The following is a 113050-nucleotide window of genomic DNA, read 5'->3' as shown; positions in this document are numbered from 1 at the left end:
AGTATAAATCTTGGTACCATTGGGATCAAATTTTATATAATGAATAATAATCATATATATGTCTCTTGGCTGCAGGCTGGAGCTCTCCGCTACCCTACACCCTGCTTTGCTGACCCACAGTCTCCGAAGGGACCACCGCCTTGTCCACACAGAGGATAATCCGGTGGCGAACGAACGCTGTAGCGCCACAAAGACCCCGCCAGGCGCGGGCCGTTTCCTAGGGAAGCTCTTCACTTCACTCCCGGTGCACACCGCCACTCTGCGCGCCCTTCCTCGCGCGGAAGCCCTTAGAAACGCCATCAACTTCGGCGCGCCCGGCAGCCCACAATCCATTGCCCCCCCTCCCCCACACACACACACACCCGGCAGCTCTGCCGCGCGCCACTCTCCCCACCATCCGCACGCGCGGGCCCCAAGGAACCACGTGTCTCGTGCCCGACTGCGCAGACTCCGCACCGCTCGCCCCTCCCGCTCCTTCCCCCTCCCCTCCCGCCCGCTCTCCCTCCCTCCGGAGCGAGTCTGGCAGGAGCTTCGGATCAAAATGGCGGCCGCGAGAGCGGCCGGAGCAGACGGAGGAGGGGGCGGCGGGAGCCGCTGAGTCGGGCCGGCGCTGGGAGCCCAGCCGGGAACTATGGAGGCTCCGGCCGGAGGCTGAACACGAGCTGGGTGAGGGATTCGGTGTGTGTGTGTGTGGGGACAAGGGGGGGGGGGACACGCAAGTGGCACTCCCGGGAGTCCGTGTGCCCCTCGCAGGCTGCCCCAGACGGAGCCGACCTGTAGGCGCTGTGGGGCAGGCAGCCGCCCGGCCTCCTCCCGCTCTCCGGCGGCGCTGGTGCGGAGTTCCTGCCTGGCCCCCCAAGCGCGGTCTGGGCGTCCGGGTGGAGGGAGGGAGGGAGGGAGGGAGGGGGGCTGCCCGCCCGCCCGCCCGCCCGCCCGGTGTGAGGCGGCCTCTGGCGGACTCCGAGAGCTGCGGCCAGGTGTTGCGCTCCGGGCAGGCGGCTTCCCTCCGCCGGTTCCTGGCCCGCGCCTCCCTTCGTGCGCGCTGCACTCTCGCCCGCCAAAGTTCACCGGCGCCTCGGCAGGCTGGCTTTGTTGTGGCTGCGGGGAGCGGAGGCTGGCGGCGGCTGCCTGCCCCGGACCTGGGCGAAGTGGAGGGCTGGCGCTCTCCTCGCTGGGGTGCGTTGCGGGGCTTCTCTCTCTCTCTCTCTCTCGGCCGACTTGTCATAGGGGCGAACCCACACACACACACACACACATCCCGGTCGTATGATTGTGCTGTGAGGAATGCTCGCTGCATACCTGGGTCTGCCTGAGCAAAGGTCCCTTTGTTGGGCAGAGGGGCAAAGGGCTGGGAGAGAAGGGGTGCGCGGCTTGTGCCTACAGGAACGGATTCTCCCGCCCCCCCTCCTCCCCTTGCATTTTTCCCCCTGTGGGTTTTATTTGGCAACCTTTACACAAGTCTGTACTTCTGTTTGTAAACTGTTGTCGACTTGAATTTATACTCGTCGGCTGTTTGGCGGGGCGAAAATGGGCGATGCTTTGTCAAGCTTGGGGGCAGGTAGCTCAGTCTTTCCCTTTGGGGTGAATCTATCTCTGAAACAGGTAATTGCAACTTTCCCTAGGGAATCCGCATGACTTCTCTCTCTGTGCGGGATACACGAATAGCTTGAGATCTGTAGTTAGAACAGGCGGGCTCAGGAATAGGCACCTTTGGCGACCTTTCTGCAGGAAGGCCCAGCCGTTTTCTTCGCTGCCAGCTAAAACTGATTGGTTCAAACAGATCTTTGAAGAGCGTTGCTTGGATATCTGTGAAAGTTGTGAATCAGTTTTTTGGAAGCTTTTTTGCACGGGTAGATGACATATGATATTAGACAATCATGCTTGTGTTTTGTGATTGTTAACTGCTTGGAGCTCTAGTTAGAAGTTGAGATGGCAAACTTTAACGATATGAAGAGAAGTCCCTCCTATGAGTGGCTGGATTCATTTACTGTGCACCATATAGTAATCTGGTGGTTCTCAAACTTTCTGAAGTAGGACACACTTCAAAACCTACTGTACCCTTCAAATTGTGCTTGCAAAGTTACTCAGCGCTACTTCCCCCCCTTCCTAGCATTAGACACAAGAATTAGTCATCACTTTTATATTTCACTAGGGGCCAAGCCTGTTGCATTCAGGAATACAATGGGTGCTAGATTGGGGGTGGCGTGGAAGAACTCTGTGGACGGCCTCTCTCTCCTGCCCAGGACCTGGAAAGGCTGTGGGTTGGAGGCCCCCGGGCAGGGAACTCACCGACAGGGGCAGTTCTCACGCAGCAGTGAACTGCAGCCTCAGAGAAAAGTGGAAGTAGGAGGGGGTGGTCAGGGGTGAGTGATGGAAGGTGATTGGCTGGCCTCTGGACAGACAGGCAAGCCGGTTGGAAGAGGAGGCACTCAGAGGTGGGATAGCTGCCCTGAGTGGGTGTTAAGCGCTGAGTGGCACTTAAGCCATGAGACACACTCCTCCTCCAAGGCCTTAGCAGAAATATATTATATGGAACAGATTTGTCATGTTTAGTACTTCTGTGTAACATGTGTTTCTTGGCTGTTTTACACATTATGCAGGAGCAGCTCCAAATTTGTTCACAAGCTTTCCATTTCACCCTGTTCCTAATATTCTGTCATAACCCCATGGGGAAGCCCTATGGCTTACTTGTGTGGAACATCTGGTTTGCATGCAGAAGGTCCCCACGTTCAGTCTCCAATCAAGAGGAGCAGGATTGCATGATACAAAAGAGATACTGTCAACTGCATTGGCCTTAATTGTACTGACCTTAATAGACAAATGGTCTGAATTAGAACAAAGCGGCTTCTTGTGGTGTTGAGTGTTGAACTAGGATTCGCAGATCCCAGACAGAAATGTCTGCTCTGTCTTGGAAGCTTGCTGGGGTGACCTTGGGCCAATCATACCATCTCAGTCTAATCTACCTCGCAGGGTTGTGAGGATAAAAATAGAGAGAACATGTAAGCTGCTTTGGAGTCCCCATTGGGGAGGAAGGTAGGGTATAAATGAGTAAATAATGTGTTGTTCTCCTGCCAGATTCAACCCTCTTTCGGGTCCCAACCCACATTTTAAGAACCACTACTATAATAATCAGTTGTGGTCAGAAATGCATGTGAAATGTTTTTTCTTTTTAATCTCTACTATTGCCTGCCAACAGGACAACAGTCATGCCTTTTTGGAAAGATGGTTTGTCCATTCTCTTTGGAAATTATTCTTATTTGGCTGTTGAGAAACTTTCACCGTCTCCCTCACACTTCCACTGGTGAGCATATGTGGAGATGCAGTGATGCCATTCCAGTTTACTCAGGGTTTTCTGAGTTCAGTTAGCTGAACCCATTCCATGCAAAAAGTTACGTCTCCAAGACCTCCATGGATTCTTTTCTGTTCTCAACTACATTTAAGTCTGTATATTGTTCAGCATTTATTTAGAAGAGGTGCATTCTTGTTCCGTGATCTTCCTTGACCAAGGTTCTAAAGTGGCTGATCATTTTGCACAAACTTCCTCATCCATGTCTGAAGCAAGGTTTCTGAAGCACCTTGAGATTCTCAAGCATGAAAGGCAATGCAGGCTATTATTATCTGAGTATCCAGAAGAGCTGGGCAGGCTTATAGATGCAGACTGTAGATATAAATGCCTTTGGAATGGAATGAGGGTGACACAGTTCATTTCTTTTATACTGGATGTTTTGGTTCAACCTAATTCTTTCTTATATGGAAGACGGCTCAGTAAGCAGAAGTATAACCTTTTTCATTGCCACCCATGTCAAATAGTTATTAGATTTTGAAACCGCACAGGAAGGTGTGTGCGGGAAGCGCATTTGCCACACTTCGTGACAGTCTTACAGCGTTGCATTATTACAGGTAACTTTTCTTGTGTTTTGTGGAACTTCAGGAATTTAGGTATTTTAGAGCAAGGGTTCCCAACTCTCTGGTGGGCACAGCTGGTTGATGACTGCCCTAAAACAGCTGCTGTAGGAGGTAGAGCCAGCAACAAAATGGTTGCCCCAGCTTACCTTCAGCTACACAGTGAAGATCCTTGTGCTGTGGCGGCTACTGCTGTCAAAGCAACACTTTCAAAAATCTGCACTGACAGTCAAGTCTTTAATGGGGAATCAGAAGTCTTGCTGGGCAAGAGCCCCACCTGGTTCCACCCACTTTCTAAAAATACTTGGTGGGTGCCACAAAAGGTGAAAAATTTAACTTAAGAAGAAGAGTTGGATTTTATATGCTGCTTTTCTCTACCAGGAGTCTCAAAGTGGCTTACAATCCCCAGAACAGGCACCCTGTGAGGTAGGGGAGGCTGAGAGAGCCCTAACATTTCTGCTTGGTCAGAACAGCTTTATCAGTGCTGTAGCGAGCCCAAGGTCACCCAGCTGGCTGCATGTGAAGGAGGAGCAGGGAGTCATCCTGGCTCACCAGATTAGGAGCTGCTCCTCTTAACCACTATACCAAGCTGGCTCTTAAAGGTGTGTATCTTTGATATATCTGTGTTTTCTTGTCACTTGCCACATTTTTGAGGCAGCCGTCTGGGCTTATTTACATACTTTTTTCATCTAGTAACTTTTTCCGCTTCTAAACTCTTTATGAGACTAGAACACAACTGCATCTTAGCTAAGAATCCAGCTCATTGTTTATGATGGCAAAACCATGTTTTGAAGAGTACCAGCAAAACAGGGGTGTGGTGTGGTTTGGTCTTGACAGCATGTAACAGACCCCACATATTGGTTCGGTTCCAGTGTTATGGTTTGACAGACAGGAATACCCTCTCAGACTCACAAGCCCCCTCCCTTCCCTTCTCCTTGTCTCTGACAATAACTTGCTCATTGGGACATCAGGATGAATGACAGCTAGTGCCTTGGCTCCAAACCACGATAATAAAGCTACGGTTTTGCAAAATTGGATCTGGTGATTAGCACTAACAATATTTTGTCTGTTTGGCTTTCATGGTAAATTACAGTTAGCAAAAAAAACAGGATGTAGAGGAGGGTATTCTCACGCAGGAGGAGAGGAGGAAGAGTGACCATTTGATTCTGCAGGGGTTCTCTGTTCCCTGATCCGTAATCTGGTGTTAATCTGTACTTGAGCCATTTGAGTAGAAGGGTAGTTATTTGCAGAATGGAATTATCTTTTGTATGTGTGTACACATGCATCCTTTGTGTGCTGATTGTCTATGTTTTGACAACACAAAGAAGTAAAACTCCTTAACTTTTCCCTGTCACTGTTTCAATCTACCTACCATTCATAAGTCTTGCCACATGATATGGTCAGGGATGGGCCGCTTGTTCAGCATGAAAGATTGCATCAGTAAATCACGCCATTGCTGATTAATTCTTTTGTCTCTGCAATTAAGAGGGTTAGAAATGCACTTGTAGCACCTTTTGTCCCTCTCAGGGTTATAACTTCACCTATGTGTGGTCTGAGAGGCTACTCCAGGTGGCTCAGCATTGACCTGCCTGAGTGTACACATGGTTGGCATTGGCATGCAAGCCAAATACTCGCAACAAATAGTGCTGCTGCTGATTTAAGAGAATCTGAATCGAATGTTTTGGGCATAAGGTGGTAAGCAGAGCATTCAGAATTCAATAAAAGTTACCCAGAACATTTATGCTGTAGAATATGCTCCCCATGCAGACATGTGCACTGTTCATCGAAACAAATGTTTATCTGTAATGTAGTTTGCTGTTCTCCCTTGAGCATTTTTCAGAGTACCAAATGTTTTTAAAAATTCTCCTCTCTCATGGGCTATGCACAGGTTTCCCCAGCAGGGCAAATAGCAGTTCCCTGGAGCCACTTCAGGTCAGGAGAACACGGAAGGCTTAAGCTCCCTCTTGCCCCTGGTCCTGATCCATATCGGGCATAGTCATGCCCAGGGAGTACTTTCTGAGCATGGTGTTTTTGAAGCTTGTCTTTGTTGACTGGTTTACAGTAGGCATGTGAGGAACACAAAGACTCCTTAACACATTAGAGCAGGGATTCCCAACCAGCATACTGGGGTACAGCAGCCCCCTCGGATGTACCATGGTATGGGGAACTCCAAGATGGTGGCCACACAGAGTCAGCATCCACCACTGCACCAGTGCTGTTCTTTCCCCCTGGGTAAGTCACCTTGATGGGTCTCTTGTTAGGTATTGGAACTGTCTTGTGTGTGTGTGGGGGGGTTATTTTTATTGTATTTGCTATTTTTATTTCTATATGGGATATTGCAGGCACAGTGTGGTGGGGTGAGGGGATGGGGATCTAGTTTTTATGTTTATTTGCACATTTAAATTAATTTTATATTTATTTAAGTATGGGGGCATAGCCAGTTCGGTTCCATGGTACCTCAAAGCCTGAAAAATATTTCATGTGTACCTCCATGGTCAGAAGTCAGAAGCCACATTAGAGCCTTAATTCTTTTGAGTATGACTAAACGTAAACACGTGTAGCATTCTTTCTTTGCTTTTCTAGTGTGAACACAAAGCCTGAGGAGTTTCTATGGCTAATAAGAGGTTTGAACTACAGTCTCCTGTATCCAAACTTGCTGCACTGGTTTACCTTTATCTCCAGGATCAGCATTTTGACTTACTTGGTGTCTTTCCCTTTCTCCGTTTTATGCCATTGGGATAAACTGGCTTCGTGTTGGCTGTGGGGTTATTCCAATGTGTAAATTACCTTGCTCAGCTATAAATAAGGCTTCTGCGGGAATCAGGAATGTCATTTTGGTGGTGGTTGATTTTTAAGGTTGATAGTCATATATTAAATACTAGATGTACTTTTACAAACCGTCATAGAATGCATGCACAGACATGCTGCTGTACTACTTTGTCAGCTTTGGAGAACGTGCAGAAGACTTTCTTTGAACTTGGGTGTAGGGTGCTTAGGCTGCAAACCTTAATTGCATTGTTTTTGCATTGGCTGTTCTTGGTAACACTCCCTCCCACCTTGTGACCTGGATATAAGGACTGACGATGTATCTTCGTTGTTGTTTATATCTGAGGGAGTGAGTATTGACTCATGAAAGTTTCTGCCTTGGGAAATCTCATTGGTTTCTTAAGATGCTGGTGGACTCAACTTTCTGGGTAGGCATCAACTTTCACAGGACTGACCTGAGGAAATACGCAAGGTCGGCACTTTTGGCCACAAGGCAAGAATGAAGTAACAGAATAGAAAATCCTGACTTTCTGTTCTCGTGATTAGTTTAATACCAGTGTTTCCTCCAGGAGCACACTATCCAACATTTCACCCAATTTGTTACACTTTTAAAAATTGTTATGTGCTATATGTGCATAGGCACAAATTCCCTTTTTTAGTGATGATGCCAGGCTGTAGATTTCCACTCTGGAACTCCCATTCGGTTCTGCTCTTCCATTGCCTTACCTGCTTGGTCTTGAAGTCTCACCCCCAAGCTTAGTGTATCCACGTCAAAAGTCCTCATCTTCCCTCCCACACCTTCTTTATCCCATTCAGGATGAAAGGAGAAGTAAAAAAACAAACAGAACAAAACTGTTGCTCAGTCCTGCTGCATCTGCTGGAGGAGGGGGAATCTACCCTTTCCCTTCAATTCCTGTAGTGGAAATTAAGGCTCATATTCCAGCGGTTTCCCGTCTTGATGTCTGCAACAACCTCCACTCTCCCTCCATTTCACATCGCCGTCTGCTTGGCTTTATCCAGAAGTCTACTGCCCAAATCCGTCACCCTTCTGATAGTTCAGTCCATGTGCTGCCAATGCACAAATCCCTACATTGGCCCCCTGTTCCTTCAGTATTCCACACAGTCTTACCATTTCCTTCCAAGCACCCTTGCTACACCTGATCTCTCTGTTCCTATTTTTTCCTGTCATAATTTGTTGATCTTCATTCTTTCAGCTGTGCATCTTCCTTCCCCACAGGTGCCTGTTCTTTCTTATTTGCTGGCTGCTGCATCTGGAACTCTCTTTCTGATCCCCTAATCACTCCCTTCTGACAAATTTTCCTACAAACTCTCTCTCCTCTGTGAGTTTTTTAACACTCCCTTCATTTGGCAGAGCAGGTCCTTCCCCTTAGTACCCTCAGTACAGCTGCCTTCTCCAGAGCAAGCTGGAATGGGCGCCTTGTCAGGGTTTCCTATTGTTGTTGTTGTTAGGTGCGAAGTCGTGTCCGACCCATCGCAACTCCATGGATAATGATCCTCCAGGCCTTCCTGTCCTCCACCATTCCCCGGAGTCCATTTAAGTTTGCACCTACTGCTTCAGTGACTCCATCCAGCCACCTCATTGAGTTTCATCTTCAGGATCTGTCCTTCTAAGGAGCAGTCAGAGCTGATCTCCTCTAGGACTGACCGGTTTGTTTGCCTTGCAGTCCAAGGGACTCGCAAGAGTCTTCTCCAGCACCAGAGTTTCCTATAGAGATTTCCTATAGAGTTGCTTGAAGCCTATATGCTGTTCCATTGGTGTATCTGGTTTTATAGATATTATTAAGGCTGCTGCTTGGTTTTTTTAAACAAATTTCATTTTATCTGTCTTTTACACTTTTTCTCAGCGGTTTAAGGAGCTCTGAGTTGTTTATATGTTTCATTGGTAATCTTCAAGCAAAGGTTGGATACACACTTTTCTTGGATGCTTTAGGATGCTTAGGGCTGATCCTGTGTTGAGCATGGGGTTGGACTAGATGGCCTGTATGGCCCCTTCCAACTCTATGATTCTGTGATTCCCCCCTCTATTCTACCCTTGTGAAGCAGGTCAGGTTGAAAGGGTGATCCAAGGTTACTTTAATGGGCTTCATGGCTGAGTGGGGGTTTGAATGTGGGTTTCTCGAGTGCTATTCCAACACCTACAGTGTACTTGACCTTTATGGATGGGCAGGGGAGGGGGGCATACGTGGTTAAAAATAAATCCAGCCCTCCTTATTCTCAGCAGAAACTGTGACTGTGTTTGGATATGATTGTTCTCTGTCTATTGAGTACTGGAACTTAACTTGTAAGGTGCTCAGGCCAGAAACACCTGCTGCTCCTGTTTGACACTGTAAAGTCCTGGGTTCCTTGGGGGCAATATAAAAACACTAAAAAACCAACCTCTAAGAAGGCTGTTGGTTGATGTCCCTCATACCTATATCTGAACTGGGCTCAGAATCCAGAATAAAAAATCCTCACAACAGGGTCAGATACAGAAAAGAGACATTTCTACAATCCTGGAATAATATTAGGTTTATAGATAAATTGCCAAAGTTAGAAAAGAGTGGGTTTTCCTTTTTTCTTTTTTTAATTGGAGATGTGCAGTCTGTGCAGACCTCGCAATCAAGCAACAAAAATGCAAAAGATCTCACAACAGAGGCTTGTGAGATCTTAGCCACAACCTGGCTGGGGGTGACTTGAAGCGGAGAACACACTGTGGGAGCTTTCTGCTCTAAGCTAAACACGGATCTCGATCTGCTGGCTCAAAGAGAAGGCGACTTGGAACAGAAAGCATATGCAGGGATAATTAAGGTAGTAGCCCATTGTCTGGCCAGTTTGGGGAAAGGCTTGGAGCAGAAAGTATGCCATGCAGGCTTTCTTCCACAAGCCACTTCAGCGATCCCAGTTACCAGCAGGATTCCTCCTTGGTGAGTTCTCACGAGTTCTTTGCTTGTATTTCTGTTTTGGAAAGCTAAACTCATTGCTACATGGAAATGTAACTCTCTCTGGATAGAATTATGCAAATATTGTAAAGAGCCATTCTTTGGATGTTTCTCCACACATCAATGGTAGTTTCTCCACATGAACCATGCATTATTTATTGTGCAAAAATGTTATTTGCCATAGTGTAGTGCGAACCTTTTTACTGCTGAACATTCTGACCAGTTGGAGTGAAGAAGAGCCTTCAGTTTGGCAATGCCAAAAGTTCTAAATACTGAATCAGAGTTCCAGAATAGTGAGCTGAATTTAGCAAATTACAATTGAACAGTGAGATGACTTGTGGATTTCACTGATAAACAGTTCTGGTTTCAAACCCCGCCATGGAAGGTAACGATTTGTGTTTTATTTTAGATATACTGTGGGGACAAGCCCGTTGCATCTAGGAATACAACGGGTGCTAGACTCGGAGGTGGGGTTGGAAGAACTCTGCAGACAGCCTCCCCTTCCCCCCAGGACCTGGAAAGGCTGCAGGCAGCTGTTATGGAACTCACTGGCAGGGACAGCTCCCACATGGCAGGGCTCTGCAGCCTCCGAGCCTCGGAGGGAAGGAGGAGGGGGTGATCAGGGGTGGGGAACTGAAGGCGAGGTGGGGAAGAGCTTACATGCTGGGTGAGGCGGTTTAACTGAGTGTTCAGGAGAATCAGTTGCTGGGCAGCAAAGCTTTCACTGTATAGCGAATATGAATTGTACTTCTGAATCAAGAGTAACTTGAACCTGAACTAAGAATAACTAAATTCAAGTGGGTAGAGCCATGTTGGTCTGAAGTGGCAGAACAGAGTTCGAGCCCATTGGCACCTTTAAGACCAACTAAGTTTTATTGGCAGCTGGGATGCCCTACAACTGAAGGGATATATTCCTATGAACAGTGACTCTTCATCACTGTGTTTGTGTCAGTCTGTGTTTGTCTTCCACATGATTGCCATGTTTAAAAGAAATCAATAAGTATGTTAAACATTTTTAATACAAACATATAAAGGCTGAAAATGAGCAAGCCATGATGCTGGAGTCTACCAGATTTTTATCCCCCAGTGAGATTTTTCGAGCTTGAAACATGTGAGTGCAGTCTACCCAGGGAGCACTTACACCCTGAAGGAGTAGTGTTGATCTTGTGGCATTCAGCTCTAGAGATTGCTCTGTGATCTAATATAGCTTCCTTCTTTTTGGTTATGTAGAAACAAATCTGTTGGACTTTGATAACGAGCTCAGTGTTGACTGGGTGGGGGGGGGGTGCTCTTAAGTATTCCATATCAAAATCAACTGCTGTGTTTCTGATAAATTGTTTAAGCACTTTATGATGGTACAGCTTGAGTTTCTTTTCTCAGCATGTGGAAGACACACTTTGATATACGAAGTGGATTTGATTTAAAAGAATCGGAAAGCATTTCTCTAATCCAGTCTTTCTTAATTTTTTTACCATTGAGAAACTCCTGAAACAGTCTTCAGGCTTCAAGAAACCCCAGAATTGGAGTGATCATGCAGAATATGGGTGGGAAGCATAGCTGTGTACATGCCCCCACCCGACCGCCTCCCCTTCACACCCCCTTTAGGCCCATCATTGGCCATTTTGGGGGGTCAACATGAACATATATGGTCAGATCACCCAATATATGTTTAACAAGTTTCACAAATATATAAAAAATTAACTCCCACCCATTCAGGAAACCCTTCCAGGGCCATCAAGAAAGCCAAGGGTTTCCTGAAACCCTGGTTGAGAAAGCCTGCTCTAATTGGACATTGCTGAAAATCCATCACAGTTGCTGTAGGTAAGTTTTCCAAAGACCAGTTCCGCCATTTGTATTTCATTTAATTAATAATTTAGCTTAAAAAAATAAAACCCTTTGATTTTGCGATACAGTTTTTGAGGGGAGATTTTTTAAAAATAGAGGTTGAAAAATTCTCCCTACTGTATCCTTGAAGCCATTTTAGTTTGGAGGACAGGGATGGATTATGATAGCTGATGATGTAGCACCTCTCTACCCTGCCTGCAAGCAATGCCTCATTGTTCATCGTTTAGGTTTGTTCTGTAGAAAATGGGGGGAGGAGTCATAGCTTGCCGACAGAAACTGGTTTCTCCAGCAGAAGGCCCATTCTCCATGCTGTTTAATGTGATTGTAATTGCACCCTGTTGCTTATGGTCTCTTCGCTACTTTATACCAGTTGTCCCATGATCACCTGTACTGCACCATCAGCAGTTGCCCCAGCCAGCTGCCATAAAGCAAAATACCCGCTTATTATATTTTACATGCTCTAAAATATTTGAGAAGGGTTCACAATCAGAATTCTGGTAAGGTAATACGGCTTGCCTCTCTTTTAAAAAAAAACAATATTGCTTAGCAATTAGGGGTTCGCAGATCCCTGGGGGTCCACAGCCTTTCCCCTCCCACCTTAATGGACTTGGCCACAAACTAGGGAACTAGCCACCTCCACTGGGAGGGCTTGGTGGTTTTATTGATGGCTGTGAGTGTAAAAATCAAAGGGGGGGCAGTTCTGGCATGTTATGGGGGTCTGAACTGTTTTCTTAGCTCCTGTCATCCTTTCCAGCCTATGTGAGGTGGAGTCATCATAGTAGTAAAGGCAGGGGGACAGGGCAAAGGATGCGAGTAGTTAAGTCACTTCCAAAGGGCATGGCAGGGAGCTGTGACATGCTGAGATCACTTCCAGGGGTCCTTGAAGCCTGAACATTTATTTCAGGGGTTCCTCCATGGTCAAAAAGTTGGAAAGGGCTGGGCTGGCTTAGCACTTCAGGATCTTTACGATGCTTAGGGCTAATCCTGCGTTGAGCAGGGGGTTGGACTAGATGGCCTGTATGGCCCCTTCCAACTCTATGATTCTATGATCTGACCTTGGCAGGTTTGAATGTTGCTGCCCTTAACTCAAAGTAATCTGCAAAGTTGCTGTGACTGTAACTCTGTAGAACTGGCTTAACTCCACATTTCTGACTTTCAGAAAACTGCACTATTTTTGAGTGTCAGTTTAAAGGCAAATAAACTAACCAGCAGTTAGTTTTCATATTTTAAAGCATATGGGAATGAACAACATGAAATGTTTGTCAAAATAGTCTAGTGTGTCAGAATTGCACCTCTAAAATGATCCCGTTTGTTGTAGATATGTATGTTTGATTATAATTTGCCATGGTTAGTTAATAGTCTGGGAGTCCTTAGAGTCTCTAGGGATCTCATTTGGTTGTTTTTCCCCCCCACCATGTATTTTATTTGTCTGTAAATTTGCTTATTTCAAAGTGGGAAGGTCTGTGCCCATACTAAGAACAAATTGAGACACTCGGTACGCTAACAGCAAAGAACGTACGTTTTTCTCATTATTTTGTCTTGTTGGGGATGGAAAGAGTTTGTCTTAATATTGGAGCTGGTACAAGATTAGTGTACCTCCCTGCTTGGGGAATTTATTTATTTAAATGGAAAGTGGGGGTACTGTGCAAAGGGGAGGAGACAAAGATACGAATTCAATTTTATGGTCTTCAAAGGGGGGACTTAAGTTGGAAAAAGTTGAAATGACAATGGAGACACTGCCTAATCTACAGGTTTGAATTGGGACTTAGATTTTGTCTCTCATTGTAGCTGCTTAGTATTTTAGAAGAGTCTGGAACTGTTACTGGGATTAACAAGTAAAATGTATCTGTAGCCTTTTTGATGAGGTTGGATTTTTATTTATTTATTACTTAGTTTTATTATATGTCGCTCCTCCGGGCAAATTGGCTCTGGACGGTTAACAACATAATAATAATTATATAGAAGTTACAACTTTAAACAGAATTACAGCATTAATTAAAAACAATTAAACCGATTAAACATTTCTTTAGGATTCTGTTGCCACGACAGTATCTGAGAAATTGCCAATAAATATTCTTCATTTCCAGGGGCGGTTCATGGCAGGAGACCAACTTAAAGATGCTACTGGCCCCAACAAAACACCTGGCAGACCCTTCAAAACTGCTATCATAATTAGATATCATTCTGGTGCCTATGGCCCCTTGACACTCCAGGGTTTTTTGCTATGGCTCTTATGTCTGCATAGGGAAGAGCTGTTCATTTCACCTGAGGAAATGAGATCCGGTCTATGAAAGTGTGTAAAACAAAAGCAGTAAGACTCCAGTTAGTCTATTGTGGCAAAAACAAGCACAGCTATCCTTTTGGAATACCCAAGTGCCCTTTACTCCTTGAGGAAAGCATGCATACCTGACTATACCCCTTTAAAGGTAAAGGTAAAGGTATCCCCTGTGCAAGCACCGAGTCATGTCTGACCCTTGGGGTGATGCCCTCTAGCGTTTTCATGGCAGACTCAATACGGGGTGGTTTGCCAGTGCCTTCCCCAGTCATGACCGTTTACCCCCCCCCCCCCCCCGCAAGCTGGGTACTCATTTTACCGACCTCGGAAGGATGGAAGGCTGAGTCAACCTTGAGCCGGCTGCTGGGATTGAACTCCCAGCCTTATGGGCAAAGCTTTCAGACGGCTGCCTTATCACTCTGCGCCACAAGAGGCTCATACCCCTTTACTGTAAATTAAAAGAATAGGGGAGAGTTCTGTTTTGGAGAAAGTAGTAACTTCATAAACTACTGAGCAGGCATTTATAAAGAGGGCAGACTCCTTCCTGTCAAGAGAGCTTTATTGATGGGGTTTCTGCCTAGCATGTGGCTTTTGACCTGGTGGTTGCATGGTCTCACTTATTGTTAGTTTTATTGCTTTTATAGACCCCCCACTCCCTGCAAGCAGGCTCGGCATGGTTCATATCTCACAACATACATACATATGTACCATTAAAATTAGGGCTTAAACATAAGTAAAATCTTGCAGTGTTCTCATTTTTTCTGTTGCATGGATAACTGATTTCTGGATCAGGTAGAGCACTAGTAGCTTTATCTAGCAAAGATGAAAAAAACCTCTGGTGTTTGATTCCCCACTACTCCATATGCAGCCAGTTGGGTGACCTTGGGCTAGTCACAGTTCTCTTAGACCTGTTCTTGCAGAGCAGTTTCCTTGGAGCTGCCTCAGCCTCACTTACTTCACAGGGTGTCTGTCATGGGGAGAGAAAGGGAAAGGTGGGTTGTAAGCCACTTTGGGACTCCTTCGGGTAGTGAAAAGCGGAGTATAAAAAAACAGCTCCTCTTATAAAAAGTTCCTTGGAAGTCCAATTTAGCTTTAAAGCAAAATCATTGAGCTTAGATCTTTTTAGGAATCAACTGTTATAAGCTATGCTGTCCAAAAGCATGCTATGTATAGAACATGTTGGTAGTGATGCAGCATTTTTAAGAGGCAATATTCATCTTTAGATCTTGTCAACATGACATTTAATAGGGCCGTATGCAGTCCCTTCAGCTATAAAGGAATGTATTTGTGACATACAGAAAATGAATAATGAAATGAGCATCTCTCCAAGCATATGTTTGGTGAGAGGCATTACTTGTTCCTAAATAATCTGCAAATTGGTTAAATGGCAAGATAACCAGATTTGCAGCTTGGTGTAGTGGTTAGGAGTGCGGACTTCCAATCTGGCATGCTGGGTTTGAGTCCCCACTCCTCCCCATGCAACCAGCTGGGTGACCTTGGGCTCGCCACAGCACTGATAAAGCTGTTCTGACCAAGGACTAATTTCAGGGCTCACAGGGTGTCTGTTGTGGGGAGAGGAAAGGGAAGTCAAAGGGAAGCTGCTTTGAGACTCCTTCAGGTAGAGAAAGGCGGCATATAAGAACCAACTCTTCTTCTTCTTTTAGGATGGTGAAATTCCAAGATGATGCTGAAGAGCTCTAGAAATATTTTTGGCGTAATTTGCAACAGAATCGTAAATCAAATTCAGTGCAAGTATAATGTGTGTTGGGTCAAGAAATCCCACCTTCACATGAAAGGATCTAAATTGATTGAGGGGAAGAAAATGACTGAGGGCGGTATGAGTACGTAATCTGGAATTCACTGTGGGTAAACTGTAATAGCCACTAGCTTGTATTTTAAAAGAATTGGAACTACTAGTGAAGGGATGGTTTATGGAAGCTATTACTCATGCCTGCCTAAGTGGAATCTTCCTGTTAGGGTTATTTAGGGCATTTCTGTACTGCCTTTCTCCCAAAAGGGATTCAACATGGGTTATAATAATTTCCAAAATACACAATAGGCAAATCAAAGAAAACATACCGTAGGTGAGTCCTAAGGCACTGGATTGGCTAATGTGGGCATTGGCTTGTCAACTGGATCTAAGGGACTAAAGTCCCTTGGATCATGCCTTTTGGCTTGTGCCCAAGGGCTTGCATTTCTACCCACATGTCAGCAGAGGAGAAGACAAGCTTGAACCTTGGTATTCTGCTTCTAGTGAGCTAGTATGATTTTCCAATTTCTTCCATGGCCAGAGATGCCTCTGGAGTGGGTATGTTCTGTAATAAAGATGCTGGAAACAGACAGTAGCCCATCCTTTGAATGACTTGTTTGTGAGGTCTTAGAGAAGTCTGACTGTCCCTTGTTGGAAATTGACTGCTAGGTAACATGGACCTGGGTGCTACTATAGAAGACCATATCAAAGACTTATTACCACCTGACCCAACCTGTAAACTTAGTTGACTTACCTGCATGTTTCCAGCACACAACCTTATACCGGTTCTAGTTCTCCACCGCCTTACTATTGCCAGTCTTCCTATCTGTTGACCCAGTCCATTTTTAATAACCCCAGTTGTGTTCTGACTGCAGCCTGAACTTAGGGAAAGCCTGAGCTTGAAATATGAAATCTCTACCTGTCGCTTTGAGAAATTTTGTAGTGATGATGTACACAGAGCAGTCCATGCTGGAGTTCTTACTCTGAAGAGTTCATCTGCTCCCAGGTGAAGCCTGATGAACGTGTAAACATTTAAGATGACTTTGAGAGATGTACAAGTATGTAGCTAAGTTAAATATATAGCTGGTAAGTGTGCACTAGGAATATCTGTCATTGTACGAAAAGAAAGAGCTAAGTTGTGGATGTGTTAGTGTATGTTCAGTTGAAACAAAGATTGGTTTTGCAGGGCAGTTTTTCCCTCATAGGGCGGTGGGCACGAAGCCTAGTACTTCAAGTGTATTTCATCTTTAGTTTCTTCTATCAACGTGAAGAGATCCTCATTGATGCTACATGTAGAAATAGTGTAGCTCTTATTCAGAATTAGTTCAGGCAAGGTGTGTGGTGGTGGTGGAGGAGGAAGGAGGAGGAGGAGGAGGAGGAAGTTGGTTCTTGTATGCTGCTTTTCTCTACCCAAAGGAGTCTCAAAGCAGCTTACAGTCGCCTTCCCTTTCCTCTCCACACAACAGACATCCTGTGAGGTGGGTGAGGCTGAGAGAGCCCTGATATCACTGCACCGTCAGAACAGCTTTATCAGTGCTGTGGTGAGTCTAAGGTCACCTAGCTGGCTGCATGTGGGGGAGTGCAGATTCAAACCCGGCTCGCCAAATTATAGAAGTCCGCACTCCTAACCACTACACCAAACCGGCTCTCCGTGGACTCTGCTCCATGTGCAGAAGGCCCAGGTTCAGTTCCCCGTATCTCCAGTTAAAAGTTCTGGTTGTAGGTAATGTGAAAGACTGCCACCTGAGACTCATGGCCAATCTGAAAGAGCAGTTTTGACCTTGAAAGACTAGTGGTCTGGCTCAGTATAAGGCAGTCATAAGCGTTTGTCAGTTTCTTTCTTGATTTACTGGGGAAACTTTGCTTAAGATTGCTGTGTAAATTGTCTGGATCTGTATGGACCGCTTATTCCTTGAGCCCTCTTGTTGGGGATGGGAGATTCATATTTTAATAGTATTATTAGATCTGGATTTCTTTCATAATGGAAAAGAAATAAGTGCTTACAATGGTATTCTGGAAATATCAGGAGAGATAGTCATGTAATCCTGAGTGTTGTGGCACTTGGTGAGATGTGGCATAGTGCTCTCATTTCCTGTCACACCAGTTTCTAAAACTAGGCTGAGGTCAACTGTGATAGCAGATGAGCAGTTCAGATACAGTCAAAAGGCAGATTGTATAATTAGTTGTTAAAGTGACCTGCTGGTGCCCAACCTGTTGAAACTGCTGATTGGAAAATTAGAAAGAGTCGCAGCATCACAGAGACAAGCGATTCCAATCCTTCTGTTCAATCGCTGTGAACTTCAGTTTCTCTCCCACCTTCTCCAGAACACAAATGAATGTAAGTCACAAATGAATGCAGGTCAACGTAAGTCAATAAGATTATGAAATTAATATTTAATATAGCTGTATGTAGCATATGGAATGTTGGTCCATTGCAAAATCAAAAAAGGAAAGTCATGTAATAAAAATTAAAATCAGCTAAAACAATGCCCTATGTTTCACAAGCCTCTAAGTTTTCCAGAACTTTTCATCGAGCTTGGATGCATGTTTTTTTAAAGGGGAAATCTTTCCAACCATGATCTAAAGACTTCTCTGTCAGCACCCTTCGTTTGAGTGTTTAATATTACTGTAATTTGACTCTTAGTGCTTCAGCTAAAAGTAAATCTCTTTTTGGTGTCAAAACACATTTGCTCAGCCCTTGGTTATATTCTCAAATGGGTGGTTTCTTTTTTCTTGGGTTTCTTAATCCAGCATACCATGCTTACCACTTGATAGTAACCTAATCCTGTGTCGATTGAAGTCAGTGAAGCATCAGTACAGTGATTGTTACTTAAGAGGCCTTAAAATCATGGCTTGGGATCTCTCTTCTCATACTGCATGGCTCTTGTTTCTCAAATTAATACCCAGCACTCTTGCAGTCTCGAGTAATGTGAAGATAAGCAGTCGGGTTTAAGTTTTATGAGCATTTTGGGATGGGAAGGGGATTACAAAGAAAAGTTCAGACTTCCATTTATAGACCTTGGGCTCCAACCTGATGTGGTGGTAAACTCTAAGGCAGAGGTAGTCAAACTGCGGCCCTCCAGATGTCCATGGACTACAATTCCCATTGTAGTCCATGAACATCTGGAGGGCCGCAGTTTGACTACCCATGCTCTAAGGACTAATTCTAGACCAGGGATAGCCAAACTGTGGCTCTCCAGATGTCCACGAACTATGGCATGCTGGCAGTGTCTTATGGTAATTGTAGTCTCTGGACATTTGGAGTGCCACAGTTTGGCCCTCCCTGGTCTAGACTTTCCTGGAAAATGGCTTGAAGCATTGTTTTTATTCTCTTCTTGGTGGTTCCAGCTGTTTGTAAGCAAACTTAATATGTGTACTGGGTGGTCATGGTTATTGCCTAGCAGCACCTTTGTGATGTGGAAATTGCTTATGAAGTAGCAGCAGATGCTCCTGACCCATAGCTATAGATATCAGCGATGGTCAGGGTGACTCATTTGATTAAGGGAAGTAATTTGTAGACTGAGCCCCAGCCATGAATTTTCTAACCAGCGATATGTCAGCAGTAAATACAGCCTCTGCCTTAAATATTAATGAAAGAATGCTTGAATGATTGAAAGAAAATAAAAAGGCAGTTAATGGAGATCAATGCAAGAATGTCAGCAATAAGCGTTACAGATTTCTATCAAAGCTGTGATGGATGTGCTCAATTTTTATGCCAACCAATGTTACTCAGATGACAAAAGGACTGTTGATTCCCTGGATGCCAGACAAAACGCCGTCTTGAATGCCAACATACTGTATTTATAGTCAGTAAAATGGTAGTAATATAAGACCAGTCAATATTTACACTTCAGTTGGTGAGCAAGCTTTCAGATTAAACAGTTCTTTCTTTCTTTGAAGATTTTTTTTTTAATTCTATATCGCCCGTCCCCATTTGGGCTTGGGGTCATTCAAGTGAAAGGAAAGTTTTGTGTGGGATAACATGTAATCAAGCTCTTTCATCGTGCAGAGGAGAAGATGGAATAGTTCTCTGTGCCTGGTTTCCATGCAGTCCCACAGACAAGGTCTGTGCCTGCATGGGACAAACAGAAGATGGTGCCCAAGCCTCATTTCCTCAAGGGAACTTGGGCTGTTTTTGGGGGGAGGGGGAGAATGTCTTGCAGGCATTGGTAGGAAAACTAATTAGTTTCCTTTGATCATTGCCTTATCATTCTAGCATTTATGAACTAGATAGAGAATAAAGAATGTGTATAAAGACTTATCCTACATTGTCTACACAGAGATAAAGTGTGGGTCCCATGTACAGATTCTTCAACTAACCATCGATACAAGTACTTTAGAAATGGCAATTAGTCCAGTGCTGTTAAAATTATTTTGCATGGGTTTCATTTGCTGTATAACAGATTTAATGATATTTCATCTTGGAGTTGGTTAATTTTATCTGATTGAGAAAGTTGTCAGAATGCATAAAGTCACACAGGTAATTAGAACAAAGCTGTAAGGTGTAAAGGTGCCTTGTTGCATATTATTCAAGCAAAAAAGTACCTGAGAGCATAATTTTATGTTGGGGGATGGTGGTTGTTAGTCTTGTTTCTCTTTGGCTTTATCCAAAACAGAAATCTAGGATATGATACAAATTCCAGTGTAATAGTTGGACAGTCCCCCATCTTTTTTTTGGGGGGGGGTGCAGGCTTCTCCTCCTTTCCACGATATTAAAACATGACTTCAGTTCCATTGATCATTCTCACGGTTCTTATACTCCCTAAATTCTACCTCACACAAGTAGATAACATAACTGAGCACAGTTTGCTATTGAGCAGGGAAATCGGTACTTAGCTTGCCCACTTCCTATTCACTCTGTTGTATTCTTGCTTGGCTGCTATTCAAGGAATATGAATCTGTGTAAATGTCAGCAGCATTCCAGTGAGCAGAGGACGGTCAAAAACCCGTCAGATGAAAGAAATCCCCATTTATCCAGATATATGTACACACACATTTTTCAGGATGTCTCGCAGATCTGCTACTAAACAACAACATGATGGGTTAAAGGAGAAGTGTTTTTTGTATACCTCTTTGTTCTAGTTTTCACATTTCAGCGGCACCACTATAGAAGAGCTAAATGGAAAAGCTTGACTAAACAGCATGGATTTAATCCATATTTTCATTAGGAAGCACCAATTTGAGGCAATCAGGGGCCTAGAAATTGTAGTTAGATCTCTTATGTGGAAAATGTGGGCTATGTTAAGTATGGGATTTGCTTAGCTTAATGGCTCTTTCCAGGAAGCACTTAGAAACCTTTGAGAATTTTTGCATTGTTACCCTTCCACCATTTGGCCATGTGTTCAAACACACACAGTTGTTTAACTTGCCATTTTGGCCCAGAGGCCTGTTCATTGCAGGGCATGTTTAAAAAATAGTTTGCACAGCTAGGGAGAACTTTAGTTTCATAGAACCTTCTGGGGGAAATCTTTGCGTATTCTGCATTTAGAATCATAGAATCATAGAGGTGGAAGGGGCCACACAGGCCATCTTGTCCAACCCCCTGCTCAATGCAGGATCAGCCCAAACGCAGGATCAGCTTCCTCAGTTACAGCTTCCTGACAAGAGTCCATGGAAGTGAGTGGAAGTCCAGGCAGGCATAAACTGCAATCAGCTTGGGTTAAGAATGAGGCTTGCAGGTTGTGGAAAACTGTTCTAGGCTTGAACAAAAACCCTCTCATTTTGATTTCCTCAGTTCATAAAGGTTCTACCAAAGCGGTTGCGAGACAGACTATGAAAGCGTGCCACTCTGGTGCACACTGCTGTATGTTTGTAGCTCTTCTTACCCATGGCTGGGTCTGTTTTCTCTGGCATAGTGAGCCGTGGGGCAGGCAGCCGTATAGAAGGCCTAGGTCTATCCCCTAGCTCAGGGATAGTCAACCTGTGGTCTTCCAGATGTCCATGGACTACAATTTCCATGAGCCCCTGCCAGCTCATGGGAATTGTGGTCCATGGACATCTGGAGGACCACAGGTTGACTACCCCTGGCCTAGCTAGTTCATGAGTGTTCATCTGCCTGTGGCAAATGTTCCCCATGCTGGCCATTCCATATTTTGCAATATTTGCATAGCATCGGGCAAGGCTTTTGGAGGGGAGGCAGTGAGACTTGCAGTATTAGTGTAATGGGTTTATTCATCCCTGTACATGGAACCGTCCTTGAAGCTTTGTAATACTCAAATTAATAGATGGCTAAGGGCAGGGAGGGAAATGGGGTGGTGTTTTATAAATCAGCATCGTATTTCTGGGTCTTTTCCTTCCTTCCCCTTCGGCTGTTACAAGCCCGCATATTCTCCTGCATTTAAGTATCATTAGCGTACATAACAGTTCCCGCACATTCTGAAGACTTGGCTAATTCAGTGTTTTGCCGAGGATCATTGGAAGAATGAGTAAAGTTTGAAATATCTGGCTGCGTCGTACACGTCTCTTGTTTTGCACCTTGTCATATAATCTTTTTGAAGTCCCAGTGGAAAGCGGTATGAAAATGCTGGTGTTGAGAGGAAACTTGTGTACAAAAGCATGGCTGTTGCCCAAAGTTCAGGTTGCACACAGAGCTTTTGTTAGATCAGAGATCGGGGTCTAGAGACGCCTGGCGGGAAGCCCAGGTGCCGCAGAGTTTTGCCAGTTTCTTTGGACATTCTAAAGTTGTGAAAAGTGGTGGGAACTCACAAGAAAACTGATGCTTGTTGTACGGTAGATGTAGGTCCTGACTTGTTACAGCTTGTGTTTCCTTATGCAGACTTGCCTTTCCCCCATGTAATTTCCTACTTTTGCAACTGCTGGTTTTGGAAAATATCAAATTCAGATGCCATTAGGAATTTGGGGAGAGTCCCATGTATTGCGTTTGCACAAGCACGTGCAGCATTCTGTTCTGAGTGTTACACATGGTTTGGGAGGTATTAATATTTCCTCAATACTTAATATTAAATAATATTTAAAGTGTTCTTAAGAACATTCTTAAGAAGCAAATGGGGAAAACTGGTCTGGGTTAAGGGTAAGAGAAATGGGATCCTGTATGATGTTCTTCTTCAAAAAGTTAAGGAATTAAAAGGGTGGTAGCTTTAAAACATGTAGTCAAAGCTAGAGAAATGGTTGAGGCTAGGCATTGGTGCTCTCGTAAATTGAAGCTGGTATTACATGTTCTAAGGCAGAGGTAGTCAAACTGCGGCCCTCCAGATGTCCATGGACTACAATTCCCACGAGCCCCCTGCCAGCGTTCGCTGGCAGGGGGCTCCTGGGAATTGTAGTCCATGGACATCTGGAGGGCCGCAGTTTGACTACCCCTGCTCTAAGGGGTGGCCCTGCACAGGACTCTGTGTTCCAAATTCTGTGGCTGGTGTGTTTTAGGTGACTCGGCACATCGGAATTATCCAGCTTTGGGATATATTAAGCGAACTTTGAAACAAGGTTGTTGGATTTGGAGCCAAAAGCAGTCTTGCTGTTAAGCAAAGCAAAAAAATTATCTCATCTAGGGGCAGTTCAGTTGTGCAGGTGGCAAGCCACACCCTAGTGGAGAAATGACAAACTTCCAGAATGGTTGCAATTATATTTGTGATATCATTTCAGAGAATAGGTTAAAAATACTGCTGCAGGAAAAAGGGCACTACTGCCTGTCCAGAAACCATATCCCCGTGATATTTTTATATAGATTCAGATCTGAAGCAACAGGATGAAGTTGGAGTTCTGATATTTTTCTATTTTGACCTTGTCAATTGCTTGTATTTCCCTCCTGAGGGAAATTAACAAGTTATAACTTTACACTCCTTTGATTACCAGCAGCCACAATCACAATGTCTGGAAGTATTAACCGCAGTGATGCAACGCTGTGAATTCCTTTGGTCACAGAAGCATTTCCCCTCCGCCGCCCCATTGCCAGATGACTTACAGCTCCCCCTAATATGGTGGCTGGCCGTTTAAGCATGCCTGTAATGTGTTCACGCTAATTATTAACAATCCTGGAGTGACTGGTGGTGGGATAGATGGACTCTGGCCTGATCCAGCAAGGTAATTAAGATGATCTTGACAGTGGTATTGTATTTCTTCAGCTGTGCTGCAAATGTGGTTTCTGTGCCACACACCAGTTAGTTGAATTAGATGGCTTTTACCTTCATGTTCAAGTACTTTGACCCTAGTAGCAGTAGTACTAATTAAAGGTGTAGATGTCCATGTGCCAAAGAAGGGGCAAAGTCCATAACGAAGCGACTAGTTTGGAAGTTCAAAAGTTCTGTATCTGGGAAGTTTAATTTGTTATTTAGCCTTTTCCGACTCATTTTTAAAGCCGATAAAAGGGGATTTCGAGCTCTGTGCCCCGTCAGCGCAGAAGGGCTCTTAAAGTTAACTCTCTTTTGATGCAAGCTGTGGCAACTGATGGAGCAGCCTCACATATTTTGAACTTAGGTTAAGGATTGCCTCTGTATTGTATTCACAGGCCAAGTTCTCATAGGTCATTTTTGGGAACCACAGTGAGGAATTAAGCTGAAGCTTGAAATGCAGCAAAGAGAAAAATACTGCTCTTATTACCACGCAACAGTGATGTGGGTTTCCTAGAAAAAAATATGAATTAGAAAAATTCCCAGTGACCCCAGTAAGCCAACCCAGAGAGCGTTAAGATCTACCAGTCAGAACTTGATTGGGGTTTCTGGGCTCAATGATGTGACCTTGGCCTCAACCAGGGCCTTTTTAGCCTGGCAGAACACTCAACCTGATAAGATCAGGGCCCTGTGGGACTTTAATGATGTCCCACGCATAGTATGTGTTGGCCTCAGGTGGGATGCAGCTGAGAGCTTGGCCATCTGGGTGGTGTACTGTGCACCCAATGTACCATCAGATGCCCTACTAGGCCTGCTGGAAGCAGCAGTAGCCTGAACATTGCTGTTCCCCAGATGCCTGATCCTGGGGGACTTTAATGTCCAAATGAGCTGGACCTGGTATCAGCTATGGCTACCTGGAGCTCTCACAATTTGTCACTGGCCCCACTCATCAGGCAGACTACATTCTAAACCTTGTCTTCAGTACAGGGCTGGAAGTAAAGCTGACAGTGGTGAATGCCATTCCATGGTCAGACCACTTTGCCCTGAAGGCCTGGCTGCAAATGCCACCCGCCACCCCGGTTCGGGCCGAGCACATTCTGGCTCACACGAGAAGATTGTTTATTATTAATTAATTAATTGACATATCCTGCCACCCTTTGCAAGCCGTCTCATGGCGGGTTAACATAATAAGCCCACATAATATACAATCCCATTAAAAACCCATTAAAACCGTCTTACATAAAGTTGGATTCCTGAACTCTCTGCGGGACAAAATGCCTCCCAGCACTTCCTTAGATGAGCTAGTCAGTGACTGGCATGACCGAATGTGGACCCTCAAGATGCCCTCTCTGCCCCTGTCCAAAATGAACTCCGTGGTACACAAAGGAGCTCCGTGAGATGAAACAGGGACTGAGACAGCTAGAAAAAGTTTGAAGGAAAACTCACATACATACCCTTTTCCACAAATGAATAAAGCACACTTCTAGTCTCACGATACCTGGAGGTAATTGGAAAACATCATACTTCAAACCAAACTATAGTTTGTGGATTAACGGATCTGCATACTTATGCTGTGGATAAGATTTCACTACAAACTTGAAGAAAGTCCCAGGTTTGTGGAGAAGTCTGAAATAAAAAATAAACAGGAGGATTTCTGTGGGCACCGGAAAAAATCGCACCCAGAGAATCGCTCCTTCAGATGCTCAGGTCTTAACGATTTTATTGTTTTTAAATTAAGTGGGACTTTAAGTAAACTACCCCAAAGGGATTGTAGTTTATAGTTCTTGCAGCAGTAAAAAGATTTTCTGGGCATGGGAAAAATTGGCACAGAAAGAAGAACTAGAACATATCGAGCTCAAGCTCTTCCTTGCCTTGGACGATCCTGCAATATGGGAAGGAGGCTGTACCAGATCCATGACCTTGCCTGCACAGCCTGCAGGAAACCGCCTCCATTTTTGGACTCTGGAATGGGTTGCACCACCCGGAATGAACCCTGGGTCCCTTCTCCTGAGAGCTCTGTCCACCGGCCAACTTAAGCAGGCGAGGTGGACAAGCCCACTTAGGACTGGCAGAGCAACAGAAATAAGGGTTGGAGGTATAACGTCCTCACCTTAAACCAGCTGGGCTTGCCAGGAACTTCAGACTCGCATAATCCCCCCCCCCCAAAGATATTGTGGGAAGCCTCAGTGCCATCTGCTGCTCCATCCCAGGTTGTGAAGATGCAGGGCTGTTGGAAGAGGTGGGAGGACGCCCCAATGATTGCCAGCCAGGAACAGAACAGGAAAATGGCACGAGACCCAACAGCTTAGGGCCAGCTGGAGGCTGGGGCTCTGGCTCCCATTCAGCATGCATGACAGAAGGTGTAGTCAACATTCCCTTCTTTCAATCTTGGGAGTGGTCAGAGGTCCTGAAGGTCCTGGAAACCAAAGGAACTCAGGCTGCATACCTTGGTTTTGGTGAGCCAGTTTGGGTTATGGAAGGTGTGGAAGAGATTAGGGTGGGTATATTGTATTCCTTGTAATGTTTATACCAGCTGTCCCCAATCCCCGGTCCGGAAACCGGTACCAGGCCGTGGATCCTCCTCGTCCTTCTCCCTGGCTGCTGCCTCAGGGACTGCTCTGCCACCGGCTCACCTTTAGTGCTTTCTGGTGGCCGCCATGGCTGGGGCACCCCCTTTGCGTGGCACTGCGCAGCTGCTGCTGGCAGCGCCCCCCAGTGAATGACTGGAAGTCAGAGGCACCAGCGGGAAAGTAAGCAGAGCTGGGGCTCAGGAGGCAGTGGCAATGTCCGTCAGCAAAAGACTTGAATTAGAAATATTATATATGTATGTATTTGACTTTTATACCACCGCTCCCAGGAACTGGCTCACAGCGGTTCATAAAAGAAGAAATCAATGTACAACATCTAAAACATATCATAAATCAATCCTCAATAGTCTTAAAACAATCCCCAACATCATAAAATAGGCAGTATAGTCTATTTATAGGCAGTATAGTCTATTTACTAATAAACTCACTACTCATGCATTGGACCATTGGGGCTGGTGCCGATGGTATACTGACTGGCAGTTTCTGATAAGATGACATAGGGTCCTTAATGCCATCTAATACTGTACACAGGACCCCCAAAAAAGGGGGAGGGGGGATCAGATCACACACCCTGGGAACCAAGCATGGTTATAAATAATGAAGGGGAGGGCTCATAATTGTGAAGACAAAGTTGAAAACCATAAAACAATTAGGCTACAGGTAGCACTTTTGTGAATGAAAAATTTATTGGTTAAAAGCTCACTGATCCCTCTGCTTGAAAACTATTTTTTAAAAAACCCTTAGCACATATAATATCCTCCTTTTCCTTTGTTAGACCAGAACCGCACTGTCTTCCATTCCCATATAATATCACCAATGTCACGGGGTCATTTTAATAAATGGAACCTGTCTGAATAGCTTTAGGTATATTAGGTTTTTCTCCATACAAGCAAGGTATCCTGCAAAAAGAAATGACTCATCACAGTAGGGAATGTCTGTAATGTCAGGGTCATGTGCTCAAAGTTGCATGGTATATTCAGAATTAACTCGCAGTTTCACTTGCCCAACCCAGTTAGCCTTCCCTGTTGTCATACATCTGTTTTGACTCTCTAAGCACTGCAGATAAGAAACTGCCTTTGTTACTGTATGCACAAGATCCTACATGTTATTAGAATGTGGCAAAGTATTTGGTAAGCTCGAGTATTGCAGCTGTGTCTCCCAGCCTCATGGATCTTTACTGTTGGTAGTGTAGGTGTCTAAAGTACTGCTTTATATCATACTAGTATCAAAGCCCATTTTAAAAATGGGCTTTGAAAGGGGCGGCTAGCAGGAGGGCGTGATAGGGTGGCCGCAGCTTCCTTTGGCCTGCAAAGCAGGCTACAGGGAGTGAAAAGCCCCCCCCCTGCTGGCAGCGACAGGGCTTTGTGGCCCGCAGGGAGGCTGGAAACCCCTCCCCCCGCCCCCTCCCAGCAGGAATGTACCTGTAGGCCGCACAGCACTGTCGCTGCCTGTCTCCTTGTGGGCAACAATGGAGGCTGCAGCCACAAGGCTTCTGGGTGAGAGCTGGAGGGGGAGGGCCAGTCAGGGTGGACCTGGACGGACAGGGCCCTAGACAGTCTCCTCCCAGGAGGCTGTTTCCCAAATATATAAGGGAGCGAAATAGTGTTAAGGATATATATGTGTGCAAAATCAGCTTGAAACAGTAGGTTGGGTCTTACCTACTTTCCTGGTCAATCTTTCCTGTTTCCCATATTCACTGTAAACACTATCTCTCTGCTTACACCCCCCAAAGAGTCTTACACTCTAGCAATTCCAACTTCCTGGTGATCCCTGGCCCCAGGGAAGCTCACTTGACCTCAACCAGGGCCAGAGCTTTTTCCATCCTGGCCCCCACCTGGTGGAACGAGTTCCCAGAGGAGATCAGGGCCCTGATGGAACTTGAACAGTTCCGCAGGGCCTGCAAAAGGGAGCTCCTCCACCAGGCATTTGGTTGAGATCAACCTGAACCACCACTTCCCACGGACCCTTCCCCTCAGCCTCCCTCCTATGGCACCCACCATAATTCTGCCCAACCCACTGGGCTATCAGTAGAAGTTACTTTAATGTTTAATTTTTCTACTATTCTATGTTGCTTGTTGTTTCACTTCATTCATTATTGTTAAATTAAGTTATCTGTATTGTTTCTGTTCTGTTTTATATGAATCACCCTGAGGCTTCGGGGAAGGCGGCATACAAATATAATAAATAAATAACTAAATAAATATGGCATTTGTCTACACAGGTACTATGATCTCTGGCATAGCCTTTTTGTGGGTCACAAGAAGGCCCTTCTTCCTAATTTTTTTTTTTAAACTTAGCACATATAATATCCTCCTTTTCCTTTGTTAGACCATGGGCAGAGCTTTCAGACTGCATGTTTGCTGCCTTACCACTCTGCACCACAAGAGGCTCTTAAGAGGCTCACAAGAGGCTTTCGACTTATGACAAACCTATAAACTAATGATCTCCAAAACATCCTATTGTTAACTGCCATACCCAGGTCTTGCAAACTTGCGATCAAGTAAATTAGTTCATTGTACATTTTGGTTTTTATTGTACTTGGCTTAACAGTGGATCTGTTACCAAAAGGTTCAGGGGTGAATAATGAATGTTCTTACAAAAAAAGACGGACCCATTGTGTACCTGCAGCATTAACAAAACCAAGCATGCTAGGAAAATAATGATGGTGTCTTTTGTCTAGAAATGAAGGCGAAGAACCTACTTGAACGATGTCTGGAGTTTTATAATGGATTATGGGACTGTGTGCTGACGAGCCAGCAAGTGGAATGCCCGAGTGACTGAAGAAAATGGGTGCTAATGCTTCGAACTACCCTCATTCGTGTTCCCCAAGAGTAGGGGGAAATTCTCAGGCACAGCAGACATTCATAGGTAAGTTTTTCAATTCCCTGTTGTCTATCCGTTTTAGATTAGGCTGTTCAGGTCGTAGGTTGTCTTACAAAGTTTGTGACAGAACACAAGGAACTCAGTAGATGCAAGATGAGGGCAAACTTAACTACAGTTTTGACAGTCTGGTAAGGTCATGCAGTTTCTAGCTGATGGCAGTTCATATTGTTAAAACCATTGTGGCCTTATCAGTGCTCAGATATATTTTCTGTTTTCTCCCCCTTTTAAAGAAGTTTTACAGGAATTATACAGTTGAGTGTAATAGAGAGATGATAGACTTTGTAAGCCGTGGCTCAGATTCCCATTCAGTCATGGTGCTCACTGGAGGCCTTGAGACAGTGAATTGCATCATCTGTTTCATAGGTGTGGAGACGTGATAGAAACGTCTGAAATGGCTAATAGTTTGGAAGTAGGGATGAGCAATTTGACTCGGGTAAGACTAAAAGAATCTGAATCAGTGCTTATTCAGGTCCTTTTTGGACTTATTGGATCCAAATCACAAAATCAGCATTAACAAGAACCCTTCCAAACTTCTGATCTTGACCATCAGCTGTTTGTCAGAATCTATAAATGCCTCCTGAGCAGGGATTCCCATGCTGCAAATAGCGTACTCCCTCCCACTCAAGTCCCTCCCACTCCCACCTAGATCCAGAGGCTCGATCTCCGCTGCCTGGGAAGGGTCTGGGAGGGAGCCACCCTCCCCAACCCTGTAAGAGCCAGCTGCCAGCTGAGCTTGGGGGACACAGAGTGGGCATGTCCACCCTGCACCTGCCCACTGTGACTCTTCTGGAGCCAGCTGCTAGCTTGGATTGAGAAGGGAAGGCACACCTGCCTTCCCTTATCCTTCAGGAGCTGGCTGCTAGCTTGGATCAGACATGATGGCTATCCACACTGACCGATCCAGGCCACCCACAGCCCAGGAAGTCTCTCTGTCAGGCAGTTTGGACCATCGCCCCCCACGGCCCAAAATACCTGATCCTTCTCAGAGATTTTTCTCAGTGAGAAAAGCTGTTTGATGGGCTTGGAGGCATTTAAAGGGGCATCTAGGTCCCTTTAATTGTCTTGGAGCCCAAACTGATTCAACTGTACTCAAATCATCCGAATCCCTGTATCAAATCTGGGGTTCATTATACCCAAATCACCCCCCCCTAAACTGTCCCAAATTTTTCTTCAGTGCACATCCCTAGTTAGATGTGTGATCCTAAAATCTTTGATCCTGTTTCCGTATTTGAAATTGGGGGTCACTCAATGAAAGTGGTCTATGAGTTGGGACCAACAAAATAAGTTTTTCACACAAACCATCATTGTGGTGTTCGTTGCTGTAAGATGTGGTGTCATTTTGTTTTGCTTCAATGCAATCTAAGCCAGGGGTAGTCAACCTGTGGTCCTCCAGATGTCCATGGACTACAATTCCCATGAGCTCCTGCCAGTGTTTGTATACATGGGGAACAGCGGGGCATTGTGCCCCACTGCAATGGCGTGGCGGCAGCATGGGGTAGCTGCCGCTGTGCATAAAAGGTCTATGAGAAGGCAAGGGTCATAGGAAAAGACAACAATGCTAGGAAAAGTTGAAGGCAACAGGAAAAGGAGAGCCAACACAAGACTGATTGGCTGATAAAGGAAGCCAGGGCCCTCAGTTCATGAGACTTGAGCAAGGCTGTTGATGATAGTTGTGTTGGAGGTTATTAATTCCTACAGATGCCAAAAGTTGGAAGCAACCTGATGGCCCTTAACCCATGTAGCATGAGCACAGAGAGAATTAATCTTCAAAAAAGGGAGGAAGGATGACCCGGGAAACTACAGACCAGTGAGTCTGACCTCTGTTGTGGGGAAGATAATGGAGCAGATATTAAAGGGAGCGATCTGCAAACATCTGGAGGACAATTTGGTGATACAAGGAAGTCAGCATGGATTTGTCTCCAACAGGTCCTGCCAGACCAACCTGGTTTCCTTTTTTGACCAAGTAACAGGTTTGCTGGATCGTGGAAATTCGGTTGATGTCGTTTACTTGGATTTTAGTAAAGCTTTTGACAAAGTTCCCCATGATGTTCTGATGGATAAGTTGAAGGACTGCAATCTGGATTTTCAGATAGTTAGGTGGATAGGGAATTGGTTAGAGAACCGCACTCAAAGAGTTGTTGTCAATGGTGTTTCATCGAACTGGAGAGAGGTGAGTAGCGGGGTACCTCAGGGCTCGGTACTCAGCCCGGTACTTTTTAACATATTTATTAATGATCTAGATGAGGGGGTGGGGGGACTACTCATCAAGTTTGCAGATGACACCAAATTGGATTTGGCAAATACGCCGGAAGATAGAGACAGAGTTCAACGAGATCTGAACACAATGGAAAAATGGGCAAATGAGAACAAGATGCAATTTAATAAAGATAAGTGTAAAGTTCTGCATCTGGGTCAGAAAAATGAAAAGCATGCCTACTGGATAGGGGATATGCTTCTAGGTAACACTGTGTGTGAATGAGACCTTGGGGTACTTGCAATTGTAAACTAAACATGAGCAGGCAGTATGATGCAGCAGTAAAAAAGGCGAATGCCATTTTGGGCTGTATCAACAGGGGCATCACATCAAAATCACAAGATGTCATAGTCTCATTGTATATGGCACTGGCCAGACCACACCTGGAGTACTGTGTGCAGTTCTGGAGGCCTCACTTCAAGAAGGACGTAGATAAAATTGAAAGGGTACAGAGGAGAGTGACGAAGATGATCTGGGGCCAAGGGACTAAGCCCTATGAAGATAGGTTGAGGGACTTGGGAATGTTCAGCCTGGAGAAAAGGAGGTTGAGAGGGGACATGATAGCCCTCTTTAAGTATTTGAAAGGTTGTCACTTGGAGGAGGGCAGGATGCTGTTTCTGTTGGCTGCAGAGGAGAGGACACGCAGTAATGGGTTTAAACTTCAAGTACAACGATATAGGCTAGATATCAGGAAAAAAATGTTCACAGTCAGAGTAGTTCAGCAGTGGAATAGGCTGCCTAAGGAGGTGGTGAACTCCCCCTCACTGGTAGTCTTCAAGCAAAGGTTGGATGCATGCTTTTATTGGATGCTTTAGGATGCTTAGGGCTGATCCTGCGTTGAGCAGTGGGTTGGACTAGATGGCCTGTATGGCCCCTTCCAACTCTATGATTCTATGATTCTATGATTAATGCTCAACTCTTTCACCACATGAGAGTACAGATGCATGAGAGGTAGGTAAAATTAGGTCTCAAGTTACTATCAGTTCAGGAGCAGAAAGACATTTTCAAGTCCACAGCATTTTACAAGGCAGTGTCTCATGGACAAAATGACTGTACTTCTCTCTGCCGCCACAAAACAAAAGGTCAATTCAAAGCAGAAGACGTGCTTATCCAGAATCAAGGCAGCCTTTTTTCCCACCTTTTTTCACCTGTGGGACTGGAAGCTGGTAAGTGCTGGTATTCTAAAAATGAACAGTGGCATTGTAGTGCTGCGATTCTTGTAAGGTTTTGCCTCCGGCACAGACCTGAACTCAGTGGTTTATTAAAATGTCGCATTCTTTGACCATCATAATAACAAAATTGTTCTTGCTCAAGGTAAACCTTCGGTATTAACCTCCAAGTCTTGTGGAGGTTTCCTTTTGAAGCCTCGGATTTGGCTTGCCTTTTTTTTTTTTGCAGCCAGTCCTTTTCAGTTCAGTTTTCTTTTGAACAACAGAGAGCAGCTAAGGCGGGAGGCTTCGGCATACTTGGGGAAACCTCAGGAATGCAGGAAAAACAAAACTTCCCTCCGGTGACAAATGTTGTTTGCTCATGCTGGATTAAATTCACCAACAACGGGCCACCAGTGGAAACGTTTCATTTATTATTTCTGATCTGGTAGACCCTGGATTCTCTTGGAAGGGGAGGGGTGGAGCACATGAGCTCCCCAGAGGAAGGTTCCTGCATCCATTTTTCATCGCTGTCTTCTTAAGGCTCATCACCTTAGTTTCCAGTCAGCTGGAACCTGAGCTGTTCAGCCTGGCAGCAGTGGTCAACAATGAGTATTCAGTACAGTTTCTTAAGGTTGTTAAGCACAGAGAGTTGATTCTTTTGAAGAATCGTTGACGGAGAGTTTCATAGACACTGTGAATCACCAAAAAAAACAACAAATGAGTGGCCGCTAGATCAGGGGTAGTCAACCTGTGGTCCCCCAGATGTTCAGGGACTACAATTACCATGAGCCCCTGCCAGCATTTGCTGTGGTCCTCCAGATGTTTGTGGACTACAATTCCCATGAACCCCTGCCAGCGTTCTGAATATCTGGAGGACCACAGGTTGACTACCCCTGCCCTAGATCAAACTCTCCCTAGGATGCTACAATGACTAAACGGAGGCTATTACTTTTGGCTACATAATGAGAAGGCAAGGGTCATAGGAAAAGACAACAATGCTAGGAAAAGTTGAAGGGAGCAGGAAAAGGAGAGTCAACACGAGATAGATTGACTGATAAAGGAAGCCAGGGCCCTCCATTCATGAGACTTGAGCAAGGCTGTTAATGATAGTTGTGTTGGAGGTTATTAATTCCTACAGATGCCAAAAGTTGGAAGCAACCTGATGGCCCTTAACCCATGTAGCATGGGCACAGAGAGAAATACAGCGAGAGGGAGAAAACAGTTGCAGAAGAAAAGAAAAGTGTCGTTTTTAGAGGGAAAAGTGCTAACAAGAATCCTGTTCCAAATTCTAAGTGCTTGGAGAAATGCCAGACAGGAGCCGTTTAGTACTCAACAGTTGGCAAATTTCCATTGTTCTCTTCTGAGGTTTTTGGGTGGGTGGGTGCGCCAGTCAAAGAAGGTAGATGGATATAACTTTTCTTCCATGCCGGGATTCAAAGCCAATTGTAGGCGCTTTCACACATACACACACTAAATAACGCACTTTCAATCCGCTTTCCATGCATGTTGCACCCCGGTTTTACTGTGTTAAATGCGAACGGTTGCTGAAGCGAATTGAAACAGCTTTATTTAACATGTGTGAAAGCTCCCAGTGACCGTTTACACACTGGAGGTTACATGTTGAGCTCCAGGCTGGGGTTTTAGTCGTGGCAGGTTGCCCCACCTCTCCCTGCACCCACATGGCCTGGTGTACCTCGTCCGCCCCTGATTTGTGCTTCTGCACGGGAGCTGGGGCAGTGAAGTTCCCAGTGCGTAAACGGTCAGTGTTTCTCCCAAAGTCAGAGGAAGTTATATTTAGCACTTATGTCCCCAGAAAGCAAAGCTTCATTTGGCAAAGGATCCAGCTTGAATTGCTGGTTTGTGGGATCAGATACCTGTCTGTCATCCAGGGATTATGATTACACCTGATGGGATCAGCGGACAGATTCCTGGGTTCTAGGAAAGAAAAGGCATGCAAGAGTCATGCAGCATTATATCCCTTCCATCACAAAGAACAGAAGAGGAGGAGGCATCTGTTACTCCACCTTTGCCCCCGAGCAGAAGAGAAAGGGCTAGAACCAGCCAGGCAAGGAATTGTATGTTGCCATGAACTCATAAAGGTAGGGGTGGAGCACGGCTACGGATCTCACTTGACTCCATAACAGGCTGAAATAGAAGCAAGCAGCTTGCCTAATGGAGCAAGGAAAGCCGCCTCTTACGGTTGGGTGACCAGGACAGCTGAAGAGCAATCTCCGTGCTGGCTTCCCAGCTCTGCCCTGTAAAGCAAGCCCCTGTGGGGCTGGATATAAAGAGGGCCGAGGATGTTGATTCGGTGAAAACAGTGATATGCCTCTTAAAGCCCCAAAGATAAGAAATACAGCCATAGAGAACAAGGCCTTAAAGCAGCTGGGGCGATGCAGCTGGTGAGGAGCACACTTAACAGTATGCAGCACCTTGCTTTAGGCTCTCTTCAAAGTCTCTTGTCACTTAGAGAGGTGCAGATGCTCGCAATTCAAGGAGACTGAATTGGATAATGCTTGGATTAATTTCCTTCGGATCTTGTTCGGAACACAACAAAGTTGTGGGTCGTCTGCCCATCGTGGAACTTCCTCGTTTACGGAGAACAAGTTTTAAACCAGACACTGGAAGAAATAATTGCGTAGATCGGTTTTATAGCCTGGATCCCTGCTGACAACTTCATGTTAGAAATGGCTAAGAACAAAAAGATTTCTTAGCATTTGATCCCGTTTAAGCCCAGCAGCAGGTTTAATCTAGCAGGGTCTGCAGACTTAATCTGATTGTCATAAGGCAGCTTCTGCCTGCTTTTCTCCAAGCACTGCTTTGAAATAAAGGGTTCTGTTTATGTACTCGGTTCTGCAAACATTCTGAAAAAGAGTCTGCATGCTTGATTTCTATGAAAAAGACACCATGCTCAGATTAGTAACAGGGACCCAATACCTTGTGTAACTGGCCTCAAAGCTGTTTCTTACTGTGTTTTGTTTTCTGGTGATCTGAGCAAAAATAGTCTTTGCTAGTAAATTGAAATACTCTGTAGAATTGTATAGAAGTGTTTCTCTTTCCTAAGGCACCGGGGGGGGGGGGGTTGAGTTAAGAAGGTTTACAGAGGTGTAGGACGCTCACACTTCCACTAAGTTAACCAAATATGCCAAGAAGTACTGCCACTAAGTTAACCAAATATGCCAAGTCACAGAATCGTTTTAAGCCACCTAAGTTGAAACAAGTTTGAGAGAGAAATGGTGCTACTCAGGTCCATCATGATGCTAGAAATATTTCAGAATCTGAGGTGCCAGTGTGACACTTATAGGAACTAGCATGAGATATTTAGATATCAGCTCAGCACAGAATGCCACATGCATTGAAGCAGTAAAAGCTGGATGTGCATAATTGCTTGTATTGTTTCTTTTTGCTTGTGTGTTGCATTTGTGTGAATCTTAAAAAAAAAAGGTTTTGCTATATTGGCTTTCCATGGAAAACTGCTACGAATGGCATACATGGATAATCCTCAGAAACGGAAGAATGAAAAGACAAGAAAGACAAATATAGCAAAACCACAGAAGAAAATCAGTGGGTTCTTTTCCATTCAGCTGCGTATTCCAGATAGTTTCAGGCCAGATCCTTCTTTTAGAGCTGATGTCAAAAGAGAGGAAACTTAAAAAAAAAAACCTTTCATCTAAAACATTGGCTTTCAGCTTGTGGGTTGGAAGAGCAGGGTTAAGTTGACTGAAGACAAATCACATCAGTGATGTTTTTGTTAAGAAAAGCAGAAACGCACAGCATTCAGAAGGGGGGGGAGAAAAGGCTTCTCCTCAAACGCCATGTTATGGATTGGTACTAGAAGTAGTCATCTTGGGTCTGAAAACCTGAAGGCTACTGCTCAGGAATTATATTCACTTGCTTTGCCGGGCTCCTGGTTAATACAAAGGGAGAAAGAAAAAACCTATCCCAAGGCTACTATAAATTATTACAAAATAAATAAAGTAAAGGGTTCTTGTTTGTTTATTCTCATATAGGATCCAACCAGAACGGTTTCTAGATATGTCTCGTTTTCAGATGTACATTTTCCTCAATGGTTGTCCTTTGAATGTAAATATCATGAATATCCAAATTGTGAAATTCAACCTCTATTGAATAATATAGCCTTTAGCTATATATGGGGATGCTAGTAATACCAGCTACATTCAAAGGACAACCATTGTGGGAAATTTCCATTTGAAAACAGGACATATCTAGAAACCGTTCTGGTTGGATCCTATATGAGAATAAACAAACAAGAACGAAGAAACCTTTACTTAATTTTTTAAAATAATTATAGTAACATTTATAGTAGCCCTGGGCTAGGTTTTTCTTTCTCTCTTTGTATTCACTACAAACCGTCCCACTTGTCTATATTTGTTTGGGCTCCTGGTTAAGACTGGGATTACTAAATCCTGCTGGTTCTAGGTTTTCTCCTACTTTGGCTGGTTTATAGTGTTGTTCATTTACCTTATTTGTACCTGCTTCTTTCCAGTGGGGGTCCAAAGTTCTCCTCCCCACCACATTATTTTCACAACAAACCCGATGAGGTAGGTTAGGCAAACAGTGTGAGTGGCCTGAGGTTAACCAGCATGTTTCCATGGTAGAGTGGGAATTCAAGCCCGGTTCTCCCAGATCCCAGTCCATTGCTTTATCCACTAAGCCAGGGGTAGTCAACCTGTGGTCCTCCAGATGTCCAAAAGCTGGCAGGGGCTCATGGGGTCCATGGACATCTGGAGGACCACAGGTTGACTACCCCTGCACTAAGCCACAATGGCTCCTTGGAAGGCTTCGGTGTTTATAGTTTAATCCTTTGCTATGTTGTCCTTAATAAATCCAGTATCTGTTTAAGTGATGCTATCTTCTCGATATTTCAGGAACATCATCCTATTCTCATCAAGGCTATGGCTGCGAATCCAAACTGTACAGCCTTGACCATGGCCAGGAGAAACCTCAAGACAAGAAAAAGAAAAGCTCTGGCCTGGCCACCCTCAAAAAGAAGTTCATCAAGCGCCGAAAGTCCAGCCGGTCTGCTGATCATGCCAAGCAGATGCGTGAGCTCCTCTCAGGCTGGGATGTTAGAGATGTCAACGCTTTAGTGGAAGAGTATGAAGGGACGTCAGCCTTAAAAGAGCTTTCTCTACAAGCTAGTTTGGCAAGGCCAGAAGCCAGAACGTTACAAAAAGACATGGCTGAGTTATATGAGTTTAAATATTGTACAGATGTAGATCTTATATTTCAAGATACTTGCTTCCCTGTGCATCGTGCTATTTTGGCTGCAAGATGTCCCTTTTTTAAGACCCTGCTTTCTTCGTCACCAGAGTATGGGGCAGAGATCATAATGGATATCAACACCGCCGGGATAGACCTGCCCATGTTTTCGGCTTTGCTACACTACCTGTACACAGGAGAGTTTGGAATGGAGGATTCGCGATTTCAAAACGTTGACATCCTCATGCAGCTTAGCGAGGAGTTCGGAACACCCAATTCTTTAGATGTTGACATGCGAGGGCTCTTGGACTACATGTGCTACTACGACGTGGTTCTCAGTTTTTCATCTGACTCTGAACTGGTTGAGGCTTACGGTGGGAATCAAAGCTGCCTAGACGAGGAGCTCAGAGCACACAAAGCTATAATTTCATCCCGGTCCCCCTTCTTTCGACATCTGCTGCAGCGCAGAATACGGACTGGTGAAGAAATCACGGATCGAACGCTAAGGACTCCAACTAGAATTATCCTGGACGAATTGATCATACCAAAAAAATATGTGAGAGTAATTTTAAACTGTATGTATACTGACGTCGTGGACCTCTCTATTTTGCACAGTAGCCCTTCGGTGGGGAGCCTAAGTGAAGTTCAGGCTCTTGTAGCAGGGAAGCCCAACATGACAAGGGCTGAAGAAGCTATGGAACTTTACCACATAGCGCTCTTCTTGGAGTTTAACATGCTTGCCCAAGGTACGTCACAGTTCTGTTTTGTTCTGGATTTTGCAGTCCTTCAATCTGGAGTCATGAATCCCTAAATGATATAGATGATGCCCTGAAGCAGAATCTTATGTTTCTTTGGGTGAGGATATGAAAACTAGTATTTTCACTCAAACATTTTGGCAGGTGTGTGTGTGTTGCTAAGAGATTTGGGACGAGGCATCAGTCAGCTTTTGGATGTCTCCCAGCTGTCCTCTTCACTGGAGCAGTGGTGTACAAATATGTCCTTGGGGTAAAAAGATCAATGGGGGGTTTAATACATTAGAAGCAGAAAATAGACAAAGTTATATAGTTAGTAGGTATCTGATGTTGGATGGGCTTGCATTCCAGCTTGAAGATCAGCTGAGAGATTTTTGGGGTGCTAGAGCCCACCTGATTTATAGATGCACAAATGGTGTCAATCGCTTAGAGAGCCAGTTTGTTGTAGTGGTTAGAACTGCGGACTTCTAATCTGGCGAGCCAGGTTTGATTCTGCTCTCCCCCACATGTAGCCAGCTGGGTGACCTTGGGCTCGCCACAGCACTGATAAAGCTGTTCTGACCGAGCAGTGATATCAGGGCTCTCTCAGCCTCACCCACCTCACAGGGTGTCTGTTGTGGGGAGAGGAAAGGGAAGGTGACTGTAAGCTGCTTTGAGACTCCTGTTAGAGCAAAGCAGCATATAAGAACGAACCCTCCTTCTTTTACCATCTTCAGTAGAGCCAGTTTGGTGTAGTGGTTAGGAGTGCGGACTTCTAATCTGGCATGCCGGGTTCGATTCTGCACTCCCCCACATGCTGCCAGCTGGGTGACCTTGGGCTCACCACGGCACTGATAAAACTGTTCTGACCGGGCAGTGATATCAGGGCTCTCTCAGCCTCACCCACCCCACAGGGTGTCTGTTGTGGGGAGAGGAATGGGAAGGCAACTGTAAGCTGCTTTGAGACTCCTGTTAGAGCAAAGCAGCATATAAGAACGAACCCTCCTTCTTTTACCATCTTCAGTAGAGCCAGTTTGGTGTAGTGGTTAGGAGTGCGGACTTCTAATCTGGCATGCCGGGTTCGATTCTGCACTCCCCCACATGCTGCCAGCTGGGTGACCTTGGGCTCACCACGGCACTGATAAAACTGTTCTGACCGGGCAGTGATATCAGGGCTCTCTCAGCCTCACCCACCCCACAGGGTGTCTGTTGTGGGGAGAGGAATGGGAAGGCAACTGTAAGCCGCTTTGAGCCTCCTTCGGGTAGGGAAAAACGGCATATAAGAACCAACTTCTTCTTCTTCTTCTTCTTCTTCTTCTTCTTCTTCTTCTTCTTCTTCTTCTTCTTCTTCTTCTTCTTCTTCTTCTTCTTCTTCTTCTTCTTCTTCTTCTTCTTCTTCTTCTTCTTCTTCTTCTTCTTCTTCTTCTTCTTCTTCTTCTTCTTCTTCTTCTTCTTCTTCTTCTTCTTCTTCTTCTTCTTCTTCTTCTTCTTCTTCTTCTTCTTCTTCTTCTTCTTCTTCTTCTTCTTCTTCTTCTTCTTCTTCTTCTTCTTCTTCTTCTTCTTCTTCTTCTTCTTCTTCTTCTTCTTCTTCTTCTTCTTCTTCTTCTTCTTCTTCTTCTTCTTCTTCTTCTTCTTCTTCTTCTTCTTCTTCTTCTTCTTCTTCTTCTTCTTCTTCTTCTTCTTCTTCTTCTTCTTCTTCTTCTTCTTCACAGCTGCAGCCCTCCTGGGAAAGGATTATCTTCTCATTCATTCATGCTTTGGTAATCTCTAGGCTGTACTTGTGTGATGTGTTACAAGTGGAGCTGCTTTACTTTAAAAGACAAAACCGTCCAGAATATTATAGCCAGGTTGCCAGTGCTCTCATTAATTAGTGCATTTATTGAGAATTCAGATATTTTCACCAGTTTCCAGTCTGTTTCAGCCGGAAGAGCTCTTCTGTGTTTTCCTGTAGCATATTGTGGAACTGGAACAACTTTGGATTTAGTTTACTTTTCTTGTACGAGCTCTCAAGCCTGAACTCCTCAGTGCAAATGGGACTGGCCTGGCAGGCGAAAAAGCCCAGGGGCTTGGCAGTCATAGTGGGCATGAGTAACTTAGCTGCTTTTTTGGGTGGGAAATGAGACTTCTTTCCTCTTGGAAAAAATATCCAGAGTAGCCCAGAAACTGCCAGATTTCATACTTAGCAACTTTGTCTCTGCATCACACTGGGCTTCACACCTGCGCAGAACTTTATTTCATTTTATTCATTTAGATTTTTAGACCACCCTTCCATGCAACTCCGGGCGGTTTACATAAAACATCATGGGGTAATTACATGGAACATCATGACAAATATAACAATCATAACATAACATATATTTCTCCTCTCCTGCTGTGCCACATGAAATCATACACAGATGGTTGGTGGACCACCAGTAGCAACTTGGGTGCTGTGTGTGTTTTTTTTTTTTTGGGGGGGGGGGGTTGATGAAAACGTGCCCTCTCCCCTCCCACTGGTGGGAAACTAAGCAAGAATCCTGGCCAGGAAATACAGGGTTATGAACACGCTAAGTAGCCTCAGGCCTCTTTCTCTCATTTTCAGTGTGGACTACTCCTAAACTATGTTGCCAGGTCTTTATGGACCTCTTTAACCCTAATATTATATTAGCAAAAGTTCTTATGGCTCTTGTTCTCTACTGATCTCTTGTTCATGATTTCTGGTTCTCTGCTGACTTTCCGTAGCAGAGCTAGCTGAAGTTGTCTTGAGGAAGCATTTGATATGCTGTAAAATTTGTTGCAGTGGCTATTCTCACTTGCCTTTCTCCCTTGTATTTGATCCTATGACTCCTTTACCCTGCTGTATATTATGACTCCCGCCCACCAAGACCTCCTCCAACAGAGGAAGACTTCCTTCAACAAAGAGTCATACTTCATAGGAGGGTGTCTTTATCCCTTAAAAAAAGGACTTAGCAGAGGAAAGTCACAGGACCCCAACCTACAATGGCTTATAAAAAGTATGTTGAGCATCTCCTCTACTGGAATGTGACCATTGTCGCAGGATTGGTCAACTGGGAAGGCAAAATTAGATGCTGTAGGTTAGGAATGGTCACAAACTTTAATCTTCATTTTTCTTGCACAGAGGGTGAATAGGGTATAGAACACTTTAGCAGAGAGGTGAATGTGGTGGCCCTGGAATTGCCAGTGTTGGGCCTGGTTTCTGTTCCAGGGGTCGGCGGTAGGAATTCCAAAACTGGGCTGCTTGCTGCCTGCGATCTGTAAATTAGCTGCCCTTGCTCTCGAGGATTAGAGACAATTACAAACATAAGGTAAATGTCAGTCATGGTAGGACCTATGAGAATATCTGAAATTCATTTATATTTGTGTTTGAAACTCTGAATGGATATGAACACCATGCTGATGAGAAACCAAATACCTGCCTATAGAGTATTCTGCAGGATCCTTTACTGTACGTAGCCACAAAGATTTGTTTTTCAGTAACCCACAAATTATTGTTCTGTGCTGCCATAAAGAAGGCCACTTGATGATCTGTCCTTTTTCATTTTTTCCTGTTTTCATTGTGAACAGCTTTGGTTGACTGATTTTCATTACTGGCATTGAAAATTTGGGGTTTCTAGGAGTGCATTTATGCGATTTATGTAATGCTGTTTTATTGGTGCAGAAAGCCAGGGGGGAGCATATTTAGGGGGGAATGTTGAACATAAAGAAATTGGGAAATTGCCCCCAAAATAGACTGAAATTCATTTTTCAGAAGAAAATCGAGCTGTGGGTTTTCTGGTTTAACCAGAAGGATAAGAAATGATGTCAATGCAGTATGACTGATCTCTTGGGTAGTCCTTAACACACTCATTGTGTGTTACTCTGACTCTTTCTGTTTCCAGCTTGTTTCAATGGCTCTAACCTTCACATTAATCCAGATTTTCATCTTAGCTAGGGACCGAAATGAGGGTTGGAAATGGGCAGTCCTAGTTAAGATGAAAACCTGGGTAATTCTAGGGTACAGTGCTAAGTCATGATTAAGGCAAGCAAAAGGGTATGTGTCCTGGAGAGGCAAACAGGAGCCCACAGCTCGTTCCCTGTTTAAGAGCTCAGTAATGTTAAGGTCTTCGCTAGACCTTCCTAAGAAAAATAAAAATACAGATGCATTTGCTCTTTTTTTTTTTTTAAGATGATTAAATGAACTCTTCATGTTTCCTTCAGGGCTGCAGCGATATTGAGGGTATAAAAACTCTGAAACAAATTAGATGGTTAGATGGAACTCATTTTCTGAATTTCGTATGGAAGGATTGTGATATCTTGAAGAGAGGAAGTTGTTTTTAAATATACATATATTTTAAATATATATATATATAACTATGCAGATTAAGGGTTGACATAATTTCCTTGACATATTGGGGACATATTTGGAACATTTCAGAGAACAAAGAGGCTTTTAAAATCCACACACACTGGCTGATTGCATTTTAAAGTACATACAATAGGGGAGGGAACAATGCCCAGCATATCAAAGCACAATGTTTTGATTCTGATGTAATTAAAAGCATATCTTGCTGCTCCATGAATGAGTCTGGGGAATTTGTAGGATGACACACTCCCTTCTTTAGTGACAAAACATTGTGGTAAATTATAGCTTGCTGTTGTATATCTGGACCCGGAAAGTATGGTTTGTGCTTGCTTTCCAAACCAGTTCTGAACAGGGGGCAAACCAGTGCTTGGGTTTTTGTATTGCAGTGTAAATCAGTGTAAATTTTGTCTTCTACAGTGGATGCGACCCATTCCTCAGTTTTCTTCCTGCCTCTACAGGGACAGCAGCTAGATAGCAAGCTATCTGCTATTCTAATAGCCTCCTTTTCAATATTATTTTAGCCTATTCCCTCCCTCTCTCTCTCTCTTTATTTGTTTCACATTTTTCTCCCCTCTCTCTTCCAGCTTGCTAGCTGTAGCAGCAGTGAGGGAGGGAGATTAGCAGGAGAGAGAAAGCTTCAGATGAAATTGAAGATTGCGGTGGCTGCTTTGAGTATCCAGCCAGCAGTGCCGTTACACAGACATTTTTCTTGGAGCAGTTCAAACCCAGGCACATTCAAACCAGTTGGGCAGATAGCTTTACAACCCTTTCAGTGACCATCCAACTGGTAATGGGAGTGGCACCAGTGCCTTTAATATGTCTCTTAAGTTCTTTCGTTTCCTTAAACAGGCAATGAAGGAGGAAATGGTTTTTGTTTTGTTTTTTGTCAGAGGTGGGGGTTTTTTGGACAGACCGCTCCACTTCCAGTCGCTGCTCTTCCCCCTCTCCCCCCAGAAGCAAGGATCCTATGCATTCCATGCAGTCTAGTGATCAATTTTGCTAGCTCACGAAAGCTACTGAGAAAAGGACAGGACGGGAGATGTAGCAAAACTGAGGGTAGACTCTTTGGATGATGAGTCCAAAGAGAAGAATCAGGGAGAATTTCTCACATATGAGAAGGAAATCCAGGTCCCAGAACAGTCTTACCAGTATTTGTTTAGGAAGATGTTGGCTGCTTTGGAGCTAAAATAACCTTCAGTATCTGGACAACACTAAGACTGGGTCCTTATCCACTTGTAGGACTAGAGAAATTCTTTCCCAGAATGAGTTCACATCAAAAAATGTTTCCTCTACCAGAATTTTTTGAAAATAAAATAAAGGCTGAGTGGGTTAAACCATTAGCAAATAAACAATTTCCCACATTTATTAAGACACTTTTATGCATTAAGCTGAGAATTTCTTGCAGATCTCCCTGGTGGATGCACCAATAATGGCTCTGGAGACAGCAGGAAGATGGAGAAGACCAGGGACACAATGGATAAAAAGGCACAGGCTACTCCGAGAAGGATGCGTGAGACAATAGCTGTACGAACATCCACGACAGCCTCTGTTGTTTCCAGGGCAGCAATCGTGTGGTCAAGGGAGGTTTTATAGGTACTCCACAGAACAATTGCAGACTTGTTAAGGGAGGTAAAGGTAAAGGTATCCCCTGTGCAAGCACCGAGTCATGTCTGACCCTTGGGGTGACGCCCTCTAGCGTTTTCATGGCAGACTCAATACGGGGTGGTTTGCCAGTGCCTTCCCCAGTCATTACCGTTTACCCCCCAGCAAGCTGGGTACTCATTTTACCGACCTCGGAAGGATGGAAGGCTGAGTCAACCTTGAGCCGGCTGCTGGGATCGAACTCCCAACCTCATGGGCAGACAGCTCCAGACAGCATATCGCTGCCTTACCACTCTGCACCACAAGAGGCTCATGTTAAGGGAGGTAATAGATTTTTTAGAACGTCTCCCTTCTCAGCTGCTGCCACACTAGATTCTATTAGTGTTTGGTTATGTTCAAGGCCTTTATTGCAGCAACTAGACGTATTTTCTCACTTCAGGTCTGGTTGACTGATTATCATTCCAGTTCTGTTTTCGCAGCCTACCATATTCCTGTTCCCAAGCATCCCTTGATCTGGATGAGCAGCTTTGTGCAAGCAAAGCACTAGATGATTTTTTTCTGTTCATGAATTGTTGAATTTTAACCAGAATAACATGAAATGATTAAAACTTCATAATTATTGTCAACTGAAAGATGGCAGTTATTCACTTTAATTACGGCTTCCTCCTGCTTACAAACTGGATTAAATGGCTCTGGGTATAGTTCAAATTCAGCACTTCTTAAATAATAACATCAGCGTCCAGTTCCAGCAGGGGAAGAGAATACTATGGAAAACACCCAGTTTTGTTCCAAGGCAGAAAAGGACAACATTGGAATTCAGTGAAATGTCACGAGTATTGGTTTGGACTTAGAGAATAGCTTCCTAGCAATTCAAGGAATAAAGCAATTCAAGATGGAGAATCTCATCTTCCACATTTCCCTTTGTATGCTACAAGAAGTTTTTAATATGATTACATTCTGCTGAGCTGTATTAGCGCTGTTCGTAAGAATTATTTGCACTGTGACAGAGATAACAGACCCACTACCTACTGATAATACTTATCTTTTAAGACTAATGTAATTCATACAAAAGTGTGCATTTGTTCTCATTAATGTAGTTTCTAATTTCTAGTGTTAATAATTTAAGGAGCAACTGGCTTTTTCCTATGTTACATGCTACATTCACATGTCTCTGGAGTATTAGAGGCAAGTATCTTTGATGTTATTTTAGCCCTGGAATAAAGCAGCTTCATGGGGGAAAGGAACAGGAAAAACAGGTGATGATTTAGCCACTTGATCTTTGAGGTGACTAGAAGGAAATCACTGAGATTGGGGAGCATGGATATATTTTAAAAAGTGGCAAAGGAATAGTTTGACCAGAGAATAGGCAGATGTGGCAAGAGAGATGTAGTACTGGGTTTACTCTTTGCAAGCTTCCCACAGTCATGGAAAAACAACTCAACATGGGGGAGGGGGGGGATGAAAAGGGCTAACAAGATAGGTCCAAAATTAAATTCTGTAAATAACTAGAAAGTAGTAGAAGAAAAATACAGTATTTGCTGGTGTATAAGACTACTTTCCCCCTTGAAAAACATGCCTCCAAGTGGGGGAGTTGTCCTATACGCCGGGTGCACTTCAGTTGGGATAGACATAGCTGCCCATAGTGGCCCATAGTACCGTAATGTAATGTAACAAACTCTATATTTTGAGTGGAAATTATACGCCCAGTCGTTTTATACGCCGGCAAATACGGTAATTGGTTTCTTTATACCCCATTTTCACTACCCGAAGGAGTCCCAAAGCGGCTTACGAACACCTTTTGCTTCCTCTCCCCACATCTCTGGTCACATAATGGCTACCTAATTGAAGGCTATCTAATGCCCGTCTTAGAATATACTCTGGTTTTGAGTAACCTGCAGGAACCTTCTGATTTCGGCATTGCTATTTTATTCTTTGTTTTAGCCAGGGATGGTTCCCCCTGTTATTGTAAGTGGCCTTGAGCTGTAAGGAAAGGCATGATTTTTAATGTAAAACTTTTGCACAAATCTCCATCCATTACCTTCTCATTAAAGGCCGATGTAAAAACCACTTCTTAATATACCAAGAAAGGAAAAATTGGACTAGGAAGCAAGATAAATGGGGCGGGGGGGGGGGGGACTTTGCAAATGCAGACTTTAGTCTTGGATGTGGCAGTGGAGAAGGAAGTCATCTTGGCTTATATACTTTTGCTATATTCTTCTTTGGAAAGCTGAAAATGGAACTGTTATCATGGAAACTATGTTAGCAAACAGACTTGAAAGATGACCTCAGCCTCAGGAGATAAGATAAATACTGTTGAAAGATTATAGTGCGTCCTTGTAACCCCGCTGCTGAACTTCTTTCCTGTTACCATTCCTAGAACAGTCTCTACACTGCTTCCTCCCCACCCTGACATTCCATCAGCCGTTCTTGGAAGCCTGCTGCTAAAGAATAAAAGCTATATTTTTGGCATTACACATGATTGACTGCTTTACGGAGGATTTTTTCCTGGAGTAGTAGCTTCACACACTATGTTCTCTTTATCTTCACCATGAAGGAGTCACGCAAGGTCTGCCGGGGATCTGCAGAATGTTTCAGGACAATTGGTTTCAGCTCAGTTTTCAGCCTGCTGTTGAATTGTAGATCTCATCTTCTCAAAGTTTCTGTTGTGAGTTTGTTTCATGTCCACCACAGTCCAGCTAATATTTTGCTGCTGAGAGCATGCAATTGTACAGGTTCCAGCTTTGACAGGTTGGGCAGCCACCTGTCAGGGAAGGCATGCCCAGGGAGTTTGGGACAACCAAGATTGAGTGAAAAACAATGACTGTTTAGAAATCGAGGAAGTCAGACTTTTTAATCTCAAATAAAATGGGCCCATGCTCTGAGTCAGACATATAGAATCATAGAATAGAATCATAGAGTTGGAAGAGGCCATACAGGACATCTAGTCCAACCACTTGCTCTATGCAGGATGAGCCTTACACATCCATGATAAGTATCTGCCCAGACCCTGAAAGACCACCATTGAGGGAGAATTCACCATTGTATAGCAGCAGAGGCCCTCCATATAAACAGATAGGGAAGATCCAAGTTCCTGTCACTCCAGAAACAGGCTTCAGCATTATGGGCCTGGTCACAGAAAAACCTGGCCATTTGTGCAAAACATATAGACAGCCAGGAGAACTTGCAGGCCAGTTTGTTCAGCAGTTCCAGCCATTAGAGTTGGCATTCTCAACCAGGTTATCATGAAACCCTGGGGTTTCTCGATGGCCTCAGAAGGGTTTTCTGAATGGGTGGGAGTTAATTTTTCTAGCATATCTTTTAAATTTGTTAATCATTTATCTGGTGATATGATCTATGCCTCTTCCCCAAATAGCCATTGATGGGCCTGAAGGGGGTGGGAAGGAAAGGAGCCCCCGGTAGGCGGGGGCGTAGCAATACTTCCCAACCATATTATTCACAATCACACCACTTCTGGGGTTTCTCAAAGTCTGAAGAATATTTCAGGAGCTTCTCTATGGTAAAAAATAGTTGAGAACAGCTGCATTAAACCATGAATGTGTTCTGGAGGCAGTGAGAATGTTGTTGTAAGCCACCTTGGTGTGCCCACTGGAAAGAAAAGTGAGGCTAGTGCTGGGAGAAGATCAGATGGGCCATGCTTGGGAACATCAAAGATGGTGGCCAGCTGTTGCACTCTCTTGTCACCCCTGCTGGTAGTTGTTCCATCATAGGGGAGGGCTTATTTTTACTGCCATGTTGTATGATTGTATTAGTGTTAATTTTAATTGGGTTTTAATCGTGTAGCCTACCACAAGCCAGCTTGCTGGGAGTGGCGGGAAACAAGTCTAAATATAAATAAATAAAAATAAACAGAATAAATAACACGTTGTCATTGTACACCAAGCACAGAATCATCCTCCACCACAGGGAATTGCAGCCTGTCAGTCTACATAACAACTTCAGCCACATTTGATGTCAGTGTTTCTGAGCAAGAAATATGTAAGAAAGCTGGCTTCATTTTCTACTTTGGTAAGACACTACAGAAGAGACAGACTGGCTTAAGCTGATGCAGCTTTTTGCTGCAAGATAACAAGAAGTCACGTAGGCATTTTTTAAATTATTATTATTATTATTATTATTTAATTTCTAGACCGCCCTTCTCCCAATAGGTCTCAGGGCGGTTTACAACATAAATAGTTAAAACACAATAAAATCCCCATAAAAACCCCAATTAAAAGTTACATATAACAGTTACATATAATTTTAAATCATCCACCATCCCCACCCATCATGTGAACGTCCCATGCTACGATGCCCCCCTGTCAAGAGTGAGAAAGGAACATTGAATGTTCTTAGAGCAAAGGAAAGCATCTGAACCAACCTTGGCTTAAAGGGAGGGGAGAACTTAAAGAATTTGGTTTTATCTCCTATCTGCTCTACTTTTCCATGTGTTTCCAGGCTTGGTGTAGCGGTTAAAAGTGGTGGATTTTAATCTGGTGAGCCAGGTTTGATTCCTTGCTCCTCCTCATGCAGCCAGCTGGGCGACCTTGGGCTACTCACAGTCCTGTTAGAGCTTTTCTCACAGAGCAGATCTGTCAGAGCTCTCTTAGCCCCTACCTACCTCACAGGATGTCTGTTGTGGGGAGAGAAAGGAAAAGCAATTGTAAGCTGCTTTGAGATGCCTTTGGGTAGTGAGAAGCAGGGTATAAAAACCAATTCTTCAGTTCCTTTCTAGACATTTACAAAGTTGGATTTTGGACTGGACTTGTTAGCTTTTCTCATCCTCATTTTTTCTAATGTTAAGTTGTTCTTCCACGAAGTTTGTAAAGAGTAAGCCCAGAAAGCCTTTATGCCACACAGCAAGAGGGTGAAATATCAGCTAGTGCTGGATTAGGGAGACACAGGTTCAGTAACCACTTTGTCATGAAGTTTATGGGGTTGAATTTTGGGCCATCAGACACTCCTGGCCAGACCTACATTATGGTTCAGTTGAGGAGATAAAATGGTAGTAGAAGATCTGTATATATTCTCTGAGCATCTTCAAAGAAGTGTGGCTTTAAATGCATGTAGCTAGGAAGTAGAACATTTATGCGTTTGTTTGTATACCGCCCTCCCTTGTGGCTCTGGGTGGTTTTTCTCTTCTCCTAAAGCTGTGTGGAGATGGGATTTACATCTAGGTAACAAAAATGAGAAACGTGCATACTGGATGGAAGGCAGACTTCTAGGTCTCGGGGTGTGGGTGGACTGTAAGCAAAATGTCAACATAAGTGGTGGCAAAAAAGGCAAATGCAAACTTGAGGTGGGTCAACAGGCATTACATCCAGATCACAAGATGCCATAGTCTTGCTTTGCAGTGCATTGGTCAGGCCATGCCTGGATATTTCAAGCAGTTCTACACTTCACAAGGAATGTTGGCAAAATGGAAGGAGTACAGAGGAGAGCACTAAAGATGACCAGGGGCCTGGAGAACAAGCCCTACAAGAAAGGCTGAGGGACTTGGGAATGATTAGTCTGGAGAAGAGGAAATGGGGGCGAGGGATTATGATTATTCTCCTTAAGTATTTGAAAGGCTGTCAGAAGAGGATAGGACTCACAATAATAGGTTTCAGGTTTGTGCAGAAAGACACCAGCTATGGGGAAATGTGGTATTTTTTGGGGGGGTGGGGGGTTACAGTGAGAGGAGTTCAACAGTGGAATTGACTGCCTAGGATGGTAGTGAGCTCTCCTGCGCTGGTGGTCATCAAGCACCAGCTAGGCAAATACTTGTCAGGGATGCTGTAGCCTGATCGTGCGCTGAGCAGGGTGTTGGATGAGATGGCCTGTATGGCCCCTTCCAGCGGGTGGCTAATTAGCGCAGATGAATTTGGCTGTGCATCAACAGGTGGAATAACAAGTACAGTCTTACAGGTATACAGTGCCAAAGGTCAGATGAAGTTGGAGCTTAAGGTCTTGGATAGTGCAAAAAAAGCACCAAAGCATTTCCAGTTTCTCTAAACATCCAGACAGGAAGAGTCTTGTTGAAAAATGACTTAACAGGATGGTTTATTAGCTGTATTTACTTGCCCTCTCTACTTCTTTACAGCTGACTAGCCTTTCCAAACATGTGGGAGAATTCACCTACCAGAGCAGCTGTTTTGCTTGAAGCTTTAAATGCATTGAATGATTCCGCAGAGCCACAAGCCCTGATTCTGTGATTGAAGGTTCTAGAAAAACGGCTTGAGACCGGGTGAGGGGAGGGACTCCAGAAGCCACCCCTGAAATCTGTAGGCAGTGTTTGTTGTGATGGCGATAGCATTGTTGAGAATGTAACCAGTGTACTGTTTGAACAGAAACATAGCCTGATATAAAAGTGGAAACAAAGTTTTGCTGCTCTGATGAATTATCTGGCAGCAGGGTATATGGCAGCCTTTCTCAACTTTTTTACCATTGAGAAACCCCTGAAACATTCTTCAGGCTTTGAAAAACCCCAAGAGTGGTGTGATTGTACAGAATATTGTTGGGAAACAGAGCTGTGTACATGCCCACCCCAGGCCCCTCCCCTTCCCACCCCCTCCAGGCTCATCATTGGCCATTGGGCAGGGGGGGCGGGGTGACATGACCATATGTGGCCGTATCAACTGAAATGTGCTCTGATCCCGTAATCAGACATAGTGTTCCATCTATCCCTTGTGGCAAATGGCCACCGATGTACCTCTGTTCCATATGTTTGTTCTTGTGTCTTATATGATGGGTTGTTTTAGCATACGATTTGGTAAATCAGTTTTAAGGCCTCAACTTTTAATCTTATTTTGTTTAAGTTTAAACACACATTTGTTTTCTTACCTTTTTTTTTACTCTTTTGTGAATGAACATGCATTAACGTAGATACTAGGAAATGTAAGATAAAACACACAGCAGTCAGACTGAACCAATTTAACAATGTAAGCTTGTTGGAATTCGTCTCCTCCCACGCCCCCTTGCTCTGTTTAAGATGCTGTTTTTCTTTTAAATTATTTTACTCGAGAAGAATTCAGTCTTCCTCAAAAGAAGCGTAGTTAGGTAGCATTGAGGGCATTTGAATTTAATGTGGTATTTTTAATTAAGTTTCTTGGCTTAGAATAATTACTTTTCTCCCATCCCAACCCCACAGATGCACTGAACTTTCAATATCTGTGCAGTTGCTGCGTTTATTGGCGCCTGTTCAGTGCTAAATCCAGTGTAGCTTATTAAAGCACTCTTGAATTCATAATGCTGCAATTGCGAGATAAATTGTCACTTTTTCACTGGCTCTAAAAAGGTGGTTTTGATATAGGCAGTATCAGGATTATGCACCACAGGCATTCGTTTTGTAAGCAGTGTCACACCTATTCCATGAGGTGGGTGATGATGATGGTGTTATCCGTTCAGTCGTGTCTGACCCTCTGCGATTCTATAGGAAAGTTTTTGCCATGTGTCTCTGTCAATGACTGCTTCTTTTAGTTGGTTCATGGTCATCCCTGTATCGGCTTTGATCGTGTCGAGCCAGCGGATCCTTTGGCATCCACGTTTCCTTTTGCCACTGACCATGCTGAGCATTAATGATTTTTCTAACGAGTTTGATCGCATGATGTGTCCAAAGTAAGTGAGCTTTAGCCGTAATATCTTGCCTTCTAATGACATAGTTGGTTTGCTCCTCTCTAAAACTATCTTGCTGGTAACTATGGCTGTCCATGGTATTCGCAGCATTCGTTTCCTACACCATGAGGTGGGTAGTCACAAGCTAATCTCAAACGAATGGGTTATCCTGGTGGCCTGGTGCCGCAAAGGTTTCTGATATCAATGAGCAGAGTAGTTTCTTCCCATGCCTTCCCCCTACAGATCTCAAGGGCACCTGGATCCTGAAGCTGCTACTTGCAGCGCTCTCTCTGAAAACCAGGTCCTAAATATCAACGTCATCTCGGTATTGGCTCTCTCAATCATCGCAGTTGTCATAACAAGAATGGGTGTGGTTCACATCATCTCCTTAGCTACTTGTCCCGCTGCGTCCCAGACTGCATAAGGCCTTGAAGGTCAATACCAAAAGTTGATCCGGGCCACAGCAGGCAACCAATGCACAGGCTGGATGTGGGCCCTCCAAGATGTTCCTGTGAGGACCCTAGCAGCTGTAATTTTCAGGTCAGAGACAAAGGCAGGCCAGCGTAAAGCGAGTTACAGAAATAAATCCTGGGGGTGACCATCGCATGGATCACCATGGCCAGGTGTTCGGAGGACTGGGCGCTAGTAGCCTTACCTGGCGAAGGTGGAAAAATGCCTGGCGGGCTACTTTTTGACCGGTGCCTCCACGGATAACGCAGCATCCAAGGTTACTCCCAAGTTCCTAGCCTGGGGCGTGGTGACCAGTTGCATCCCAGCCATGGTGGGCAAACGCACTTTTTGATCTGCCTCCCTCCTGCCCAGCCATAGGACCTCCGTCTATAGGAATTTGGACTGTAAAGGTCTCCAAATGGAATCCTAATATGATCCTAAGTGTTAATAATAAGAATAAAATATGATTTTATTTTTATAGCCTGCATTTCCATGACATTTAAGATTACTACAATTTTCAGTTACGTTCATTTGTTTTCAATTGCTTTGGGCAGCTATCCACAACAACTTCTGTGTGTGTGGTCATGTGTGCAGCTTTGCCGGAGTGCGGTTGCATCTCTGCAGACCCTCTTTTGAAGGTGGGAGATTGTGTTTTTAATTTAGCCTCATTCACTTTTTGCAGAGCCTTATGTTAGTACGTTATGCATTATTAGCATATCTAAAACTAGCTAAAAGTAGGACCGATAAGCCATACACTATCCAGGATTAAATTTTGCCCTGCAATGTCTGTATTCTATATCAGAATTTCAAATAACCACCAGTTCTCCTTACATTCTGCTTATCAGCTGTGAGCAGGTAGTTGATTTTTCATCTCGAGCCTATTTGAATAACTCGCCACATAGTTAAAACAGTGTAATAATTGGTAATATTTCAAGCGTGTTATGTTGTCAGAGAGCTCAGGGGTGATCCTAGTTCTCCTTTTCTCTACAGATCTGTTGTTGCTGCTCAGCTGCCAATTATATAAATTAAGAGTGAGCTAATTGGTCAGCAGCCGATTGTAAACCTTGCATTTTGTTTCTTAGACTTGCTATTTGTTGTTCTCTTGACTCCATGTTATTGCCAAGGTTTATTTCATACATGTGCATCTTCTCACAGGCTTGCAGTACACACACACAGGCATAATTTAATTACTTGGCCAAACCATCTCTAGTCCCAGGGGGGGAAGTCAATTTCACCTGCTGTGCAGATGCTAAAGCAGCTTGCAAGAGAGAAGGAAATGAAACACTGTGGCTACTGTGCAGTGACAAAGCTGTTTGGCAGCCGCTCGAGGCAGACCGTGGCAAGGAGATCAAGGCTTGGCTCGTCCACGATTGCAGATGCCAAACGCAGCATGTTTACTTGCCAGATGCGTTTGCTACTAAGTTTACTGCACCCCTGATCAAAAGTGAGATTGCCGGTTTACCTGGGCTCTTTGGGGTCAGTGTCAGTGTCAGAGCCAGTTTGGTTGTAGTGGTTAGGAGTGCGGACTTCTAATCTGGCAAGACGGGTTTGATTCTGCCCTCCCCCACATGCAGCCAGCTGGGTGACCTTGGGCTTGCCACAGCACTGATAAAGCTGTTCTGACTGAGCAGTGATATGAGGGCTCTCTCAACCTTACTCACCTCACAGGGTGTCTGTTGTAGGGAGAGGAAAGGGAAGGTGATTGTAAGCCTTCTTCTTTCTTCTTTCTTCTTCTTCACACCTCCAGCATTGGAACTTCAGGTGCCTCCCCCAGTCATTGCTGCCCTGTTCACACTTTCGCAAATGGTTTATCCTTCCTCACAGACATATTTCTAGCACTCTGTCCCAATATTTGCGGCGTTCATACTCTGCAATTGCAAGGAGCGGATATCCCATGATAGACAAATCTCAAATGCGGACCTCGCCTTTCTCGTTTCATTGGGTTGGAGGAAGGGAAGGAGTCTCCTTGGCGTAACTGAGTAATTAAGCTGGATCCTGAGGTAGGCCACACAAGTGGAAAGAGCTTGCAGGAGGAGATCTTCTCCTTTGCCCAACCAGCCCCTCCTGAGAGTTGTGTGACCCTCACAAAACAAATACAGTAGGGTGGAGGGTGCAGTAGAAAGGAAGAATTGAGTTGTTCCCCGCTTCTCTTTGGCATAAACGGAAACTGTGCTGCCTACATCCAAGGAAAAGGGAGGCCATTTTCCTAATTCTCCCCTTTTTTGCAGTCCCCCCCCCCGGTCAGAGTGCAGCTTGACCCTCATGATTTGGAAGAGGAGCACAGCAGAGAAGGAGCACCTTGATAAGCTCTTTGTCCATATGTTAAAATAGGATCTGGACCATTGTCTCTAACCTTTAGCGTGTTTTTCTGTGGTATTTAAGGGTTGGGTTCTTGCCGTATGGTGGCTGGTAACATTTTAAAGCCAGCTTGATTTCACTGTAATTGAAACCTCTGAGCGAGGGATAGCCCAGAGCAAAAGCATAGACATCAATACACAGTGGTGCCCTCAGAGCAGCTCCTGTGATGCCAGAGTTGTGGATCAGTGGAGCCAGAATACAGAGTAGTCAAAAGGGCGCAGTGTCTGAAAACAGTATTTACTTCAATGCATGCAGCACAAGGCAACTGTGTTTCTGCTTATTCCTTTGTATATTTAGCCAAAATTGAAGCCTGGAACTGGTTGGGGCCATCTTTTGAGACGGTACAGTGAGTTCACTCATGCAGTAAGAATGGGGAATTTGGCCTGTTACTGTCAGGTTATAATTATGACATTTAGAATCAATGGAACTCCAGGAGAGAAGCCATTTGAAGGCAATGACCTAATTTTCTTTTTGCTGTAGCAGCCTGTTTGTGTTCTAGGAATGCCAGGTTTTGTACAAATACTGATGATGGTTGGCATACTGTTGTCCCCGTTTGCTGACGCTGCCTTCCTGCCTGCCCGTTCCTACTGTTATTCCTGCACTGGGGTTCTTCCCCCTGATTTGCTTTGACTTCCCAGGGCCCTGCCCTTCTGACCTATAATTCTTTCACATGCAGCAGTTCAGTTCATGCAAAACACGTGGTTATTGCAATACTGGAAACTAAAGGCTGGCGCTGCCATAACATTTTTCTCTGCAGGGATGCCTTTGCAGTCATTTCCAAAGAACAGCAGACATGATAGCTGAGCTGTCGCCGAAAACCCAAATCCCACTATGAATAGTTTTCTTTTAAAAAAAGAAAACGCTTCATAGTGGGATATCTGGCTTCCGTTCTTAAAACGATGGCTGTAAATTTCCCAGCATAAGTAGGATGGAGCCAAATTTGGATTTCACCTGGGAAGTTTTAATCACCACTCAGAGATCTTTCCTGGGAAATCACGTGGATTTCAGTTCTACAGTAATGCCAGGCTCTAGATTACTGTGAATCTAGTTCCTGGGCTTTAATTTTTGCTTTCCAAATAGCAGTTGTCATATCACCTGGCAAATCACTTTTGAAACGGAGGAGGATTTTGAAGGAAGGGCTATGATATGATGCGGACAGCCGTTTAAAGAGTTTGTCAGAAATTCCATTGAGCTAGTGTAGGCCCCTTGGGTGGGATCTGAGCAGCTCTTTGTATCCTGGCCAGATGTCTCATGTGTTATTCCTTCACCAGGATCATTCATAAAGCACTTATTTGGAAAAAGCATTTCATTGAAAGAACTGAAAGATCTAAGCAACTTCTGCTTTTTGTTGCTGACGAACTCTGTTGTAAAGCTGTAACTTTTGTGCTGATGAAAAGTTTGAGTTCTCAAGCTAAATTTTGCATTTTTAAAAAATGTTGGGGAAGTTATAAAAATTAGATAAGCTCTGTTCTAAGTGCTGTCTTAAGGAAAATTTAAAACCACATAGAAGTGGTTGGTGAATGTGGGTGGGGTGGGGGCAGAGGATGTATATACATGTTAAGCATGTGCTATGGCTTTGATTTGCCAGAGATTTCTTGCCTCCTGCTACATTTCAGAATGCTCCCTGTGAGAGGGAACAGGAACGAGGAGGCAATAAAATAGGATTCTGCAGGGAGAAAGCTTTTGGCCAGCAAAAATATTCTGGTAGATCCAAGCCATTGTGTGCAAATTTGTGCACCTTTTGGCAATGAGCATACATTTTTAATGTATATCTCTTGTGAGTTGAGAAAGTATAGGAAAAGGTATTTAGTGGTAGAAGGGAAGGAAAACTAGGGCACAGAATGAGAGAAAAAAGGCTGAATAAGAGCCTATAGCTAGTTCTCCCTGTAGAGGCAGGAAGAAAACTGAAAGCAGGGTGACTCCCACCAAAGGAGGCAGGAGGAGGAAGACTGTTCCTGCCTTCATGAATGGTGGGAATCACCCAACCAAGATATCTCTTGACTCAAGGGGAGAACAGGTATTTCTGTTGCCTTTCCCCCTTCCTTTTGATGGTTTGTTGATGGCTAGCAGCCTTCCTTGGGGAAGAGAGAGAGCTGAGCCTGGCATTAGTTTTAGCGGCCATTTTGCCTCCCATCTAAAAGCGTTTTTCTCAGATGCCACTTTAACATGGCTGAGCAAGGGAGAGAGGATGGATTCCTCTCCTGTATAGATCTAGAAGCTCAAGGCAGGATCTGGAGAAACATCAGAACTAGCAGGCATTGTCCCTTCTTTTTCTGCAGATGCAGAGTTAGATTCCATCTTCAGAGTTCTCAGAGATTTGGGGAATTCTGATTAAATTTGCCTGCACATGTGATTTTTTAAAAAAAAAATATCTAGCTTGTACACAATTGTGTTGGACTTATGCAGAGACAGAATCATCCCATTGAGAGTACATGCGGCATCATGCCTTTGTGATGAAAATTCATGTGCCTTGATTAGAAATGTTAATTTGATATTCAGACATAACTAGAACAAATGTGTCTAGTGCCTGCTGGCCTCTTATCACACTTGTTCTTCTGATATATTCCCCATGTAGTAGAAAGGATTTTAAAAAATGATTTAAATACTGCTGAATCGTTGTCCTAGATCTTTTTTATGCAGAATTAGTGTGGTGTAATAGTTAGTGTTGGACTAGTCTCTAGGACATCAGAGAGCCTGTTCTGCCATGACCTACACTGGATTACTTTGAACCAGCCGCACACAGTCATCCAAATTTTCTTTCCAAGATTGTCGTGAGAATAAAGAACAGAAGAATGTCATCCTCCTTTCCAGTTTAAAGGTAAAGGTATCCCCTGTGCAAGCACCGAGTCATGTCTGACCCTTGGGGTGACACCCTCTAGCGTTTTCATGGCAGATTCAATACGGGGTGGCTTGCCAGTGCCTTCCCCAGTCATTTCCAGTTTAGTGTAGTGATTAAGAGCAGTGGTCTCTAAACTGGAGAACCAGGTTTGATCCCCCACTTCTCAACATGTAGCCAACGGGGTGACCTTGGGCCAGTCATGGTTCTCTTTGAGTTGTTTCAATCTCACTTACCTCACAGGGTGTCAGTTGTGGGGAGAGGAAGGGAAGCCTATTGTAAGTTGCTTTGAGACTCCTTTGGGTAGACAAAAGCTCTTTTCCATTTTGATTAGGAAGGAGGAAGGACATGTTGTAGGGGACACCTGTTCATCATAGGTCATTGGGGCCTAACCATAGCCAGAAATTAAATGTTGCTGACTGTTTAATGCGATACACTAAGGATCAGTAACTATCCTGGAATGATAGCATTTGCTTGGCATATACAATGTCCCTGGTTCAATCCCCAGCATCGCCATTTAAAAGAAGCAGGCAGTGGGTGCTGTGAAAGACCTCTGCCCAAGACTCTGGAGAGCCACTGCTTGGCTGAGCAGACAGTACTGGCCTTGATGGCCCAGTTCAGTTTAAGGCAGCTTCATGTGACAGGGATGACTAGCCCAAGGTCACCCAAGCAAGTTTCCATGATGGGAGGCAGGGTTGGATGATGGGAACTGAATGAGTTAACAGAATGCACAGATACTGACCACCAGGTTGCATACGTGAGTGAAACCCTCAAGTCAGCAGGGATTAAGATATGTGGATAGCTCTGCTCCTTGTGTACTTTTCCAGGCAGACACAGAGGTCAGTCTAGCTATGCAAAGAGTTTGTAAGCAAAATGTACTGAGTAAAGACTGGGGTGAGAAGCCCCGGGGTGAGAGAGGGGAGAAGATTCCTTTTTCTCCAGATACCAGTGTCGTGTGTGTCCTTTCATTCCTACATTTGAACCCAAAGTCTCTCAGGTCTCACACTCTGACCCTATTGGCTTTATATACTAAACATCCCAGGTTCAATCCCTGGCATCTCCAGTTCAAAATACCAGGTAGTAGGTGATGTGAAAAACCTCCATCTGAGACCCTGTAAGTAGTAATTGACCTTGATAGAGCAATGGTCTGATTCAGCAATAGACTGACATTTCCAGTCAAACAACATATATTGACTCTCTCTTGGATGGCCCAGGCTAGCCTGATCTTATCATATCTCAGAAGGTAAGCAGGGTCAGCTTTGTTTACTGCTTGGATCGAAGGCTACCAAAGAAGTCCAGGGTTGGTACACTGGCAAAACCACCTCTGTTCCTCTCTTGCCTACCCTATGGCAGGGGTAGTCAACTTGTGGTCCTCCAGATGTTCTTGGACAACAATTCCCATGAGCTCCTGCCAGCAAACACTGGCAGGGGCTCATGGGAATTGTAGTCCATGAACATCTGGAGGACCACGGGTTGACTACCCCTGCCCTATGGGGTCACCCTGGATTGGGCGTGACTCACAGGCACTTTATGCACACGGGCAAGATTTTTGAGGCCATGCAATTTGAGCAGAAAGTACTCAGTGAGTGGTCTAACTGTACTGGTCAGCTTCGTGCGTTCCCACTCAGAAAGATGTGAATTTTGAAGAAGCCTAGTAGAGAGTAATGGACTTCCATGCGAGTGAGGGCAGGGGATTATAAACCATTCTGCATGTGTGATATCAGAGGCGCTTGATCTTCCACTGTGTCCAAAGCCCTGCTGTGGTCTGTCATGTTTCCGTTTTGTGCAGAGGCTTAACTTGTCTTCAACATAATCTCTGTGACAAGGAAAGAGGGAACAACTGACTCCACAGCCGCCTGTGTGGGTAAGCATCTGTAGTTCTCTGTCCGCACTCAGTCTGCCATGGTGCATGAGTAGGAAGCAGAGGAACGGCAGTTGCATGTCATGCATAGGCTTAGGATAATTTTTTAAAAGCCGCCTGTTGTGTTAGCGATCGAAGTAACAAGTCTGCGTAAAGCAGGCTTGGTCGGCTAGGCCAGGGGTAGTCAAACTGCAGCCCTCCAGATGTCCATGGACTACAATTCCCATGAGCCCCTGCGAGCATTCGTTACCCCTGCGAGCATTCGTTACCCCTGGCAGCATTCGCTACCCCTGGGTAGCATCCCAGCATTCGCATTGACTACCCCTGGGCTAGGCTGAGAATGGAAGAGGAGTATCTCTGGCTATCCCCGGGGGATGCAGATTAATGGATAAATGGGCTCGTAGGAAGGTTCTGAAAGCCAGGCAATTTGGCAAGTTTTGTCTAATATTTATATTGCCTTTTTTACTCTGTATCAGTATTTCAGAGAATTTTTGCTGAAGAAAACGCCTCCAGCTGCTCAGAATTATACCAGCCCAGATGTTTTTTCACTACCAGGTTAGACTTAGACAGAACCTACAAGGAACAGCAGGGAAGGGATATCCTATCCCCCAAACACAACCTATACCTCTCTTCCTCAGTCTCCACATGGTTGCTGTGGCAACCCAAAATAACATGCAAACTCTGGCAGGTGTTTTTCTTTTCTTTTTTTTAACTCTGCAGTTTTCATTATTATGTTGCTCTGGGTTTATCTTTTTACCCACAAACTGAGTAGGAAGTAACAGGGGTTGATTTTCCTGCAGATTTGGAGACTTTCCACAGTTCGCAGAGCTCTGTTGGGACTAGCCAGCACTTGTAGAATTGGGTAGAATAATGACCTTGTCTCTCTCTTGAAGACAAGTTGTTCTCTCTTTTCCCCACAAGTGGAGTGTCCCAAAGTAGAATATTTCTGTTTTTAGTGGTTTAGGGGCTGCTTTTCCAGTTGTAGTACCTTATTGCTAATGTTATAGAATGGGTAGTCAAACTGGGGTCCTCCAGGTGTCCATGGACTACAATTCCCATGAGTCCCTGCCAGCAAATGTCCATGGACATCTTGAGGGCCACAGTTTGACTACCCCTGTTATAGAAGAAACACCACAGTTCAGCCTGTCTTTCTGAATCATGCTGGGAAAACAATATATGGACAGCCAGCGTACAGCAATCACCAGTGGTTAAGGCCTGGATTTTGAACATTTGTTTCCAAAATGTGTAATTTTTAAAAGCTTACAAAATACTGCTAAAATACAGCACCGTTGATCGTAATTGCGTCTGACATAATTCCCAAAAGCCGGGGTGGAGAAGAACGTTTAAAATACGTCAAGACATCATAGATATTTAAGATAATTGTGGCTCACTCTGTCTGCTAAATCTGAACCTCAAGCTGACTGTAGAGCATAATCTCATTAATACTACTGGTATTGCTCCTTGCTGCAAGTACCGTGGCTGGTACCGTATTAAACTTGTGCTGCAATACTTGGCATACCATGGAGGACGAGGACGATGTTAAAGGTAAGCTTAATTTATGCTGAACAATAGTTTTCAATAATGCAGAGCGGAATAAAACATTAACTACAGAAGCTGTATAAATGGGAGGCTGCAGGACTACTTAACACATCTCTAACAACACACCGAGGAGCCATAGCTCAGAATAAGTAATGTGGCTTGGGTTCAGCCTGACAGCTTTGCTAGAAGCATGTTGAGTAGGACAGAGCTGAGAAGGATCTTTTGCTGTGGCTCTGGAGAGCTGTCGCCAGCCAAGGTTACACTACCGGGCTACATATGGTTCACCACTGACCTGACTCAATTCGAGATGTAGCAGCGAATCATTTGCCACTGCTTGGATCGGCCCTGTGTGATCTTGTGATGAAATTTTACACCCCGTTCACAGCAGCGTCAGATCACGTCTAGGTATTTGGTTGTCGACACCATTCATAATCTCCCACATAATGGATATCTCTGCAAAATTACATGGTGGGTTTTTTTGGTTTGTGTTTTGGTTTGTTCGGTTGGGTTTTTGGGGGCGTTGATTCCATAAGAGCTGAGAAATAATGGACAGTGTTCTGCTTCTTTGTAGGCTGCGAGGATATTATTGCTGAGAGCATCTCTCTAGACACCTTAATTGCCATCCTCAAGTGGAGTTCTCAGCCGTACGGCTCCAAGTGGGTACGCCGCCAAGCACTCCATTTCCTCTGTGAGGAGTTTACCCAGGTCATGACCTCAGACGTCTTTTACGAGCTCTGCAAAGATCACCTGCAAACCGCTATCCAGTCCGACTACTTGCAGGTAATTTATCTTCCCTCTTCTCTTTAGTCAAAATTGAGAGGAATGGCCATCCACTGCCTCGTAGGGAGCAAAAAACATGCTCATTTTCAAATCTTAAGTGGAAAGGGGTGTGTGTGTGGGGGGGGAGAACCCTCCCAGAAGGCGGGTGTGTAGAATGGGCTCTTTCTCTTTTTCTTCTGGCATGTGTGCACACAACCCTCTAGCAGAGGTAGTGATTAAGAAGAGTGTTCTGCTTTCTTGGCACAGAACCCAGCCCAAAACTGGCAGTATAAACTATTTCTTGAAAGCCTAATAATAGTTTAGAGGTCTCTGCAAATTTTTTTAAGTGAAACTTTTCTAGGCTTAATGTTTGCCTTGCCTGTTCAGAAGGTTTTGGGAAATTATATAGTAGTCCTCATGCATCATGGAAGGAAAAAGTCAGGCTAGCTCATCATTTTAAGTATACCTGTCCTACAAGCATTAAAAAAGTGTTTTTTATTCATCCAGTCCAATTGTCCCCTTTCCCCTTATATTTTTTCCTACAACCTTAATGGATGAAAACTCTCTGTTGATTTTTCTTGATGCACATCACAAAGAAACAGATACATATTTTCCAATATACCCTTGTATGTTTTTTGCCCTGGATGTTCTGAGGGGACTGGGAACTTCATTCATGCAATTGGCTTATTTTTTTATTAGGGGGAACGTCAAAGGACTTAACTGGGCACTCTTAATTAGCAACCGAGGGTTGGATCTCACCAGTCATTTCTGCCAGGGAAAGTGTCACTGGTTCCCCCTCTCAAGGCAGACCTCCAGAATCCCCCCTCCCGTGCTATCCCCAAGGGTCCCCTAGCCTCCAGGAGCATCATATCAGGGGGTATTTGGGGCTGGGTGGGATGGTTAGACTGTCATATTGTGCCAGGCTGGTCACCCCTGGGAAGCTTCAGAGTACTTCTAGCCCACATGTGGTGAAAGGAAGATCCCTACCTCTAGACCAGGGGTAGTCAACCTGTGGTCCTCCAGATGTTTGTGGACTACAATTCCCATGAGCCCCTGCCAGCAAACACTGGCAGGGGCTCATGGGAGTGGTAGTCGATGAACATCTGAAGGACCACAGGTTGACTACCCCTGCTCTAGACTTCTTTTGCATGCCAAAGTATTAATGTAGATATGGGCCCTTCTTTCTCTTTCTTGTGCTCAAGGCAGCATGAAGCAAAATGGGTCTGCCCCGGTTTTTAAATGTCCCTGTAGTTGTTTTGCTGTGCATGAGAAACTTAGGGAGAGGGGAAGAGTGGCTTGCTTTGCACTCCTCCGATAATGTGGACTTCAGAAAGTGGTGCTTTTATTTCTAACAGCAGTCGCACTTTGGGTAAGCCCGGATTCAGGTGAAGCTAACAAAATAGCTCAATTAGTCTTCCACATGCTGTGGAATCCAGCATGCTGAGGACTTGCTGTAAAGGAGGTTAAGGGTTGGTTTCCAAATTAGGCTCTTTTTTTCTTGTGCAAGGAAGTATCCTCCTTGTGTGCATACTGATTGGTCATAATTGCGGATTGTCCGGAGGAAATACCCATGTGGCTTGCAAACTTGACCTTTCATGGAGAGAGAGTCTTGTGCAACTCAGCACTTGCACAGTGGTGGTTCCAACTTCCCTGGAGATTTGTTCTCATCCTGTTGATCGGTGCTTAGGATCTGGCCTCATGTCGGTTGTTCAGTAGTGGAAATCCATCCCTGTGTAGACTTGGTCTTGGTTCCCAAGTCACACAGGCCCAGCACTGCTCTCAGAAGGAAACAAACAGCACACACATCCCACCATGCCCTCTGAAATTCTGACATGGCCCAAGAGCCCTAGGAAAATACCAAGGGGGTAAGGATTCTGATGGGGGGAATTGCTGACATTTGCTCCTGCTTTTACACACGGAAGTAGTGGTTATTCATGAAAAGCAGAGGGTGTCTTTGCCACATTCCTTTTCCTATTGCTGCTTCCTGTACCCCCAAAAAACCTGCAGTTGTGGACTGGGAGACCCTTCAGATGTGATGTAAAGGGCTGCAGCCAGTAGATATATGGGCAGAAATACCCCCCCCCCCCCCCGCCACCAATCTTTTGCAGCTGGAACAAGAGCTTGATTGTGGAACTGATATTTTGCTGATATCTTTGCTGATACTGCATCCCACATCATACCACTTTTTTTTAGGTGTGACTTTGGGGAGATGGGATGGGATGCAGGAAGCTGAGATGGGCAGATGCACAGGTTTGCTTCCCTAGCATCACTCCAAGCCAGTATGTGCCCCCTGGGTCTCATTTTCTCCTTCAAACTTCCATGACTGTTTCCCCCTCTCCTATAAGGTTAAAAACTGTACCTTAAAAAAGAAAGGGAATATACATTGTTAAGAGTTCTGTCTGGATCACATCAGCTAATGGGACCAACGAGTGGAATCTAGACTCCTCTTCTTTGAGGGGAAATGCTGCCTGCTGATTGGGTCAGGGCAACATTTCTGTGGGAGGAATGCAGCCAAGTGCTCAAGAATGAAAACCTTCCTTGTCGAATCCTTAAAAAGTTATTGCAACACTTGCATAATTAATTGTTCTTGACAACATTGTTCTGTATCGCCGACGCATGTAAAGAATTGTGTAAAAAGGATGCACCGATTAGATTGGGTGGAAAGATGGCTGGGAGAGACCAAAATCTTATGTGCACACAATCATGGGAAATAGACTGCTGTGCTTCAGGGATGCCCTTTCAGTGAAGCTATGATAGGATTAGACCCCTGGAGGCTTCCTGCTGGCTTTTCCAGGCAGAAGGCCTGAGAAGCTGTGAGCGAGAGCAGTACATCAAAAGCTGTTTGCACGGGGGAAGCTTAATTGACTGTGACTTAGGGTTGGTCTGAGACCTGTGTTCTGCGCTCGGCGATTACTGTACATTGCCCCGAACTGAGCATGCTCAATCATTTGGCTTGCATGCTTCTCCGATAGGCGAGTGAGCAAGACATCCTGAAGTACCTAATTAAGTGGGGAGAGCATCAGTTGATGAAAAGAATAGCAGACAGAGGTAAGTGCTCCTCAACAAGCATGTCTAATTTAATCTTCAGTGAATAAACTGCTACTCATTTAAAAAAAAATTGAACTGGATCCTCCACTGTGAACGTACAACCCTTGTAGGAGGCCAGCCAGCTGTGGACGGGGGCTGGGGGGGAGGCAAGACCTACCGTTGGGAGCCGGGTAGGGGGGCCAAGGCTTCAGTGAGCCTCTTCTGCGCAACAAAGGGAAGCGTGGACTCTCAGCCAGCGCTGCCCACCAAGGTCTGAAGAGGCTTCAGCAGGCTTTTGCAGGTTGGCGGAGGGAGGCACAGAGTCCCCACCAGCGCTTCCTCCACCTCCCCACCCTGAAAATGTCTGACTAGGCCTCGGCTGGCCTGCCTGAGGCAGCGGGGGGGGGGGGGGGGGGGGGGCTAGCACCCGTTGTATTTTACAATGCAACTGGCTTTTTAGCTAGGATGTGGATATAAATTCCATAGGAAATGAAGAAGTAGTGCTCCTAGCCCTTAGAGGGGGAAGTTGGGGAAGCTTCCTGTCTTCTGTACCAAAGTCAGTGAGGAAGCCCATTTCGCTAAGACTGGAAATCCACATCGTCCTGAAAGGCTTGTGATTCAGAGTCACCAGCAGCATCTGGATGAACAGCCACCGAAGCTTTAACAAGCTGCTAAATATGCTTAACATGAATCACAGCTTTTGCATTCGAACGTTCAGCCTGGTGCATGTTGATTATTATGTGTGCAGCGCAACTTAATATTTAAATGCAACCTGCATGCATGCAGTGTAGAGTTCATTGTTGACACGTTTAAGCCCCAAGTGACTCCTCGGCCATACCAAAGTTCTCTTCTAAGCCTTCAGTCAGTTTTTCATCCTAGAAAACCCTCCTTCCCTTTAGGGAAATGCTGGGCAAGGAGGTCCCACAGGCAGCCTAGAAGATCACAGGCTTTCCTTGTGGTTTCAGGAACGATGCATCCGATGAATAGATTTCAGGGGAGATGCTTTTCTTTGAAGCGTGGGTGTTGGCTTTTTAGAACATGTGTGTACAATATAATACTAGAATAGCAGCTCTTAAAAGTCTCTGGGCGGCTTCTCTCCCTTGCCGTAGCAGAAATGGAGACTTGTTGATATTATTCCTGATAAACATGTGGATGAAATGAGTTATTTTCCGGGCAGAGCCGAACTTGCTGAGCGGCACAGCTCACAGCGTGAACAAGCGAGGAGTCAAGAGGCGGGATCTCGACATCGAAGAGCTCAGAGAGATTCTGTCTCCCCTCCTGCCCTTTGTCCGCATCGAACATATTTTGCCCATGAACAGCGAGGTGCTCACGGACTCCGTAAGTCTCTCCCTAAGTTTACTCGGAACGTTGCCTTGACCTTTTAGAAAAATGCATGACGATCCCGTCTCTGGTAATCTCTCAGCCCTGCTCGAAGCGGCTGATAGCTGGCTTTTATTCCAAATGAAACGCAAGAGTTAGAACCAGGTCTAAGTCTTGGGGATGGGGATTGGGCTGGGCTTGCTTTGCCTCCTAGCAAGTTTGCAGTCAGCTCAGCTGAAAGTGGCTTGAGTGAGGCGTGTGCCTCTACTTGCCAGAAGTGCTCAACAAAGTTCTCCTCCCCCCCCCCCCACCATCCAGATGAAAAGGGGCCTCATCAGTACGCCTCCTTCGGACATGCTGCCGACGGCAGAGGGCGGCAAGTCGAACGCGTGGCTGCGGCAAAAGAATGCGGGGATTTACGTGAGGCCAAGACTGTTCTCGCCCTACGTGGAGGAAGCCAAGGTAACGGGAGGGCTTTGCACTTGTGCTGGTGGATGGGTTGGCGTTTTCAGACGGGCAGTCTAAAGACAACCAGTTTGCAGCTCAACCTTCTATCAAGAGCTGGGTTAAAGATTATCCGCTTAGGAAGAGATACCTGGCTGAGAGCAGCAAGCTCATCCCTCTTTCTCCTACTTATTTGTCAGTAGCAACTGGTCCCTGGCCAGGACAGCCCAGGCTAGATCCATCTTGTCAGATTTCACAAGCTCAGCAGGGTTGGCCCTGGGGAGTACTTGAATGGGAGAATCCCAAGGGAGTCCCGGTCGCAAGGCAGATGCAGGCCTCTGAATATGTCTCTTACCTTGAAAACCCATCAGGGTCGCCAGAAGTCAGCTTCTGCAGGCTGTCTCAATTTTCTTACCATTGAGAAACCCCTGAAACATTCTCCAGGCTTTGAGAAACCCCAGAAGTGGTGCCATCATGCAGAATACGGTGGGGAAGCATAGCTGTATACACGCCCCTCCCTTCCAGGCTAATCAATGGCCATGGGGGGGGGGACCGGTCGACATGACCATGTATGATCATACTAGAATGAATGTTTGGCAATTTTAAAAAATATATTAAAAATTAATTAACTCACACCCATTCCCTTCTGGGGCTGTCAAAAAACGCCAGGCTTTCACAATACCCTGGTTGAGAAAGCCCGGATTAATGAATAAAGGTTCAGTGGATGTAACAGGAGCTTGGAAACCTTTTTGACCCAAGTGCCTAAAAAGCAGGGAAGTGTCCCATTCTGCCAACCCTTACAGCACTGCCCGTGCCACTTGGTTGCTGCCCGCCTTGCTTGCTTGAGTGGAGAGCCAGCCTTGTGCGTTGACTTTGCATGCACAACAAACATGGCTTACGCCTGCTAAGTGACTCACTGGTATGTCTATGCTGATGTTCCCAGCAGAAAGGAGCCTCGGGTCTGCCTTCTGAGTGTCTGCAATCCGGCCGCTTGTACACACAACGAGGGGCTTACATGCTCTTCCCTCTCCTCTTCAGTCTTTCTTGATGCTTCTTTCCCCCTTCCACAAAGCTCTGCTTTGTCTTCTAACAAAGGGCTTTCTGCCCTAGATCCTGTTGTCTGCAAAGAAGCTTCCACCAGAAAAACAAGCCTGGAAGCAGCAGCAGGGGACCAACTCTCAGTGGGAAAAGGGAAGTGCAAAGATCTTCACCTGCTCTCCAAGCCCATCTTCCTTTGTGCAGGGCAGATGCAGCTCTATGCACTTTCCTTTTCCCACAGAGAGCTGGGAATTACGGTCTGAAGGCGATCTAGCGTCCACAAAAAGATATTAAAATGTCTTTTTTAAAAAATCTACATCATGCAATATTTTCTAGCTTGGGTCCTGCTAATGAGTCCTCTACACCCGTGGTCCCCAACCCCCAGTCCGGGGACCGGGACCGGGACCGGTCCATGGATCACTCGGTACCGGGCTGCAGCCCCTCCTTGTCCTCCTCTCCGGCTGCTGCCTTGGGGGCTGCCCTGCTACCCTGCCGCTGGCTCACCTTTGGTGCTCTCTGGCGGCTGCCATGGCTGGGGCTCCCCCTTGGCGTGGCACTGCAGCTGCTGATGGCAGTGCCCCCCAGTGGGTGGTGGGAAGTCAGGGGCGCCGGCGGGAAAGCAAGTGGAGCAGGGGCTCAGACGGCAGCAGTGACGTCCCTTGGCAAAAGCGTTGACCGGTCCCCAGTGATAAAAAGGTTGGGGACCACTGCTCTACACCATGGGTAGTCAAACTGCAACCCTCCAGATGTCCATGGACTACAAATCCCATGAGCCCCTGCCAGCGTTCGCTGGCAGGGGCTCATGGGAATTGTAGTCCATGGACATCTGGAGGGCTGCAGTTTGACTACCCCTGCTCTACACCCTATTGTACACCCTTTTGTAGAGAATACTTCTGCTACCTTCCCACAAGGTCAATGCTCCACATTGGGTTACCAATGAGTTTCATGGCAAGGGATTTGAATCTGAGTCTCCCTTGCTTTCTACAAGGGCAGTGCTCTGCACAAACTGAAGATTCTGGGGTGGAGGCTACCTAGAGATCACAGAACTCGTTCGCAGGATGCAAGCCTGCCTGCTTAAGGCTCCAGGTACATGCGAGTGGCCTTCCAGGAGCATGCTTTCACGGACTGAGGCATGGAGTACTTTGGTAGTTCTGGAGGACTGAAGTGGCCAGTTTATTTTAAGCACACATGTAGAATTGGTGGATCAGGTTACGAGCAGGTCCACAGAAGGAGTCATAATAGTAGTTTGTATCTCTAGGTCTCGTGTTTCTGTCCTGCCCTCCCCTCCCTCCAAGAAGCTTAGAACAGCATCCATACTTATCTCCTCCTCCACTTGATTCTAAAAACAACCCCTTGGGTGAGACAGACCAAGAGAAAGGGATGGGCCTAAGGCCACTTACGTGGCAGCCCTGGGCGGACTGTGATCCCGTTGAAATCTGTAGGTAACTCTGCGTGCAGTTGCCACAACAAGCTTCATGGCAAGGGATTAAAATCTTGAGTCCCCCAGTTCTTAGACTGACGGTCTGACTACACCGGCTCTCTTGAAAATATGAAGGTTGATTGAAGAAGAATTCTAAAAAAGAGAGAGGTGGTTAACACATTTTAATAGTATAATCTGGTGGTGGCAGGCATCCAGATGTTCTCTTTTGTGTACTCGATGCCAGGGAAAAAAAGGGGGGCATCTCCGTTACCCTGCTGATGTTAGTGATTCAGTGCCAGCAAACATTTAGGAACTTTTCCTTGTGCTATCCCATTGTTTCAGTCGGTCCTGGATGAGATGATGGTGGAGCAGACAGACCTGGTTCGCTTACGGATGGTGAGAATGTCCAATGTCCCAGACACCCTCTACATGGTGAACAATGCCGTCCCACAGTGCTGTCACATGATAAGTCACCAGCAAATGAGCAGTAACCAATCCAGCCCTCCTTCAGTTGTAGCCAATGAAACCCCAGGTAAGTGGATACGATTCCCACACAGTGAAATTGCTTCCTCTTCACAGACTTAACAGAGATTCATTACGAGTATCTTAGAATCTTCATTATTATCATTCTATTTATTAACTGCCCCTCTCCGCAACCAGGCTCGGACCAGTATACAACGTATATTTCTACAATAACGTTAAAATCAGAGTGTAAAAACTAGAATAATCGATAATAGTAAAAGTCCATCTCAGTGCTCCATCTCAGGATATCTGGGTGGCATGGGGGTATCCCAGGGAGGGGGGCATACAGTTCGTCTGTGCATCTGGGGCTCGGCCATGTATATACCCAGTGGAATAGCACCTGCATCTCTGCCGGCTGCATCAGGAGTGAACGGCCACCCAACCCTAGTCATGACCCCTGCCTTAGCAAAGCCTTTCCTTCTAGTGGAAGTCCTCTTTCTTGGGTTGTGGAGGAAACTTCCTGGGAATGGAAGGCACTTTCAGGAGCAGATCTTTCCTTCCATTCCTGCACCCTCTGAGAATCTGAGAGCTGGGAAACTCTTCTGGACAGTGCATTTATCTGGGGTGGGAATTCGCCTGTCTCTCCCTGTCAGCATCTTCATTTAGCTTACCCCCATGATGCCCATCCTTGGTTTCGGTGTTGCTGTGTTTGTTGTTATTGAATTAGTTTAGATGTTATTTTAAATGCTGTTTTAATGTTCATGTCCACCGCCGTAGGGACCCTAACTGGGTAGAAAAAGCAGTATAAAAATGGTTTAATTGAATAGTAAGTAAAACACGCATCCCTTAGGAAGATGCATTTGGGGAGCGCCTTTCTATTGCAGGCGATTGGATTTGACCTTTAAAGTGGGAGCTGCAAGCCAGAAACTAATTTTCTCAGGCCAGATCAGTGTGTTCCACCAACGCCGGAACTTTCCAGGCCTTCGTTTGAAGCCAAAAGAGAGCAAAGCACCAAAGGCTGAAATAGGACGTGAAGTGGCCTCTTCCATTATTTCCCAACTCCCAGTTCCAGGGGCACAAAGCCTTGATTTTTTACAACTTGCGCTCAAGTAGTTATTTCCCTCTCCACCGGTCCTGAGATCCAGATTGTGCCTGCAGGTGCTAGATCAGGGGCAGTCAAACTGCGGCCCTCCAGATGTCCATGGACTACAATTCTCATGAGCCCCTGCCAGCGAATGCAGGGGCATGGGCTCATAGGAATTGTAGTCCATGGACATCTGGAGGGCCGCAGTTTGACTGCCCCTGTGCTAGATATTCTTCTGGCTCCTCTGGAATGCACTCTGCTAAGGAAGGAGATGGTTTTTACCAGCTCTGAAGAATGCATTATTCCTTTTGACTTGGAGAGATTATTAGAGCTACGCCATACACTACCAAGGGATTGTATGGAGGGGTTGTCCTTGTGCCGGAGTCTGTTTCCAAAGTGCAGACAGCACAATAGGGTGGACTGCTTGAAAAAACAAATGGCCTTCTCCATGTGGTCCCTTGCTTTCACCAACTGACTTCCAGGCATCTACGAATAAGTCCCTGCAGCTAGATTTCTCGAGACACCTGGCGGAGGATACTGGATGTACAATTGAGAAGTTCAGCAGTGGCATAGGCTGCCTAAGGAGGCGGTGAGCTCCCCCTCACTGGCAGTCTTCAAGCAAAGGTTGGATACACACTTTTCTTGGATGCTTTAGGATGCTTTGGGCTGATCCTGATTTGGGTCCTTCTGCCTTGCTTTACCTCTGCCGGCCCCAGAGCATTTCCTCCATACTGCCCTTGCCGCAAGGCTGACGCGTACCCCAAAAAATCCAGACTCATTTCCTTGAGAACGTTGGTGCCCTAGGCCTTTGACATCATTGCACAAGCCTAGGGAAGGAATATTTTAACACGGGTCGTTCTCTTGTGTATTTTGTCTCCTTTCCCCAGTTCCTCGCCTCTTGGTTGTGAAAGAAATGGTGAAGCGACTGCAGGAACTCCGTCACACGGAGCAGGTGCAGAGGGCTTATGCTCTTAACTGTGGAGAAGGAGCCACCGTCAGCTATGAGATTCAGATCCGTGTATTGAGGGAGTTTGGGCTTTCGGATTCTGCTGCTGAACTCCTGCAGGTATAGGACAATGGCTGTGCAGCTGGTCGCTGGTAATTAACCGCCCCGGAACTGACTGCTTCTTATTAGATTTCTCCCCCCCCCAACATAATTGAAAATGGGCTTGCTTCTACACTTTATTTATATTTATTGATTTATTAGATTTCTTACCTGCCACTCCCATACAACTTGTGGTGGGTTACAAAAGTCTGTTTAAAACTCCAATAAAAGACCCGTTGAAACCACAGACAGCAATGCAACAGTAAAAGCACAAGATGCGTCAGCCAATAAGTTCTCAAATCCATCCCAAGAGATGGTAGGATCATTAAATTCCCAGTTCAAATTTATTTATCCCCTGGAGGGGGTAAGGAAGGGTTGACGACTCCCAGTCCGCCGTACGCTGATAGTATTTCATGCTTGTGGGGGGTCAGCAGATCTTCCTTAGCATGCCGGCCTCAACCATAGACCTGGCGGAAGAGCTCCGTCTTGCAGGCCCCGCGGAACGTTGAAAGCTCCCGCAGGGCCGTACCACTAAGATGACTTAGTGGTGGTCATCTTTGAAGGTAATGCAGGAAACCACTAGAATGAGTGAGTGCCCAAGGAAGCACTGCAGGGATTTTAGGGGACCGTGACAACTGTCTTCTCCTCAGTCAAGGCAAGCAAGTGCGTGTAGCAGGGTTTCCCAAGGAACCAAATGATACCACAAAGGCCCCTCAATGGTATCATGGGGGGGGGGATTCAAAATGGTGGCTGGGGAGGACTCCCCATCCTGTTCCTGCCATTTCCAGCTCTGAGTGAGGAGAAAAGAAAAAGGCTATTACATTTTTAAAAAATCCTACCGAAAGTGGCCAGTGATGAGCCTTGGAGGGTGTGGGCCCCCAGCCAATTAAACCCCCAGCCATTCAAACTGCGGCCCCCAGCCATTTAAACTCCAGCCATTCAAACTGCAGCCTTCCAGATGTCTGTGGACTACAGTTCCCATAAGCATTCGCTGGCAGGGGCTCATGGGAATTATAGTCCATGGACGTCTGGAGGGCTGCAGTTTGACTACCCCTGATTTAAACCTTTGCTACCCAAGGCTCCTCTCACTTCTGGGGGTGGGCAGGGGTTGGCGTGGCCAACTCATACCCCTTCCTGGTGGCTCAAAGCTTGAAAAATATTTCAACATTCCCTCCATGGTCCAAAGGTTCAGTGTAGTGAGAGAGACTTTGTCAGATTCTTTTAAAAGCTAACTGAAGTGCATGATTATTTCTCCTTGTGCAGCATTACACTGTTTGACCCCAGAGAGTTAAACTAGGAAAGTAAGCCCACTCCCTAATGTACAAGTCAAGAATAATATATAGGGTAAGGAGAAGCCCATGGCTCAGTGCTTTGTTTGCAGAAGGACTCAGGTTTGTTCTCTGGCAACTCTAGTAGTTGGCGATACAACAGCCCTCCTCTTGTGACCCTGAAGAGTCTCTGCCAGTCAGAGTAGGCAGAGCTGACCTCCATAGACCAGCAGTCTGACTTGGTCCAGCACAGCTTCATGCGTTCATAACCACCTTTTAAACATTTTAACTGGAGGCCCACGGGAGCAAATACGCAAAAGTACCCTCACTACGTCCAGTCCCCAGTATCAGCTCCAACAACTTTTTATGATTATTTTAAAGAGCGCCCCCAATGGGCATGGCTCTTTCAGAGTTCACTAAGAGAGATTCCACTCCCCAAAGGGCTAACCATTTAACAGGGCAACCCTAGTTCTGCACCCTTCGAAGCCCGTTGACTTCAGTGGAATTAATACAGCTGAGGAAGGCACTGTAAAATACCTGATTTTACTAGAGAGGGAGTTTGGAGAAGAAATGGAAAGAAATCTCTGATTTCTTCTTCCCAAACTCTGTAAAGAGGTGGGAATGGACTTTAACCAGAACTGCTTCATAAAAGTATACTTTTATTTCATAGAGGGTGCCACCCAGTGGTGGCCTGCAGCATAAAGGATTACTTGTAGCACAAAAAAATTGAGAGATCTACATTTTAGCCTTCCGGGCATTTTAGACAGATTCAGTTAATCCATGAGTATGTACTCTGCTTGCAGAATAATTGTGGTTGATAAATTCCATTCTCGTATCCGATTGTTGCGACACTGAAATTTCAGCTCAATGAGCAAAAGCAGGGGTAGTCAAACTGCAGCCCTCCAGATGTCCATGGACTACAATTCCCAGAAGCCCCTGCCAGCAAATGCTGGCAGGGGCTTCTGGGAATTGTAGTCCATGGACATCTGGAGGGCCGCAGTTTGACTACCCCTGAGCAAAAGGGTTAGCTACTTCTGAGAACGCCTGGATACATTTCCTGTTGCCAAAATATTGACTGAGCCCTGAGTCCTTATGGAAGGCAACTGAGGATGGAGACTGTGGTGGAGGATGCCCTCCTTCCCCCCCCCCCCCCGCTTGCAGCCACTTGGACCCCTTTCCTTTTTTGTCTTGCAGAATCCTCACAAGTTCTTCCCCGAGGAGCATTTTGGCGACGAGAGCCCACTCCTGACCCTGAGGCAGTCCGGGGGGCGATGCCGCGTGAACAGCACGCCCACCGCGGAAACCCTGTTTACAGAACTCGACTCCTTCGTGGCCTTCCATCCCCCGCTGCCCCCTCCCCCGCCCCCTTACCACCCACCCGCCACTCCGATTCACAACCAGTTCAAAGTTGGGTGGAAGCCAAGGGCCCAGAGCCAGCAGCACCCCCCGCGGTCCTTCTCGTACCCCTGCAACCGTTCCTTGTTCCACCCCAGAACAGCACCGGAAGTGGCCCCGCCCATCTACCTGTCCGGGGTCAAAGCCACACCTCCCGATTGCACTAACACGGCAAGACAAACCGTGGCGGCGGCGGCGGCTGTGATGGCGGCGGAAAAGCGAGTGGTGAGTGTGCCCAGCAGATTCATCACACACGCCCTGCCGGCAGGATGTCACGGGGCATTACCCTAGAGCACTAAGCAGAACGCCCACAAAGAACATTTTGGCTCTTAAGAGCATCGAATCAGGTTCCTGCTAGCCTAATTACAGCTTGAGGATTCTCCAGGACGGATCGAGCACTGGGTTGTTTCCTAGCAGTCACGCATAAGGGCTGTGCAGCTTCTCTTCTGTCTTGGGTGTTGCGATTTTCAAACAGGCTGGATAGCCATCTGACGGAGAGGCTGATTCTGTGAAGGCTCAAGGGGGTGGCAGGTTACAGTGGATGAGCGATAGGGATGTGAGTGTCCTGCATAGTGCAGGGGGTTGGACTAGATGACCCAGGAGGTCCCTTCCAACTCTATGATTCTATAATGGATGAGACCACCAGTCCATCTGTCCTGTTTCACACAGGGGTCAACCAGGTATCCTTTGGAAGCCAATCAGTAGGCCACAGAGGCTCCCAGCACTGGTACTCAGAGGGTTAATGCCTCTGAACAGCTCAGACTGAGAATTGTAGATGAACTTATTTTTTGGCATAGCCGCTTACTCTGAATGCCTTGAGAGATTTCTTTTTTCAATGTGTCAGGGGACATTGGGGGGGGGGTTGCGTGCACACGTGCAGTAGCCTCTTAGGGCAGCCAAACTAGTTTTTACAAGGCTCGTGAATGTTTTTGGTGGGGGAACAAGTGCTAGAGCAGCCCAAGTGGATTTAGTAGCGGTGGATTTTCGCTCTTACTGTCACTTTGAGTGTTTAGCTACTGAAGCTTTTGGGAGCAGTGCATAGATGGCAGTCGGCGCTTTGAGGCTTTGTCCCAGGGTTTTGCGTTTAAATCGGATTGCGTTCAGCTGAATAATCATGACAAGGTGTTAAGAGATGAAATCAGCACAGCGGAGAACTTGGGGCTTAAAGGTTCAAGGCAAGAAGTGTTTAAGGCTGGGCCCAAGCGACTTCTGCTCTGAGAGTAGGGAAGAAACAGGGTCCCATATAAACCTGGCTTATTCTCTCGTGATGTAAAACATGCAGCAGCCAACAAGGGAGACTGGCAGGGAACCGTTTAAGGAAGAAATTAGATCTTAGTATAGTTAGCCAGGTGAATTGGGGAGCATTTGTGCCGAAATCCTGGTGTCTGCCTGAACGCTGAAAGGTCACCGTAGTTCATCTTGCTGATGGCCTCGCTCCCTTTTTCCTGTGACTCTCATTGGGGGCAGCTCTGATTCTCTTCCTCTCCATTATTCCTAAAATCCTCTTTCCTTGGCATGACTGCCTTTGAGTCTGGATTGTTTCCTACTGCTAACTCCATATTGTTTTTGTGCCTGTGTAGTAAGGGAAGCCTTTTACTGGGCAAAGCCAGTAGCAGCTTCATGTGGTAGCTCCCTAATCGGCTATGCAGTGGGGAGGGGCTGTGGCTCAGTGGAAGAGCCTCTGCTTGACTTGCAGAAGGCCCCAGATCCCATCCCTGGCATCTCCAGTGGGGGGAGGAAGGGAAGGCTGCTTCATGCGTGTTCATTACAAGCCTTGAGGGCAGAATATTAGACCCTTGCCAGTTTTCAGAACAACAACAGCATCCTTTTGCAGCCGGAGGGGCACCTGTCTGCCTACACCGAGCCATAATGGTTGTGATGGACAACCCTTGGGAGGGGAGGGCAGAAGTCCAGGCTCTTAACGGTGGCCTTCTGCAGGCGGCTGAAGCAGTCCCGGAAGTGGGGGGGGGGGGAGCAACGGGCCAGGTGGTTTATAGCTGGAACAGAAGGGGGAAGAAAATAGCGCGAGGGAAATGAATGTTCTCTGCTCGTTCCCAGGGTACGCAACCTGTGCTCAATGAACTGATGCCAGATATTGCGATGGGTGTGTCGACGATGTCTCTCAAGGACAGGAGGCTGCCGGAGCTCACCGTTGACACAGAACTAGGCCAGCCTGCGCTGGAGATGGGACCAGGACCACCCCAGCATATCTCGTGCATCCCGGCAAGGCACATGCACAGTTCCCGGAAGAAGCATCCCGTTGAGCAGAAGCCGGAGGCGAGAGAGAACCCCCAGGAATATCCGGATTTCTACGATTTCTCCAACGCTGCTTGCAGGCCTTCCACTCCAGCGCCTGGCAGGCATACTCCTTCGCCTTCCCAGGGTGTCTATTTCGGCCCAGATTTGTACAGCCACAGCAAAGCATCGCCCGGCGGCCTAAAGCCCGCCCACCCGTCTCATCCTCTCTCCCCTAAAAAGCTAGAGGACCCTCGGAGAGAGTACACGCCTTCTCAAGAAGGACATCCCCACAGACAAAAGAGCGAGCCGATACACCTCGATGTCTTAGAGCAGCCGCCCCAGAGGTTGGATCTGGCGTTGGCTGCTCAAGAGAGCGGCGGGAACGGCCTGGTTCACCTGCGGGGACGGACAAAAATGGAAACAGACTTGACCTACGGGCTGACGGCCGGCCGACCTCCTCTGCCAGCATACGGTTCGGAGAGCCACGAAGAGCAGTCCAGCCGGAGGTTGCCAGACGCGGAGCCCCTCGAGCACGAAGCACAGAGAAACGCAGATTTGGAAAGGGAAGAGGTGGTGAGCAGAGGACGGCGCTCCCCAAGCAAACCGGACTTCATGTACAAAAAGTCTGCCCTCTGAAAACCACCTCCACTTCTCTGTGCCTAAGACCTGCCCAGTCCTTGTGCAACCTTTGGCCTGACTTTGTTGGGCAAGTTCATGATGCCAGCCTCTAAATCTGTTGTTTTATTTCCTTTCTTCTCTCCCTCCCCCCCCCCCCACCCCCCAATTGTATATACATGGCCTCCTTAGAAATGGCATGCTCTCCGTTTATTTGGAATGCTGCTTCAAGGTTTGTGTGTTGGGACAAATTTTGTTAAGCTTCTTAAAAAAAAGAAATATTTTAGCTGGTACCTTTTTTGTTTGTTTGTTAAGAGGGGGGGCGGGTCGCTGTTTGCACCTGTACATTAATTTGGGGTTGTTGTTTTTTTTGTACTAGTATGTTGAAACTTTTGAGTCGTTCTAAAGAACTCTATATTCACAACCTTTCCGCTTTTTATAGATGTCTTTCAGCTCCCCGTTTTCTGTGTGCATTGGGTTGCACACTGTGAAATGTATTTTCTAATAAGATGGTGAGAATGTCTGTCTTCATTTTTGAATGACTATAGGAATTCCAAAGAACAGCACATCTAAGTAACTACTCTGGTAAAGTCTGAAACCTTCTTGGTTTACCACTCATGCAAGAATCCAGCCTTCTCTCTCTCTCTCTCTCTCTCTCTCTCTCTCTCTCTCTTCTGTTTACTAAGTCTATGGCAGCTGGCCTTCCGTCCTGATGTAGCAAGCCCTCAACTCACTCATGCTTGTGGCTGGAATTTTCTGTGGAAAGCAAGGAGTACAAATCCCCTTTCTTCTTTGGGGGAAGCTCAAGAAGCACTTACTAACTTCCCGTGGTTTATTAAACCACAATAAAAGCGGTTAGGATATATTAGGAATAGTTTGAGTCCTGCAGATTGATGATCTCTCTCGAGTTTCCTTTTCTTTTGGCAAAGATATGCAGAGACGGGACAGTTTCATACCACACACAGAAAGGTGGGAAGGTGCAGCTTAACATCCGACATAGGTGTTAATTGCTTGGTCTCCTCAGAGGGCTGCCTCTCTAAACAGAGGCCCTACAAGAACTGCTTGCTGCCTTCTTTGCTCTGCCTTTCCTTAAGAAACCAAGGGCTTTTGGTCTTGAGTGGTGTTGTTTGGCGCTCCTTCCCACAACTGCTTGCTCTGGAGATCGAAACCAGATCGAAGAGCCAGCTGTTCTAGCCTCACGAGCTGTACGCAGTTTTAGCACTTAAAACTCTTCGTTCTCAGCCTCTTGAATGTGTGTTGTTTGTTTGTTTTTTCTGCTGAAGACCCTGGGGACTCTTCTGACTTCATGGACACCAAGTGGAGTCCTGAGGCTGCTAGGTAGAGATGTCCATTGACACCAAGGATGGCCGTCATCTCAGAAGAAGCAGCCCACATACCACTGCTTGGTAACGATTAGCAGGGGCCTGGCTTGTTATCTTGGTCAGCTCTAGTAAAGCTCTTCCGTTACCTGAAGACCTCAATCAGAATATTAACTGAAGGCTAATTCTTACCTTAAGTCTGACTCTGTTTTTAAATACTTGACACAATTTAAATGTAACTTTTGTTCCTCTTTTGATTCACAAAACACCTTTGTTGTGGGCTCTGAAAAAAAAAAGAGTTTTGTGGTCCTCCGTTTTGTCTTCCCTTCCTGGCTTCTTTAAGTTGGGGGCGGGAGAGAACGTTTTTGCAGTTGTTAAAACAGAAATATTGGTTGTGACTTTGTTGATGTGGGGGAAGAGGGAGAGGCGCTTTGGCCGGTTTTTTTGCATTGCGTGGCAGAGTGAAGCATCTCACACCATGCCTTGTGAAAACATTAATGCGTTCCGAGGGTGGGCTGAACAGCACTGCACGATTGCCGCTTTGGTGGGTTAGTTTGCATGTTACTCTCTTGCCATTTTCTCCGACAGACAGGTTTGTGTAGCCTTGCTGGCAGGGTGCATTTTGGGCCCATTCCTAGGACCGTTCATCAGACCCACTCCCAGTGCAAGACAACGGCCATGTGAACTGGCCTTTGAAAAAACATCTGTTTGTTCAGAAAATTAGTATCTCTTGGATTGTTTTCAATATGTCATTTCTCCAGATCTTGTTTTATCTTTCTTTTTGGAGTAGAGAAGTTTGGTATGAATGTTGGGTTGGCTTTGGTTTTGAGAGTTCAGCCTGTGGCTCTTCCTTCCCCCTGTATTCCCTCACACAGAATGTTAAACCCCCTCACTGGAAAGGCTGTGTCTAGGCATCAGATGCTGGGCTGCTGCATGTAGCCCCTTCTGAGGCAACCCCAATAGAGCCATAGCCCAAAAATGCTTCAGCAAATCCCTGGTGTAATCTAGCAGCACGACCGGTTTGAAGCACGACTCCTTGGCACCTCAGTAGTGGCGATAGCATTGGCCAAGGTTATTCGTAGGGACTGTTTAGTTGACACTTGGTTTTTACTGTGGAATAAAATTTGGGCAAGGAGCTGTTTAATAGAGGCTGGCTCTCTGAAGGCCAAATTGCAGCTTTTATAGCAGTAGTCAACCTGTGGTCCTCCAGGGGCTCATGGGAATTGTAGTCCATGAACATCTGGAGGACCACAGGTTGACTACCCCTAGAGCACATTATGGGGAAAGCATTACAGGGGAAACCAAATCTTGAGAAGGGATAGAGTTTTGTCCAGTAGGGTTTTTGGTACAGTCGAGACATTACAACCTAAAATTGCATTAGGCCTGAAAAGGGGATACCCAAAAACTTAAACAGAAAAAAGTTTCTGGCTTTTTATTTTTATTTTTAATCATTTAGGACCCAGGCTGGGATCCTGCAAGATGGCTCCTCTCTACCCACTGCAGGTGCTTTCCTTTGCTGGGCTGCCCTAGCCTTGCTGTATGCATCCTTGAAAAACATGGGTGGTGTACACGCAGAAGTGCTGGCAGGACACGAAGTGAGGGAAGCCTCCTCAGCGGCCAGAGAGCAGCGGGAACCATATAGTAGGATCCAAGCCTTAGTGCTTTTCTTCCAGTGTGCTGGTAGCATATTTTTCCCTGTGAGATCCTTTGGAGCAGGGGTAGTCAACCTGTGGTCCTCCAGATGTTCATGGGAATTGTAGGACCACAGGTTTGCCTACCCCTGCTTTGGAGCACCACTCTTGGCTCCATCTTCAGCTGTCTGTTGGGTTTGATTGAGAGGATCCCTGTTTGACTGACATGCTCGCAAGGTCCTCCCACATTCCTAGTGTGCTTCCTTACAAAAAGTGTGCTTCCTTCCTTCCTTCCTTTGTCATGTGCTGACAATTATCTATAGATCTGTCAGCAAAATACAGCTAAAAGGGCGCAACTGAAGTCTTTTTGACCCATTGGAGCCAGAAGGGCACAGCTGCCGCTAAGGGGTTTGACTCGGCCCAGGAACGAACTTGATCCCAACAGGATTATTTGTGCCATAAGGTGAAACAACGTTCACATTCTGCTGGGCAGATGACTTCTCCAGTCCGTTTGTGCTCCAAGAAGCAGGAGGACACGTGGAATGGCAGCTGCTGGGTGTTGCCGTCATCAACAGCAGTGCCATGTGCTTGGCATCTTCCATGCACAGAACAGTTTTAGGAGCTTAAAGAAATAATAACCCTTTGTTTGCATGAAGCACTTTTGAATAAATGGTTGGAAATTCCACGTATTTAGTAACCGTGCATCTGTGGCTTTGATAGGAGAAAAGAATTGCTTACTGAACAATTGGTATACAAATGAAAGTACGGAAAGAAACTGTATGTACACTGTTGGCTAATTTTGCTTTGAGGCCGTGCAGAATCTTGTCCAGAACTAGTCTGGCACATGCAAATCAGGGGGGAAATGTGTTTGTTCTAATCCATGGCCAGGATCTAGAGAGCTCTGTTGGGTGGGGGCGTGCAAAGCACCTTGTGTGTGCAGGTGGGGCTGTGTTGTAGCATTACTTCCAACCACACAGCTGAATGCCACAGCAGGTACTGCTTGGAAGTGGCCCCCCGTCTTGGGGGAGGGGGCGTTTTTCTGGCAGAGCGGCTGCCGGAAAAAAAGGTTCTGTGCGCATACAACATTTTGGGTCCTAGTCAACGTGTTTACAATAAAGTCTAAGGAGACACTATTAGAGCTATTTAATTTTCCCTCAAGCCTTTAAGGTCACCGTAGCTGTCTAGAAAGTTTCAGGATTTACTTCCTGTCTTTGATCTTTCCCTTCCATCACCTTAAAAAAAATGAATTGGCCCTCTCCTGGGTTTTGCCCCCTCATCTTTTATATAACTTATATTTTGAAATGGGCTGCAGGTAGCACTGTTCCAACCGTGATATGTTATATGGTGAAGGGTTATGTGTGAAATGGTGGGTGAAGCTGGAGAAGACAAATGAATTTGGTATTTCTGTGCTCGTATGTATTCCTGGAAGGTGTTATGTGTCCATGATGTTACATTGTTCTTGTGCTGTTACTGGTATAAAGTCAAGTGCCTTCAATGCTAAAGGCTCAGAAATTTTCTTAAACCAACTTCATGTCCTATGCAAGTGTTTTTTCTACAACCTGCATAACCAGGACTTTGTAAAACTTGTTTACGCTTCAACTGTACATATTGGTTTTTTAAGAAAATATAGTATTTTTATTTAGGTACCTCTAGAATTGAATTCTAGTCTTGTGTGATGCATTGTAAAACAATACATTTCTCTTTTGAGTACCATTACAGTTGTAAAAAGGTTTTCACTGGTTCTATTTTTCTACTGTTGCTGAGAAGCATGTTAACACTGACTTTATCCTACATATAGTTGGCATTTCAAATAAATGGCTTGTCTAGAAAAATTAACATGAGGTTGTTTTGATTTCATCACAAGAGACTATAACGTTCTGCTCCTTGACTGCACAGTGTCGTGGTTGAGAGTGGCAGCCTCTAACACGGGGTTTGAATTCCCGCCCCTTCCGCAGGCAGCCAGCTGGGTGACCTTGAGCCAATCACAGTTCTCTCAGAGCTCTCAGCTCTACTTACCTCACAGGATGTCTGTTGTGGAGAGAGGAAGGTGTTTGTAAGCTGCTTTGCAACTCCTTTGGGTAGTTAAAAAGTGGGGTATAAAAACCAGCTCTTCTAAAAGCTGCCCTGAGCCTCTGGGGAATACATGGGAATTATTGTGCATAACTGCCACACCCTGCGATTATATTATTCCTAGTCTAAGAAGTACATCTTGTCACACCCTGAGTTGAAGGGAATAGTTAATTCACGCAATCCCGTATTATGTAGCACTATATTCCATAGTTTCTCAGTTACATCAACACTAAAGGCACATGTTTTGCAGTAACGGATATTATTCTTTGTCAGTCTCAGCATCGATATATGAACTTAGGCAGAATGTCAGTGGGTGGGCAGGAAGGGATGTGCCAGTGTTTATCTCTTGCGCCCTTCCTTGCATACCCTGGGAATTGCTGACACCACTGTGGAATGGTAGGTGCACTTCCTCCAGGCCAGGCTGGATTCTGGAGATTTTTGATGGTGGGGGATCACTGAGGCATGAAATTGGGTTCACTGTGGATAGGCAGGTAGTTGTGAGTTCCTGCATTGTGCAGGGGGCTGATGACCCTGGAGGTCCCTTCCCACTCTACGATTCTATATCTGATTCTCAACAACCTAATCTGTGGATCCTTAAAAACTGAATGTGGATTATGGACAAACCGACGCTTCCTATGAAGCTGAGGAAAGCTCCAGGCATGAAAGAGAAGCAATGCCTGTGGCTTTAAGAAATGAATGTCCTCAAGTGGTCATTGTGGGAGTTGACAGGCAACCCATCTTCAGTCCTTTGTTTCTGTCACTAAAACGCAGGGTGAGGGTAAGCGCCTTTTTGGTTCTTGAGGGAAGACTCCTTGGAGGCAAGCAACCTGCTGCCATGCAACCTGCATGACTCACTCAGGAATGGCTGCTGTTCAGTGGGATTTAGTAGCCAGAATTTCAGACTAGGATCTGGGAAACCCAGGTTCAAATCCCCACTCAGCCATGGAAGCTCACTGAAGGCCCTTGGGTCAAGCTAGGGAAACTCAGCCTGAATCAGGATGAAATGGAGACTGCAATGCAAGCTGCTGGGGGTTCCTGGTGTGGAGGTCGTTCAGAAATAAATGAAGTAAATAATAGAGATTGGCCTGAGGGGGGGGGATGGTTGGGGAGAAGAGAGGGACCTATGGGGGCTTTCAGGGAAGGAAGGAATAGCAGGGGAGGGATAATAAGATGCCCCCTGCAGATCCTTTTGGTTCTGCCACTTGTCCATATAGCTCAGAAAGGCCCCATTTGTGCATTCTTCAAGCCAGGGACACCCCAAAAATATCAGGAATGAATGAAAGAGTTCTTACATTTGACCTGACCACAAGTTATATTGAGCTCCACCTATACAAGATGGATCTTTCTACAAACCAGACAAAAGCCCTGGGTTTGCAGAAACACCTGAAAATACGTGGGGGCTCACCTTCACACACACACACCCAAGTACTTTGGGAAGCTGGAGACTGCTGGAAAGGAAAAGACAAAGGTGGCAGGGAGCGGAAGGCACTGAATCCTGCTGGTTGAGCTGCCCACCCATCTTTTCTCCTCACTCTACCCTTTGCCGCTAGAAGGATGGCCAGAGAAGGGCATGTTGAGCCACCACAGCTGCATTTTCCCCCCATTTGCTCCTAGCAACTAGGAGGAGGAGTGGAGGGTGGCTGCAGACGGTAGGCATTGAGGGCCAGGCACCCACGCTCTGCAATGCTCTCTGCCCAGTGCTGCCAATTGATTTGGGGACTCTTGAACACTGGCAGTGCCCGAAGTAGAAGGGAGCCTGCAGCTAACTGGGCTCCTTTGCATTCCAAACCCTTCCAGTGCTTACCAGCTATGCCTTCCAGCTGCTCCACTCTTTCCCTCCAGGCAGCACAAGGGTTATTTACCCACAAGTCCTGGTTTGTGTTGTACTAATAACGTGCCGCTCAGTAGGTATGTTGCCATGACTGCCAACTGCAACCAGACCTGCATACCTACATGTGGAACGCGACATGGATTTAGAGTGCTGAAGCACTGACAATGCTGCATACAATCAAGGTTTTTCCTTTCCGAATAAGAGCTTTTGCTGCATCTGATGTTGCCTGCCAGAGCACAGCCCTTTCTATCCCATCTATGACAGAACACAGAGTACAAACCACAAAGAAAAAGGACAGGGCTGAGACTGTAAAACTCGACATCACTAAACTAAAGCTACGACCACACAAGACTGAACAAGCTCTTGCACAGTGGAACACGCAGTTCAATTTCACAGACTAAAACATATTACATGTTTTGACAATTAGTCTTTATTGGTTTGTTAATACACTCCAGCTGTTTCCACTTCCATCCAGTTCCGTACATAAAATAAACTACACCTTCATGCCCCCTAACCCTTAAGATACTTCTTCATGCTGCAAAACCCATTTCCTTTCTCCGTTCTGCTTTCATAGGCAAGCGGCATTATTCTGTATCCAGAAATGTAGAGTGGAGCTTCTTGCCAGTACAAAGGTAGCTGAGCCAATATGCTCCCTCGGCATCCTTGCTATACAGATAAAACTTTTCATTCAAGATTCTGAATCAACCAGCCTGTGAGTATTTCATTGGGGGGAGGGTGTCTTTGGAGCATAAAATGCCCCCCCCACGTATCAAAGCATATAATAAAGAAGTGTCATTTGCATGATATTTACATTTCCCTAGACAGTCAGGCTGCAGCCACAGCCATATATAGTGCCTCTCTCAGTTATGGCTAAGTAAAAACAAGTTCCAGAATGACAGTCTTCCTCACAAGTGAATTTATGCAGCCTTCCTTTTCCCAAGCTTTTGCTCGTCTCCGACACTGCCGCTGCCAGAAGTGCCACTATCTCGCTACGGCTGTTTAAAACAACATGGAACATTGATGGCATAGTGCCTCCTTTTACCTACAGCTGAGAAATCACCAAATATTGTATGTACTGGCTGGGCCTACTTAGGCAACTGTTGGATGGATCTGTGAACATGAGCACATTACTGGCTTAGCCTACTTAAGAGATGGTCAGTTCTTAAAAACTGATCCGATTTAAGTTGGTTAACATTATTTGTGGTACACTTGTTAAGTTTCCCTACAAAAAAAAAAAAAGATCACAACTTCATATTTTACAGTTAGTAAATAACCTTGTAAGCTGTATCCTTTTAACGATTTACAAACTAATACAACTGTGTTATTTTTCAAAACGGAGATCTCCCCCTTTGGTCTAAAAACAGCAAAGGCTTTAAACCTAACAGAACCAGCCTGTGGCAGGCATTTTATTTACATTCTCTAAGGCTGGCAAGAAAAACTGATAGCAACCCTAGACGGAAGTGATTTTTCCCCCCTGCAAAAAACTATTATCCGGAATACATCCACGTGCGTCAAACGGAGAGCCTTGTTCTTTCCTAACTGATTAGAAATTTTATTTCTGAAACAGCTCATGAATCCACATTTGCCATGGGTAGCTTTTCAAAAGCAGAAGTCAACAGGCCAAACTACATGGCAGAAATCAGCATGGATATACGTTTAGATATAAACTCTTAGGTTAAAAGATGAGAGGTCTGTATCGCATGGGGCACCTTGATCCTAAATATTAATCTGCCAAGCACACTGATTTAATTTTAAAATCCACACTCACAAAAAATAGTTCGCCTTTCAGGAGGACTGCTGTTCCTTCTTTAAACATGTACCTTTGACACTATATAGAAGCCCAAAGGATATCTAGCATCAAGGTTCAAGTGACATTTATCAAACAACATCCCCTTCCTTGCAAAGAAAAAACACAGTCTAAAGAAACATGATCTGGTGTTTTGTTTAGTACAGCTGCTCTCACATTAGAGACCACGCAGGGTGCAAGAAAGTAGATTAAAAGCAGAGAGGGGAGAGAGGAGTGGAAAGCTTGCCGATATGCCTGAAAACGCTTGCAGGTTGACATCCAAGCCGGTCTAGCTACAGTAATACTGCATCTGGTCTGTCCTTCTCCTCTTTCGAGATTGAAATTCTTCAAAGAATTGCTGGATGTCCTCTCTCTTAACAACCTGTTGGAAAATAAAGTTGGGAGAAGAGAATATAAGAACTGACAAAGCCAAAACGGTGCAACTAGGGTTGTGCAATGAACAAAACATCCTCTGCTTGCACTTTAGATTTCTTAACATGAAATGATCTGGAGGTCAGGCAATTATTTGTGGTTCTTCTTAGCTGAAGAACAGATCAAATTCTAGTCTGGAAACTGGGCTGCTGAAGGGAACAAAAACAAGACATTTTCTTCCATGTGGGTTACATTGTCTTCTTCCCTTCAGCCCCGACCCCCACCCCTTTTTTTTAAGTCTCTCTTTTCCCTGGCAGCAGGGCTTAATTTCAGCCAGGGCTTTCCAGAGGACAGCTCCATGATCCTTTCAAGACATGACAGAGCATGTGACTGATTAATCTATTATCACTGAAGCATCACAAAGAAAGGGAGAGGGAATGCTAAGGGCAAGATTTTATCCTTTATTCCACTGTAGCTTAATAGGAAACTGGCTGGTCTTTATTCAGCAGTAAAAAGAAGAGTTGTTTTTATATGCCTCTTTTCTCTACCAGGAATCTCAAAGCGGCTTACAATCACCTTCCCTTCCTTTCCCCACAACAGACACCCTATGAGGGAGGTGAGGCTGAGAGAGCCCTGATATCACTGCTCAGTCAGAACAATTTTATCTGTGCTGTGGCAAGCCCAAGGTCACCCAGCTGGTTGAATGTGGGAGAGCGGGGAACCAAATCTGGCTCACCAGATTAGAAGCCGCCACTCCTAATCACAACACCAGGCTGGCTCTTTCTCACCAAGCAAGCCACCAACTTGCTTGGTGATCTACATAATTGGAGGGAACAGCTCTCCAGAATTGTAGATTAGTTTATAAGGTCATTTAACCTAGAAAATAGCAAGACCAGCATGGCAACTGAATATGCAACAAGATACCAAAGAACATTGAGGGTCAAAGGTGAGGGAAACCCCTTGAGAAGTTGCAGAATGATTCAGGGGTGGGATTTTCTATTTGCATCCCTCAATTCTTCACACACACACTTGTGTACATAAACTGTAAGCATGAGAAGTTGGCTATCAAAAAATCTGAGATTAACATAAAATTGACTGCTACTGTAGTGATTAAATTAACTTCAGCTGCTCCAAAAGGCATTTCTTCGTCACAAATATAGTAAGAAGGAAGGATCCCATAAGCAGCACATGTCCATTTGCCCCACTTCTCAGGAACACGTGATGAAGGGAGTGGGGAGCCTCAAACAAAACGCCACTGAGACTGTAGCAATGAGGAAGAAACTGGGTGAGGCTGTCCCCACAACAGTCATAGGGCTTAAATCAATTTGTGAAAATCTTGTGGGAAGAAAACCTTGTGCAGGTTAACTTGCTGCTGTTGACAAATTTTAGGTCTTTAAGCGGGTAGGAATTGAGGTTTTTTGTTTTACTGTAGTTCAAAACACTCCAACACAGAGAATGCCACCACCTTTCTGAATCAAAGAAGTTACCAGTTCCAATGGCAAGTTTATCAGTGCTGTGGACCTAGGAATGTCTTTCTTCCACAACATATCTTTATGATTTATTTCTGATTATTTCTGATGAAAAGACAGTAGTTTCCAGTTCTCCAAAAATCCCCCAGTATAATAATATTAATAAAATACTAAGTCAAAACATACTTACAGTTCCTTCATCTGCAAACCTTCTCAGATAGTCGGTTAACTCTGTTTTCAGGTCATTATATTCTAGTTAGGGAAAAAAACAGTTTTGCTTTAGTTGAGGCTTTAGAGATGGAGCCTTTACTTTCATTTTTGCTTACTGGACAAAGATACAAAGAAGCACTTTTGCCCTACTACTACTTCTCAACCCCCACTCATTTTTGTGTCCAACAGTTTAGCACAGATCACAATGAAACAAATTCTATATAAGTTTCAATCCTAGGCAGTCCCAATTACCCTTGATCATTTAAAGGCCAGTCCAAACAATAGTATTACCTCCCTGAGAAAAGGCAGAAGGCTTATCTGAACCAAAATGCGATGCCAGAGTTATGAGAGATTCCATCTTATCAAAGAGATTCCATCTTATCTTTCTGTTGCCTTTCTACAGAGACTTCCATTCTTTTCCCAGAAAGCTATACATAGCAAACTCTGTACCATCTAGAATAACACATGCCTCAAAAAGGAAGCCTCACATTTTGTAAAATATCGGTTGCAGCATCTTGGGGCCCAGCAAATACAAATAATATGTTACTGTAACACTACATCTAAATGTGAGTGAAACAAAGCCTTTCCTTACACAGGTCAATAATCTAATGCCCATCAATAGTCACACAAAATTATATCCCATCCACTCCAAAATAACCACAGAATGAGTTCGAAGACACCACCATCACCTTCCTAAACTAGAATTTTTGTCAAAATATAGAGACCCATTTTCTTATCCTAATAGTGGAAGATATGCTCGGAAACCTGGGAGAAATTCTTAGGAATATTGCATGTTAGAAGAATTGTTAAGTAAGCTTTCCGGTAACGGGATGGAAGGGCTTCACTCCACTATGGAACTCCATGTGCCTCCTCCTGATTAGCAGCAACATACATTGAACAAAGTAAGAGCTCATACAAGTAGTACAGAGTGCACAGTGCCTTTGCTTTTGTTATCAGAAGTATACTGCAGAAGCAAAACAGACTGTACTGCCCTAGGTCCACGTAAACAGAGGGAAGGAGAAAGAGGAGCACAGGGTGTGGTCAACAAAGTCTCTGTTGGAGCAGCCAAGTGAAACGGTAGTGCTCAACCTGAGCATGTTCAGTATGGGCATTCTCACAGATATGATGTTAAAGGTCTACATAAGTTTAAGAAATTTTTAACTTTAGAAAATTAAAAGGTAAAGGTATCCCCTGTGCAAGCACCGAGTCATGTCTAACCCTTGCGGTAACGCTCTCTAGCGTTTTCTTGGCAGACTCAATACGGGGTGGTTTGCCATTCCCTTCCCCAGTCATTACCGTTTACCCCCCAGCAAGCTGGGTGCTCATTTTACCGACCTCGGAAGGATGGAAGGCTGAGTCAACCTTGAGCCGGCTGCTGGGATCGAACTCCCAGCCTCATGGGCAGACAGCTCCAGACAGCATTTCTGCCGCTTACCAATCTGCGAAATTAGCTGATACTGAAAGTCAAGAGCCCATTAAATAAGAAAGTCATGTGCCCCCTCTGCCCTCAAGTTCTCCTGTGAGAGAATGTTCTGACAATGCATCTGTGAACTACACAAGGAAGTTACTTACCACAGATGAGCTCTACTTGCTGGACTCTGTTCATGCTGCTAAGTGTGTCCATCAGGGGATCTCTCCTGTCTGCCTCCTGGTCACTAGTCCCTTTGTTTTCATAGGCCAAGACTGTATCACATTCATCTGTGAGGAATGAGACTTCCAGATCCATGTACATTTTCTAGAAAACAAAGTAGTAAAAAGTCTCAGGGCACATCGAACACACTGTGGCATGAGTTTGTTTTTATACTCCACTTTTCACTCTCTGAAGGAGTTTCCATGCAGCTTATAATTGCCTTCCTTTCCTCTCCCCACAACAGACACCTTGTAAGGTACATGGGGCTGAGAGAGCTCTGATAGAACTAAGGTCACCCAGCTGGCTGCATGTAGAGGAGTGGAGAATCAAACCCAGCTCTCCAGATTAGCTTTTAACCACTCCACAAGCTGGCTCCTCAAACATCATCATCATCATTTTATTTATTACCCGCCTCCCCCCGGAGGCTCAAGGCGGGTTACAATCAGATAAAACCCAAAACCCATGAAAAACCAATAAAACTAATGCAATAATATAAAACCTATCTGGCAGAAAAAAAAAATTCTTATGTCATTGGTCTTTAGAATCTCTGTTTTACTGCATCAGACCTTAAAAAATGGAAACTGATTTTTCATGCCAAAACTCATGCAATGGGCTCAGCGTTTCTTTCATCTGAATCACATGGCTTTCGTTCACCCTTTCAGGACATGTTTATTTTGAAGGACTTGCTTTCAAACACTCCTTAGTTGCTGTGAAGGGAGCCACAAGGACACACAGTTGACGCTCGTTACTCTGAACCCAAAGAGAAGAGCAACTCCGGGGAGGAGCCAAGCCAGTCAAGGAAGCCTGCAGCCACCCATTCTGGGCTCATGTCCAGAGGGAAAAGTTACCTTTACAGCTCAGGACAGGAATAGCCAGATCACCCAGAAGGTCAGCATGCCTGGTAGCCTCTCCCCATTTTAAGGCATCCAATGGCAACCAATGGGCCAGTTTTTCACATTACTAATGGATTATATGTGTCGCAGACCAGTGCCATGTCTTCATAACTTGTCCTTTCCAATTTTGTGCATTTCTTAAGACAAACTTCTCCCAACATAGAACAAGGTACTACTTCCTAATGCAGCCTTTCTCAACGTTTTTACCATTGAGAGATCACTGAAACCTTCTTCAGGCTTCAAGAAACCCCAGAAGTGGTGTGATAGTGTGTAATATGCTTTGGAAGCACAGTTGTGTACATGCCTCCCTCCTTCCCACCCCATCCAGGACCATCATTGGACATTTTGGGAGGGGGGGCATCACTATATATGGTCAGATCACCTGTTAAATGTTTAGCAATTTTTTTAAAAAAATACTAAAAATTAATTAACTCCCACCCATTCAGGAAACCCTTCCAGAGTCATCAAGAAACCCCAGTATGTCGCAAAACCCTGGCTGAGAAAGCTTGTTCCTATGTTCCTATTCCTTCAGTTACAGCTTAATAAGTAATCTTCATTCTGGGTATTTCTGCAGCCTTCAACCACAGACTGCACTAAAGGAAACTACATACCGTACATTCTTTGCAAGTGCACAATTTGCTCCGCCAGTTGTGAGGCCAAAATGTGGCTGTGTTGGTCTTTAGGTGTTGCTTGGTTTGAAGTTCTTGCAGTCTGCAGGTGGTTTCATTCTTAACCGCCTGTAGTAAAATTAAAAACCGCTTGTCACTTCCATTTCCAAACTCACAAGGCTTGCAGCTCTCTTAAGTTTCCCAGTCGTACATAAAACTATCTACTTCTAATTCCACACTTCAGCAATATTATGGGGAATGGGCCAGGATGCCACACACTTGTGCACAAAGAACACATACCCTAACTTACACCTTAGATTCTCAAAAGGTTATCTCACACACCAAACTTCTTAATATGGGACTGATAAAAACCTCACCTTGGCAAATATTTCTAGCCAAGGGTGTCACGGAACACCATCACAGGAAGTGAAGCATGCCTCAGTTATTCCCAGCTCTAACGGCACCTTTGGCATGCTACCACCTTCTCCCTAGCATGTCACAGCTTGTACAAAGCTACAGAAGCTATATTATCAGGAGCCAAATTTAGACACTGAATTGGATCCTGCACAAAACCTCTGAGAACACTAAAGTTCTCATACAAGTGGGAACAGCACTAAAGCCATTTCTGGCAAGTCAATCTTATTGTACCCACACTTGCATTTCCACTTGTGTAAGATACTGTGGAACCAGTTTCTGGGCACTATAATGTACAGGGGGGAAAGCTCTAAGGGTTGCACAAGATCTTGCGCAAGTGGAATTGTGCTAAATTTGTATCAACACGCACCTTGTGTTCCTATACCACTAGTGAACGTGGTAGGATGAAAACTGCCTAATCACAGGGGATCATGCACTTCACACACCAAATGCTTGTGCTGTCTGATATCCCACAGGGAACTCTTTTCCCAGGTAGAGGCTCCTAGGCAATTCTTCTACCAGGAAGATGCAAACTCAGGTTGCAAACTGCATGCACACCCACATTCTGTCTGTCCAGGGCTTCTAGCAGCAGACACCTGTGCAAAATTATGCCATCACAGGACTAGAGACGCTGCATAGATCAGCCCTAATATGCCTTCCTAGCTGCCTCTTGCACTAGAGACAGTCAGAAATAGCATGGCCAGCAAGAGGCCCTCTTGAAAGTGCCTGATGTCACCAATTTCTTTGCTGTTAACTGCTATGCTACAACATGCTACAACCACTATGCTACAATGATGCTACAACACTTTTTAAAAGAGTCTCCCTCCTGTTAACAATCTCAAACCCAGCTGTGACAACTTGGAGCCTTAACCTGCAAGAGAAGGAACCCGGACTTGCCTCTGAACATTCAGTCCCAGAGCTGGTGGATGGCTGATTGCTCGGCACTGCTTTCTCTTCCTTGGTCTTTACATGGCAGTCTGTACCATTTTCCTTTTTCATTTCTTCATCTTCTTCTACGTTCAGCATGGCACCATCTTCAGCAGCAGGGCTAACTTTGGTCACAGTGGGAACTACAAAGCACAAACATCCAAGGGGGTGGATCATTTGCAGTCAAGTTCTAAGGGCCATCAGCCGACAAACAGGGAAATGAACTGATGGAATGGGGGAGGGGGGGCACTAATGCAGGGGTGGCCAAACTGTGGCTCTCCAGATGTCCATGAACTGTGGTGGCACCTTTAAGACCAACAAAGGTTTATTCAAGATATCTGAAGAACTGTGCTTGCACACTAAAGCCTATATCTTGAATAAAACTTGGTTGGTCTTAAAAGTGCCACTGGACTCAAAACCTTGTTCTGTAGCTTCAGACCATCATGGTTAAACACCTGCAACTGCTGGATTAGGTTTACAGAATCTCACTTGCATTCCTTTATTCTTTAAGAGTGGGTTCAGATGATCCAATAAACCACTTGTGCAGAGACTGCTCAAGAGCAGTGGAATATGGAATCACCTGTCAACCTTCTCTTCTCACCCAAAGCCCCTTATCGCTGCAGCCTCTATGCCTTTATTTGTGTCCATGCAGGGTCCATATCCCTAGTATGGCTTCTTGGGGGGAATCAAAGCCCCACCACCACCTTCACCAGCTGAAAAAACATTCAGATCCAACAAGATTATTTACATTTACAGGTGGCAAGCTTCAATCTTGCACGATTTTGTACCTTCAATGCTATCCTGACCATGTTAATAGCTCCCATGAGGGGTCATCCCCTCCCCCAATTCCAAGTAACAAGCAATTGATTGACTATCACAACCAACACGCAGGTTACAAGGATGAACTTTAACCACTGTTTAAGCAGTGAGTGTATGTACACTTTGTTCTTAATAAGACAAAATCCTAAAAGTTCAGAGAATGATGTAACAATATTCACATTCTGAACAGACCAGTTTCATTCAATCAGTAAAACTAAAATACTGAAGCACATTCCTTGAAGGAAGTTAGGAGGCCTCTCTAGCAGAAGACTGTTTATACCAACTGCTCTTATTCTTCTCACCTGCTAACTGAGAGGCATAGCTCCACAGGAATGGGCAGCGATCCATGCATGCCTGACACACCATTTCATGAAAGTCCCCACTATCTGGAGGAACCGCACCAAGATGCTAGGAGGAGGGGCAGAAAAACAGGAACACATGGCAATATCAGACCAATAAATAGTTCTTCAGTAAAACTGGAAAGCATAGGAAACTATAAACTCATAATTTCCATGTCCCTAATGTAGCCTTTTTCAATGTTTTGACCTTAGGAGAAAACCCTGAAATATTTTTCAGGCTTTTAGGAATCTCAGAAGTGGTGACAAGACGCTTCAGAGAACTGAGCACTGAAGTAAGATGTAGGAGTCAGCCAATCAATCAATCAATCAATCATTTACCATTTTTCAATTGTGGAGAGACTAGGCCTGAAGAGCAACAGGGGAAGTGGCTCCTGTGCTATATAGTGGTATCAGTGGCCACCAGAACTTCTGTGGAAAGCCACATAACCCCAGGGTTCCTTACCCTAATGTACACGGCATTAGCCAGTCAGCCAGCCAGAATTAATTTTATCTCATAACCTTCATCCAGACTAAAAGCTGAAATCCATAAACTCAAATTATTCAAACAGTACGCATTCTAGTAAATTTGAGATTTGACAACACAACATAAAATTAAGCATAGTGGTTCGGAACTGGAGCATAATTGTTCCAGAATAGTGCTTGTGGGATTTGCACAATTATTTTAAATTAAGGAGCTTCAAAAATTAAAAGATTTTTACAAGCTAGAAAAAAAATCTAGTCAGGCAGTTTACAGTTACATTTCCATCCCTTTTTATTTAATGGAGTTATTTTATTAGATGTACTCACTCTTCCATGAAACCAGTCTTCACAAATTATGCACTGGATCATTTCATCTGGAATCTAATTCAGAGACACAGTATTACAAAATGTACCAATTCTTCAAGTCCCCACTTAATGCAGTCTCAATCTATTGAAATAAAATTTCCCTTTTTCTTTTGAGCAGGCATATTGCATGACCTAACTGCAGGTCATGCAATATGCCTGTCATCTTAAATAAAGCAACAGACATTCAAGATGCAAATGTAATTGTTTCAACTGCAGTACTAGCACTTTTGGGAAATAGTTTAGTTACCTTGTTTCACTTATTTGCATTAACAAAGTAGCAGACAGTATTTTGTGAATAAGATGCCATAGACATACTGTGCAAAACAATTCTACTAGTTTCTGAAGCCTTCTGTGATTTCTAGTGTAATGCAAAACAGTAGCACAAAATGCAGAGCAATCATCTTGCCAACTCTGTGCCTTGGACTCCTTACTTCATTTTAACACATGTAACAAAATAAATGCAGTAGATTTACTGATCAAATAATGAAAAAATGAATATTTCCATCTTCTGTAAAAGGCTCTAGGATGCCATCTTACCTCATCTTCTGGATCTGGGTAAGGTCTTTTACAGACACAATATAAACCATAGAAATTGTGGTTGTACTTATTTGCTGGATTCAACTTTGCCTTTTCCTAGAAATAAATTACAGAACACAGAAGGGAGGGGAGAATGTAAACAGGAAAGGATTTGCTACTTCACCACTCGAGAAACATTAAAATCTTGGTATCTTGAATATATACCAAGCATCTCCTCTTGAATCTCTCATTAGGCCTTATGATTTTGATGCATAAAATACTTTGTGATTTCATAAATCAGAGTACTGGCTAATCAGTAGATTAATTGATTTTACACTGAGAACAGCATGAAACTGGGGGAGGGGGAAAACTTTAACAGATGAATCTAATATGGTTCATAGGTTTCTCTTTTAAGTTAAATAAAAGGAGAGCTAGCATGGTTTAGTGGTAAAGAATTCCAAACTGCAATTTCACTGTTGTATTCTGGATTAATTAAAGCTGTGAGTTATATTTAGGGACAGCTCCATATTTAGTATACCACAGAAATCTAAGCTAACTTGGAAATGATGAAAAAGCAGCCAAACTGGGGCCAAATCTCACTACTTGAAAAGTCAGAACTGTTTAGAAATGCTGCATGTTATAGTTGAAATCTGAGCATCCAATTGTAGATTTGATTCAGCACCCCCAATCTACAAATTTTAGCTTTCCAAGGCATACAGCCCGGTCCCAAGTAAGCTATTCCACAATCAGCCTTACCACTATCAAACAGAAGCTTAGTCTTACCTGGATTAAACAGTAGTTTATTTGCCCTCATGAATCACACTATATCCTCCAGGCAATGATTCAGGATTTATACTGATTCATATAAAAAGGTCACCCCAGACTCAGCATGTGATTTGGCTGATATGGGTCCAGATAGTCACTTTTATCCAATGTTACTTGGAGGGGGACACCTACCATTCTAATGCCTTATCCAAAACCAGAATATTCGCAACCAAACCACAGCTGTTGATACCAGAACCTGATTAAGGTTTTTTGCTAGAAAAACAATTGTCTAACTACCTTTTTAGTTCTTATCTTTATACTTACAGGAAGTAGCTTACACTGCAAATTTTTGAATTTACTGTTTCCACAATCACAGCAGAAGTTTCTGGAGGAAACAAAATGTTCTTAGTATTAATATTTCATACAATTCAAGCAAAGCTGAAGCAAATAGTCCATTAAAAGAGCCTCTTTGGTGTAGTGGCTAGGAGTGCAGACTTCTAATCTGGCATGCCGGGTTCGATTCTGCACTCCCCCACATGTAGCCAGCTGGGTGGTCTTGGGCTCGCCACAGCATTGATAAAACCGTTCTGACCGAGCAGTAATATCAGGGCTCTCTCAGCCTTACCTACCTCACAGGGTGTTTGTTGTGGGGAGAGGAAAGGGAAGGTGACTGTAAGCCGCTTTGAGCCTCCTTCAGGTAGAGAAAAGTGGCAAATAAGGACCAACTCTTCTCCTTCTAAGACCGTTTACGCACTGGAAACTCCACTGCCCCATCTCCCATGCAGGAGCACAAATTGGGGGCGGATGAAGTACACCGGGCCAAATGCTCCCCCATGAGGATGCAGGAAGAGGTGGGGCAACCTGCCACGACTAAAACTCCAGCTGCAGCTCAGCATGAAACCTCCAGTACATAAACGGTCTAATCACATTTCTATTTACGTGGGAAATTTATATGGACAAATAGTTGTATACTGAAACATATACTCCTGATTTATGACCTAATATTACTCAATCTGCCCTAACCCAGATGGCCCTTGATAGCCTGATCTCATGAGATCTCTGCAGATAAGCAGGGTCAGCCAGAGTTAACATTTGGATGGGAGACCACCAAGGAATAGCAGGGTTGCTATGCAGGCAGGCAATTGCAAACCATCACTTAAATCACCTGTAACTTGACACACACATTACTCAGGCTTGTCCTGCTCTGCCAGGATGGCCCAGGCTAACCCAATCTCAGAAGCTCAGCAGGGTGGGCATTTGGATGGGAGACTGTCAAGGAAGTTCAGGGTTGCTACACAGAGGCAGGCACTGGCAAACCACCTCTGAATGTCTCTTGCCTTGAAAACAATATGGGATGGCCATAAGTCATGTGCAGTTTGATGGTAAATATAATATTAATAAAATAATAATCACCACTCCTACTGTGTTCAAATTTGGATACAGATAACCTAACATAACATTATGAACAGAGCTGCAAAGCACTGGGCTTTCCATACTTTTTCAGCCTTCATGATTTTGGATATTTATCACTGCAGACTCACAAATTATAAATACCATTGCAGCAAATAAGTGCTTCGATTGCTACATGCTTTTTTCCATGTAAATGTCTTAGAAGACATTTTAACAAAGGCTGCTATTCTTTTTAATGCATATACCCAAACAAAATGGTTTGTGCATTCTTTGAATCTCATATAAGTAATGTTTCCCAACTAGAAGTAATAGATTTCCCGAGAACATTTACTAGGCATTTCCTTGTGTGCAAACAAATAAAATGGCAGCTTGTTCAAAATTTACAGATTTACAACATGGTGCAAGTATTCTTTCAGAAAATAGTCTTTCACCAAACAAATACAGCAGTCAGTATTACCTTTTTGTATACAGCTCAAATAATTTGTGCGTTCCATGACATTCATAACTGCATGCTAAACAGATCCCTGCTGGTTCTTCCCCTGCTGGTGTACAAGTACTGCACGCATACAGGGCTTGCCTCTTCACTGCTCCCTGTAAAGACAAGAGTAATATTAAAACAGAAATACAAAAAGATTAATTCAGAGTAATTCAGGTGAAATAACTCAGCAACTTGAGTTAGCAAACCAAATTCTAATGATTTCTGTATTTCTTAAGTAGCTATAGGCACAGGGCACTGGAACAGGTATACACCTGGAGATTTGGGGATGGAAAGCTACAGAAGGTATACTGATCCTGCCAGGTATAGGTGCAACAGCACTATTCCAACCAGGGCTGCTTTCATGTTATTTGCAGGTCCTCTTCCATTTCTAGTTAAGTTAGAATTACCTGCCAAGAGCCAGTTATAAACAGAAAAGGAAGGACACAAAATCAAAATATCTATACAAAGTTAAACACAAGAAACAAGTAGACAAACCATCATAAAGGAAGCATGTTAATCAGCCACTCAAGGAACAGTTGTTGAGTTAAGAATAGTCTAAACTGGACACCATTCACAATGGAGAACTGTGTTTTGTTTAGGCCACTGAAATTCAATTTTTAACTGCGGCTGTGTTTTTACAACCCCAGTGTCCTCCCACCCTATGTTTTGTACACGCACACACTTCTATGTGTATGTGGCATTTCTAAACTTCTGTTTCTAAGTCTGAGGTCCACAAGTCGCCTAGGATTGAGGGGGTGTCCCTTTCCCGCCGCCCCCCCCAAGCGGCGCCGAGGAGGGGGACCCCCTCGACCCCCCCCCCTCACCTGAGAATAACTGCAACGCTCGTGGTCGCTCCCGCCCAGCACGGCGCGCGCCTCTTTCTCGAGCTCCTCGTTCTCGGCCAGCACCTCGGCCAGCGACACGACGGGCTCCTCCGCGTTCCTCTCCCCGTCGCCGGCCACAGGCTCGGACGCGTCTCTCTCCATCTCGCGCAGCAGCCCCTTCGCCGAGCCCAGCCGAGGAAGACAAGCCGGAGGAGGAAAAGGCGGGAAAGCTTCTGGAACCGCCACCAGGAGGCGCCGCAGCCACAGCCCCGGAAGCGGAAGACGGCTATGGCGCGCGCGCACAGGAAGGACGCTGAGAGGCAAACGGCTCCGCGCGGAACAAAAGGCCGGGGCCACGTGACTCGCGCGGAGGGGCACGTGAGTGGCCGGAGCCAATCACGGGAAGAAGGAAGCGCTCTTAGGCGTGGAGGTCCGCTTGAGGGCAGGAGGCGGAGCCCGAAGTACGGTTGTCCTCCTATCGGCTGCTTCGACCCGGGCTGGCCTGTGGATTTCTCTTCCGGGTCAGCGACGTGGGGGAGGGATGGGCCCGACCCTACTGGCCCTTGGCTGACTGCGGGGAGGGAGAGATGGAGCTCCGGGGGGCGCTGACGGGACGGGACGGGTTAAAGCGGCGACTGCGAGTTTCTTGCCAGCCGCCCGGAGACCTGCGAAGCCTGCTCGGTGGCCTGGCGCTGCTGAAGGAGCAGGTGGCGGCTCTGCTGGGCCCCCTGGTGCAAGAGGAAAGCGGCGGGGGCGCCGGCAGCCGGACCGAGGCGGGCGGTGAGTGAGTGAGGCCAAGAGGCGCCGTAGCCAGGCCCGGGTGGAGATGCGCTGCCTTCGTTTATTGGGGTGGGGGGAGAGATTTCCTGCCTCAGCTTCGGATGCTTGGGACGAATGGCACATTTCGCGGGGAAAGGGCTCTGGAATGCAATCTGCTAATGTGTGCCTTTTTGTTTTTAAAAAGAGGAGGATATAGATGAGGATGAAGATGAGGAAGAAAACCATGTTAATGCCAAAGCGTGTGGGGACGGGCCCCCGTTAAAACGGACAAAAACTAACTCCTGAATTGGAAATAGAATTTTGTATGCATCGGATTTGCAACCATCTATGGACTTTTTCTGCTGGAATAGTGTGCCGTTTTGAAAAATGTATTTTTACTATTTACTAATAAAATGGGTGTATTTGTGGATTCTCTGTACAATGTGATATTATAATTTGACATCTGTAAATACCAATTAAAATTGTGAGAAAAGCCGTTCAGTATCAAGTATTCAATATTAATAGCATATTTTTCAAAACCACAATTTTAAATATCTATTTCACATACCTGGGAGGGACAGTCTTACCAACATGGCCCTCTCTATCTCTTGATCAAGCAACTGCAGATCATTCTTATCAGGCTTTGTAGCCAAGTTATGATAAAAGAACTGAAAAGACACTAGGACCACAAACTGAAAGAAGCCCATGACTTGAAAGCCATGGTGCGATTGGAAGAAAACCTCCAGCGGATGACTAAATAGGCTGTGAAGGCAGACAGTTATAAGGTTAAAGCAGGAAAATGCCCAACTTCACACTCAAATGATAAATCCCATCTTTTCCTTGACCTACTTAATCCTTCGCACCTTAACAGCAGATGCCCATCTACAAAAGAACCTTTACCCTGTGAAATTGGGCTGCTTGTTCCAAAGAACTGCTACAGGTCCCAAAATGGATCCTGGATTACTTGAGACAAACATTACAAACATCGGTATAAACATATTTTATCAAGAAGTCTGCATACTGATGTTCCATTAGCAAGCATTCCCTTTTATTGCTAAAATCCTGTATATTATACATCCAAGTCACAGTCCTGCACAGCCATTTTTGTTTTGTTTTTTTGGGAGGGAGGGAAACCTACAATATCTTTTAGACTGAAATGCTTTTAAAAATAAGTTGGGCATGCTGCAGACATAAGCTCTTAAATCCAAGATCCATTTCTGCAGATGATCTCTTGAAGTCACATCTAGTTGGGACCAAGTTACTTTTGTAACATTCCTGCTAGCATAAAGGAAGAGAGTACTGGCAAGTTACTTTTATACCATTCCTGTAATGAAGGAGAAGAGCAGAGTTAACAAAAACTTTATTTTCATTCATTCATGTGGTATGAATGCAGCCCTGGTTTACTGAGTTCAACACTGTTGAAGGAGAAAGCACAACCATATCTTATATGCTGCTTTTGTAATCATTCAAAAATTATACATTAGTACAAAAGGAAAGTCCGTTTTTCATTGATTTCTCTTCTTAAATGTAGCCTAAAAAGAATTGGGGCATTATGTGCACAGTGAATTAAGGTTTCAAATATGTTTCCTCACAAAAAAACTCAGATGGAGTGTAGAAATTGTGTCGTAAGGCAGTATGAATAATGCCCCTCTCAAGTATCAAAGAGGGACCCGTCGTTCTACCAAGTATAAATTAGCCATATTTAAAATCAACTTTTTTAAAAAAATAGAAGGCAGATGCTCTACTCAGTAGTTAACACTTTGACAAAAAGACTACCAAGTTCCATTCCCATGTTTAGCTGACACGGCAAAGCATTTTCTTGATTATCTAAAACAGCTCATGAGAAAATTCAGAATGATTTTAAGTGTCAATCAATTGCAGTCTGCTGATTTGATTGGAGGCCTTCACGAACGTTTGGTGGCGATTGCAAACAACAGCCAAGCAGATAGGAATGATGCAATAGCCCACTGTTTTGGGATCGGCTCTGGTACAGGAGTAAAGGAACAAGAACATCTGCAAATAGGGGACTAAAAAGATAATGGCCCACAGCCAAAAAGGCAAGGAGAGCAGTCGTGTTTTTAAGGAGTGCATCCAAGTACTTTCATCTCTGAGTTTTTCAGGGGGCTGCTGAATATGTTCCAGTGCCAGTCTGTTGTAAGTCTCATTGATTTCGAAAACGTAGTAAAAGGCTGCTGCACTCGCAATTAGATACAATCCCACACCAATCCATCCCATCCTCTGGCGGAAGTTCATCATTCTCCATGCTCTGCACCTTGAAAATAAAAGGGATAAACATGCACTTTAAAAAAGTATACATTCATTTAATTCATTTGTACTTTGCCCGTATTCTCAGTGGAGACCCAAAGCATCATACATTATTCTCCCCTCTATCATTCCATCCTCACAACCATCCTGTGTTTTAGGATTAGGCTTTGACTGGCCCAAGCTCACCCATGGGAAAAGTGGGGAATCAAACCTGGAACTTAGATGTAGTAGGCCAACACACTTAACCATAAATGCTCACAGGGTTATTACAACAGCATTATTTTAAAAATAACTTTCATAATTTTTTAAATTATTATTTCAATTAATTATAATTATTTTTGAAATAACAAATTTAACTTCTTTGGCCTCCCTGTAGGCTTCCACTAGACATGGGATGTGCCCCTGGTACAGCAGTGCTATCTTTGCTTTGCTGAGATGCACCTGAGAAGTGGGTCTATATATTTAGTGTGTGGGGGGGTAGGTCTCTGCTTTTTATTTTTCCTTTGCCTGTTGATGGAAGAGATATGCTGGGGTGGGCAGGGTGGGGTGAGAGATGGTGTCGTGATTCACAGTGTGAAGGGTAACAGGACACCTAATTATCAATTATCCATGCCTGGGTATGGTAACTAAATGTGTGGTGGCTGAACACCTCCAAGGATTCCTGTATGAGGCAAATTGTTTAGACCTCTTAAAGTTAGGGTTTAGGCCTCATTATGGGTCTAAAACAGCCTATGTTGCCCTGGTGGATGACCTGCACCAGGCATGGGCAGAGTGAGTGCAACTTGATTTCCTTGGACTTCTCAACTGGTTTTGATACCATTGATTATAGCATCCTTCTGGGCCACTTATCTGGTCTGGGACGGGGGGTACCAGTCTGCGATAGTTCGTCCTACTTGGGAGGCTGGGTTTCAGAAGGTGATGGTGGGGGACTGTTGTTCGGCTACTTGGCCTCAATGGTTTTGCAAGGTTTCTGCCCCTTATTGTTCTTTAACATTTAAATGAAACTGCTGGGTGAAGTCATCTGTATATTTGGGCTAACAGATACCCAGTTGACACTCGGGGCTCTCCCTAGGCCAGGCTTTCTCAACCAGGATTATGTGAAACCCTGGGGTTTCTTGATGGCCCTGGAAGGGTTTCCTGAATGGGTGGGCGCTATTTTTTATATATTTTTTAAAGATTTATCAAACATTTACCAGGTGATATGACCATATATGGTCATGTTGACCTCCCATCCCCACCTCCCAAAAAACAGCCAATTATCGGACTAGAGGGGGTTGGAAGGGGAGGGGCCCCAGGTGGGTGTGCACACAGCTATGCTACCCAAACATATTCTACATGATCATGCCACTTTTGAGAAAGGCTGCCCTAGGCTATGAAAAGAATGAGTACAGTGCTGCCAAGAATTATTATAAATGAGGTTTGATGTAGTGCAAAGACTCTCCAAGGGATCATTCCACAAAGGTTAAACGATAATCCATTCTGTTAAAAAACCCAAATATCCCTTTCCTTTATTTATACATGATGATGAAGAGAGATTTGTAATTGCAAGAGAATCCCCACCCCCATATTGGCTCACTTCCATTTTCCTGGCTGGCACGTTGTCACGTGGGAATCCCGCCAATAATGTATCACAAGCAAATATACAAAAGAGAAGTCTGTTTCTTCCTCTGAGCCTGAAATGAGACTTTGCTAACAGATCACAGACAAAGGTGCAGCTTTTTGGATGGATAGCCCCTTTGATTCACAACACTATCATTCTCTATTGAACTCCCCCTCCCCAAATAAAAAAAGGCCCAAATACTGCTCTGGTTTGGCTCCAAAAAATCTGCTGTAAGAACCTAAGAATAGCTATAGGAAGTCAGTCTGGAATGCTAAATGGTTACCAACCTCCAAGTGATGTTTGAAGATCTCCTGGAATTACAAGTGATCACCAGACTAGACAGATCTTCCCCTGGAGAAAATGGTTATTTCAGAGGACAGATTCTGCAGTATTGTATCTGATTAATTAATGTCCTTCCTTCACCTTCCCAAGGCTCCTGCACCAAAATCTCCAGGAATTTCCCTACATGGAGTTGGCAACCCTAGTAAATATGTCTGCACATGCACACACACACTTTTCCTTTGCAGATACTGCCTACCTGGCATGTAAGAGAAGGGCAGCTTTTTTCCCCTTCACATAGTTGGGAAGAGAAGCTGGGAAGGCTCCCTTCTACAGACACAAAGATTTAAATGCTGTGATGCCTCGATCCACTGTGGGTCTGTGGTGCAGGACTCTTTGTCCCTGCACCAAGAGTCAAAACATCTGCCTGGGCACCAGCACACACTGTAAAAGTGTCATAAATCCACTTGTGAGAGGCAGAAAACAGAGGGTATTGCTGCCACCCACCCTCTCTAATCCCAACCAACTATGAACACTCCTGACCTGGACTAAAATATTGGTGCTGATTGGAGGGGCTTGGCAAATGACTGGTGGGCCACACCCCTTTGTGGACCACCAGCAAGACAGGCTGAGATCACCACTGTTATCCAGATATTTATATGACTACAACTGCCGAAAGAGTAATCCTAGGGGTATACAAGTACAACTGAATGAATTCATTTTCTTTCTACACCACCATCCTGCCTATGTGGAGCCTTCAGGACAATTCTTCTCACTTTTTCAATGTACCCATTAGGATCCCAACAATTACTCGTGACTGTTCCCTGGTTTTGCCAATAGTTCCTCAAATGAGTGCCAGATAACACACCGAGACTACTCACATGTAAGTGGGGGGGGGGATGCCTACTGAAATATAGATGGAGAAGACTGATTTAGAAAACACCCTCTTCCTTGAGGGATACTATCAGAATATATAGAGAAAACAAGTTCACCAGCTATAAAGGATTCTCTAGTCTGCAAGAAGTTTCCTCCAAACCCAAAGCTATTACTGTACTAGCCTTGCTTCTGACCTTGTCACATTTTCCCCAAAACAAAATAAGGGGAAACTGAATGCCTCTTGTGGATACTGAGTCAGATAAGCAGAAGTCTCCCTTCCAGTGGGGAAGGTGAGGGAAGCATTTAGTTCAAACTGGTGATCCTCAAACAAGAATTTATCTCAGCTGTGACCCTGCTGAACAGCGGGAAGAAATTCTGATTGGTCCCCGAGTGATTATTAATGTCTGATGCAAGGTTACATTATTTAATTTCACCTTCTTTCCTTAACACAATAAAGATTGCATCAGCCTTAATTCACTTTTAGAACGGGAGGGGAGATATCATTAACAACAGATGCCCATTACAACAAATGTCCTATGGTAAGCTGGGGGGAGGGGGAGACACACAATCCATTTTTAGAAAAAGAAGAGTTGGTTCTTATATGCCACTTCTCTCTACCCAAAGGAGGCTAAAGCGTCTTACAGTTGTCTTCCCTTGCCTCTCCCCACAACAGACACCCTGTGAGGTGGGTGAGGCTGAGAGAGCCCTGATATCACTGCTTGATCAGAACAGCTTTATCAGTGCTGTGGCGAGCCCAAGGTCACCCAGCTGGCTGCATGTGGAGAAGCGCAGACCACCACTCAATTCCTTGAAGCCACAGGGCCCCAAAGCAGCTTAAAATATCAGGTACCACAGTATGCACAAAGGCAGACCTAATCTGTGGAAATAGCTCCTGGGGCCCAGAGGTAGGCCCATGACCCAACAACAGCTAGCCTGGGCTACCTAAATCATGCTGGAGAAGTAAACTTTCTGGCTGTTTTGAAGCTGGGGAAGGGGGTAAGGATAAAGCCCAGACATTTGGGGGACACTGAAATATATGCTATTAGACCTAAACTGATGTTAATGTTCAAACAATATAAAGTGCATCGTTTAGAATTCATTTAGTATAGGAAACAGCAACGACATATTTATAGAATTTTAAAGTTGTAAATTCCTTAATTGTGTTCAAGAAAAAAACACAAAAAAATGCACAATACTTGAGAGAAAAGTGCAAGCCCACGCAATCTACGTCACATTAGGACATGTACCTTCATTTTTGCTGTGTTTTGCATACCTCCCCCTTTTTTGCTAACTGTGTTTTGCCTCCCTCCCCTTCCAGCAGCAGCCCAATACACGCAATGTCATCAGGCAGAAGTCCTTGCACCTATGGAAAAAAATTACCTGGATCCTAGCCAGTTTCTATAAAGCATGAATTGGAATCTACAGACTGAAGAGCTTTTGGCAGAAGTTCATAAAAATAAAATTCTCCGTGTCTTATACTTAGGAGTTTGAACTAGGGTTAGCAGCTGTACTACCTGATTTTTGAAGCCTTGCTTCCAGCAAGTACTGCTTGCTTATTTGTAAATAAATCGATATTATTAAAAAGTCTAGAAACCTCAATGCTTACTCACACCCCATCCAGAGGAAACTAAACTCAACAGACACTGCCCATGGACTTTTCACCACACAGATGCCCAGAAGTACACCTTAGTTCAACATTCATTATTACTAATATGATTCTCACTTAACAATGGTAACCTGCACAACAGGTTTCCCCAAGATGATGCCCCATGAGCACCATGGTGCCTGCCAATATATCCCCTGGCACCATAAGGCAAGATTTATTGGCTGCCCTTCAAAAGGAAGGGAAACGGTTGTCCGTGGCCACAGCCGCTGGAAGATCAGGACTGGTAATTGGTGAGTTTCCCTTAGTCAATGCGTACTTCCATTTCTCCCTTCAGGATTTAAGTCTTTTTACTCTCCTCCCACCCCTCCAATTTCCCTTCTTCATTTTTATTCCCCTTCTGTGATTCTTTTGCCAAGTGAAGAGGAAGGTCCTACAGCAGTCAGTCGGGGTTTGGCTCCATCTCCTGTAGCAGCCATTTTGGCTCCATCTCCTGTGGCAGCCATTTTGAGGCAGTGTTCATCACTTCCTCTCAAAATTCCAAAGGTGCCCAACAGATCAGAAAGATTTGGGATCCTTGTAAAATATGCTTTCATTCTAAATCACTATCTCCTCTGTGCATGAAGGTTAAAAAAAAAAAACACTTCATTCATACTACTATCAGCAAGAAATATAAAGGAGCCCACGGCTCCAGTATGCCTATGACACTCAAAAATATGTGTTGGGCAGAAGAACAGTCTACAGAAGTGCAGAATTCAGGGCATTTGCAAAATGCATCAGGATCGTTATATCAACTCAGTTCAGATCTGAGAACTCTTGTCTGACTTCAGATTCAGGCGGGTAGCCAAAGTCTGAATCCAGTTGCACTTTTAAGGCCAATAAAACGTGCCTTATGGTGCCAGGGGATGTACTTCTTCAGACACTTTATTTGAAGACGTTGCACACAAAAGCTTACACCTTGAGCAAAATTGTGTTGGCCTTAATTTGTTCTGCCTGACTGACCACGGTCAAGAAGTCATCTTTGTAGCCTTGTTTCCAAGCTGTGACTAAAAAGAATTTGGGAGGGAGGGACGCAGAAGTGAGACAATCAGGCAGCAAACTGTGAGAAAAATGAAGCCTAGGCACAACCATGATAAAAATAGCAGAATTTTATGGAACAATTAACAGTACTGCATTAACATTTTACAAGAATTTTTTTCTCACGGTGTTTCAGGAAACCTTTATTCTGACAAATACACTGGATGGATTCAAGTTTTCAGCTGATGAAAAAGGAAGGCGCCCTCCCCCGACCACCAAACTTTCTGCTGGGGATCAATTACAAAAGTCATGTAGGGTAGGAAAAAGAGTTTGTTTGTTTTTTATCCTATGTTTTTCTACCCTGAGGAAACTCAAAGTGACTCATGACTGCCTGTCCCCTCCTTTCCCCACAAGAGTGACCTTGTGACATAAATGAGGCTGAGAGAGTGGAGGCTTCATGTAGAGGAATCAAACCTGGTTCTCCAGATTTGAGTTTGATGTTCTTAACCATTATTTTTACTTTGTTTATTGGATTTATAACCCTCCACTCTCGAAAATCAGCTTGTGGCGGGTCATACAAAAGGAAAATCTATACAATAAAATTCAATAAAACCCCAATTACTACAATACACAAAAATCTTGACAGATGGCAAAAAAACCACCATGGCCCTCCTTAAAACAGGAAGTCCCTTGCCAGGGCAGCATGGGGGGGGGGACCAAGATGTACGGCACCAAGATGTTCAGGCACCAATGCCAGGGGGGACCCATACTACCTGCTCTAGCACCACCCTGACCACTGGTGGCTACAGGAAGTAGGGGAACCGAGTGAAACGGGATTTAAAAGCTAGCTGAATCAAACCCATTTTAAGAGGTTTAATTCCACATTTCTTAAAAGGTCAATGGGTAAATATCAGCCATGATCATTAATTTCCATGAACGAGTCAGTATGCTTTTGAATAATAGATGCTGAGTCGCCACCATCAAGAAGGGAAACCTTCATCTTGTCTGTTATCTCCCAGAGGCTGCTTTTGGCAACCAAATGCTAGACTGAATGGATCTCTGCCTGATGTGACAAGGCAATTCTCTCATTTTTTAATTTATCTTCAGACTTCACCAAAACCACTAATCTCCTAAAATGAAATTTCAGTTAGCCCTTCTTTCCTACACAATCACTACTTAATCATTATCAGAAATAAGATATTAAGTTGCGTTGACTACACGAACACTAACAATTCTTTAAAATCATAGAATCAACGAGTTGGAAGGAAACTCATGGGTCATCTAGTCCAACCCCCTGCACTATGCAGGACACTCACAGCCCTATCGCTCATCCACTGTCACCTGGCACCCCCTGAGCCTTCACAGAATCAGCCTCTCTGTCAGATGGCCATCCAGCCTCTGTTTAAAATTTTCCAAAGATGGAGAACCCACCACCTCCCGAGGAAGCCTGTTCCACTGAGAAACCACTCTGTCTTCCTGATGTTTAGACAGACTTTCTTTTTAATTAATTTCATCGCACTGGGATGAAATTATCAAAATGTTGCCACAAGGACTGGTACATTTATTTATTTTAAGGTGCCTTAAGAACATTTGATAAGTTGCACTGTAGGTCAAGTCACTTTGACTTTTCTGCAATTGTAGACACAAATGTCTTTTTGTTGTTGTTGTTCCAAGGCCTGTAGGGGCCAATATTTCAACATGACAAATTATTATACATATATACCCTGACTCTTAATAAATTCTGTTGCAACATGTTTCGCATAACAGAGTTGGGCTGATGTCATGCAGCTAAGAGTCCAAAAGTCCTTGTTTCAAGTCTTACTCAGTCACTTGTGAGGGCAGGGGTGGCCGACTTCATTGTGGGGTTTTAAACTGGCAAAACAAGACAGCACATTCAGGCCTTACTGTGTTAAGTAATCCCAAATCTACAGTTTTACATAGACGTTCCTTGCAGGATCAGGCCAAGAATTCTAGCACATGCTCAGCAAACCGCTGGCAAGAGGTCAGAGGCTCCCTAGCAGATTTTTCCCCCTTCAAGAGCAAAAAAACCCCCAATATCTAGTTTCTGCTCAACCCTGAACAATTGAAGGTTTCAGCAAGCTAAAATTCTCTTAGTCGCACTCCATGTCTTCAATATCTGGATGATCCTGGCTTCCATTCACCCAAAAGAACCTCAAAGCGGCTTACAGTTGCCTTCCCTTCCTCTCCCCACAATAGACATTCTGTGAGATGGCTGAGAGAGTTCTGAGAGAACTGTGACTGGCCCAGGATCATGCAAATAACTGCAATGAGAGCACTAAGAATCAAACCCAGTTCTCCAGATTAAACACCAAGTTGGCCCTCTCAAATCCATAAGGGCCATCTCACACATTACTCTTTCAGCTGTACATATACAATTTTCGAAGGGTACCCACATTAATGTAACAAGGATATATTTGCAGAGACACGCATCAGGCAGGTACACTTGACAAACAGGACTGTTTGCAGCTTCCTGCTAAACACACATTCTGTGGGAAACCTGGGCCTTTCCCTGTATACTACAATGTGCAGAACGGTGTTTCCCATGCAATTCAACCCCAAGTGAATACAAACAATACAAACAAATCCAAATGGCTGTTTTTTCCTATTTATCTCTGGAATCAGTCAACCATTTTCATTCTTCTGTGTGTTAATTTACCCTCACACTTTGCCCAGAAGCCTGTATTGCTTACTTCCATTCCATAACATTGTATCTGAGGAAGTGTGTGTGCACACGAAAGCTCATATGGTGAATAACACTTTGTTGGTCTTAAAAGTACTACTGGACTCAAAATTTGTTCCACATTCCTAAGCGACATTCCAAAACATGCTTTGTGCTAAGGCCCGTTCTGCTTCCCAAAACCGGCAAGTGAGAAATACTCTTCAATGCCACAACACTTTAGCTATAGCAAATAAAGACGTGCAACAGTGACAATTTTAATAAGGGACTCCTGAATCCATTTCACCTCCTTTCTCCTGAACTCATCCCCTTTTAATATTGATGCAATTAATGAGGGAGTGTCAGATGTCTGTGGGGCAGGTGAACTCATATAGCTATGAACAATTCTTTACTTATTACATGTGGATTAAATGGATTAAAGTCTGACATAATAGATGGCCTTAAAAGGGGTGGGGTTAGACGGATTCATGGAGAACAAGTCCATCAAGGGCTACTGGCCATTGTGAATAAAGGGAGCCTCCGTACATACAGGCAACAAACCCTATGAATTCCTGTGCTAGGAAGCAACACTGGGGGAAGGCCATGCAGGCCAGCTGGTTGGACAATGTATTAAACAATACTATGGACTAGATGCACCACTGGTCTGCTCCAGCAGGCTCGACTTATGTAGGAATAAAATAGGAAACTCAAGCACTCCTGGCAAGCCATTTCAGGAAATCAGTGCATGATTTTTACCTGAATCATAATCTGAAGAGTGGTAAATGTGATCCCTATACCCATCTGAACAGCATGCCTCAAAGCTAGAGACAAACATCAAATTACATCCTGCAGCAGGAACAGAGAAGCTGCATTATTCAACCTACCTATTTTGAAGCTGCTTCTTCATGGGAGCTACTGCTGAAGTAGAAGAGACTAGCTGAAGTAAGCAGATTACAAACTGGAGCCAGCCACATGACGCTTATCATTTTTGTCATCTGTCAGATGCTTGTTTTCAGTTTGAACCATATGAACAGTTCCCTTTCTGCATAGAGATTTTTATCTGCTCAGCCTCCCCTAAAGAACTGGCCCTACTACAGAGAATTATTTAGTCACCCCAGTTCACTTCCACCGTACAGAATGAAGACTGCCATTGTTGAGAACTAGGACTGTAATATCACCACTATCAAAGTCAGAGAAGAAATGTTTGATCCAAGAGTACTAAATCTGCAGCATATGAGCTGAATAATGGCTCATGGTGTTGTCAACAAGCTAGGCTTTCTCAAAAGGGGTTATTTTATTATTTTTTTAAAAAATTATCAGGTGATATGACTATATACAGTTATGTCAACCCACTCACCCCCTCTCAAGATGGCCAATGATGGGCCGGGAGGGGGTGGAAAGGGAAGGACCCCTGGTCATAAAAATCCTTCTGGTTGAGGCTTATTTCACATCGACCGTTTATGCACTGGAGGTTTCATGCCGGGCTGCAGGCTGGAGTTTTAGTCATGGCAGGTTGCCCCACCTCTTCCTGCATCCACACGGGAGAGCAATTGGCCTGGTGTTCCTCATCTGCCCCCGATTTTTGCTTCTGCACGGGAGCTGGGGCAGTGAAGTTCCCAGTGCATAAACGGTCATGGTGGCAAATGGAGTCCAAAGAGATAAGTACTGTCATATTAACGTAACTGTGTTGGGGATGGGGTAGGCTGACTGAGCAGTGGATGCCTGCGGTGCCATTTGGGGGACAGATGGATGATGGATTGTGATATCACATCTGGTGGGAGTGTCTGGGTGATGTCACCAGGGTGACATGTGACTTCTAAGGGCATGGCAGGAAGATGTGGCCTACTGACATCACTTCCAAGGCTTCTTGAAACCTGGAGAATGTTTCAGGGCAAATGTTAATGGCAAAAAGGCTGGAAAAGGTTGTCCTAAGGGAACAGTGCAAGATGTAAGTAGTGCGACTAGCTTCAACACACTTCTGTCTGGTTAAAAACAACCCTGTTCCCTGTTTGCACGCATGTATGCACTTACATGCCAACACCTTTGCAGCAAAATTTTGGAGGATGTTTAACACTCTGAGAAAAAGATTGTCTAGCCCCAGAAATATCTAACAGCTATGGACTCATCGAAGAGCCTCTTGTGGCGCAGACTGGTAAGGCAGCATAAATGTGGTCTGAAAGCTCTGCCCATAAGGCTGGGAGTTCAATCCCAGCAGCCGGCTCAAGGTTGACTCAGCCTTCCATCCTTCCAAGGTCGGTAAAAAGAGTACCCAGCTTGCTGGGGGGTAAACGGTAATGACTGGGGAAGGCACCAGCAAACCACCCCCTATTGAGTCTGCCATGAAAACGCTAGAGGGCGTCACCCCAAGGGTCAGACATGACTCAGTGCTTGCACAGGGGATACCTTTACCTTTATATGGATTCATTGATAAACAATAATAATAACAAACAATGAATAAGATAAGATGCCCTCGCACCCTCTCTTCACCCCATCTCTACCATAGATAAATGCCCCCCCCCAATCACTCTCACATCACATCCTCAAAGCACCACCCTTTCTACTTCAGAAATCTGACAGGCCATATATATTTAAAGGAGGGGGAGGGCATTGTGCCCTTTCACCCTTCTCCAGAACTTAGATTCAAATGGGTAGCCGTGTTGTTCTGAAGTAGCACAATAAAACCAGAGCCCAGTGGCACCCTTAAGACCAACAAAGATTTATTCAAGGCGTGAGCTTTCAAGTGCAAGCACTCTTCGTCAGACTCGAAAGCTCACGCATTGAAAAAATCTTTGTTGGTCTTAAAGGTGCCACTGGGCTCTGGTTTTATGGTGCTCCAGAACTTACAGCGACCTTTTGCTCCAACACGGTAGGCACGCCAGCAGCAGCACCCTGAAGCTCGTCTCTGAGCACGAACAGAAGGGCAGACATCGGTGCGACGACCGTGAAGCCAGGCCGCTCCTCCTCCCAGTGCGCGGACTACAAGGCGCGGCCCCACAACCACCGGCTCAGCGCTCGGAAAGGAACCCTTCCAAGGTTTCCTTGGCGTCCCAGCAAGCCCAAGGCCTCTCCCTCGTCGCAACAGCTTGGCCAGGGGTAGTCAAACTGCGGCGCTCCAGATGTCCATGGACTACAATTCCCATGAGCCCCTGCCAGCTGGCAGGGGCTCATGGGAGTTGTAGTCCGTGGACATCTGGAGCGCCGCAGTTTGACTACCCCTGAGCTTGGCAAAGCACGAGGCGCGGACTGGCGGGATTGCCCCAGAAGCGGGTCCTCCGCGCCACCTTCACCTTCCTCCGCCGGGAAGAGTCGCATCACTCCGCCGCTGCCAACCCAAAGCAACGGGCCACGGGCGCCGCGCGGCCCCAGCCGCCCTCCGGATGCCTCCAGCGCCGGGGCTCGGCCATCCCTTCCGCAGCGGCGGCACCGCCCTCCCGCTCCACTTCCGGGTGGCGCGCGGACCACTCCAGCGGCTGCTAGGGTCTCGTGACCCCCCCCCCACCGACCGGATTTCCTGTGGGCAAAGGGATTGTTGACGCTCTCGCAGGAGGGACCATAGAGAGGGCCGGGCTTGGCCGGGCTGGTGCCCGATTGGTGCAGAGGGTGGGCGGCGCAGAGGGGGAGGGGGAGGGGGCGGCCCGTAGGTTCGGCCGGTTCCTCTGAAAAGAGGCAACGTGGTCCGAAAGTTGTTAAGCCGGTGTAGGCGCCAGCCAGAAAGGAAGCCGTTTCTCAGATTTCACCTTGTTCTATTTCT

The 113050-nt window shown here is 45.1% G+C and overlaps 4 protein-coding genes across 5 annotated transcripts; 2 read left to right on the top strand and 2 right to left on the bottom strand.

Moving 5' to 3' along the window:
• The first annotated feature begins 498 nt into the window (after window positions 1-498).
• BTBD7 (BTB domain containing 7) lies at window positions 499-81853 on the top strand. 2 transcript variants are annotated; one of them, XM_077323542.1, is made up of 11 exons: window positions 499-666; window positions 28813-29000; window positions 37310-38389; window positions 61524-61732; window positions 64684-64759; window positions 65916-66076; window positions 66377-66520; window positions 69303-69492; window positions 71394-71572; window positions 74014-74439; window positions 76273-81853. In XM_077323542.1, exons 2-11 carry the CDS (start codon window positions 28919-28921, stop codon window positions 77086-77088), a joined length of 3363 nt encoding a protein of 1120 aa, XP_077179657.1. In that variant the 5' UTR covers window positions 499-666; window positions 28813-28918; the 3' UTR covers window positions 77089-81853. The 2 variants fall into 2 exon arrangements, with proteins under 2 accessions (XP_077179657.1, XP_077179658.1); XM_077323543.1 differs by lacking the exons at window positions 499-666; window positions 28813-29000; window positions 37310-38389 and adding an exon at window positions 59084-61420.
• A 2477-nt stretch (window positions 81854-84330) lies between these two features.
• UBR7 (ubiquitin protein ligase E3 component n-recognin 7) lies at window positions 84331-98533 on the bottom strand. Its single transcript, XM_077323540.1, has 11 exons — window positions 98224-98533; window positions 97379-97512; window positions 95836-95896; window positions 94768-94863; window positions 94192-94245; window positions 93349-93454; window positions 92198-92370; window positions 90890-91015; window positions 89328-89490; window positions 87736-87797; window positions 84331-86086 (listed from the first exon to the last, which is right to left on the bottom strand). Exons 1-11 carry the CDS (start codon window positions 98383-98385, stop codon window positions 85994-85996), a joined length of 1230 nt encoding a protein of 409 aa, XP_077179655.1. The 5' UTR covers window positions 98386-98533; the 3' UTR covers window positions 84331-85993.
• Window positions 98534-98646: 113 nt separating this feature from the next.
• GON7 (GON7 subunit of KEOPS complex) lies at window positions 98647-99478 on the top strand. Its single transcript, XM_077323541.1, has 2 exons — window positions 98647-99003; window positions 99188-99478. Exons 1-2 carry the CDS (start codon window positions 98811-98813, stop codon window positions 99286-99288), a joined length of 294 nt encoding a protein of 97 aa, XP_077179656.1. The 5' UTR covers window positions 98647-98810; the 3' UTR covers window positions 99289-99478.
• Window positions 99479-100325: 847 nt separating this feature from the next.
• Window positions 100326-112788, bottom strand: LYSET (lysosomal enzyme trafficking factor). The gene is made up of 2 exons (XM_077323539.1): window positions 112587-112788; window positions 100326-101254 (listed from the first exon to the last, which is right to left on the bottom strand). The coding sequence occupies exon 2, from the start codon at window positions 101236-101238 to the stop codon at window positions 100843-100845; it is 396 nt and encodes a 131-aa protein (XP_077179654.1). The 5' UTR covers window positions 101239-101254; window positions 112587-112788; the 3' UTR covers window positions 100326-100842.
• Window positions 112789-113050: the final 262 nt, after the last annotated feature.

This window comes from Paroedura picta, chromosome 2 (assembly GCF_049243985.1).
Source record: "Paroedura picta isolate Pp20150507F chromosome 2, Ppicta_v3.0, whole genome shotgun sequence".
Taxonomy (NCBI): Eukaryota; Metazoa; Chordata; class Lepidosauria; order Squamata; family Gekkonidae; genus Paroedura; species Paroedura picta.
The sequence above is the reverse complement of the archived record's forward strand: the minus strand, read 5'-3'. Positions and strand labels throughout refer to the sequence as shown.

What these genes read in the sequence shown, in the direction of transcription:
- BTBD7 (XM_077323542.1), top strand. Translation starts at nt 28,919, where the DNA reads ATGGGTGCTAATGCTTCGAACTACCCTCATTCGTGTTCCCCAAGAGTA. An exon ending in TGTAGCCAATGAAACCCCAG is followed by an intron (nt 69,493 to 71,393) that starts GTAAGTGGATAC and finishes TCCTTTCCCCAG; the next exon opens with TTCCTCGCCTCTTGGTTGTG. An exon ending in TGGCGGCGGAAAAGCGAGTG is followed by an intron (nt 74,440 to 76,272) that starts GTGAGTGTGCCC and finishes GCTCGTTCCCAG; the next exon opens with GGTACGCAACCTGTGCTCAA.
- UBR7 (XM_077323540.1), bottom strand. Translation starts at nt 98,385, where the DNA reads ATGGAGAGAGACGCGTCCGAGCCTGTGGCCGGCGACGGGGAGAGGAAC. An exon ending in AGCGTTGCAGTTATTCTCAG is followed by an intron (nt 97,513 to 98,223) that starts GTGAGGGGGGGG and finishes TTGTCTTTACAG; the next exon opens with GGAGCAGTGAAGAGGCAAGC. An exon ending in GGTTTGCAGATGAAGGAACT is followed by an intron (nt 86,087 to 87,735) that starts GTAAGTATGTTT and finishes ATTTTCCAACAG; the next exon opens with GTTGTTAAGAGAGAGGACAT.
- GON7 (XM_077323541.1), top strand. Translation starts at nt 98,811, where the DNA reads ATGGAGCTCCGGGGGGCGCTGACGGGACGGGACGGGTTAAAGCGGCGA. An exon ending in CAGCCGGACCGAGGCGGGCG is followed by an intron (nt 99,004 to 99,187) that starts GTGAGTGAGTGA and finishes GTTTTTAAAAAG; the next exon opens with AGGAGGATATAGATGAGGAT.
- LYSET (XM_077323539.1), bottom strand. Translation starts at nt 101,238, where the DNA reads ATGATGAACTTCCGCCAGAGGATGGGATGGATTGGTGTGGGATTGTAT.